Here is a 144,179-nt window from a genome sequence, read left to right on the forward strand (position 1 = left end):
TTCAAATTACAGTTTATAGTAAGATGAAGATTCTATTATTGCTTTTCTTCAACATTATGTTGGAGGCCCTAGCTATTACAATAATGAAAATAAAGTTTTATATACATTGAAAAGGAGAAACAACTCCGCCATTCATATGTGATCCTCAATTTCAAGATAATCAGGGAGCACAACTGACAACAGCTATGAAGCAAGCAGAATGGCTTGATATAAGATCAATATGCAAAAATCAATGGCTTTCCCACAAACCAGTAGTAAGCAATTAGAAAATATAGCAGCATGTAGTGAATATCATTCACAAAACCACAAAAACTATAATATCCCGAAAAAAAACCAACCTAAAGAAAAATGTGCATGACCTGAACAGAGATAATTATGAAATTTTGGTTAACAAACTGTAAAAAGACATAATATGTATGTTCAAGAATGAGAACACAATATTAAAAAGGCATCTAAAAATCAGTAATACCAGTGAAATGCCCACCAAAATGGCAGTAAGACTTTCATGGAATTTGAAAAATTGATTTTAAAATATATATAGCAGTTGAGAGTTCCATATCTAGTGATGAGTCTCAAATGCCCAGAATGACCCCTGGAATTCTTCATTGCTTAATTCTTAATGCTGAAAACAGCTAAAAACAATGAAAAATGCTTATTATATATATACATATATCCAAAGAGTTAGTAGGATTAAAGCATTTCAACCACAAATAGAAGATATGGCAAATTGCATTTTCCAAAAATAAGTATAATAATTTATTCCATCCCACAGATCTTCTGCAATGTGACCTCATGCTGTGAGAATCCCAAGCCACAACTCAAGGCTATGTATAGGTCCTCATCAGCAGCTCCAGCTAAGTGCAATGCAGCTTTCAAAACATCTTGATCCAGGTACCAGACATTTGTGTAGAAGGGCTTAGAGACAATTCCAGCTACCAGCCATTTGTATCCTTCTTTAGCAGCTTATCTTCCCAGCTGAGACCTCAAAAATCATGGAACAGACAAGCACTTCCTGTTGAGTCCTAATTTGATTGTAATAAAATTATTGTCATTCTGTACCACTGGATTCATGGTGGGGTGTTACGCAGTAATAGTTAATTGCATCAGCTGTATTTCAGCAAGTAGCAGGAATATCAAAATAGCTTTTTCTCAGAAACTATATGTCAAAGGTAGAAACTTCAGTGATTTTCACAGCCTTTAGGAGTCAGGGCCCACCTAAGGTGGGAAATCTGATAGGAAACTCTCAAACATTTAGTTGGGGACCTCAGTGTAAGAAGGAAGCAAAGTTAAATAGACTCATGCCTCTATCCTCAAAGAACTATTATTGTTGTTTTTGAGCAGAGTAAAGAAAAAAAAAAAAATAACCCCTGATAATTTGTAGCCACAAGCTAGACTTTACATGTGTGTGCAGTCAAAAGTTGAGATTTTTATGCTTCAATTAATTTTTTTTTAAGATTTTGCTTATTTGAGGGCGCCTGGGTGGCTCAGTGGGTTAAGCTGCTGCCTTCGGCTCAGGTCATGATCTCAGGGTTCTGGGATCGAGTCCTGCATTGGGCTCTCTGCTCAGCAGGGGCCTGTTTCTTTCCCTTCCCCTCTCTCTGCCTGCCTCTCTGCCTACTGTGACCTCTCTCTGTCAAATAAATAAATAAAATCTTTAAAAAAAAAAAAAGATTTTGCTTATTTGAGAGAGAGGGAGAGAGGACAAGTTGGGGGGAGGAGCAGAGGAAGAAGGAGAGGGAGAAGCAGATTCCCTGCTAAGTGAGGATCCATATGTGGGGCTTGATCCAAGGACCCTGAGATCATGACCGAAGCCCAAGGCAGATACTTAACCAAGTGAGCTACCCAGAAGCCCTTCAATTAAGTTTTAAATTATTCTACATTTTTACTGCCCTAATGTGCTTACTGTGGTAATATAAATCCTCTCTGAAAAGACTGCACCTTTTTTCTACAACCAAAAGGCACTGATTAATTTTGAAATAAAATTGAGAATCTCAAGACTTCTGTTCTTCATTATAATTAAGTAATGGAGATCAGATCTAACTTTCACCTGAAACAAAAAATTCAAGTATATCTGTCAAACAATGGTTTCAAACATTGGACATTAGGCAGCAAGGATACTGATCCCTGGGGGGAGGAAAAAATTTGAGGTCAGGGATCTCAGTGCCCCAGTTTACAGCTTGGACATTTCCTAGGCTACAGGGCAGGGAGAGGAGATGCAGGTGGAGGTGCTGGTACCCCTCAGATGAGATGATGGAGTTGGCTATCTGGTGAGGCCAGGGCAGCTACATTTCATAGGAAGAAAAGCCAGACCTCAGAAAACTGCAGAGTGAGAGTTCTATAAAGACATAAAAGTTACCTCTCCAAATTTCAGCTGAGTACTGATCAGTAAGTGTGTGTGAAGAAACAACCCGAGTTTGAGAAAAAACTACCTGGAGGAGACAGAGGCAACAATCTATAGGGCTAACACTGAGCAATTAATAGTTCATGTTCTACCAGCAAAAGTGGAAATACATCATAATTCAAAGGGCACTGGTTAGAATGAACATAAGTGTTTTGGGTCAGTAGTGGGGAAAGATTAATAGACTACAGGCTGCTCTGTTTCTGCCTTGTTAAGCTTAAAAGCAAGCCTGAAAGGGACTAAATTTTTTCTAAGTAACAACTGCATTCCAGAAAACAGCTCAAGAATATTTTAGGAACACAAAAATTTCTAGCATCCCACAAGGTAAAGTTCAAAATGTTTGGCATTCAATTAAAAAATTTGCCAGGTATTCCAAGAAATAGGAAAATATGACTCATACAATGAAAAAAAAAATCAGTCAGTAGTAACAGATCCAGAAGGGACACAGATGATAAAGTTAGTAGAAAAGAATGATGAAAGTTCTTATAATTATTTTCTAAATAATAAAGAGGAAAGGAGGAATCTGTAAGGAAAAGGAATTAATGATACAGAAAAAGTTATCAAATTGAACTTGTAGATATAGGAAGAAATTTCTGATATGAAAAATATATTGGGTGGGATTAATAACAAAAAAATAAATGACTTGAATATAATGGAATGGAGCAATACAAACTATTTAAAGTATATAAGAGAGAAAAAAAATAGGAAAAATATAAACAGGTCAAGGAACCTAATATGTATGTGTTTTGGGTCCTTGAAGGTGACAAAGAATGGGAGGATAGAAAAAATATTTGAAGATAAAATGACTGAAATTTTTCCAAATTTAACAGAAATAAATTTTAAAAAATATAGGTCCAAGAAACTCAACAAACCACAAACAAAAGAAACGTGAAGAAATGTACATCATAACATATAATCAAATTGTTTAAAGGGACTGATAAAGGGAAAATCTTAAGAGCTATCAAAGAGAAAAGAATCATAACTTACAGAAGAACAGATATAAAATGATAGCGGATAGCAGACTTATTATTGTAAATAACACAAGGGGGAAGAAAGTGGGGTAATATCCTTGAAATACTGAAATGAAAACCACCAACCTGGACTTCTATACCCAGCAACAATGCCTTAAAACATGAAGACAAAATAAAGGCTTACTCAGTCATACAAAAGAAATCATTACTAGAGGCACCATAAGAAATGTTCAAGGAAGTCCTTCAAGCAGAAAGAAAATAATATGCAGTGGAAACATGCATCCACAAAAGGAGCAAACAACACAATAAATTATAAATATGTAGGTAAAGATAAAAGAACTTTTTTCATGTTTTAAAATTATTTCTAAAGGAAAATTAGTAAAGAAAAATAGTAACATAGGACTGCACTCATAACATATAGATGTAAAGTGCATGACCATTACAAAAGACCTGAGAAACGGAAGAACATTGTTTTAAGTTTCTTTTACTTTATGTAAAATAATATAATTTCCTATTGGCAGAAATTGAGAAGGCCATAAGAGCAAACCAGTTGGAGCAATACATGTTGTATAACCAGGTATCCTTGGTCGGTTGCTGATAAGCACCCACAGAAATTATACAATTCATATGTCATAGCTCATACATGCATATGCATTTTGTTCTTGCTAAAACAGTAGTAACACAGCACAAAACTAACTCAGCTGTTCTTATTTCACTTCTTTATTTTTTTTAAAGATCTTATTTATTTGACAGAGACAGACATAGCGAGAGAGGAAACACAAGCAGAGAGAGAAGGAGAGTGAGAAACAGGCTTCCTGCCAAGCAGGGAGCCCTATGCGGGGCTCAGTCCCAGGACCCTGGGATCATGACTTGAGCCAAAGGCAGACACTTCACTACTAAACCACCCAGATGCCCCTGTTTCACTTCTTTATATGTGAACATTCTACCAATACACTATTGGTATTGCCAGTGACTTTCATAACTTACTTACCTTGTATTTTGTGTCATGATGAACTCCCACACATCATAATCCACTAGAATTCTGTGCTCACAGGGCATCCTGAACTCTGCATGCAATGGGATGCCAAGATGGTGGCAAATTCGTGTACTGTGTACATCTCCTCTGTTCACGCACATCCTCTGTTATCCAATAAGACTCCCTTTACAAAAGACAAGTTCAAAGATAAAATTATAAAGAATCTCGTGGTGGCAACAGTATAGCATTAACCAAACACAGGGCCCTTCTGAGCCTGGGGTCCTTTGGACTCACATAGTTCTCACGCCATGAAGCTGACCTTGAGTGATACATTCTAGAGCTCAATAAGAATTAAGGGGAAATATTGGGTTTTGCCTGAGTTTTCAGACTGCTTGGCCTACCACATGTTGGGACAGGCCTTATCCATTCTCTTAGTTCATTTCCCTGTCTCTTTGGCCCAGGTATAGAAGGTGGTGTTGTTACCCTCCTGTTTGGGGTCATTATCATGTGGCCTGGTGCCAAAATATGAAGAAAGTTTTTGGTTTCCAATGACCCACTGAAGCCCTGTGGAAGGCCAACTGTTTACCTGGGCCAGTAACCAGGGCTTTGGCTCACCTGGTAGGATAGTGGGAAAGTCCCTGGGGTTAACGTCAATACTGAAAATTATCTAATTCATTACACCAATAGAAAAAGATGAAAAACACGATCATTTCTGATATGCAGAAATATATTTGATAAAGCCAATATTCACCTAGGATTTTTTTTTTTTAATCTTTAAAACCTAGATGTAAAAGGGAACTTCCTTATCCTGGTAGAGAATGCCATAAAAAAAATTCACAGCTAAGAAATACTTAATGATAAAATTGATATAAAAATGTTGGGGTTCAGAGTGAATGGTCAAGAAAGAATTCTTGAGGTGTTTGCAGTGCAAAAAGGTGGTTTTATGAAAGCATGGGGACAGGATGCGTGGGCAGAAAGAAATGCACCAGGGTTGTGAGGAGTATCTTTTTTTTTTTTTTAAAGATTTTATTTATTTATTTATTTGACAGAGAGAGAGATCACAAGTAGGCAGAGAGAGAGGAGGAAGCAGGCTCCTCACTGAGCAGAGAGCCCAATGCAGGACTCGATCCCAGGACCCTGAGATCATGACCTGAGCCAAAGCAGCAGCTTAACCCACTGAGCTGCCCAGGCCCCCCTGTGAGGAGTATCTTGTGTTATATACTTTCTAGTTAGGAGGAGGTTAGGGATAAGGTAAGTCTCCAAGGAATCTGGAAACAATGTTTCTAGGACCTTGAGGGCTAGGTGTTGTTTAGAAAAAAGGTCATTTACTACTGTCTAATGAAACCTTAGTCATGAGATCCTTCAGATAAATATCAGCTTGGAGAATGATTGCTAACATATATCTTAGGAGATACAAAAAAGGAAGCTTCCAAAGGAATTTGTATATGTTAAAGGAGACTTAAGAGGCTGAACTAATGCTAAGCTAGAGTATTAGCATTGAGACAGCTGATTTCTTAGAGCAAGGTCACTCTGCTTGGTCTCAAGGATTTGTCAATGGGCTATAAGTTGTAAGGAAATTTATTTTTTTTCTTTTCCCTTTGCTCCCCACATCAAAAATGTTTAAAGATTTCCTTAGAATACAGAGAAGAATGCCAACCATCATCACTTTATTCAACATTATAGCATAATAAAGAACTAATAAATATTGAAAAGAAGAAACAGTCATTATGTACCAAATGATTATGTCAAAAATAAAATGATGTCGACAATTTTAAAAAATTTAGCAAAATTTTAAGACAAAATAAAAATTCAAATATCAATGTGAACTTCTGCTTCCTGCCATGACAGAATAATCAGTGCCAGACTAGTCCTTCTACCTTACAGCTGGACAAAATATAGGAAGCAATATTTTCAGGCATTGGGCAAGAGTTAGCACATGTCTGTGATTCCTTAAAGAAGGAATACACTGGACATGAGCCCCAAGTTCACTGCAGTTCTCTGTCTGAAGCCAATTTTCTGATCATAACATAAGGAGTTGAAGCACAAGCAAAGCATATCAGTTTCACAGATCAGTAGAGGCAGATGTTAGTATCTGAGGTTGTCAAAATAGCTGGAATCTGCAGAGGAGGGTATTGGAGAGCAGAAAGATGCACATTAGGAAGGATCCAAAACTCTGTTTGGGGGTTTCCTACAAAGTTCTTGGCCTAGGAATAGGCTGGGCATATGTAACGAAAGACATTGCAAGGCTTACCAAAGACCAGTGGCTATGAGACTGGGAGAAGAATAAAGCTATGACAGATTGATGAGAGCTGAGAGATGAAATTTCAGCCCAAGTAGAATGAAGAAACCTCAGAAATACTTCAAAAATAAAACTGAGACAGCAGAACCACCCCAACTTAGGTACAAGGGCCATATCCTAAACTAAGAACGATTCTGGATCTATGCAAACAGAGCTTAAAACCAAACCTAGACAAGAACAGGAGGGGAAATAGAGTTTGGAATTTGAGGATAGCCAATGCAAAGGGTCTTGGGAATCATTTTGGAATTTTCACTAATCCACCTTCACATAGTATAAGACTAAGCTTAGACAAATGCAAGGTGATTGGATATAACTGAACTTGCTGCTAATAAAAAAACAAACAAAAAACCACTTTTCAGAGGAATTTAACATCCTACAGTCCCCTACATTGTATCATCCACAATGTTCAGTATTCAATAAAAAGTTACCAGATATGCAAAGAAACAGGAAAATATGACCAACAGTGAAGAAAATAGTAGTCAATACAGATCCTGAGAAGGTCTAGATGTTTTAATTATTAGGTAAAGTGTTTGAAACAAATATTATAAACATGTTCAAGGACTTAAAGGCAAATGCAGCTTTAATGAGCAAAGAGTTAAGGAATCTCAGTAGGTAGAAACATAACAAATATAAATGGAAACATAACAAACATTAAAATGAGTATTTTAAAAATTCTGTAATAACTGAATTGAAAAAGTAATTGAATAAGCTTAAGGGCATATTAAAAACAACAGAAGTGGGGGCACCGGCTTGGCTCAGTGGGTTAAGCATATGCCTTTGGCTCAGGTCACGGTTCAAAGTCCTGGGATCAAGTCCCACATCAGGCTTTCTGCTTAGGAGGGAGCCTGCTTCCTCCTCTCTCTCTCTGTCTGCCTCTCTGCCTACTTGTGATCTCTCTCTGTCAAATAAATAAATAAAATCTTAAAAAACAAAACAAAACAAAACAACACACACAACAAGAACAAGGAGTAAAGTTTTAAACATCACCAGAGCCCCAGTGATCTCGATGATACATTATCATTCATGTAACTGGGATTGAAGAATGAAAGAGGAGATGGTAACTACTCTTATCGGGTGAGCACTGCATACTGTATATAATTGTCAAATCGCTATATTATATACCTGAGACCAATATAATATTGTCTATCAACTGTACTTCAATAAAAGATAAAAATAAGAATTACAATGGGCCAGAAAAGTTAATTGAAAAATTATAGCCAAAAACTTCCCAAATAATACAAAGCCTTTGCTTATAAATCCCAGGTCAGCAAAATCAAAGTAAGATAAATACAAAGGAAAACACATGTACACATCTAGACACACAATAGTCACAAGGCTGAAAAACAAGGATAGCATCTTGAAAGAAGTCAGAGGTGGGGGACAAAAGACAGATTGCAAACAGGTACAGTAAGATAAATAATAACCTCACAAAAGGAACCTGGTGGCAAGAAGACAACTGAATGGCATATTTAAAGTCCTCAAAGAAAAATTACTTTTAATCTGAATTATAAGTAATATTTAAAAAGGAGAGAGGAGACAGACATTTTCAGATAAACAAAAACTGAGAAAAAATATCACCAATATACCTGAACTACTAAAAAATACTAATTCTTAATACCATTTATTGAAAAGACTTAATTTCCCCATTGCATATTCTTGACTCCTTTGTTATAAATTAATTGACCTAATACACATGGTGTTTTTATGTCTGGATCTCTATGTTGCTCCTTTGATCTATGTATCTGTTTTTATAACAGTTGTTTTAATTATTATAGCTTTGTAATATAGTTTGAATTCAGGGAGCATGATGCTTTCAGTTTTGTTTTTCTTTCTCAAGATTGCTTTAGCTAAATGTAAATTGGTGTAGTCACTATGGAAAACACCATGCAATATTCCTCAAAAACCTAAAAATAGAACTACGAAACGATCCAGCAATTCCACTTTTGGGTAACACTAATTCAAAAAGATATATACACCCCAATGTTCACTGCAGCATTATTTATAATAATCAAGATTTGGAAACAACCTAAGTGTCCATTGATGAATGGATGAAGAAATTGTGATGCACACACAAACACACACACACAATACATAATATATATGATGTGCATATATATACATATATATGTGCATATATAATGCATTATATTATACATAAAATATATAGTGGAATATTACTCAACCATAAAAAAGAATGAAATGTTGCCATTTGTGAAAAGATGGATGGACCTTAAGGGCATTATGCTAAGTGAAATGAGTCGGAGAAAGACAAATACCATATTATCTCTCTTATATCTGAAATCTAAAAAGAGAAAAGAATAAAGAAAAACAAAACAAACAAATAACCCCTGCTCCCAAAACAAAACAATACAAAAACAAGCTCATAGATACAGAGAACAGTTTGGTGGTTGCCAGAGGCAGGGTCGGGGGTAGGAAAAAATGTGCTCTAATTGCATTTTTGATCCAGCATCTATATCTATACCTACCTATATCTCTATCTAAAAATTGGATTTTCTCTTTTATTTATTCATTACCATTATTGAAGATCTACATAGGAGCTTCCCAACAGTGAGCTAAGCACTATACAGTATTGAAGAAGGATGAATCTTACAGTATTAGATTAGGGAAGATGGATGCTAATTAAAAAACAAAAGTATACAATAAGCTTTAATGGCTTTTTGAAGTAATTGTTAAAAATTTAATCTCTCTGAGCCTCAATTTCTTTATTTCTGAAGATGATGCAGGATAGGATAGGAAATGTAATTTCAGATTAATGTTGCAAGAAATATTTAAAATGTGTAGACATGTTTGTCGAATCCAAAGAAAATATTCAAAAGTAAAAATGAATATATGCATATGTATGTGTTTATTTGTATTCATTCTTATTTGAAGTATATGGCACATATATATGTGTGCAATAACAGAATAATTTATAATCTTATATTTTGTGTGAAAGAAAACTTGAAAGTTGTAGAGGATAGAAAAACTACAAATTCTATAATACAAAGGGAATTAATATTATCGGTGACAGAAAAGTGCTAGAGATGGTAAATACATGAGTAAATATAAAAGACAATTCTCTTTGTTTTCTTTAAAAAAGTTAACTATTTAGGTCAAAAGCAAATACATTTTAAGTTGAGGTTTTATAGTGCATTTAAAAGAAACATATGTAACAATAATACTAAAGATGAAGTGGGGGCAGATGAATGGAATTATACTGTCATAAGGTTCTGGCATCTGCGAAGTGGGATGTATGAATGGGAATGTATGTGAAATGTGCAACTGTGAACTCCAGCTCTGGGGTGCTTGGAGGAGAGGAGAAAACTAGGACTAGGGACAGTATGAAGGAGGGGGATGGAGGGATCACTCTTAAATATATAATACTGTATGGATATAATACTGATGAATCTTAGCAATAATTTAAGGATACATGTTATTAATTCTAGAATTATAGAACACTACATCAAACAATTGCAGAAAGCACATTCTGCTCAAGTACACTGGGAACAATCATTGAGATAAACCATATGGCCAGCTATAAAATAAGTTTTTATAGTAATTTTATTCAGTAATTTTCAGAAGTTTGAAATCTTAAGAGTATGTTCTTTAAAAACAATGGAATTAAATTAAATGTCAATAATAAATAAGATACTTGGAAAACCCCCCCAAATACTTGGATTCAAACAACACATTCAAAATAAATAACCCAATGATAAAACTCACAGATACTTAAAAATATTTTCACATGAATGCTAATTAAAACACAACATGTCAAAATTTATGGGCTATTACTAAAGCAGTCTTTAGAAGTAATTTCCTAGCTTTAAATGCCTACAATTTTAAAGGATAACAATTAAAATCAATGATCTTACTTTCTACTAAGTATATAGAAGAATAAAATTAAGTTGGTAGAAAAAAGAAATAATGAAGAAAACCAGAAATTGTTAAAATAGACAGCAAATATGAGAAAGTTAACAAAGTCCAAATTTGGTTTTCTGGAAAAGTCAATACATTTGAATCTCACAAATACTTGTTAGGAGGACAAAATAGTACAGTACCTTGGGGAAAAAATTTAGTATTATATTTTCATTTAGAATGTGCCATGCTTTACAAATCTGTGATGCTACTCATAGTCATAAACCAAAGAGAAAGTCTTATAAAATCTACATCAGGAAACTTATGTAAGATGGTTTATGAGACTGACGCGTTACCTACTGCGCTAACGAGGCACCTTGTAAGATGGTTTATAACCACCTTATTTTTTATAGAACAAACCTGGAAAGAGCCCCAAAGCTCTATAATAGAAGAAGAGATTGTGGCATATTCATGCATTAGAATATTACACAGAACTAAATTAATCACAACTATGCAGAACAATTAATTTAACCAAAAATTTCTTGAGTGTACATTAGGTTCTTGGCACTGATTCAGCACTTGGCATACATCAGTTAAAAACTGACAGGATCTCTATCCTCAAGCAACTCACATTCTTGAGGTAGAGAAAGATAATAAGTAGTTCACATAGCAAACAGGTAAATTATGTATAAAGTACACTTAAAAGTGATGAATGACAATAAGCAAAAGAACATGTAAAGGATTGGTAAGTGGGCTCTGGAATACTTGAGTTAGAGAAGCTGGGGGTTAAGACATAGGGGAAGCATAGGAAGCATAGTGTGACACTAAATGAATATAATATTGATAAGTCTTAGCAATGGTGAGTGACAAGAGTACATTGAGTTGCTGTGCCTCAATTCTGTCCTGTAGCAGTGAAATCTATGAAACCTTCATTTGCTCCATTCTCTGGATGTGAGGAATTCAGAAACCTTGTTTTGAGAGTGAAGGGGCATGAGATCAAAGCAGTTTTGATTAATGATTCACCTCCTGAATTATAAGGTGGCTATCAACTGAAAAAAGGTCATCATTATTATGTGTACATTTAAGAAGAGAAAAAAAAATGCTGTCCGTGAATTATTTGTAAACTCTCTTGTTTTTAGAATGTTTACAGTCATTATCATATTGGATTAAATTTCAACAAACTGAAAAAAAAAAGTAAATCTTAACATTTTCAACTGGCTACCTTTTATCTACATGTCATTTGCCAGTTAAAGAAATAGCTAGCAGCTATACGTTTGAAATTATATTCTCAAAATATTTGTAATATGTGATCCATCTTTCTTCCATGCAAATAAAATAATTCTTGTATCATCTGAAGAATATTTTGAGATATAATTTTATTTCAGATTTCAGAGACAATCTTGCATTGAAGTAATCAAAAATCAAACAAACACAGAAATATGTATTTAATAATGTATGTCAGTTCTTCCCAGGGAGTTTGTTCTATATATGTGCTAATAGCTATAATTTCAAATATTATACAAATTAATGGAAAAAAATTTTTGATTATTAATTTTCTGAATTTTTCAAAGGAAGTTTTTCCTTAAGAAAAGCATATCCATTTTCAAGGTTTTATTAAGTGGTTTCAATATAGTACTATGGACTAAAACCAAGATTTTCAGGCACAGACTTTGGGGATCACAGGGATTTCTTAAAAGAATTCGCATGAAAAATAATTTCTTTACATGTTTTAAATAAAATTCACCCTAAATGCCTCCTTATATTCTAAGATGACTGAACAGAAAGAGTAATATGCATATTTGACCTATCACACAGTCATTTTCCAGCTACCAAGAGAGCTAATTTGGATATTTAAACTTAAAAATTGAAGGCAATGTACTGCTGAAAAATATTAATTTGATATTATATTTCTTATTTTAATATACCCAATGAATTTCATATTTGCTGACAGAATCGTAATTTCTGTAAATGATCCAAATTAGTAGCCCCAAATTTCAAGCTATATGCATATTCATCTAGACCAAAGTGTTAGCACATATAATTATTAGATTCTAATTTATATTTCAACTTATCACAAATTTAAATGTAGCATATCTGTCATTACATGGTAAAGAACTCTGAGAAACAAACTTAGGGTTTCAGAGGGGAGGAAGGTGGGGGGTTGGGTGAGCCTGGTGGAGCGTATTACGGAAGGCACATATTGCATGGAGCACTGAGTGTGGTGCGTAAACAATGAATCTTGGAACACTGAAAAAAAATATAAAATAAAACTAAAAAATAAAAGAAATAAGCATATTCATAACATACATCTGGATGCTTTAATTTTACATTAGTCTCTGACTTCTTGTTCAATATCCCTAAGATACATTTTATTTCATATTAGGTTAGTTTGTACTTCATAATTTCTTCTAATATATATTGGTGTCTATGGGGAAATTTCAAATTATATATGTTCCAAGTATTGGAGCGGAAGCATAAGTTAAAAAATAAACATCTGAAGCATGGATAGCATGAGACTATCCAACTCCAAAGTGGAGAAGTTAACTAGAAAATTATTTTTTGGAGTTTAACTGTTTGAATAAATACTTGCAAAACTACTTTGCAATAGTCTTACTCATACAGGGTAAGTTGGCTAGTGCTCATTTTATAAAATAGTAAAGTGCTTGCAGAACAACTCACCAGGACAAGCTATTTCAAAAGAAAATGTTCAAGATAAGAAATTCAGTGACAGAGACTCATTATTCATTGTTCTAACCTTATTTCCTCATTGCAGACAGAGTTTTGATATGTATTCTTATGTATATGTAGCACAGTAATTTCTACTGGGTGTTTAACTAGATACCAAGGTGTAGAGTTCCATAAATTTGAATGTATGCTTCAAACATCTGGAGCTATACATATGGGAAATATACAGCTGTGTTTATTTCAATGATTACACATTTACATGCATACAATACATTTATTTAAATGTATAATCTCTTATATATGTGAGAATATTTAAACAAATGCATTTGCTGTACTTACTTGAATATGCAATTGAAAAAGGATTAAAATAAATAATTCACCACTTTTATTTAAATCTTACAGTATTTATTTATATAACATACTTATTAATATACAATCATAGCTCTTTCTTTTTAGTCTAAAACAAATATTTTTAAAAGATTAAAGAAACATAATGGTGATCATGAGTCATACAAATCAAGAAATTTTGTGGAGAGTTATTTATAGTTAGTGAGCTTTCAGAAGAATTTGAAAATTCAGCAGGACAAGAGAATAAAATCATTTGCAATTGGAATGTGTTCTTTATCCCAACAATTTTATCATAGTATAGTGGACATTTTTAATTGAATCTCAAAGCACTTGTCCAGAAATTGTTTTGTTTTTTTCTGTTATTATTACTACTGTATCCCACAAGATAAACACTTCTGGGTATTGGTTTAATATAGAAGGAAAAAAGGGTTGCACTATTTTAAAACCACACGCATACAAATCTGGTTAAGAGTATTAAGATAATCTCATTTAAATCTACCTTTATTTCTAGGAGAGGAACTGGAGACCAGCTAATGATTTAGGAGAAAAGAAAATAAAATTACATTTTGGATTCAATTCCTGGTCCTGATATCCTGAGAGATTTCAAAGACCTTCTAGTTAGTCTATTTATACTTGTCTCAGTCCTTCTTTATTCTGTGTGCTATTTCCCTTCTCAAGGGCTTTTTTTTTTTTTTTTTTGAAACTACGATGGGCTGGCCTACAGGAAAATGACTTACACCAGAGCAAGGGAAAAATTGAAAAATTAAATTGGAAATCGCATAATTTTAAGAAAGAATTTTAAATTCAATTCGCCACAATAAAAAATAATGACTACAGGCACTTTTTCATTTGTTAAATGATTGAATAAATGTAACCTATCTGAGCCTCAGTTTCATTGTTGATAGGCCTTGGATAATAACAGCTCTGTTGGGTGTTGAGAGGAGTACCGGATTATAAGGTATAAATCATTCAACTGTTAAATGCTTTCCAAAAATATTATCTTAGTATTTCATTCCCATTTCGTAGACGTGAAAACTGAATACCTGGGCATACCTCCAAAGTTTTATTGTTGCTCATGATTCAGGAATCACTTTTCCTAGATTAATTAATCTGTGAACAACTTCAATCTGCAAACAACGTTGTTTTCAGAGATAGTTCATGCTTCCTCCCAGGTATGCGCCCCGGAGAGTGGGGATGGGGAATGCGTGTCTTAGGTGAGAAGCCTTCAACAATCAAAAAGAACGTGCCCTCGTGTTTTATATTTCTCAAACGAGTTATAGTCCTCATTTCTGATTTCTGGGGTCACCTCGTAAATCAAGTATTGGAGCAGGGCGGGCTCCTCGGCGTCCGGGACCCGCGCACAGGCGGGAGAGAGACTGACCAATCGGAGCGCGGGCTGCGGACTGGTCGCGTCCCTTTCCTCCGAGCCCCGCCTCTTTTCGTACCGCCGGTTGGGATTAGGGGTGTGCGGCCCGCTCGTCCCGCCCCTGCCTCTGAGTGACAGGACCGTGGACAGCAACATTTCCAGCTAGACACGAAGTTTGTCGGCCCTTGCCTTGGCTGAGCTGAGGTGTGTGTGTCCCGCGAGGGCGAGGGGGCTGGGGAGGCCCTGCCAGGGAAGCTCGGGGTCAGGGACTGAAAACGGGCGCACGGCCTTAGCGAGCCCCCAAAGCGTTTAGAAGATGGTCGTTCCGCCCCTGAGAGCGGCTCTTGGGCGGGCCGTGTGGAGGGAGGCTCTGGAGGAGGGGGAACCCGAAGCCCGGGAAACCCAGTAGATACGGTAATAACTTAAGGACCCCTTCTGGCGAACAGGACGCTCGCGGTGGGGGAGGGGATGGCGGGTTTGGTGTTGGGGTGCGGGGTGGGCGTGGCCGCCTCTGTTGCTAAGGAACGCGCGGTTCCCGCCCTGCCAGCGTGTCCGGCTAGGGCACTGGGCCTTGGAAATTTTAGTCCCGCCCACCGCCCGAGACCGACCTCTCACTTGGCTAGGGATTGGCTCCCTTGTGCTGTCAGTTAATTCGCGTTCGTTTATTTTACTGTCCAGCTCTCCCGGTCTGTAGTTGTCTGGCGTCCCTCCCCAGTATTACCCTTCTGCGTACTTTCCTTCTTAATAAGCATCTGTAGGCCAAAACAGGCAGCGTGAGGTGGCTTTATTTGCACGGAGGAGGGGGGCGCTGGAGTGGGATGGGGAGAGGATCTTTGCTTGCTTCTTGGTGAATCCCTGAGCTCACAAAGTGTTGGTGTCCATGTGGATGGCTAGGGAAAGGTGGTTAGGAGATCTGTTCTCTTCCACTTAGAATTCTTTTTCTCACTGGTGCCCGTTTGAGCACAATAAGCAGCTCAGGAAGTTGAGGTTATTCATTTTTGGACAGGCCTCAATACATGATCTCCATCTCTTCTGTGGAGAGTGGGTCATATTAAGCGTGTAAAGCCCCTTGGCTTCACTGACCCACCTTCAATGATTAACTGTAAGATGGTAACCACAGAAAACCACTTCAGATCTCTTTGCTCGTACCAGTTGGCCCCAAGTGATTCAGCAGAACAAACATTCCAGAGAGAATACACAAAAGGAGCTAAAAATCTGCTTTTACTTCCTTCTGCTAGGTTTACTGTATAAATCCCCAAGAAGGAAGCTTGTACTGCTTGATAACACCGGGGAGAAACTTGACCTATAAGTCAGAAAACAGGCAGGGTTAGGAAATAATGTCCTTGGGCAATAACTTTCATAACTTTTCTCACCTATAAAGTGGGGCTTCTGTGCACTTTGTTCCTAAAGAGTAAGAAGGGATAATTGATTATGAAAGTATTATCAATGATCTACACAGACATAAAATGTTACTGATTACATTTTATCTTTTTGTCTGTATAATCTGAATTTGTAAACACAGAAGTATGATTATTCAGCTTAAAGTATTTTCAGACTTCCTTTGTGACTTCTTTCATCATTGGAACTACTCTGGGTCTGTAGTACCCTCCTTTATGTTAATGATTCTGTGATAGTTCTGGTTACATAGCACCTTAAATGTTTTGTGTGACATCCCTGTCCCCCCTTACTTGACATCACTGGTTTTTCAAAGTATACACATAGCCTGAAAGGATTGGGAAAGATTACCTTCTAATCCAAAGATGAATGACCTCTTTGGTGCCATATACCACTTTGAGAAGCCAAGGAAAGCTGTTGACTCTCCCCTTAGAGAAAGACACAGTTGGAAGCCTAAGTGGTCTTGGATTAATATCCTATTTTGGATCAACTTCTTGAGGGATAAGGAAATTACTCTCCCCCTTGCCTCATCTCAAGGAGAGAGTGAGTATATAGTTGGGAAAAGAATTGGATCTTTTTCCTTTCTTCCACAATGCATTTACCATAGTTTAATTCCGAATCTTAAGTCAATCCTTTTTTTTTTTTTTAACTATTTAATAAACAGGAACTACCAATAGATTGTTGCTGTCTTTTCAAACCATGTAAGCTGTAATTTTTTTCAAATACCTTTTGATCATTTTCTTAAGGGATATTCTTATACTTAAGCCAGTGGAAAGAGAAGTTATTGTCAAATATTTTGAGAAAATGTGAAATGATATTTTTGAGATAACATTAAATACATTAACTTTCTCTTCTATCAAAGTCCATTTTGGACAAAGAAAAACTGATTATGTTTAGCATATGCCACTTGAATACCATAACCTGACTCTTAGACTCTTTTTTACAACTTAAGTGAGTCATCTTTTGTACTATTTTAATTTCTTGTGACTAAAAAATATTTTGGTTGGTTCCACTTTGGCTATTTTCTTGATTTCTATATTTAAATAAAAGACTATAAATGAGGTTATTTTGTTTGCTGAATTTTCTTATTGAGGTTTATCAATAAAGTAGACATCTGTAGTAGATATTATCATCAGGGAAAACACTGAAAAAAGAAAATATATATTGCTTTTGTAATAACATAAGAGTATATAGGAGCACTTGTTTTCTTTATTAGCACTTATAATTTCATTTGAATTGTTCAGTATTTGATTATCCTTTCTTAACTCCATTTCTGGTGGAGAAGCTGGTATAAAGACAAATGGATTAGAGAAAGCATTCTAATGAAATTAAAGTTTTTAGGGCCTCAATAAATAATAGCTTTTTTTTCTCTCTTGAGTTTGTAAACAGGTGGAGGTTACAATATCAGCTTCATTACTAAGTAACTGATTGGGCATAAAAGTTTAATAGGAGACTAGAAATGAATACTAGTACTTCCTGTCCCTTTCTACCTCTGCTGCTTTTTTCAGAACCTAGACTTCAGTGAGAGAAAATTTCAGTTTCCAGAAAAGATGTACTTACCCAGAATTACTGATAGGCATGGTCCAGGGAGGAGAGTGAAGTAAAAGAAGGAAAGCTCTAGTATTTACAGATTTGCAGTATTTACTATCTACCCATTGAAGTAATATGGACCAATGGATTTCAGCCATCAATCAGATAACTCTCCTGTTGGGAAGCCGCAAGTAGGGAGTGGGATCTGAGGCCAGGACTGTTAACCTAGTGTTCTGATTTTCTACCCTGGGTGATCCCTTTGGGTCATTTGAAATATGCAGAGGTGTTTTTAAATTATTACTATGTGTTTAAAAGCTCCTGGCTTTTGGGACTCTGTGTAACATAGAGGTATAATTCAATGAAGAATTTTCTTCCCCTCCTCCAATGCCAGAAATACCTCCTTCGAGAACCACTGTTCCAGTGAAGTTCCTCCACATGGAAACATAAGGCTAGGCCAGATTTCTCCCTAGTCTTTGTTCCTCTGTATTCATATTTTTGATATCAATAGATTTAGCTCTAAGTGTGAAGGTTTTAATAAAAATATTGCTTAGAAATTGTCATTTTTTGGTATTCTCCCAGAATGTCCAAAACAATATTAATGGAAAATAATGATGCATATTTTATAATATTTGATATCCTCAAGACATATCTAACTGAACAAATAAGGATCATAGATTCCTAGAGCTAATTCTTTTCACACCTCTTACTTACATCCATACCTGTTAAGTATCTTTGCAACAGCAGAGTGAAATAGGTATACAGTTTCATGAAAAAGAAAAAATGATTTCTTAGCTTCTTAATTTGGAGATGTTAAACAATAGAAAGATAAATACGCTGTACTCAGAGGTTTAACAAATTCTGTTTTGTTGAATCAGAAGGTGGAGACAGTTGCATAAGTGAGAGATCTTATCAGTTTCATGGTTTTCAAGCCACTGAACATGGAGAATGACAACAGGATTAAAAAGATGCTTAGTTCTTCTATAGAAGTATTATGTAGTGGGTTCCTGGGTGGCTCAGTTGGTTAAGTGACTGCCTTCAGCTCAGGTCATGATCCCAGAGTCATGGGATCAAGTCCTATGTCGGGCTTCCACCTCCATGGGCAGTATGCTTCTCTGTCTGACCTTCCAACTTCTCGTGCTCTCTCTCACTCTCTTTCAAATAAAGAAAAAAAATTTTTTTCAAAGTATTATGTAGTGATATAGTTGCAAAATTAATGGATTAATTAGACTGATCAACTTAAAATTTTGGCAAAGAAAAAAGGAAGATGCTTAAACCCAAAAAACATTTTATCATAGATATTAAAAATATTAGAATATTCTAGGATGTAGAATAATAAATTATATGGGTACCTGTGACAAAGTCCTACTTGTGGATTATAGTTTATATCTACCCTAGATAGAAGGTACACTGGACTGAAAGGTTTTGACTTAGCTCCAGCAGTAGATACATTATTTTGGGTGGAGTGGGGGGTGGTTTATAATGTTTCAGGCATCAAGTTCCTTATAACTGAATATATACAGTAGCAGATTTATGAGGTTCTTCCATTTTTATGAAGAATGTGCTTGAACATTAGAATACATTCTCATTATTCACAGTGGTTCAGTATAGCACTGAATCTCTCTGAGCAAGGGCTTATCAGATTTTTTTTAAGGATGGAAAGGTATAATTTAAAAAAGAACCAGTTTCTGATTCCATTTTGTCATTTCCTAGGTGTCCATTCTCTGCCTCCCCTCCTCTCCTCAACATCTCCACCCACCCCTCATACATACAAACATACATTTGGAAAAGACTCGACTAGTAGAAATGATCTGTATAGTCTCATTCAAAGCCAAAGTATTCTGGATAGGTTTAGCATTTGAAATGAATAGAGTAGAATAAAAAAACCCCACAAATCCAAGGAAAAGTTAATCATAAGATTCAGTGAAATACCTGTGAAAATCAAGAATTTTAAGCTACAGAAGAACATTTGAGGAAATTCTTTGACATCTAATACAAGAATTCATGGCCTCTATGGATAGGAGAACTCCATATAAAAAGGACAGACAATGATTAAGTGACAGTAGAAAGATAAAAAGGTAAAACGTAAAGATGAGGAAGAAACTAAAAATGAGAACTGTATTAACTTATATTCTTGCTTTAACAAACTGCCACAAACTTAGTGACTTTAAAAACCACAAATTCATTATCTTATAGATCTGTGTAGTTCAGAAGTCTGACATAGTTCTCAATGGGCTGAAATCACTAGGGCTGCATTCCTTTCTGGAGGCTCTGGGAGAGGATCTGTTTACTCGGAAAAAATATATACTTAAACCATTCATCAGTTGACTATGATCCATGGGCTACCCAAATCTGGCTCACTGCTGTTTTTTATGACCCGTGAACTAAGAATAGTTTTTGCTTTTAAATGGTTGGAAAAAACGAACAATATTTTGTGGTGTAAACATGGATTTTAAATTTTGTTTACAAATAAAGTTTTATTGGGACACATCTACACATATGTTTACATATTGTATGTGGTGCTTAAATAGCAGTGTTGAGTAGTTGCAGCAAACAAGCAAATGTGTGGGTGTCTTGCTTTGCATTGCTCAGAGCACTACAAATTGCTGTGACACAGTTATAATTTGATTTTCCCTCAACCTTCAAAGCCTAAAAATTTATGATCTGGTGTATTATAGGAAAAGTTTGCAACTCTTGTCCTAAACTATAAACTTTAGTATATAAGATTGGAATTTTCTTTTTATTTCAAGGTACACAAATTTACTCAGTAATTGCCTTGCAGTGTTCTACTCCACCCCCACCCCCGCCCCTGCTTTTCTTGGTCTTATATGGACTGGGGTTAAAAATAAGTCTATTATTCTTTATATTTAATCATACAAAATTTCTTTTTTTCATCTCTGTGCCATAAATGAAACATACTCATATAAAGATTTTAGAATTTCATTTCCAAAGACATTCAGTTAATTATTGCAGTACTGTAAGAAATAGTAATACTTGATGTATACCAAAAATCTGTGTACTTATAGAGAAAAGCATGTACTGTATTAAGTTATGTGTCAATCAGTTAATCAGCAAAGATCTGTTTGGCAGACATAGGTGAATTATATAGGGGGAGTGGGTTTGAAAGTTCTTGAAGGATGCCTGTGAATTTAAGGTAGGTAAGGCTGGGGCTTATGTAACATCAAGGCAAAGAGAACAAGATTTGTAAAGCTACTAAGCTGTCAATAGGATCACATAGACGGGAAATGAAAGAAATTCAGTGGCTGGAACACAGAAAAGCGGCTGGAGTGGAGGCAATAAAGACCTGCTGGCCCAGGCTGAGATGGCTGTTTTATATGCCATACAAAGCAATTTTCATCTTATAGGCAGTGAGGATCCATTTTAGATTTTTATACTGTAAAGCCCATGTGATTGGATTGGTATTTTAGAATAATGGTTCTTAAATTTTCAAATATAGCACTCCCTAAATTTTTTTAATGCTATGAATATACCATCATGGAACAGAAGTTGCATTGGGATATACCCTCGCATGTCCTATTTATAACAACATTTTCCTTGAGGGAGGATATATAGATAATCCTCTAATTATCGTAGGAACTTAAATGGTACATAAATTTTGTGAGCAGACTGTTAAACTGAAATAATTTTAAGATTTCAAAAGATTAAGAAGTTACCTATAATGTAAAAAAAAATAATCTGTCTGGCCTCTCCTGGGTACACAGAACTACTTTAAGACCAAACACAATATATATGTTTGCACACTGCACCAGTTTTATATATGGCTTATAAAAACTTTATAAAAACTTGAGATAGACGTTTAGTTATGGACCACTTTAACACATTTGGGTTTTCTTTTCTTAGATATTTAAAAAACAATGTTTAATGCTTAGTGTTTCTTCAAATAAAATTAGTGTATTTTGAATGCCTGTAAAGAGTTGGACTAAAACTGTATCTCACTTTGAACATTGATTTAGATATATAATAAAAATAGTATCCCAGGTAATATTTTCTCACATATATATAGACTTTTATATTTGCCACATTATTTTCATAAAAATGATCTCATTTCAGTCTTACAATAATCTCTGATAATATATGAGTTCTTTACTCCATTTTATAGATTTGAAGTCTATATCTCAGAGGGATGATCTGAACATACTCTTCATTATAGAGGAAAGTGAGTATGCTCTATGATTAGATAGATTTGCATTCAAATCTGTGCCCTTTTCTTTGTTAACTGTGTGTGCTTAGAAAAGTCACTTAATTTGTTAGGAAACTCAGCTTTCCCAGTTGGAGTTAATTGTACTTGTCCCACAGGAATGTTATGAGAATTTCTTTCTGATAATACATGTGACGTGTAATGCACAGTAAATGGAAACTGCTGATATGATTATTGTTGCTAATATTAATCATCATCATTAACACCCATTATTCACATTTTCAAAACCCAAAACTTATTTAAGAAAATAAAGGTTTTGCAAAATAAATTTTCCCCCAAGTATTACATAAACTCAGTTGAGACAAAATTGTATTTAAAATGACATGGAACTATTTATGTAGTGTTTACTTTTCTAGTTATTGTCAATAGTGATAAGATTTTGCTATGAAGTATTAATATGCTGTCCCTATATTCCTCTAGGATTATTTTGTAATTACAGTAAATGAGACATATTACCTCTCTGTAATCTAAAAACCTTTAAGTCACAACTGGCCCAAACATTTTAGATAAGGACTACAGATATATATTACTATGATTCTTTTATTTTAATAATCTTATTGAGATGTAGTTCACAACCATTAAATTTATTATTTTAAAATGTACAATTCAGAAATTTTGTAGCATATTCACAAAGCTGGACAACCATCACCACTATGTAATTTTAGAATATTTTCATAACCTCAAGAAAGAAACCCTGTATCCATTATCAGTCATGCCCCATCTCTTCTGCTCTCACTCCCAGCCTTACCTAACTGTTAACCTGTTTTCTGTCTCTATAGATTTTCTCATTCTGGACATTTCATATAAAGAGAACAATAGGAATGATGTATTAACTGGACTTTTGTGACTGGCTTCTTTAATTTAGAATAATGTTTTCAAGGTTCACCCATGGTGTCACATGTGTCAATATTTCATTCCTTTTTTGGTGGAATAATACTCTATTGAATGGTTATATCACATTTGATTTATCTGTTCTTTGGCTAGAAGAATATGCTGCTATAAACATTCATGTGCAAGTTTTTATGTGGACATATGTTTTCATTTCTCTTGGGTAAATACCTAGGAGTGGAAATGCTGGGTCATATGGTTACTGTATGGTTTTGGTGGGAACTGCCAAACTATTTTGAAGATGGCTGTGCACCATTTTATTTTTCCACCAGCAGGGTATGAAGATTCTAGTTTCTCTACATCCTCAATAACACGTCTTATTGTCTGTCTAGTGAAGTGGTATCTCATTGTGGTTTTGATTTGAATTTCCCTAGTGACGAATGAAATCTACTGTCTTTTCATGTGCTTATTGGCAATTTGTTTTTATTCTTTGAAGAAATCTCTTTGCCTTCTAAAATTTGGATTATTTGCATTTTTACTGTTGAATTGTAAGAGTTCTTCATTCTGGTATAAAACCCATATCAGATATGTGATTTGCAAATATTTTTTCCTGTTCTCTGGGTTGTCTTTTCACTTCCTTGGTCATGTACTTTGTTTTTATTCTTTGAAGAAATCTCTATTTAAGTGCTTTGCCTTCTAAAATTTGGATTATTTGCATTTTTACTGTTGAATTGTAAGAGTTTTTCATTCTGGGTATAAAACCCATATCAGATATGTGATTTGCAAATATTTTCTCCTGTTCTCTGGGTTGTCTTTTCACTTCCTTGGTCATGTACTTTGGAGCACAAAGGTTTTTCTTAATTCTGATGAGGTCCAATGTGCCTACATTTTCTTTCGTTGCTTGTATGTTTGGTGCTATATCTAAGAAACTATTGCCTAACCAAAGGTCATGAAGTTTTACTCCTCCATTTTCTTCTAAGCCTTTTATAATTTCAGTATTTACCTCTAGGTATGTGATTCATTTAAGTTAAATTTTGTGTATGGTAAAACAGGACTTTGATGTAGGAAAGATATTAAGGTTCAGAGCCAACTGCCAAGAAAGAATTCTTGAGACGTTTTGGTCCAAAAAGGTGGTTTCATTAAAGCACAAGAATAAGGAACTGTTTTCAGAAATAGCTGCACTGGGGTCATGAAGAGTGGCTGATTATATACCAACTTTCAAGTTGGGAGGGGTTCGGGATAATGTTATCCCTTTTTGGATTTCCAGGACCTTGAGGGGACTAGCTGTTGTTGGGAAGAGGTCATTTATTATTGTCTGTCAGTAGGTCATAAGCTTGGGAGATGATTGCCAACATGCATCTTGGAGAGGGGGCGGTGATAGAGAGAAAAGATATTTCCAAAGAGATTTTTATGTGTTAAAGTAGACTTACAGGATCCTGAGGGTCAGATTAAGATTGCCTTTAGCCCTTAGCAAAGTATTAACATCGAGGCAGTTGAGTCCTTAGAGGAATGTCACTCTGTTTGTTTCAAGGACTTGGCAGTGGGCTAATATTAAGGAAATTTAGTTTTAGTAAGGGAATTTAGTTTTTCTTTTTGCCTTTGTTTCCCATGTCAGACTTCAGTTTTATTCTTTTGCACCATTTTTAAAAGACTATGCTTTTGTATTATCACGCTTGAGCTGGATTATTATCACTATTTAAAAACAGCCTAAAGGTGGCAATCTATTTTTAATGATATTATTAGAATTAGTGAAACTTGTGCTCTCAAATGCTTGGGGTTAAATTTTGAGTTGGTGTTACTATTATGAGAAAATGGTTTGGAACCATTGTCTTATATAGATAAGAGTATCTATGTAAGAGCAATTGCAATATAAAACTAGAGATAAGTTCAGTGCCTGGCACATAATAGGTATTCAGTAAATATTTGTCAAACAAAAATGAATAAATCATCTATTATTTGATTGTTTTCTTTCTTGCTTTTTAATGGGCATTTAGTTTAGAAAGTAACATATTTAAGCAATTATGGTTAAATAAATAAAATTTGTTTTATAGGTTGACCCTGTACAAATTACTAACAGAGAACAAATTCAAATTGGCCTCTTTATATTCCTATTCAATTCTAAAATATAGTGAATACATCTCTAACTACTTTTTAGATAATTACTATATAAAGAACCATTCTTAAAGTGTGATCTGAAGAAATAATGTTACTATTTATTACAGTGGAAAGGGGGTCTTTAATTAAATAAATTTTAGACACATTGGGTCAAGTAAATTTAAATAGGCTTCTCTATTACAGGATTCTCAGAGCTTTGTTTTTGAAGGTATGCTTTGTGAAAAAAGAGCATGATATGCAGCATTTTCTAAGTATATTTGACCAGAGAAACTTAATTCAAGTGAATATGTAACAGACTTAGTAAACCAAGAAACACCTCTTAGAAAATGCTACCGTAGTGATTTTATTTTGTAGGTATTAGAGCACTGGAGGTCATCCATTTATAAGGTTTTCATATACTCTACTTTGAATTCCAGTAAGAAAAAGCAACCAAGAGCATTGTTATTGGTATCTGGAATTGAATTTGCCAGGAATGCAAGCACAGCTTCCTCAGTAAAGATCTTGCCTTTGGAAACATCTTACCCCTTGGCAGCTCTCCAGAGTTCAGACTTGGCAGCATCAAGGACACAACACAAGGTGTGTTTATTTGATTTAACATTTGGCAAAAGGTGTTTTGACTTGTGGTTTGTTTTCTTTCACTTGTTTTTTGTTTTGTTTTGTTTTGGTTTGGTTTGTTTGCTTCTGGCAATGAACTTGAGTTTGGAATGTAGTTTTTATAGAAGGCAGTATTACAGTGGGAGAATGATTTTATTTTTATTTGTTTTGTATTTGGGCAAATCCAAATAAAGAGAGCAAGATCCCTAGAGCTATAAATCTATATCTTATTTTTTAAATCATTTAGTTTTATTGTCTACTAGGATTTGTTTCTACTTTAAGCACTTGATCTCTCTCTCTCTCTCTCTTTTTGTACTTGATCTCTCTTATGTTTGATACACTATGATACTTTGGTACATTACTATATTTTGGTAGTTATATATGGATTATAATCAATGTCTCTGGTGTAGTAAGTAATAAGCAGATTGAGATCATCATAAGATGTCATTCAATGTCATTTTTAACGTTTCTTGATTAATTGGTATATCTGTGTTTCACCTGTTTTGTGGGAGAGGAAATATGTTATACAATCAAAGAATATGGGCCCCCATTATATCTCTGACCTTATCCTCTGCTGTCCTCTTCCACCTCTTCCTCCACGCAGAACTTTTCAATGGCCCTCTGTTTCATTCAAGATAAAAGCTAAAAGCTCTTAAACTGGCCTCTGCAAGAGATGGTTCCTTGTTACTGCTCTAATACCATCTCTAATCACTCACTTGCCCAACCATACTGGCTCCTTTGTTGTTCTTTGAACATGCCAGGCATGTTCCCCCTCAGGATTTTTATACCATTCTCTCTACTGAATGCTCTTCCCTAGATATCTGTATAGCACATTGTTTACTTTCCTTTGGGTCTTTATTACAAGATCACCTGGTCACCATCCACATATCCCTGCTCTATATTTTCTATTTAGCATTTATCGCTATATAATAAACTATATATTTTATACTTACTTGTCTTGCTTATTGTCATTATCCTTCGCAGGAAAATCTGTTATGAGGGCAGATGGTTTTTGTTTTTTGTTCTTTGTGGGTTTTTTTGCTTTGGTATTACTCTATCTCTAGTAACTAGAGTAGTTCTTGGTTCTTGATAAGTGAATGAATGAATTACCAGTTAACTTAGCTAATGTGGTCAGTGTTTCACTTACCATGAGTGAGGCACTGTGCTAATTGGTGACCCTACATGTGTTGTCCAAATGGAGCATCTCTTCATTGGATGGGGGGCGATGATCAGGTAGAAGCTGTAGTGCAGGGGGTGAAAGAGTTCACCTGAGGCGGAACAAAGGAGACAGAAGTTTATTGAATATACCACAAGGGAGAGCAGTGGGCAGAATGGCAGAGGAGAGGCTGTCTGCAATGAGGTGGTGGGTGGAGGCTGTTTATTTAAAGGGGGAAGGTGAGGCGGTATAACCACCTATGGAATTCTCCTTTTTGGTTATCTGTGCCTAATTGTAAGCAGGCTATTGGTCAGCTGGGCCTATGGATATTTTGAGGTGGGCTCCTGCTGGGCCTTTTTCTATATTCCATTGCTCAAGCCTGTTTGCCTAAAAGCTGTCTCTGCAATACAGAGATGAAATACATAGTTCCTGCCCTTCTAAGGACTGTTTGAAGGGAAACGGATGGTTATAGCAGCCATCTTACTACAGTGTTGTGTTGTAATGAGGTATGAATACAAAGCTATCATCATTTGGAGAAACAGCATTTGGGTCAGATTGTACTGGGCTCATGGAAGCCTTCCTGAGAAAGGTAACCTATTTTTTTTTTTTTTTTTTTATCAGCTGGGATAGCCTAGGTTATGCTGTAGGAACAAATAAGCCCAATTCACAGTGTCCTAACATAACTAATGTTTATTTCTCACAGAGACTACATGTCTAAAATCTGTTAGTAGGAAAGCTCATATGATCCAGATGCAGCAATGGGAAGAGAGTGGCTAATTATGCACTAGCATTTAGAATTTTATTGATCAAAACAAATTTCAAAAGGGGGACTGTGAAGTGCAATATCGTCTCTACCTAGAGGGAGAGGAAAACTGGAAGATATGTGAGTAGAATTAATGACTGCTGTTATACTTTTCTACTGTTTTAAAGGAGTATAATATATCCAGGTAAAGAGAAAGTTATTCAGAGAAAGGAAGAGCATGGGCAAAGGCAGTAAGCTGTTATGTAGTGTGGTAATTTCAGGGAACTGTATGTAATTCAAAGTAGTTAGAGCACAGTGTTGGTTTGGGATAAAGATAGGTTAAAGAGACTGGGGGAAGAATGGAGGTTTGATTACACCAAATTATGGGGGTGCCTGGGTGGCTCAGTGGGTTAAGCCGCTGCCTTCGGCTCAGGTCATGATCTCAGGGTCCTGGGATCGAGTCCCGCATCGGGCTCTCTGCTCAGCAGGGAGCCTGCTTCCTCCTCTCTCTCTCTCTGCCTGCCTCTCTACTTGTGATCTCTCTCTGTGAAATAAATAAATAAAATATATTTTACACCAAATTATGGAATTACAACTCCATCCTGAAGGACATGAGGAAACACTGAAGGATATAATACACTTCAGGGGAATTTTCTTGATTAAACTTATTTGATGAAAGATTATTCTGGAAGCAGTATGGGGGATGGTTTGAGGGGAGCAAGACCAGAGACAGTAAGACCAATTATGATACTAATGCAATAATGGTGGTCAGGCTGCAGATGAATGCAATGACAGAGAAAATGGTAAAGGAGTGGTAAAGGTAGAAGGGCAGGAAAAGTATATACATGGGGGTGGACTCCAGGGCAGAGGGGGAGCCTTGGTGGAAGACAGGACACTTCGTCCAGTGAGATTATAGTAGAGGTAATGGCATGAACAGTGTATGTGTGGATTTATGTGTGTTTAACGTGTGTGAGAGAGTAAGTTAGAATAAGCTAGCAAGTGAGCAATTCTTACCTAGTGATCTATATATTCTTTGTGACTTGGGAAACTAGCTCATGTGCCTTGAATAGAATGAAGGTGGGAAGAAGACTTCAGGAGAGCCCTACAAATTGTAATGGCTACTGAGTCAAATGGAACATACAGCCAACTTGGGGCAGAGATGTTGCTGGGAAGTGTTATGCATTTGTTAAAAATCAGATTATACACTTTACTATGGAAATTGCTTTGGGAAGCTCGGTTGCTTTTTCTTTAAATTGTTTAGAATTCAGTAATAATTTAAAAATATACACTTGAAAAGGCTTTTGTGTATGCAGCTTCCATTAGAGGGACTCAAGAGATACAATCTAGTGCCAGCCCCCAAATTTTGGTTAATGTGATAACAAGGACCCAATTATTTCATAACAGAAGGAATACAAATTTCTAAAACTAATGAAGTAGTTATCCAGTGCTTTTATAAAATCATTCTTTTATGATATGCTTTCAAATAAAGTAGTAAATGTGACAGTGAAGTTTAATTTTTTAAAGAAGACCGAGAAATGATTGGAATACTTGTGATATTTTTCTTAAAGGTTTTAGAAGACATTGCTTGGAATGTTCTATGATTTAAAGGATATTCTAAAATCATGTTTTTTGTTTCCCATGTATATTAGGACCATGGTTAACATATTTGGGGTGCTGGGACACCTGGGTGACTCCCAGTCAGTTGAGCATCTGACTTTGGCTTGGGTCATGATCTTGGGATCCTGGGATCGAGCCCCAGAGTGGGCTCCCTGCTTGGCTGGAAGCCTGCTTCCCCTTCTCCCTGTGCCTCTACTCCTGCTTGTGCGCTTTCTCTCTCTCTCTCTCTCTCTCTCAATCTGTGTGTGTGTGTGTGTGTGTGTGTGTCAAATGAATAGGTAAATAAATCTTCCAAAAAAAAAAAAAGAGAATATTTAGGATGCTATTTATTATTGCAAATTGAAGTTTTGAGACCTTGATGAAAGAATCAGTTTTATTTAATATCATACTATTTCCCTAGAGAACCATACTGACCTGCTCTATGCATGTGGTGGGAATACAGATACATATGGATATAGATATATAAAATTTTTTTTAGATATATAACTTTTATATATGTAAACTTGTACAACTTAGTACAACTCCTGAGGAGAGAATAACAAAGAATTGATGGGAATGTTGACCTGAAAAGATTTTTTTCTTAGATTGGAGGATAATTAGGAACTCTTTACAAAGATTAGAGCTAACTAACAGTTTTTAGTTTTAAAACTGGGGACTAGTGTTTAAGCCTATTAGTTTGTTTGTTTGTTTGTTTGTTTAGAAGCCTGCCATTTTCCAAAGTATTTTTGAGTACTTATACTGTAAGCATGAAAGTGATACTATCTTACTCCAGAATTTCCAATACTTGCTAACAGTAAGGGGCATCTGGGTGGCTCAGTGGGTTAAAGCCTCTGCCTTCGGCTCAGGTCATGATCCCGGGGTCCTGGGATCGAGCCCCGCATCAGGCTCTCTGCTCAAGCGGGAGCCTGCTTCCTCCTCTCTCTTTGCCTGCCTCTCTGCCTACTTGTGATCTCTCTCTGTCAAATAGATAAATAAAATCTTAAAAAAAAAAAGCGCATATGTAATTTGGCATCTTAAAAGTAAATCCTAAGATACTTTTGTTGAGGCCACTTAGCTGATAGTAGAAGATAGTTAGGAGACCAAATAGTAGCAGAAAAATATACAATTTATGTAATTAAGTTAATACAGAAAAGTATACAATTTATATGTAATTAAGTTAATAGTATATTCTGAGACCATTCTTATACTCTAAGAACCTTAACTATAAAGGAGTTCATTTACTTTTAAAATGAATATGAGGTCATCGAGTTCAGATTGTTTTTGTTTGTTTGTTTGTTTATAAAAGCCATTTGGACTTGTGTGGCCCCTCAGCAATGAGTAACCGATTAAACCAGCATGATGTAATGATACTAATAATACTTAATGAACACTTACTATGTGAGAAGCACCATGTTAAGTACTTATATTTAGCTATTTAATTTAGTGCTCACAATAGCAGTATAGGATAGGTATTCTTACTGTGCCCATTTAAAAGATGGCAAATGAGTTTAGCTTGGTAAACAATTAAAAAGTGATAGAACCAGAAAGGAAGTGGATTAAAATAGAGAAGAGTTAACCCACCTTTTATCAGTCTCATATTCCTATAGGAGAGAATTTATAGTAATATTTTAAAACTCAAAGCATTTTTAATTGTTTATGATAATGAACCATAAAATATGGGTGATTTAACTTAATGTAACTGTCTTCTGAAAAATGTTTGCTCAAAAACATGTGTGCCACCGTTTTCTAATTGTTTGGGATTCTTAATATATAAAAACAAAGATCCCTACTCTTGTGGTACTATGTTCTAGTGGATAGAATTCAGAAAATAAACAATAGACTACATTTAATGTGAAAAATCCTTTTTAATATTTTTAAATAGTTGGTAGTAAAGTAAAACAACTTTTCTTTTGCAACACTGATAATCTAATTGTTTACATCATTTGTAGTGCCTATATCAAATCATGAAAAGGGTGAAATATTGATATAAAATGGTCATTTATTTTAAATAATTAATTTGAGATTAAATATTATTGACCATTATTTTGAAGACATCTCTTCCTCTCCTCCCTTCTTATACACTGAAGATGCAGCATTCCAAGAAAGCAATTAATTGTCATTTGTAAAAGAACTTTGTTTTGTGTAATTAAAGATTTGGGTGGTCTATGGCTAAAATGGAATGAAAGTGAATTAAAAAAAGTCTTTGGACATATTTTTCCTATGAAGGACACAGTTAAGTGTAGTCTTAGTACCTTAAAATAACAGGAAATGCTTATGATTGAAGATTCATTTTGCTCTTTTTGTTCAGCTATATCAGTGTGTCTTTATATGTGTATGAGAAAAAGAGGAAGGGAGAGAATAAATATGGGAATGAATTATGTCAGGGCTTCCTAGGTGCCTTTGTCATAGTAGCTTTTCAGAATCCTACCACTGTAATTCCAGAAATTGACTAAATGTTTACATATATTGTTAAAATAGAGGACGCTATTTCTCTCTGTCTTGGGTTTCTTCTACTTTCTCTTAAGTGATCTTAGTATTGCTATACAGGATCTTCCTTTATGTATTCATCACCAGTAGACCACTCTGCACTGCTTGATTTGGTAGGCCATCTTTCATTAATTCTCTCTTATGAATGCTTTAAGGAGTTAAATAATGGATACGGTTTATGGACTTCATTATTGAAGTAGTAATGATGTGGTACAGTGAAAAATTAAAACGTTCAGTCACAAGGTCATTAACAAAGAATGAAAAATAATTAAGGGCAAAAGAAGAAAGACGGTTTTAAGATAAAATCCAAACTTGCGTATAAGACCACAGTGTTGAGAAAGACATTGGAAAGATTTTTGCAGAGGATAGAATCTGTATTAAAAGAAAAGTCCAGTTCTGTTAGTAACTAGATTTTTGTATAGAAGAGATAACGAAAGTCTTTGGCACAGGCTGTAAAAAGGTTTTGGAAAGAAGTAGAGGTAACAAAAGTGACAAGGGTAGTTAAAAAAATGAACAGTAAGGAGTATGATGCATTAAGGAGAAATATGATCCTATCAGAAATTATGATTATGGCCAATAAATGTGAAAAAGTTTGAGAACATTTATTTCTTTATTAATTGCTTTAGATACTTTATTCATTGATTAAGAGTTGCTTACTTTCATGAAATCCCGTTTTCTGATCTGAGCTAAACAGGGCAAGTTTAAAGGCGGGGCTCAGAAGAGTTCATAGCCTTTTTACTACATTCATTTTTAAATGCCTTATTTGAAAGAGGATGTCCTAGTTTATGATTTTCATATTTTTTTCCCTTTTAGAAAGAGGCAGATGGTATGAAAACTGGACTCCCTTATTTAAAGGGAATGTTGATATTTATAACCAAGCTTATCTCCAGCAAGATTTGTTTTTTGCAGCTGTTCCAGGTTGGAAAAAAATATTATATTAAAGCCCTGGCTTGTTTTTCTTTCCATATTTGGGGGGGGGGGGAATCTTCAGAATGTGAAAAAGTGATGTTTGATTTTAAACATGAATGCAATGTAAACTGTGATTTTTTCCTTCTATATGTGAATTTTCTGTTTGTATGCTGTGATGATATTACTCTTTTTGTTTCACTGATCTTTTTCCTAGATACATCACACTTGAAAAATAATTTACTCATCGTTTTCATATCATCAAAGTATTCTAGGAAGTATAGTAGATTTTTATTAAGAGTTAGCCCATTTTATTAAACAAACCATTTTCTAACTTTGTATTTTGGCATTTTAGTCATTTTCTTTCTGCCCAGAGCATCTTTTTCACTGGGAAATTAAGGGTTTTTTGTTTTGTTTTGTTTTAATAGTTATGTTATTTAATATCAGACATATATTTTTCTTTTTAATTTTCTGTTCTTTGCTTCTGTTTTTAAAAGAAGCTGCTGGACATTTCTGTGGATGTAGTTTAGTAAGGTTTTTAAAAATAATATAATTGAAAATTAATTTTATTTTATACTTAAACTTAATACATGGAGCTATTTGGGTGCATGATAATACTAGAATGAATATCTATGCTTGTACACACATAAAGTCTTTGTACATTTTTGTTCTGTATATGCACCCTCACATAAACGTTTTTTCATAAAGAAGGGTGTTTTTGTAGTAAATACATTGATTTACTGTGAATAAATGTGATTACTGATTTATGTAGAGATAATTTATACATCCTGCTTGTCAAATTAAAGCAAACCCCACTATTTATCTTCTTGAATATAAAATTTTATGCAAATTATGATTGTCAGACTTGTATATTTTTTCTTCTTAATAATTGAAACCAACACTTTTACTTAAAAGTTTTTATTGCTTGGAGCAATAACCTCCCACCCTTTGGTGGTTCTCGCTCTCTCAAATAAATAAATAAAGTAATAAAGTAAATCTTTTTTTTTTTTTAAAGATTTTTTATTTATTTATCAGAGAGGGGGGGTGGAGAGAGAGCACAGGCAAAGGGAGAAGCAGGCTCCCTGCCAAGCAAGGAGCCCGATGCGGGACTCGATCCCAGGACGCTGGGATCATGACCTGAGCCGAAGGCAGCTGCTTAACCAACTGAGCCACCCAGGCGTCCCATAAAGTAAATCTTTAAAAAATTTTTTATTTCCTGTCTTTCAGCACTTACAATTAAACTATTTTAACATCATGAAGACTAGCATATTGCTAAATCTTTGACATAAACCATTATTAGTATAGTTTATTTATCTGTTTTTCTGAGTAAACCCTTTAAACTTCAATCTTTAATTCACAAAATTATCACTCTTTCTCTCTTTAATTACATAGAACATGAATACCTTTAATTGATTTTATCCGTTCAGTTTATTACACATCTTTTATTATTCCCTTAGTCTTTGTACTGATACTCAGCGTTCAAAGTGTAAAGTGGAGGATATGGGAATTCTTTGTTGGTTATCGCTTCTCTCTATCTTTTTATAAGGAATGCTTTTCATGTTCATCGCACAAATGTCATTCTTTCCTTGCTTGAGTGTTTGCCTAAGGTAGGTCTAGTAAAAATTTAAATGCAATTCTCAAAATTAAGAACCAAATCAACATGAAGCACTTAATGAAAGGTGCTAGCATTCTGTTGCTCTGTCTTCTCACCATGTAACAAAGCAAGTGATTCTATAGAAGGTATGAAGCTATGCAAGTAAAAATCATGCACATTACTGTTTCCTGTTTTCTTGTAATTGCTGCATGTTCCCAATGGATACCTATATGAGTGAGCATTTAAGAACCATGTGACTGGGGTCATCTATATTCATTTTCTATTTCTTTAGCCAAGAGATCCAAAGTATGTTTTTCAAATTATTTAAAAATAATAAAGATGAAAAGATTTTTTTTCTATCAATACCTTACTTATCTGAAGACATATAAGTTCAGATACAAAGATCTGGGGCAGAAATAAAATGAACTTTTTTATTATATGACATGGCTGACACTTATTATATGACATGGTGTTTAGTAATTTAAAGGTAGATGTAATGGAGTATAAAAGAAAATGAAATAAAATATATTTATAAACTATATTAAAATAATTGAATTTTTAATCAGAAAACATTTATGTATTTCCTGTGCTTGTGGCCTTTTATTATGAACATCAGTGATCATTATTCTATTTGTTCACAGGGGCAAATAGCAAATTACTGACAATAATCATTCTCTTTTGGAAATATCTTCTAGAGGACCTGATTCAGAGGTAAAATGTTAACTTACCTGAAGGAGGATTTTATCAACACTTGAAAATTAGCCAGTGGGAAAGAGAGAAAACTTGCGGACTACTAATGCCATCTTATAGGAGAATAAAAATTGATTCTAAAATAGAAGCCTCTAAGACATATGTTAAAATAGTGACATTTTAACTTACTAATAAGAATATAGTTTAAGAAAGGATTTAACATTCTTTGTCTTTAAAAATAATTGCTAGTAATAGCCTGCATAGCTATGTTTAACTGATTCAATAATTAGATATCAGATGACCCATTTCCAGGTATATATTTATTAATTTTCTATTGCTACATAGCCAATTACCATGAACTTGGTGACTTAAAGCAACAACCATTTATTAGCTCCCAGTTTTGCAGGTCAGAAGTCCAGTGTGGTCTGGCTGGGTTCTCTGCTCAGGGTCTTACAAACCTGAAATAATACCAGGGTGTTCAAGGCTCTGTGGAAGAATCTTCGTTTAAAATCAGATATGTTGGGCGCCTGGGTGGCTCAGTGGGTTAAGCTGCTGCCTTCAGCTTAGGTCATGATCTCAGGGTCCTGGGATCGCGTTCCTGCATCAGGCTCTCTGCTCAGCAGGGGGCCTGCTTCCCTTCCTCTCTCTCTGCTTGCCTCTCTGCCTACTGTGATCTCTCTCTGTCAAATAAATAAATAAAATCTTTAAAAAAATATCAGATATGTTGTTGTCTGAATCTAGTTTTTTGTGGTTGTAGGATTGAAATCCTCCTTTCCTCTTAGCTCCTTTAAGCCACTCATATGTCTTGCCACATGGCCCTATCCAGCAGTGGAGAATTTCTCAGGCATCAAATCCCTTTTAGTTTGAATCTTTCTAACTTTTCTGACCTCTAAACCAAGATTTAAAGTGCTCTTATTATTAGATGAGTCCCAGTTTGAAAATATCCCTATTTTAAAGTCAGCTGATATAGACATTAATTAGATCTGTGAAACTTCTTTTGGTATTTAATTTAACATAATCATAGAAGTTATATTTCATCATATTCACAGGTTCTGCCCATACTCAAACTTTGATTTATTCTGTTCTCAAGATCACCTCATTATTTTTGTAGCTAATATGAGGTCTTTCTTGCTATACCCACTTAACATTTTTGTATTTACATTTGACATACCGCTTCCTACATCTCTGCAACTATTATCATAGTTTTTTTTTTAAGATTTTATTTATTTATTTGACAGATAGAGATCACAAGTAGGCGGAGAGGTAGACTGAGAGAGAGGAAGGGAAGCAGGCCCCCTGTTGAGCAGAGATCCTGACACCACCAGGTTCGATCCCAGGACCCCAGGATCATGACCTGAGCCAAAGGCAGAGGCTTTAACCCACTGAGCCACCCAGGTGCCCCTATCATAGTTTTTTCTTATCTGCCTTTAGAACAGGATAGACATAGGGAATCCACACACTGAGGTTCCTATTTTTGAAAAGCAGCTTGTGTATTTCTAGGCAAAGTTACTCTGGGTCTCTGTTTGACATTCACAACTGTTTTTAAGAAATCACACAGTATCCCAGTTAATCGCAAAAAGCTGTAATATATATAGGAATTGATGTGACAGGAATATAATAATGAATTATAAGGTCATCAGATTTAGATGTACAGGTTAAGCTTGGGTACAATACTAGGGGGATAAAAAACAAACAAACCAAAAATCATATAAAGAAAGACAAATACAAGGTGGTTACTGGGCTGGCCACAGCTGCATTAGAAAACATAGACTTTTTTTTAGTCAAGTGGGAAATCTCCAGACATGCTGTACAGAACCAATTACAGCTAACTCTTGAACAACATGGGTTTGAACTGTGTATTTAAAATATGTGGATTTTTTTTCAATAAATATAGTATTTTTTGTAGCTTTATGGTAAGAATACAGTATATAACACATATAACATAGAAAATTGTGGTAATTGACTGTTTATCCTGTTTATTTTATTGGCAAGTCTTCCATTCAACTGTTAACTTTTAGTAGTTAAGTTTTGGGGGAATTAAAAGTTATACATGGATTTTTGACTGTGGGTTGGCATCCCTAACCCATGTTGTTCAAAGGTCAATATATCTGAACTGAGAAAGAAAGAAATTTATCTACCTGCATCTTCCTATCTTTTGTTTCCCATTGGTCAAAGCTCATCTCGTGGTATGTTATTGTCCTTGTACTTTTCAGATCATTGTTGGGGAAGTCAAATCTCACAATGTGTACTCTGTGGCTTCATTAGACTCTTGGAAGTGTTGGGAGGAGCCAGGCTTCCTGTGGGTGTAGGATTATGTATGTCCGTGACAGTGGAGGTAGTAGTGGAAGCTGTAATTTACCCTTACACTTAGAGGAACTCAAAACAGAAAGTGGTGTTAGAAGATGAGTTGAAGGTATTGGCTGGTGTTGACCATTGAGCAAGGACTGAGGCTATAGTAGGCAGTGAATATGGAGAAGTATGTAAGTTGGGACTAAGGATGATTTATAGCAATTGCATCTGGATAACATCTTTAACAATTCTTTATCATGTAAAGGTGCCTTTGATAGAACCTAAGCCACAGTTTGAACTCATTGAATGTTTATCAAATTTAATCTTTAGGTAATGTATTCTCCTTGGTTCTTAGAGTCTCTTCAAAATTTGCATTTTTTTTTTACTGACAGGGAAATAACTCAATCAAAATTAATATAAGAAACAATAGCTATCATTCTGTTGGGTACCTTTGTTAATTGAGTCTTAGAGTTGTACTGAAGAACATTGATCATATGGATGTGTTGCTTTTCAAATGTGAGTATTCAACCAGGTCAGTATTCTTTACTAGTGTAGACAAAAGCTAGTTGTCTATATTTCACAGTTACAGCAGAATTCAGATTAGAATTATATTACAAATATTACAAAAATATTTTCTTATTGTCATTGTTAGCAAGATCAGGGTAGGGTGGAACCCAGGTTCTCTGATAAGGCTAGTTGAACTGTCCAAAGACCCCCTACTAGGATAAAACATAAACAGACACCTAAGCACATCAAAATTAAATTGTTGAAAACAGGGATAAAAGAAATCTAAAATAGTCACAGCAGGGGATTTATATGAAGTAAAGAAAAAAAATTAATTTAAAGAATGTTCTTCAATACTATGCCAACTAGAAGACAAAGGAGTGACATATTTCAAGTACTGAAAAAAAAATTCTATACCCAGCAAAAATATTCTTTAAACATGAAAGACAAAACAAATACTTATGTATCTAAAAAACCAGCTGAGAGAATTTGTTGCCAAAAACTTACACTGCAAGAAATGTTAAAGGAAGTTCTTCAGAAAAAAGGAAAATTAAACATCAATCTATGAATGAATAAAAAGAACTGGAAATAGGAAATATGTTGATAAATATGAAAAACATTTTTCTCATTTTTAAAACTTTGAAAAATATATTTGTTTAAAGCAAATATATTGGCTATGGCTTATTTATTATACATGTAGATGTAACATGTGACATAATAATGTCCCAAAGGATTGGGGAAGGAAAATGGAAGTTTACTGTAGTAGTAGCAGATTATTTGAAGATAGACTGTGACAAGAAATATATGGACATTATAAATTCTAGAGTGACCACTAAAAATATGAAACAAGAAGGAATAACTACAAATTAAAAGGGAAGATAGAATAGAATACTAAAATATGTTCAATTAATTGCAAAGCAGAAAGTAAAGAACAAGGAAAAGAATAGAACATAAATTTCATGATAGTAGATATAAACACAAACAATTCCATTAAATAAAGTGATTCTCACACTCCATTATATATATATATATATATATAAATGAACTCATTGAATGTTTATCAAATTTAATCTTTAGGTAATGTATTCTCCTTGGTTCTTAGAGTCTCTTCAAAATTTGCATATATATATATTTATTTATGAATAAATAAAATGTTTTATTTATTTATTTGAGAGGGGAAAGGGGCAGAGGGAGAGAGGAACTCAAACAGACTCTGTGCCAAGTGGGGAGCTTGATGCAGGACTCAAGTTCATGACCCTGAGATAATGAGCTGAGCCAAACCACTCAGTTGCTTAACCAACTGTGCTACCCAGGTCCCCCCTTAACACTCTGTTTAAGCCAAATATTTTCAGACTGGGTAAAAAAACAAGACCCAACTGTATGCTATGCACAGATCGATCCAATTAAATACCTCTGTGCAAGCATTCTCAGTTGTATGTCTTTCTTATTTCCACCAGATAACCAAAGAATTTGATATTTTGATGTTTATTATTAAAAAACATGAAAAAATATATATATTGTATATTTTCCTTAAGTAGTATCAGCTATTAATTTGAATTTTTTTTTTTTAATCTATTTGAGAGAGAGAGAGGGAGAGCATGAGCAGGGGGGTGGGGCAGTGGGAGAGGGAGAAGTAGACTACCCACTGAGCAGGGAGCCCTACTTGGGGTTTGATCCAAGGACGCTGAGATCATGACCTGAGCTGAAGCAGATCCTTAACTGACTGAGCCACCTGGGCGCCCCTTGAATGTTTTAAAACCTTATGTAAATTTATCTCTGTCCACAGATTTTTTAAAAAGATTTTGTTTATTTATTTATTTTAGAGAGAAAGAGAGAGTGAATGGGAAGTGGGGAGAGCAGAGAGGGAAGGAGAGGTAGGGAGAAAGAATCCCAAGCAGACCCTGTAGTGAATGCAGAGCCCCAAGTGGGATAGATCCCACAACCTGAGCCAAAACCAAGAAGGGGGGGCCTCAACACACTGAACCATCCAACCATCCAAGTGTCCTTCATTGCCTACACATTTTAACCTCATTATATTTCACTGATGAATGAATTATGATGTACATACAGAACTTTGGACTTTTTTTCCAAGTTTTTAAAATTTTTGCTATCGTTAAATAGCTTTTTGAGTGTTTTGTTTACATAGGGGATGTTTCACTAGTTCATATAACTAACAGTGAAACTGATGTTTCTGACACATACATATTTGGATTTTATTGGATATTCTGTAGCTCTCCCCAAAATGCCCATTAACTACTGCTCTTATTTTATTGTAATAATCTATTCTCTTAAAAAAGTTCTGTAAGAAGTTGCATATATTTTTATGTATTCATGGTATTTATAGATGTTTAAAAATTTTTATTGCTACAGTAATTTATGATTTTTGAATATAGTTTTTATAAATTGTAACTTTGCTGAGCTCTTATGAAAAAATCTTATACTGATTCTAATAATTTGTTGTGTTATATTATTTGTGATATATTATTTGTGAATCATACTGATAACTTTTTTTTTCTTTCAATTCCTATGTCCTGTCTCCCCTTGTCTCTCTATATTACCTGGATTTCTGATTATAGTGATTGTCTTGTTCATGATTTTTCACAATTAAGGATAATTTTCTTTTTCTGTTTGCTACCATCAACAATGTAAGAAGGTTCTTTTCTATTGCTATTTCCCTCCTTCTGCTTTGTCTCTTTTCTCTCCTCCTTCCCTTCTTTTCTTCTTTGTCTCACTCTTTAAGAATCAATGGATATTGATTATAACTTTTTTCATGTATCTGTTGAGGACTTCCAATTTTTTTCAGCTGAAATCAGTTAACATGGAGAATATTACTAATGTATTATCTAGTGTTAAACTTTCAATTTTTGCTATTAGCCCAGCTCTATTGTGGTAAACATTGTTATATGATTATATACACATATTGTATTTATTTTCCAATATTATACTTAGGATTTTATCTCTCTTTTTATAAGTCAGTGTGACCTATGATTTCTCGTTCTCATAATGTCCTTGCCTTGGTGTCATTGTAAGGATTTGTTAGCCTCATGAAATGAGTTGAGCAGTGTTGTATCTATTTGTATCTTTCAAAATAGCTTATCATTCTATAAAACAGCTTGTTTATATGTATTATCTGTCTCTTGAATGGTTACTAGAATTTACCTTTAAAACTATCTAGGGGCACCTAGGTGGCTCAGTAGGTTAATTAAGCTTCTGCCTTTAGATCAGGTCATGATCTCAGATCTCATGATCTCAGGTCCTAGGATCCAGACACGAATCCAGCTCTCCACCTGCTTCCCCCTTTCTCTCTGCCTGCCTCTCTGCCTACTTGTGATCTCTGTCTGTCAAATAAATAAATAAAATCTTTAAAGAAAAACAAAAATACAAACAAAAAAACCCCTATCTAGTCTTGTTGCTTTTGTTTTATGTGTATATCTTTTAATTTTTAAGGGTAGATTTTAAACACTGATTGATTCCTTTAAATGACTTTTATTCTATTCAATTTATGCTACCTTTACCTTCTTGAACTGGTATTAGTGATATTTTATCTTAATTTTTAATTTTATTTACAAGAATTTTTTTTACCTTATCTTCTTCTTAATTAATAGTAATAGTTGCTGAATGTTTAGCCATGTTTCCTTATATATTTCTAATACTTTTGTATCTTTTTTCTTGTTCTATCACAAGAGTTTGTTTCATGTTTTTATTTTTCAAAAACTTTTGTCTATGTGGATCATCTCATCTTTTTTGTGTCTTTGTTTCATTGTTTATTGCTTTTAGCTTATTTTATCACTTGTAATTTGGGAGACTTTTTTACTCTTTTTTTCCCCTAGTATTTTCTTTTTAGTTCTCTTTTTTCAGTTTCTTGTTTATTTAAATTTCTTTCTTCTTAAGTATTATGTTAGCTGAATCCTATATGTTTTGTAACCTTTCATTGATGTATAATACATAAATTATAAATAATAATATATAAAGCAACATAGCACAAGAGTGTTAGATGTTCAGTTTTCATAAAGACTCATGTAAACAAAACCCTATGAATGTTTTTATTTTATTTTAATTTTATTTTTTCTTTTCAGTGTTCCAGAATTCATTGTTTATGCACCACACCCAGTGCTCCATGCAATGCATGCCCTCCATAATACCTACTACCAGTCTCACCCACCCTCCCAGCCCCGGTCTCCTCCAAAACCCTCAGTTTGTTTCTCAGAGTCCACAGTCTCTCATGGTTTTCTCCCCTTCCAGTTTCCCCCAACTCACTTCTCTCTATCTCCCAATGTCTTCCATGTTATTCCTTATGCACCACAAGTGAGTGAAACCATATGATAATTGACTCTCAGAACCGTATAAATGTTTTAATCTCAATAATCTATAACATTGCTGGAATGTAAAGTCTTTTATTGCTTTTTAACCATTCCAAATCTCTATCTTCCATATTTTCACTTTGATAGCTTTTCTTTAATTATTTCTCTTTTGTGAAACTGAATGCTCTTAGGTCAACTATCAAGCAGTACTTTAACATCTTTTTTTTTTTTTTTAAAGATTTTATTTATTTATTTGTAAGAGAGAGAGAGAGAGAGCGAGCACAGGCAGACAGAGTTTCAGAGGGAGAAGTAGGCTCCCTGTGGAGCAAGGAGCCTCATGTGGGACTCAATCCCAGGATGCTGGGATCATGACCTGAGCCAAAGGCAGCCGCTCAACCAACTGAGCCACTCAGGCATCCCACTTTAAAATCTTTTTAAATGAAATGCTTTATAAAAGGCAATACAGGGACACCTGGGTAGCTCAGTCAGTTAAGCCTTGAGCTCTTGGTTTTGGTTCAGGTCATGATCTCATGGGTCATGGGCTAGAGCTCTGTGGTGTGGCTCCACATTCAGCAGGGGGTCTGCCCCGGGGGTTCTTTCCTTCTGCCCCCACTCTCATTCTCTCTCTCTCTCTCACTCTGGAATAAATAAGTTAATCTTAAAAGAAAAAAAAAGTATTATGTACTTGATAGAATAGGAATTAAGGAATAAGCAATGGAAGATAGATCCCAGTACAAAGTAGAATTTATGGTTTTCTCATTTGTGTTTTGATTCATATCTGGGGTATTTTTTCTTTATCAATCGATTGCTATAAAAACATATAAATGTACTTTTAGGGGTATCTGGGTGGTACAGTTGGTTAAGCATCAGCTCTTGGTTTTGGCTCAGGTCATGATCTCACTGTCATGAGATTGAGCCCCACATCGTGCTCTGTGCTCAGCATGGAGTCTGCTTAAGACTCTCTCTCCCGGGGCACCTGGGTGGCTCAGAGGTTAAAGCCTCTGCCTTCGGCTCAGGTCATGATCCCAGGGTCCTGGGATTGAGCCCCATGTTGGGCTCTCTTCTCAGCAGGGAGCCTGCTTCCTCCTCTCTCTCTACCTGCCTCTCTGCCTACTGCGATCTCTGTCAAATAAATAAATAAAATCTTAAAAAAAAAAAAGACTATCTCTCCCTTTGTCTCCCCTCCTCTATCTCTCTTTAAATCTCTCAAGATTAGAATAAATCTTTTAAAAAGAATAAATTGACTTTTGCATTTTTGCAAAATGCATACTTGTTTCTATGTAGCAGAATTATATTAGTTAATAACCCAGTGCTTCTCCCCATTAACCTATTTTCTCAGTTTTTAAACTCGACAGTTTTTATTGTATTTCTCTGGCAGTATAGTTTGGTGGTTTTAAAAATGAGCAATTTGCATTATTGTTTATAAACACAAGTTTTAATAATACAATCTGTTTGGAAACTACCAGTCTGAGAAATCCTTGTATTAGTAAAATGGTAATGATATAATCACATGAGACATCAAAATAATGAATGCATTTAACGCAACTTTTATGAAATTGGATGTATACTAGTTATTTTTACACTTTTGACAGTTATTTACTAATAAAGCTATTTTTTAGTAAGTCATACAGAATTATGAAACTATTAGAAATAACCATAAAGAGCTTTCTGATGGCTGCCTTGAGATGTTTATTTCCTCTTATATACTCAGATAAACTTTACCTCAGTGAACAGATCTTTCATTGGTTTTAAAAGATATGTTTAAAAATATATAGTATTATTATTGGGCTTCTCTAATTTGTTTGTTTCTAAGATTTGTTTCTAGGCATGAAAATAATTATTCTTAACCTGATACATATGATCATGTACACTAGTTTGTCTTAATTTGAAGGAAATTTAGGAATCACTTAAGAAGGGAAATAGCATGGTTTGTCAAGGCCATGCAATTTTTTTTTTTTTTTTTAAAGACTGGGCTCAACTCAAGTTTTGTATGTTCTGGTATGGTATACTAACATTGATGTTTCTTAGAAACTATCCATGTACCAAACTAGAATTTTCTTTTCCAGTTTGAAAATTCCTAAAGTAGTTAGCCAAAGAGAAGGAGAGAGAAAGAAAAATCTAGCTGATTTTTTTTGAAGTTTTTAAAACCTTTCTATTATTGCAATATAGTTAACATACAATGTTATATTGTTTTTACTTGTACAATATAGTGATTTGGCAGTTCTATGCAATATACAGTACTCACTATGATAAGTATAGGTACTGTCTGTCACCATATACTGTTATTATAATGCAATGGACTATATTCCCTATGCTGTATTTTCCTCCTCATGACTTAATTATTTTATAATTTGATGTTTGTATCTCTCAATTTCCTTTATCTATTTTGGCCATGCCCCCTTTTCTCTGCAAATAACTGTTTGTTCTCTTTATCTATGAGTTGGTTTCTGGGTTTTTTTTTTCAGTTTTTTTGGGTTTTTTTTTTTTTTTTTTTTTTTAGATTCTACATATAAGCGAAGTCATATTTTTGCTTTTAAGTGACTTTTCCCAGGATGTTTTTCTTGAATTTGAAAACCTAATTACTTGAGATAGGTAATATACATCGAAATGACTAATAATTAGCATAAGTGATAATTGCCAAAAATAATTGCCACAAACTAAAAGAAAACTTAATAAATGGGAGAAGATATTTGCCAATGACATATCCAATAAAGTGTTAGTATCCAAATATATAAAGAACTTATTCAACTCAACACCCAAAAAACAAGTAAGACATAAACAGACATTTCTCCAAAGAAGACATATGGATGGCCAACGGACATAGGAAAAGATGCTTAACATCACTCATAATCAGAGAAATGCCAATCAGTACTACAGTGAGATATCACCTCACACCTGTCAGAGTGGCTAAAATAAAAAACACAAGAAACAAGTGTTGGTAAGGATGGGGAGAGATAGGAACCCTCTTGCACTGTTGGTGGGAATGTAACGTGGTATAGCCACTGTGGAAAACAGTATGGAGATTCCTCAAAAAATTAAAAATAGAACTACCCTATGATTCAGTGATTGTACTACTGGATAGTTACCAAAAAAAGTATAAAAACGCTAATTCAAAGGATGGTATGCACCCCTATGTTTATAGTAGCTTTATTTACAATAACCAAATTATGGAAGCAGCCCAGATATCCATGAATAGCTGAATGGATAAAGAAGAAGTGGTATGTATTACAAATGGGACATTATTCAGCCATAAAAAAGGAAAGAAATCTTGCCATTTGCAACAATATGGATGGAAGTACAGATTATAATGCTAAGAAAAGTAAGCCATTCGGGGAAAGAAATACCATATGATTTCACTCATATGGGGAATTTAAGCAACTAAACAAGTGAGCAAAGGGAAAAAAGAGAGGGAGAAACAGAAAATCAGACTCTGAATTATAAACTGATGGTTATCGGAGGATAGGTGGTTAGGGGCATGGGTAAAATAGGTGATGGGGATTAAAAAGTACATTTTTGATGAGCACTGACTATTGTAGGGAATTGCTGAATCACTATATTATACACCTAAAGTAATATAGCACTGTATGTTAACTATACTGAAATTAAAATAAAAGACTTAATAAAAAGAAGTGTGAAAACTATCATTTTCCAATTTTAGAATAAGTGATGAATCCATATACATACAAGTAATTGCACAATGTAGATCTTTATAGATCTGATGTTAGCAATTCAATATATGCAATCTATTTCTTTTTTATGGTGAATCTTATTCAAACAACACCTTTAGTTGTCTGTTTAGAATTCCATTAATCCTTATCTTCAAAGAACCTTGATTTTATTACACTAGCTATTTTTCCCATATGCAGATGTATGCTTATGAGAAGTAGACCCCATGGCCATCTTTAGGGATAAGCCTAGTTGTTTTAAGAGCAGTCTCATTTTTCTTGCCATAAAGTGGAGCACTTGTCTGTAAGGCATAAAGTAATGTGATTGATTGACATCTGTGGGGGATTTGATATTTGAGATTACTGTTTCTCTCAAGTTGGTCTACGTTAGCATAGGTTAGTTACTTATTAGATTTAGTTCAAATGGGCTTTTGTATATTGTTTTTTAGGTGATCTACAAGTTGAAAATCTTAGGTATTAACTTTTTATTACAAAATATTAAACAAAAAATTAAATATGACAAATTTCCTTGATAGTAATGCTGATAGGTTTGTTACTTACTGTTAGAAAAGAAAGTTATAAATATAAATGTAGAAAGGGAAAAACTACAATGAATTGTGCGGCATTGGGTTGGAAGTTGGAAGCACTGACTTCATGCCAATACATATGTTCCCTAGCTCTGTGCACTCGTTAGCAAGGAGCATATCCTGTCCCCAGATCTTGATGTCTAAATACTGTTCTTCACTGAAAGGTAACTGGGCTCATGGGAGAAATGACAGATTCCAGGGCAGGATCACAGAGAGTATAAGATGAACCTTGAATATTTTCTTGTGCCAGAAAATAACAGGTGTTTAAAAAATGATGGCAATATATCAAAATGATATAAACCACTTGAAGGACCTTTCATTGGCTAAACCCAGGACAACCTGAGCATCAAAATAAACAAGTGATATATATGAATTTTGACCTGTTGAACAAAATAGCAATTTACAAGTGAGTATATACTGCTATAGACACAGAAATGAATAAATAAATAGGAAGAAGGAAATACTTTTTAATACCATAGAATATGAGCTAATAAATGTAGAAGGAATGATGAAATTAGAAAATCATCATTTGACAACTCTATGAGTATAATTAATTCAGCATGAAGCATCAATAAATCCTAAACTAGTAGTTGCAAATTTGAGAAGAACAGGATATTTATATAATTTCAAAGTACTCCCAACCAAATACTTATTAATTACAAAGAGGAAAAAACTAAATTCACAGTGGGGAAATCAGGTAGATTATCACCTTAATCAAGTGATCAAAGTTAACACTACCAATTGAGGAAAATAATGCAATGAGAAGAAAACAACACTGCTTCTGTGACATTCCTTGAGTTTAGTTAAAAAATAAATGAGATAGAACATAGAAAAAAACAAGTCAGTCATTGGGACAAATGAGAAATTCACATTGGTCATACTCAGAAGAATGCTGGATGTATGATCAAAGAAGCCAGGTTCTTGATACATATATTCAAAGGAATGAGGTACCCAAGGAGAGCACATGTGGAATGGATGAACTATGGGGAGCGCCAGTGTTTAACAGGCAACCGGAGGAAGAGTGCATATGAAGATGGTCAAGAGAAAATCAAGATGGAAAGGAGGAGAATTGGGACAGTGCTAGCTGAGAAACCAACAACTTAGTTTCAAGCCAAATACTTAGTAGTGCCACATGTCACAGAGAGATTCATAAATGAGGACAGCTTGTCTCACAGTATAATCCGATATTGTGGTATTGCCATATCTGCAGCAAGTATTGTCTAAAATAATAATTTGTTTCCTTAAATGGGATTTTTCCAGAAGATGTCCCTTTCCTTCCTTCTACTGCAATACCTAATGAATTACCAAAATTAGTTGAGGTACAGTGTGTTGTGAATTGTACTTGTGTTCTTTGTAGTTAGGGCAAGAGTATATTGGGGCAGGAGTTGGCCCAGAGCAGTCCTGATTTATACTTGCTGTCCTGGTGTCACAGAGTACCCTTTCACTCTCAAGGTGTTCTGGCTTGGATGGTAAATTATATGGTCATCCTATACTAGGTCTCTGTTGCCAGAATATTCCTTTCCTATCTGAAGCTGGGGAGCTGATAAGCATGTCTCTTAGCCAGTTCTTAACATCTTTTACTCATGAACCATATGCTTGTTTATTCATTTCCCTTATAATTCTTCTAAATCAGCTTTCTAATAATACCTCTCTTTCACCAAACTTTACATGAAATGGAGGCTTCATGAGATGATAATATGCAAAATGTGAAAATTTGGTCAAGTAACATTGGGAATGACATATTCAAGTTCTATTTAAGAGATCAACAAGGCACATGTAGAGACTCAGAAAAGCTTTTCAGTAGACTTCCCAAAGTTGTTATATATTGTCCTAAAATGACCATATTTGGGGAACTTGGTTCACGTTTGCTTCGATGTAAAATACATGCAAACTAAGAAAAATAAAAACTTTTAACTTCAAATAAGTCAGACTTGGTTATTGTGATTTTGTTAGAGTTAGAGTGTAACAGAACGTTTCATCTACACTGAACACAGATATGTTATTTGGATATTCCCAGTGAAATGTGTTTAAACACTTGGGCTAAATAGAAAAAAATATATACTTTTTGTCAGTAAACCTTTGTCTCTGGTAACTTATTGAAAGTTCTGAATCATAAGAATTCACTAATATCACTTGAGAACCAAGAAAAGGGAGTTTGTATTGAGAAATTATGATAAAATAGATATATATCTGTCTACTTAGGAATTACAGAGATGAGAATAGATGCCATCTGAGATGTTTGCATCTAGAAATTATTGTTTTCCTTCATCCTTTAGCCACCAGTTTTTGGTACCATCTGGACAGAATAAAACTTTTTATTATCTGTATGATAACTGAAACAATCTTGGGTTTCATATAATTCTCTTAAAATAACCAGTTTAAAGGGATTATAAGTATTGAAATATCAAGGCTTGTGACCTTTAGATCTATAATCCTATTTTCAATTAATTTTGTCTCATCAGAAGAAACAGTCTGAAGGTGTATTAGTTAACAGCCAAAATAGACACGAAACTGCCTTTTCTCTACCTCGGGATCATTGAAGCCAAACATAGACTTTCTTCTTCTCATTCCTCGTGACTCATTAAGCTCTTAGCGTGCAGTGGTACATGCTACGGGCCTTACTGGTTTTATACTAGAATTGCAGATGTCTTGGCTTTTTCAGTATGGTTGGATATGTGTCTCTTCTGTCGTCACTTTGTAATTAGTAAAACAGGGTTTGCTGTTCTATTTATATGATACCATATTATTATAACCTTAGAAATTTTTGACAGTAAAGTTGACATAATAAAATCCTTTATTTCACTTGATCTTAGTTGAAATGCCGAGAAACGATTATATAAAATCTTTTATTTGAAAGATAGTATAATTTATATTACTAATGACCCTTTATTGACCATTAAAAGTTATATTGTAGATCAATCCTTGTTTAACTAACCTATCTTCTTTTGCAAATATAATGCAAAAAATTAACTGAAGTACGTTTCCCATTTTGCTGAATTTAAACTCTGTAAAAGTAATGATCATTTTCCAATTAGGAACATGGTCACTTACTTGGTAGAAATTCTCTCCTTCTCACATTTGAAGTGTTTATTCCTTTGATATTTGTGCAAAGTTCAGAATTTAAAAAATAATAATTTCATGGGACCCTGCTACTGTAGTACCCCTTCCCCCAGTGATGAGCATTGTTGATGGTACACGCAAGGCAGCTTTTTGTCTATTCTAGGCTGTATAAATTTAATGTGTTGTTTTCAAGTATGTCATGTGTCCAGATGCCACAACAATCTGTGCATTAAAAATGCATTAAAATAAAAGTAAGTAAAATATTTGTGAGTATTTTTTGATGGAGGCCAGGGAATTAGTGATACAATTATGTTTATATAAACCAATTCTATGAGGTTTCAGGAAAAACAAGAGCCTTGTTTTCTTTCTTTTTTTTTTTTTTTTTTTTTTTGTAAAGATGTTATTTATTTATTTGACAGACAGAGATCATGAGCAGGCAGAGAGGCAAGCAGAGAGAGAAAGAAGCAGGTTCCCCGCTGAGCAGAGAGCCTGATATGGGGCTCCATCCCAGGACCCCGAGATCAAGACCTGAGCCGAAGGCAGAGGCTTAACAACCCAGCCACCCAGGTGCCCCAAGAGCCTTGTTTTCTTACAGCAGTTATAAACATTTTAGAATGTATATTTCTAATACTCCCTTACCCTCATCACTTACCCCTTATTTATTTCTCCCTATTACTCCTTATATTACCTATTTTTGCTAATGACATACCATCCTTCTAGCTGAATATTTTGCCAAGTGTGGTCCATGTACCTACTGAGATTGAAAATGTTGGCAGGGAGTTGGTGCTTGTTAAAAATTCAGTTTCCTTGGTCTTTCCTCAACCTTACTGACTGGGTTCTTTGAATAATGAGTCCTGGGACTTTGTATCTTAATTATCATTCTAGTTTAAAAGCACTATTATTTTCAACTTTTCCTCTTCCTCATACCCCCTTTCTGCTCTTCCCAAATTCTGAAACGTCAATCACCAAATGTCTCTTCTTTTCTACTAAGTATTGCTCTCTTAGTAGATTGCCTTTGGAAAGTACCTAGATTTGTTTTAAGCTTGTTAATTATCTTCTAACCTTCTAGTCTTTAATAAACATACTAAAAAGTATCTGATTTGATTACCTGATTGCCCAATACCCTCTATGGTTTCCTGTTGAATTTAGAAAAAGTCTGCAGTTTCAGCTGATTTTTTAAAAGCTTCTTCAGCTTTGTCATACTGCCTTATTCATCTTCCACCAAAGAGGCTGAAGGATCTCACAGCCCCTGCTGAGGCCTTCCATCTACTTCCAGCAGCGTTTCTCAAATGCTAGTGTACAGAATTTCCTGTAAGCTGATTAAAAAAAAAAAAAAAAAGTAGTGATTCTTAAACATTAAAGGCCAAAAAACCAACAACAACAACAACAACAAAACAACAACACCAAAACCCCCTGGAGATTTGTGGACCTGAGTCCTTGAGCTTTTGATTCACTAGGACTATGATGGGGGAGTCTGCATTTTGATCCCACACAACTCCTTATGTTGGTGTTGGATGGACAGCATTTTTGATAAGTGCTGACCTGGAGCCTCTAGTTGCTCCTGGTAAGTTGGTACCTAAGTAGACTCTACAGACCTGGGTCTTTCTTCCAAAGTGTTCAGATCCAGCCAGCTGAACCTTCCCAGAGGAAGTGGGAGTTCCTCATTTTACCCAGGCCGCAGCTGACTCCTGAAGAGGCCTGAGTACTCGATGCAGTTTTGAGATAACCTAATTCAAGATATGGCGCATTTCTGTTATCTTTATTTGCTGTCCAAGGTGACGCATTTAACTTTTTGTTCTCCCCTGAACACATATGCCCATGTTTTTCTGTGGTTTATTTTTATTCTTTTACTGGACCAGTCTATTGCTATTCTCTTTCTTCCATTTTTTTTTTTTATATCCCTCTTGAACCGTATCCATTCTCAAGCACTTCATTGATTATCACTTTTACCTCTTGACATTAATACACCATTTACATAAAGCCTTCTTAAGTCTCCACTTAAGTCTCTTCTTTCTTTAATTCTCCACATACCTGTGGATTAAAAGTCTGGTATCTTTTTATTTTCTTATTGTTGCTCCTAGGGCATTTACTTTTCCAAGCATATAAAAACAAACAAGACAAATGAAACAAGAAACCCAGCTCCTTTGTAGTTGATTCCATTTGACTATAGTCACCTCAATCTCCTTATTGCTGTTAAGTGTGGATATCCAGGTCACTCCTCCATCTTCCTAACTTAGAGTCTTTCTGCCTTGGCCCAAACCCTTCGACCATCCCGGGTGCTTTCACTATCCACAGGTGTGATGTTTGTATTATCCTGGCCCTCATTTCCTTGTCTGTCGTGCTGTTTTCCTATTACTTTAGTCACTCTGGATCATAACCTGCTGCATCGCAGTAACAGCATCAATCACACGATACTCTTTAGTTCTCCAGTCAAAGAAAGTCTAGTTCTTTTCTTCCCCAAACTGGTTATTTGATCTCATCCAAATTTTTAAGCCCCCAAATTGGCTCACTTTCTGCTTAACTCTACACCTTCTGCTGTCTTCACTTCCTTCTCTGGCTTTAGACGCCATGGCACATCACTTTATCCACTTTACAGAGTACCCTAACTTTAAACTTTTTAAACTTTATCCACTTTACAGAGTACTTTTTTTTGCCCTTCTGTCATGCCTCTCTGGGAAGTCCTAAACTTTACTTAATCGAGGTATCTATCCCTTCCCAAAGCCAGAAGTGAGCAGCTAAACTTTACTTAATCGAGGTATCTGTCCCTTCCCAAAGCCAGAAGTGAGCAGCCGAACACTCAGGAAAACCAAACCAAATGAAACCATAGCATGCTATTTTCAATCATGTAGTTTAATGCTACCATGGATTCATAGTTACCAAATTAATTCGATCTCATAGTGTTTCTCATTAATCCTGTTTTCCTTGGACAGCCCTTTCTATTTTGCTCCTGCATAAATTTTCCCCAGCTTAAATTCAAGCCTCTGCACTCAAATTTCCGAAGTCTCTACCTTTCATATCACTCTTAGAAGATAATCATGCCTCCTACTTCATAGTGAACGTGGAGCTGCCAGGTGGAACTTCTTCTTTGGACTACCAAACCTCAAAACTTAATTAATCTTACCCATCCTTTTTTCCTCTCTAGTGTTAAAGTGAAAGAAGTAGTTTGCTGTGATTACTACTTCTAGTGTGCACTGAATTCTATCCCTTCCTACTGACTTGAAAATCATTTTTTAATTTTTTTTTTTCTGTCTTTCCAACTCCTCACTTTCTATTGGCTCCCACTTATTTAGACAGACTCCAGTTTCCATCTGCCTTCAAAAACAAGCCCTCATGAGTAAAATCAAAGTATAACAAAAAGTATTCCTTAACCTCTCCCTTCCTCTGAGTAATATCCTCTTTCCCCTTCCCTTTACTTATTTTGTAATAAATTTGTCTATGCTTTCCATCTCTGCTTTCTTTCCTCTTATATATTCCTTCACCCATGGGAAGTAAGTGTTTTAATGAGTGTTTCAACAAAAAGGCAGGTATCACTGTTGTTAAATGATGTTACAAGGGCACATAAAACTGATAAATACTCACTCGATTTAGTTCTAAAGGAGCCATTGCTTCTTTCCCTCAGCACACTGTTTTTGAGATTTATCTCCATTGTTGCATATTATCAGTATTATTATTAGTAGTATTTTGCTAAGTAATATTACACTGTATGAATAAACCAGTTTATCAGTTCTTCTGTTGATCAACATGAGGGTTATTTCCAATTTTTGGCTATTATGAATAAAAATACTATGAATATACTTGTACAAAGCTTTTTTGTGGGTGTGTGTACTTAATCTCTCTTAGATAAATACCTAGGAGTGGAATTGCTAGCAGTTAACTTTGTAAGAAATTGCCAGTTTTCCAAAGTGGTTGTGATTTTACACTCCCATCAGCAATGTACTAGAAGTTCAGTTGCTCCACATCCTCCCAATATTTTGTATAGGAAAGCTTTATTTGAACCATTCTAGTGGGTGTAGTGATATTTTAATTCTTATTTTAATTTGCATTTTGCTGACTAATAATGGTATTGAGCTTTTTCATGTGCTTATTTGTCATCTGTGTATTTTCTTTGATGAAGTTGCTGTTCAAGTCTTTCATCCTGTTTTTTAAAATTGGGTTGTATGTTGTATATTACTGAGTAGTTCTTTATATATCCTGGGCGCAATTTCTTTTTTCAGATACAGCTATTATGAATATTTACAAACTGTCTATAAATTACATATTTATTTTCTTTTTTCTTCCTTGTATCTTTGGTGAACAAAAACTAATTTTGATGAAGTTCAGTACATCCTCTTTTTTTTTCCTTTATAGTCTATACTGTGTTTTCTGAGAAATATTTGCCTACATGACGAAGGTCATAAAGATAATCATTTTTCCTAGTAACTTTATTGTTTTAGCTCTTTTGTGTAGGTCTATGATCTATCCTCAATTTATTTTTATTTATTTATTTGAGTGAGCGTGAGCAGTGGGAGGGGCAGAAGTAGAGGGATAAACAGGCTCTGCACTGAGTAGGGAGCCAGACATGGGGTTTGATCCCAGGACCCTGAGATCATGACCTGAGCCAAAGGCAGATGGTTAACCACCTAAGTTACCCAGGTGCCCCTATCCTCAATTGATTTTTATATGTGGTGTGAGATAGGGGTCTAATTTTGGCTTTGTTTTCCCATAAGGATATACAGTTGTTCCAGCACTGTTTGTTAATACTGTATTCATTTTAGTTCCCTCATATGGCTGAAGGATGAGTCCCAACAACTAAGATTCCTTTCCTGGTATATGACTTTTGGGGGTTACACAGCTAACTATTTTGTAGCTTCTTTTCTTATGAATTTTTATATCAGTGTTGCATAGTTATCAGGATCTTAAAAATCACTTTTTCACATATTCAAATTTTGACATATTTTTTTCTGCAGCTGTAAAGGAAATTAATAAAGTGAAGATGAGGTAGGTAGTCACTTTGATCCCTGAAAACATTAAGAAGACCACTGGTTAGCTCTCCAGTTTTACACAACAGGAATTTGTTCCTGCTTGTAATAATTATTTCGATATTATATTTATGTCAAAGTGTACATTGTCTACTGTGTCACACTTAGATTGTCTCCTAAACTACTTATTTTTTTCATTTCCTTAAGTGTGGAGAATTATCTCTGGTGATCTGAATCATGTGCTTTTGCTTGAAATATTAAAATACAGATTCCACAAGTGGGGGAATATGGAAATGACACTTAAAGTACGTAGTAGAGCATGAGTAAATCCATAAAAATGTGAATGAACTTGTCAAAATCATGGAACTAAAATCTGAATTTGATAGTGCACCAGAACATGATTAAGGAACACATGACAAAGTAAGTTGTGTTATTAATGGTTCTGTATATTAAGAGTTTTATCTGGGAAATGGGCCATTATTTGGATGACTTAAATATGTTGCTTTCATGATCAGCTTTGAGTTTTTAAACCATCAGTTTGGGAATAATGAATGCATCAGATCAGGGACAAGTGCCTTCTTTATTTATTCACTACTTTGTTCATCCCAACATCAGCATAATATTTTATTTTTATGATTGATTCTCAATTCTCATCTAGTCATAAACAAATAGGCAGATCTTCTGCCTATTTATAACTTCATTTTAAAGTAAGAATTTTTTTAAGGAAGGGTCTTTTAGCCTTAAAAACTGAGATGATTATGTTTTCTGTGGTCATGGGTTGAATTTTTTAATAACCTGTGTTTTGATCTGTATTTAAATGTCACAGTCTGGATTGAATGCTTTTTCTGGAAGCAGAGACATATGTGGAGGCTTCAGGTTTCTTATTTCTTTACTTGTTCTTTCTGGATTTCATAAAAAAGGTATAAATGAGCAATAAAGTAACTTGGTCAGAATGTGATAGGATATTGCATTACCTTTGTTTGTTTTTAAAGGTCACATATTGTATTTAAAAATACGTGTGGCAAATTGCTGTGTAAAATTCAGGTTAAGAAAGGATATTAAAAACAAAAACACTCTCTTTAATCTGAAAAGTCCTGAAGAGTGTAAAGTTTTAATTAAATAAAAATTAATTATGAAATATTTTAATATGCAATTTAGGCATTAAATAAAATTAGCATTTTTTTCTCCTTAAGTATGTGTTATCAAGTTTCAAGAATGTTAAAAACTTCTCTGATGATTTAATCTGAAATCATTCCTACAGCGAAATTCATAAATAATAAATATTATCTTATTAATCCATATTTTACTTTAGCTGGGTCTCAGAGCAACTTAGTTCCTCAGGGAATGCAGTGTTCTTTATAAAAGAAGGTGATGAGATGTAATCTCCAAGGAATTAAATTGTGAAAACAATCTTGGTATTGTACATGCTAATATAAATCTGTTATTCCCTTTCCGCATCTATCACAACACATTTTAAATTGTGGCTGATCTTGTATGCAAATGGCTGCCTTATTAGAAATTGCGGCTCTACGTGCTAATGTCTCCCTGGATTTCTTGGGAGTTTGCTATCTCACCATCAAAGCAATGGAAATGAAAGATGATTACTGCAAGGCTTTGAAGAACAAAGAGAAGTCAGAACATTTTAGAGGTTCTAGATGTCTGAGGCACTGACAGTTTGCAACATACAAATGAATGGGAATCTCTTTAGATCATTTAAAATAGCCTCAATGTGTTTATTAGGAAAGTAAAATATTTTCTACCTTTTTGTATTTATTACAGCTAATAAAATGTAAGTCATTTGTGCATGGGTGTGTTCTTTAGACTTTTTTTTTGCTTCATCATTTGGTAAAAATTGTATTTTGCTTAAAAAGTAGACTGAATGAAGAATAGAGTAGAATAATTTCAGAGAACAAAGTTTAAATTTTTGAAATTTTGGTTAAGAATTATCAGTCACCAAAATCATTGGGAACAAAAATTCAAGGCTAGTTACTCTTTTATCTCTTAGGTTGAAATTCTTTTAAAGATTTTATAGTCACAGGTTATATACATAGAAAATGTATCAATTCCTAGAGTATAAGCTTTTATAAAATATAGGTTCTTTAGCTTTTTTGGTATCACTTTGTTTATTTAAAGTACATTTTAAAATAAGTAAAATCTAATTCCTTTTGTTGAAAAAATATTCTCAATGGAGCTCTTCCTTTTTTATTTACTACAGGTAAGGAATGAATAAGATACTGGCCTTTGAAGTATTATCTCTGTTAGGATTTTGGTTTAAATAACCAAGCAGGAATTGAGGGAAGCATAGTAAGTGGCTGTTTGGTAGGTGGCCTTAGGAATTTTCTTTTTAAAAAATTTTCCATAAAAGCACAGACAAAACTAAGTTGAAGAGGGAATAATGTCTTTGTATTTATTTATTTAAACTAACTTCTCTCTTAAAATGGAGTGATATTTTTTCTAGCCCCACATAAGCAAGATTAAAATAACTTGACTCCCTTTTACAATTAGTAGATGCAAAACACTATGCAAATGGTTGCTACATGAATAAATTATATCATATCTATTGATATTTTTTGTGATGCTTATATTAATGTTCTAAATAATAACAAGTGAGAATATAGGATTAGGTGATGACTTGGTTTCATTTCTGAGATTTTAACGTTGTATTACCTTAGATGTGATAGCTACATGGTTTATGAGGTGAAGATTTAATTTATTTGATTTTTTGTCTTACTTTGCACATTCTTAAATATTACCATAATATTAAATGTGAAGACTATTATGAATAGAAAAAAATATTTTTAGCAGTATTTATAGTTTTCTTACACATAAGTAGTAATTGTTAATTTGGGGATGCCTTTTACTGTGTTAGGTGGTATCGTTGTTAGGATTGCTCTGTGTGACCACATATATAAATAAACAATACAGTTTGAACTGAACATATTTCAAAGACATTTGGCATTTGAGAACCTTAATAATGCTTTAGGAAAATTACAGTTTAATAATTTATATGGAGACATCTATACATACTTACGTTAGGGTGATACTACCTACTGTAACAGATAAATATAAAGTATATAAAGGCTCAAATGCTACAAGTTATTTCTTGTTCTCACAGCGGTGTGAAAGAACAAAAACAAGTTGGTTGAGTGAGTTTCCTTTGCGTAGCCATTCAGAATCCAGGATGTCACAGGCTCTGCCATCCTCATTAGATTATTTCCAGCATTGCTCAGGGGGTCATCTCCATTTTATCCAGATGCATGGGTACATATAGAAAGTTTTTGTAGGTTGATTCTAGAAGAAGAAAACACTAATTTATTCATATTCTGTTGGCTGAAACTCAGTCACATCCCCACAGCTAACATCAAAGGAGGCTGGAAAAGTTGTCAGGTGAGCTCAGGAGCAAAACAAAACAAAAAACCCTAAAAAATGAAGAAGAACATGTATTCTAGTAAGTAACTAGGAATTTTTCCTGTAGTCTACCTTTCTGGTCATGAAATAGCCATGCACATCCTTTTCCCTGACTCTTTGGTAGGAAGATCCTAAAGTTACCCACTTATTGTGGCCAGGATAAGTCAAAGATCCCTCTTAGGTTGGGAAGTGTTTCCTTGAAGTTTACAGACTATTAAATTTGGCTAATGGTGCAGCAGAAGATGACTGCTTCATATCTCCCATTTAAAGAAGGAAGAATGGGGGGAATGGGAAACATACCAGGAAGCACTGATGTAGCATGATAATGAAACCTGCTGTGCACGAGACCACTGATAAGGCCCATTGTGCAGACAGAAGTGTCTTCCTTGGACCCTCAATTATGGTTTTTTAAAGAAGTTTCCTTATCCATTGTTCTTTATGGCCCTCACCTTCTGGATGGTTCTCCTTTCTGGTCACATATGAAGTGGATATTCCAAATCTACAGTTTGCTTCCTTGGGGGCTGCAATCTGCTGGTTTAAGTTTAGGGGTCCAAGGATTCATTTTAATTCACTTATTGTTTTAGGTAAAGTTGCAAATAAAATTCCCTCAGATTTTAGTATCCTTCTTAGCTATTTCTGATTAGTTCCATGTGATAGTGCATTTCTGCCAAATTCAATTTTTTAAAGTTTTAATTTCAATTCCAGTTAGTTGGCAGTGTAATATTTCAGATGAATAATACAGTAATTCAGCTCTTCCATACAATAACTTGTATGTACACCCAACACAAGTGTCCTCCTTAATCCCTACCACCTACCTCACCCATCCCCTCACCCACTTCCCCTCTGGTAGCCATAAGCGTGGTCTCTATAGTTAAGAGTCTTTTTCTTGGTTTGCCTCTCTCTCCTGTCCTTCCCCCTCTCCCCCCTTGCCCATTTGTTTTGTTTCTTAAATTCCACACGTCTGCCACATATTTAAATTCAATAGAAATAATAAGATTGAAAGATGTGTTGTGGATTAAATCAACCAGTGCATGTAATGAGTAAGCATGAGAATATTAGTAAATGGTAGTCATTTATACTGTTTACAGAAGGAGAGACAGAACTAGAACTCATATTTATGCAATTTTCTTACCTGTCATGCTTTTTATTATTATTATTATTATTATTTTTTAATAAACATATATTTTTATCCCCTGGGGTACAGGTCTGTGAATCTTCAGGTTTACACACTTCACAGTGGTGAAGTGGTCGTGGTGAATAATCCTTTTAATGTACTGTTGAATCCTATTGGCTAGTACTTTGGTGAGAATTTTTGCATCTGTGTTCATCAAGGATATTGGTCTATAGCTCTCTTTTTTGCTAGGATCCTTGTCTGGTTTTGGGATCAAGGTGATGCTGACCTCATAAAATGAGTTTGGCAGTTTTCCTTCCATTTCTATTTTTTGGAACAGTTTCGAGAGAATGGGAATTAGTTCTTCTTTAAATGTTTGGTAGAATTCCCCCAGGAAGCCATCTGGCCCTGAGCTTTTGTTTGTTTGGAGATTTTTGATGACTGTTTCAATCTCCTTACTGGTTATGGGTCTGTTCAGGTTTTCTATTTCTTCCTGGTTCAGTTGTGGTAGTTTATATGTTTCTAGGAATGCATCCATTTCTTCCAGATTGTCAAATTTGTTGGCATACAGTTGCTCATAGTATGTTCTTATAATTGTTTGTATTTCTTTGGTGTTAGTTGTGATCTCTCCTCTTTCATTCATGATTTTATTTATTTGGTTCTTTTCTCTTTTCTTTTTGATAAGTCTGGCCAGGGGTTTATCAATCTTATTAATTCTTTCAGAGAACCAGCTCCTAGTTTTGTTGATTTGTTCTATTTTTTGGGGGGGGGGGTTTCCATTTAATTGATTTCTGCTCTGATCTTTTTGATTTCTCTTCTCCTGCTGGGTTTAGGGTTTCTTTCTTGTTCTTTCTCCAGCTCCTTTAGGTGTAGGCTTAGGTTGTGTACCTGAGACCTTTCTTGTTTCTTGAGAAAGGCTTGTACCGCTATATATTTTCCTCTCAGGACTGCCTTTGTTGTGTCCCACAGATTCTGAGCCGTTGTGTTTTCATTATCATTTGTTTCCATGATTTTTTTCAATTCTTCTTTAATTTCCTGGTTGATCCATTCATTCTTTAGAAGGATGCTGTTTAGTCTCCACGTACTTGGGTTCTTTCCAAATTTCTTCTTGTGGTTGAGTTCTAACTTCAGAGCATTGTGGTCTGAAAATATGCAGCGAATGATCCCAATCGTTTGATACCGGTTGAGACCTGATTTAGGACCAAGGATGTGATCTATTCTGGAGAATGTTCCATGTGCACTAGAGAAGATGTGTATTCTGTTGCTTTGGGATGAAATGTTCTGAATATATCTGTGATGTCCATCTGGTCCAGTGTGTCATTTAAGGCCTTTATTTCCTTGTTTATCTTTTGCTTGGATGATCTGTCCATTTCAGTGAGGGGAGTGTTAAAGTCCCCTACTATTATTGTATTATTGTTGATGTGTTTCTTTGATTTTGTTATTAACTGGTTTTTATAGTTGGCTGCTCCCATGTTGGGGGCATAAATATTTAAAATTGTTAGATCTTCTTGTTGGACAGACCCTTTAAGTATGATATAGTGTCCTTACTCATCTCTTATTATAGTCTTTGGCTTAAAATCTAATTGATCTGATATAAGGATTGCCACCGCAGCTTTCTTCTGATGTCTGTCCATTAGCATGGTAAATTCTTTTCCACCCCCTCACTTTAAATCTGGAGGTGTCTTTGAGGTTAAAATGAGTTTCTTGTAGGCAACATATAGACGGGTTTTGTTTTTTTATCCATTCTGATACCCTATGTCTTTTGATTGGGGCATTTAACCCATTAACATTCAGGGTAACTATTGAGAGATATGAATTTAGTGCCGTTGTATTGCCTGTAAGGTGACTGTTACTCTATATTGTCTCTGCTCCTTTCTGATATACCACTTGTAGGCTTTCTCTTTGCTCAGAGGACCCCTTTAAATATTTCCTGTAGAGCTGGTTTGGTGCTTACAAATTCTTTTATTTTTTGTTTGTCCTGGAAACTTTTTATCTCTCCTCTTTTCAATGGTAGCCTAGCTGGATATAGTATTCTTGGCTGCATGTTTTTCCTCATTTAGTGCTCTGAATATATCATTCCAGCTCTCTCTGGCCTGCCAGGTCTCTGTGGATAAGTCCACTGCCAATCTAATATTTTTACGATTGTATGTTACAGACTTTTCTTCCTAAGCTGCTTTCAGGATTTTCTCTTTGTCACTAAGATTTGTAAATTTTACTATTAGGTGACAGGGTGTGGACCTATTCTTACTGATTCTGAAGGGTGTTCTCTGCACCTCTGAATTTTGATGCTTGTTCCCTTTGCCATATTGGGGAAATTCTCTCCTATAATTCTCTCCAGTATACCTTCTGGTCCCCTCTCTCTTTCTTCTTCTTCTTCTTCTGAAATCCCAATTATTCTAATGTTGTTTCGTCCTATGGTGTCACTTATCTCTCGAATTCTCCCCTCGTGTTCCAGTAGCTGTTTGTCCCTCTTTGGCTCAGCTTTTTTATTCTCTGTCATTTGGTCTTTTAGATCACTAATTCTTTCTTCTGCCTCATTTATCCTAGCAGTGAGAGCCTCCATTTTTGATTGCACCTCATTAATAGCTTTTTTGATTTCAACTTGGTTAGATTTTAGTTCTTTTATTTCTCCAGAAAGGGCTTTTATATCTCCTGAGAGTGTTTCTCTAATATCTCCCATGCCTTTTTCAAGCCCGGCTAGAACCTTGAGAATCGTCATTCTGAATTCTATATCTGACATATTACCAATGTCTGTGTTGATTAGGTCCCTAGCCTTTGGTACTGCCTCTTGTTCTTTTTCTTGTGGTGAGTTTTTCTGTCTTGTCATTTTGTCCAGATAAGAGTATATGAAGGAGCAAGTAAATACTAAACGGGTGGCAACAACCCCGGGAAAATATGCTTTAACCAAATCAGAAGAGATCCCAAATCGTGAGGGGGGAGAAAGGGGATAAAAAGAGGTTCAGAAAAAAGAAAAGGAAAGAAAAGAAACAATTAAAGAAAACGAATAAAGAAAAAGTATAAAAAAGAAAAAAATATATATTAGATAAACTAATTAAAAATAATTAAAAAAGAAAAGGGTAAAAGTTAAAAAAATTTTTAGCAGAAGAAGAGAAAAAAAATTGAAAAAGAAAAAACAATTAAATTAACTGCAAGACTAAAGAATCATGGGGAGAAAGCCATGAGTTCTGTGCTTTGCTTTCTCCTCCACTGGAATTCTGCTGCTCTCCTTGGTATTGAAACTGCACTCCTTGGTAGGTGAACTTGGTCTTGGCTGGATTTCTTGTTGATCTTCTGGGTGAGGGGCCTGTTGTATTGATTCTCAAGTGTCTTTGCCCCAGGTGGAATTGCACCGCCCCTACCAGGGGCCGGGCTGAGTAATCCACTGGGGTTTGCTTTCAGGAGCTTTTGTTCTCTGAGCGCATTCCGTAGAGTTCTGGAGGACGGGAATAAAAATGGCAGCCTCCTGGTCTCCGGCTGGGTTGAGCCGAGAGCCCAGGGCCCCACTCCTCAGTGGCCCTCAGAGAACAGTGCTCAGTAACTCCCATCTGCCTGACCTCCGGCCCCGCTCCGAGCTCACCCAGTCTGCGACTGGTTCAAGGTAACCCCGAGCTGTGAGCTCACTGTTGGCTCTGTCTCTGTAGCTGGCTTCCCCGTTCTAATACCGGTAAGCTCTGCGACACTCAGACACCCCTGATCCTTCTGTGACCCTGTGGGACCTGAGGCCACGCTGATCCCGCGTGAGCTTCACCCCGGTTTAGCCTCTGGAGTGATGTCCCTCAGCAGAACAGACTTTTAAAAGTCCTGATTTTGTGCTCCGTTTCTCCGCAGCTTGCCGGGAGCCGACCCCTCCCCCCAGGGTCTATCTTCCCGTTGCTTTGGATTCACTTCTCCGCCAGTCCTGCCTTTCAGAAAGTGGTTGATTTTCTGTTTCTAGAATTGCTGTTCTTCTCTTCGATCTGCCGATGGATTTGTAGGTGTTTGCAATCTTTAGATAAGCTATCTAGCTGATCTCCTGCTACCTGAAGTAGTCTCAGCCTGCTGCTACTTCACCATCTTGACTCCTTCCCTGTCATGCTTTTTAAAACAAGATTCAAAGTATTTGAGATTCAAACTTTTTGTGTAACAGAATGGTTGCAAGAGTATGCCTGCATCCCTAACCCATCTGAATCAATGGTACATGGTTTTCACATTTACAGAAAATACTTTTAACAGTTTGGTTTAATTGAGTATTTATAGTACTTGATAAAATGAATGTTACAAAGAACAAATAATTGGGAAATTTAATTACCAGCAATTATATCCTTGATAATTTATTTGAAAGAATTTGTGTTCTTTACTGATATCTAATGGGAATAGTCAAAGACATTTTTACCCATTGCTTTAAAAATGAATTTTATGGGATAAATTATTCCTGAAGTTTGTAGATAGTCCTTTTGATTTTTTAGGATTTTAACATAATTATTTTCTTTTTTTGCAGCAGGCATTTTGGAGATCAAAGATGGGTAGAAAAGATGCCTCTACTATAAAACTTCCTGTTGATCAGTACAGAAAGCAAATTGGTAAGCAATGAATTCCCTTTGATACATTCCTGGGAATTAAGATAAAGAAAAATGAATGATGTGTGATATTAAGAAAATAACTTTTCCTTAATACATATGGTACACAGAGTATGAATAATGAAGGACTATATATTTTTAAAGAGCAAAAAATAAGTGTAGCCTGCTTACCAGTAGAGAAATACGCTTTGTGTACTTGTGATTTTCAGAGCTCTTATAATTTTTATTAATTTAATACAATCAAAAATACATTTTATTATGTTTCTTAAGGCCAGATGTTCTTATATGGTATTTTTAGTGTTATTATCTATTAAATCATTTATTTTTATCCATGTAAAAACTTTTAATTTTGTTGACTCAATGACAATAATTTGATAAGCCTGAAATTCTTCTTCAAAATTTTACTTTAGTAAGATAGTGGGCTAGAGAAAAGGAGACTAGTCAACATAAAAAAATAATAGAAAGCTTACTTATTTTAGATTATGCTCTAAGTACAAGATTTTCTACCCATTCTTTTCAAGAGCACATGAAGTATTTATAAAAAATTACCCACATACAAAGTCACAAACCAAGTTCCCCCAATTTTAAAGAATCTGTATCCTATAGCTACAACTTTGAGCAAAGTGTAGTAAATCAGAAATCGTTTAGAAGCGAAAAAGTTAACCTACCCTTTCCCATCTTGCACCCTCTCTTTTTACATATTCCTACTCATTTCCATTCATTCCTACTTTGGAAATAAAAAAATAGCAGTTAGTAAAAAACCTCTTCTAAAAAACTGAAGGATAAAGAGAGAAGTTACAATAGAAGACAGAAAATATGTAGAAGTTATTGATACCAAAAGAAATTATTGATACCATTTTATAAATGTGATCTATAAGGTGCACACCATAAAGATATTTCTGTAAAACAAAAGCAGTGCAAAATGAAAGGAATATTAAATAATATTTAGAATATATATAACCAATTAAAGGTTTATACGTAGAAAAATAAAATCCTACTATAAGTAAATAAACAAAGTAGTCTGGAAATCCAAAAGTAAAACGGGTACAAAACATGAAGAAGCAATTCATGAAAGAAGAAATCTGAATAAACAAAAATAAAAACAAAACAACCAACTATTACAATAAAAAAAATGAAATTGAAAGTCTTACAAAATGACCTAACTCATCTAACTGGTTGTCAGATAAAAGCAAATTTAAAAAAGTATTTCTAACTGGATTAAATTTCTTGAGGGATAGTTTATGATGTTTGATTTTTTTCGGGGGGTTATATTCCTCTTTCCTTCACTTAGAGGATGTCTGATGAATAAATAGTGTAGGTTGCTATGTTATTTTTGTGTTTAAACAGGACTGATTTATCAGATTAAAGTCTCTGATCAAATGAGATATGCTAACCACATAAAGAATAGCCATATCGTGGATCAATTCACAATCCAACTCTTAAATATACAATTCTTAGAATTTTTTTGGCTTTTTTTTTTCATTTATTTATTTTCAGCATAACAGTATCATTATTTTTTCACCACACCCAGTGCTCCATGCAATCCGTGCCCTCTATAATATCCACCACGTGGTACCCAGACCTCCCACCCCCCCGCCACTTCAAACCCCTCAGATTGTTTTCAGAGTCCATAATCTCTCATGATTCACCTCCCCTTCCAATTTACCCCAACCCCTTTCTCTCTAACTCCCCATGTCCTCCATGCTTTTTGTTATGGTCCACAAATAAGTGAAACCATATGAGAATTGACTCTCTCTGCTTGACTTATTTCACACAATTCTTAGGATTTTGACAAGTGTACATACCCATGTAACCAGAAATGCCAATCAAAATAGAAGCATTTCCATTTTCTCAGGCAGTTCTTCATATCTGCTTCCAGTCAGTCTCTACCTACCTTCATATGCTACTACTGTTCAGATTTCTATCACCACAGATGAATTTTTTCTAAAATAAAAAAATAAGTAGCCTGCAAAGTTTTTATTGAAATTGACTTTTATCTATCAATTTTGGAGATTAGATATTAAAATCTAAATTCTTCTCTTTTATAAACATGGCATACTTTTATTTACTTCTATTCATATTTATTAGAACCAAGAAAAGATGAGACAAAGTAATATAATTATGAGAACTCCACCCTTTTCTTATTCTAAACTGTTCAGAGAGTGCTGTGATATGCATATATTCCCATACAAAGTTCTCTTTCCTGTTTTACTTCCTCTTGAAAATATTAGCTTCACAAGATCCACCTGTCTCACAAGGTTCTTTGGAGATCCATAAGAAGTGTCAGACCAGTTAGTAAACTAGAGTGTTGCATGGATATGAGTTATCCTGTGTGTATTTTACAAACAGAGTAATCATAATCAAACACAGTATATTAAAAGTAAAAGAGTGATGATGTTTTTGTTCACTACTTTTAAGGATAATGGACTGAGTTAAGATTTTTATGCATATACCATAGAATATTATGATATATATAAGTTTTTTGTAAAGATAGAGAAATGGAATAGAAAAGATACTGACTAGTAAATTAATAAAAACTAATTAAGATATTAACTAATTCAAGGATTTTCTCAAGGAAGGATTATCTGATTTTCTGTATCACAGTTAGAAAATACCACAAGACTGAGCTCATACTGATGATGATAGATTTATCTCCAGCACTGTCTCCCTTAAATGGAGTCCTATGCAGATGTTTCCCAGATCTGATAAAAAATGTGAGGAGGGAATAAATCAGCCATAATTATCTTGAAGAGATATTTCAGTATTGGTGGTAAGAAAATATATAAATATATATAATAAATATAACATTTTTATTATGTATTATATAAAATATATAAAAAATATATAAAATATATAAATAAAATAGTATCATAGTTTTTTTAAGCTAATTCAATTGCTACTTAATAAACATTCACAAAGAATAGTGGTATTACATGTGTGCAATGTCCTCTTGTTATGAAATCTCACTTATTTATATAATTTTTTATGGTCAGTCAATAACTATATTTAGTAATACCAATACCAGTGCCAGTTTTTGAATGATGATTTTAATATCACTGTTTAATTTATCTTCTGCTAAAAGTTTGCATTTTCAATTATGTACTAAATGACAATGATTAATGGCTTTCATAAAAGCTTTCTTCACAATATTCTTCGCTCAGGTAAGAATCAAATGGGCTAATGACTGGAAACACCTTGTAGATACAGAATCCTCATATTAAATGGACACTGTTTTAATTACTCTAGTGTGAACTTGAAATGTGTAGTGAAGATGAAGTACCTTCTCAATTTCAAGGCAATGCACCTAAGAAAAACAATATTCTGAAATATTTCTGGCTTAAAGGAGAAATAAATTTTCTTCAGATATAATATCATATGAATAGAGAGTAATATTGCCCAATACAGCATGTATTATTCTAGGGATAAATTATTTCAAGATTGGAGGAGAATTTTAAAAACTGCTTTAACATAATTAAGATATATTCTAAATATATGTCATTAATTATATCAGGCTAAACATTATTTATATGTATAAGGTTAGTCATTATAAAACACAACTAATTTACCTGTAAATCTCTATTTTCGTACATAATATAAGTTGCTAACAGTATTAAGCATCTTGTGCCAGGCACATCTTACTTTATTTTCATAATAGGTAAAAAAGCAACTACTATTATATAACTCCATTATACATATCAGGAAGACTTGGCACAGATGGGTTAAAAAAGTTTTCCAAGGTTCTACAATTGGTAGAAAGTACAGCCAGGATTCAATTCCAAGCAATGACCACATAATCCCTTTACTATACCACTTTTCTAGGGTTAAAGACTATATTAGGTACTGGCAGATGTAAAGATAATTGAGTCACAAGATTTGAGTTCATGGAATTGACAGAATAATAGCATTTTGGCTATCAGGAGAGTTTGAGGGACCTCTCTCTGCCCCTAATTTAGAAATACCAAAATATGAAGCTTCCATTTCTTAGTTCTATTTTTAAAATTCCTAAGACATTTCTATTATAGTTCATTCAGTCAAAGCTCATACAATTATGTACATATTTACCACTACCCTGCTCTTAATTCTCATTTACATCCCAGACCTAAAATCTGAAATCATGTTCTTTGTGCCTGGTGAACATTTTTTTGGAATTTCTTAGAGTGTATGTCTACTTGTGGCAAGTTCTGTTTCTTTCTTTTATGATATTATCATTCCATTTTTAAAAGTTTTTATTGAAATTCCAGTTAGTTAACATACACTGTAGTATTAATTTTGGGTGTACAACTTAGTGATTTAACACTTTCATGCAACACCTAGTGCTTCTCACAGCAAGTATACTTATTAACTCCCATCACCTATTTAACCTATCCTCCAGCCACCTCTCACTGCTAATCATGCTTCTTCTCTATAGTTAAGAGCCTGTTTCTTGGTTCCCCCCACCCATTTTGTTTCTTAAATTAATTCCACACATCAGTAAAATCATACAATATTTGTCTTTCTCTGACTTATTTCGCTTAGCATAATCCCCTTAGCTCTATCCACATCATTGCAAATGGCAAGATTTCATTCTTTTTGATGCCCGAGTAATTAAATAATATACCATTGTGTGTGTGTGTGTGTGTGTGTATACTAATAGAAATGGAATTTTCTTTGGAAAAATGTCTATTCATGTCTTATGCCCATTTCTTTTTTTTTTTTTTTTGCCCATTTCTTAACTGGATTATTTATTTTTTGCATGTTGAGTTTGATAAGCTCTTTATAGATTTTGGATACTAACCCTTTAGCTGATACGCCATTTGCATATCAAATTCTCCTGTTCCATAGGTTGCCTTTTAGTTTTGTTGATCGTTTCCTTCTCTGTGCAGAAGCTTTTTATCTAGATGGATTACCAGTAGTTCATTTTTGCTTTTCTTTTCCTTGTCTTGTAAATAATTGCTACAGCCAGTGTCAACATTTCAACAATATTTGTTCTTCCAATCTGTGAGGATGGAATGTTTTTTCATTCCTTTGTATCCTCCTCAATTTCTTTCATAAGCGTTCTATAGTTTCCAGAGTATGGATCTTTTACGTTTTTGGTTAGGTTTATTTCTAGATATCTTCTGGGTTTTGGTGTGGTTATAAAGGGGCTCAATTCCTTGTTTTTTATTTCTTTCTTCATTATTGGTGTATAGAAATGCAACAGATGATTTTGTGTTCTGTGATGTTCTTGAATTCGTGTATCAGTTCTAGCAATTTTTTTGGTGGAGCCTTTCAGGTTTTCTGCACAGAATATCATGCCTGCAAATAGTGAGTTTGACTTCTCCCTTGGCAATTGGATGCCTTTTATTTCTTTTTCTTGTCTGACTGATAAGGCTAGTACTTCCAGTACTATGGTAAATAACAATGGTGAGAGTGGACATCCCGTTCTTGTTCCTGATCATAGAGGAAAAGCTCTCAGTTTTTCCCCTTTAAGGATGATATTAGCTGTGAGTCTTTTGTATATGGCCTTTATGTTTTTGAGGTATGTTCCCTCTATCTTTATTTTATTTTGTTTTGTTTTTAATTAACAAATAATGTATTACTTGCCCCAGGGGTACAGGTCTGTGAATCATCAGGCTTACACATTTTACAGCACTCACCATAGCACATACCCTCCCTAATGTCCATAACACAACCACCCTCTCCATATCCCCCTTCCCCTGGCAACCCTCAGTTTGTTTTGTAAGATTAAGAATCTCTTACTGTTTGTCTCCCTCCCGATCCTATCTTGTTTCATTTTTTCCTTCCCTACCCCCCACAACCTCCTGCCCTGCCTCTCAAATTCTTCATGTTAGAGAGATCATATTATAATTGTCTTTCTCTGATTGACTTATTTTGCACAGCATAATACCCTCTAGTTCCATCCATGTCATTGCAAATGGCAAGATTTTGTTTCTTTTGATGACTGCATAGTATTCCATTGTGTATGTGTGTATATATATACATCACATCTTCTTTATTCATTCATCTGTTGATGGACATCTAGGTTCTTTCCATAGTTTGGCTATTGTGGACATTGCTGCTATAAACATATGGGTGCACGTGCCCCTTCTGATCACTACATTTGTATCTTTGGGGTAAATACCCAGTAGTGTGATTAATGGGTCATAGGTTAGCTCTATTTTCCACTTTTTGAGGAAGCTCCATGCGGTTTTCCAGAGTGGCTGCACCAGCTTGCATTCCCACCAGTGGTGTAGGAGGGGAACCTCCAGGAGGAGGAGGGTTTCTCCGCATCCTCACCAACATCTGTCATTTCCTGACTTGTTAATTTTAGCCATTCTGACTGGTGTGAAGTGGTATCTCATTCTGGTTTTGATTTGTATTTCCCTGATGCGGAGTGATGTTGAGCACTTTTCCATGTGTCTGTTGGCCATCTGGATGTCTACTTTGCAGAAATGTCTGTTCATGTCTTCTGCCCATTTCTTGATTGGATTATTTGTTATTTGGGTGTGGAGTTTGATAAGTTCTTATAGATTTTGGATACTAGCCCTTTATCTGATATATCACTTGTGAATATCTTCTCCCATTCTGTCAGTCATCTTTTGGTTTGGTTGACTGTTTCCTTTGCTGTGCAAAAGCTTTTGATCTTGATGAAGTCCCAGTAGTTTATTTTTTTCCCTTGCTTCCCTTGCCTTTGGCAATGTTTCTAGGAAAAAGTTGCTGCAGCTGAGGTCGAAGAGGTTGCTGCCTGTGTTCTCCTCAAGGATTTTGTTGGATTACTGTCTCACAGTGAAGTCTTTCATCCATTTTGAGTCTACTTTTGTGTGTGGTGTAAGGAAATGGCCCAGTTTCATTTTTCTGCATGTGGCTGTCCCAAGTTTCCCAACACCATTTGTTGAAGATTACTGTCTTTTTTCCATTGGACATTCTTTCCTGCTTTGTTGAAGGTTAGTTGACATTAGAATTGAAGGTCTATTTCTGGACTCTCTAATCTGTTCCATTGATCTATGTATCTGTTTCTATGCCAGTACTGTACTGTCTTGATGATCACAGTTTTGTAATAGAGCTTGAAGTCTGGAATTGTGATGTCACCAACTTTGGCTTTTTTTTTCAACATTCCTCCAGCTATTCGGAGTCTTTTTAGGTTCCATATAAATTTTAGGATTATTTGTTCCATTTCTTGAAAAACATTGATGGTATTTTGATAAGGATTGCATTACAGGTGTAGATTGCTTTAGGTAGCATAAACACTTCACATTATTTGTTCTTCCAATCCATGGGCGTGGAATGTTTTTCCAGTTCTTTGTGTCTTCCTCAGTTTCTTTCATGAGTACTTTATAGTTTTCTGTGTACAGATTCTTTGCCTCTTTGGTTAGGTTTATTCCTAGGTATCTTATGGTTTTGGGTGCAATTGTAAATGAGATCGACCCCTTAATTTCTCTTTCTTCTGTGTTGTTGTTGGTGTATAGAAATGCAACTGATTTCTGTGCACTGATTTTATATCCTGACACTTCACTGAATTCCTCTATGAGTTCTAACAGTTTTGGAGTAGAGTCTTTTAGATTTTCCACATAAAGTATCATGTCATCTTCAAAGACTGAGAATTTTACTTCTTCTGTGCTGAGTTGGAGGCCTTTTATTTCTTTTTGTTGTCTGATTGCTGAGGCTAAGACCTCTAGTATTATGTTGAATAGCAGTGGTGATAGTGGACAGCCCTGCTGTGTTCCTGATCTTAGGGGAAAAGCTTTCAGTTTGGCCCCATTGAGAATGATATTTGCTGTTGGCTTTCATAGATGGCTTTGATGGTATTGAGGTAATGTACCCTCTATCCTTGCACTTTGAAGAGTTTTGATCAAGAAATGATGCTGTACTGTGTCAAATTCTTTTTCAGCATCTATTGAGAGTATCATATGGTTCTTGTGCTTTCTTCTATTAATGTATTGTATTCTAATAATGATTGATTTGTAGATGTTGAACCATCCTTGCAGCCCAGGAATCAATTCCATTTGGTCATGGTGAATAATCCTTTTAATGTACAGTTGGATCCTATTGGCTAGTATTTTGGTGAGAATTTTTGTATCCATGTTCATCAAGGATATTGGTCTGTAATTCTCCTTTTTGATAGGGTCTTTGGTTTTGCAATCAAGATAATGCTGGCCTCATGAAATGAGTTTGGAAGCTTTCCTTCCATTTCTGTTTTTTGGAACAGTTTCAGGGGAACAGGTATTAATTCTTTAAGTGTTTGGTAAACTTCCTCCAGGAAGCCATCTGGCCCTGGGCTCTTGTTTTTGGGAGATTTTTGATGACTGCTTCAATCTCCTTACTGTTTATTGGTCTGTTCAGGTTTTCTATTTCTTCCTGGTTCAGTTGTGGTAGTTTATATGTCTCTAGGAATGCATCTTTTTCTTCCAGGTTGTCAAATTTGCTGGTGTATAGTTGCTCATAATATGTTCTTATAATTGCTTGTATTTCTTTGGTGTTGGTTGTGATCTCTCCTTTTTAATTCATGATTGTATTAATTTGGGTCCTTTCTCTTTTCTTTTTGATAATTCTGGCCAGGGGCTTATCAATCTTATTAATTCTTCCAAAGAACCAGCTCCTAGTTTTGTTGATTTGTTCTACTATTTCTTTTGGTTTCTATTTCATTGATTTCTGCTCTGATCTTTATGATTTCTCTTCTCCTGCTGGGTTTAGGTTTTCTTTGCCGTTCTTTCTTCAGCTGCTTTAGGTGCAGGGTTGAGTTGTATACTTGAGACCTTTCTTGTTTCTTGAGAAAGACTTGTATCACTATATACTTTCCTCTCAGGGTCACCTTTGCTGTGTCCTAAAGATTTTGAAAAGTTGTGTTTTCATCTTCGTTTGTTTCCATGAATTTTTCAATTCTTCTTTAATTTTCTGGTTGACCATTCATTCTTTAGTAGGATGCTCTTTAGCCTCCATGTATTTGAGTTCTTTCCAACTTTCCTCTGGTGATTGAGTTCTAGCTTCAAAACATTGTGGTCTGAAAATATGCAGAGAATGATCCCAGTCTTTTGGTACCAGTTGAGACCTGATTTGTGACTCAGGATGTAATCTATTCTGGAGAATGTTCCATGTGCACTAGAGAGGAACGTGTATTCTGTTGCTTTGGGATGGAATGTTTTGAATATATCTGTGATATTCATCTGGTCCACTTTGTCATTTAAACCCTTTATTTCCTTGTTGATCTTTTGCTTAACTGATTTGTCTGTTTCATTGAGGGGGTATTAAAATCCCCTACTATTATTTTATTACTACTAATGTGTTTCTTTGATTTTGTTATTGCTTTATGTAGTTGGCTACTCCTGTATTAGGGACATAGATATTTAAAATCATTAGATATTCTTGTTGGACAGACCCTTTAAATAGTGTCCTTAGTGAGATAGTGTCCTTCCTTATATCTTATTATAGTCTTGGCTTAAAATCTAATTTATCTTATATAAGGATTGCCACCCCAGCTTTCTTTTGATGTCCATTAGGATGGTAAATTGTTTTCCACCCCCTCTCTTTAAATTTGGGGGTGTCTTTGGGTCTAAAATGAGTTTCTTGTAGTCAGCATATTGGTGGGTCTTATTTTTTTTTTTATCCATTCTGATACCCTGTATCTTTTTTTTTTTTTTTAAGATTATTTATTTACTTGACAGATAGAGACCCCAAGTAGGCAGAGAGGCAGGCAGAGAGAGAGAGAGGAGGAAGCAGGCTTCCCTGCAGAGCAGAGAGCCCGATGCGGGGCTCGATCCCAGGACCCTGGGATCATGACCTGAGCCGAAGGCAGAGGCTTTAACCCACTGAGCCACCCAGGCGCCCTTACCCTGTATCTTTTGATTGGGGCATTTAGCCCATTAACATTCAGGGTAACTATTGAAAGATATGAATTTAGTTCCATTGTATTGCCTGTAAGGTGACTGTTACTGTATATTGTCTCTGTTCCTTTCTGATCTATTACTTTTAGGCTCTCTCTTTGCTTAGAGGACTCCTTTCAATATTATTCGTAGGATTGTTTTAGTGTTTGCAAATTCTTTCAGGTTTTTTTGTTTGTTTGTTTGTTTTTTGTCCTGGAAGCTTTTTATCTCTCCTTCCATTTTCAATGGCAGCTAGCTCGATATAGTATTCTTGACTGCATATTTTTAATGTTTAGTGCTCTGAATATATCATGCCAGTCCTTTCTGGCCTGCCCAGTCTCTGTGGATAAGTCTGCTGTCAATCTAATGTTTCTACCCTTGTATGTTACAGACCTCTTGTCCCATGCTACTTTCAGGATTTTCTCTTTGTCACTAAGACTTGTAAGTTTTACTATTAGATGACGTGGTGTGGACAAATTTTTATTGATTTTGAAGGGGATTCTCTGTGCCTCCTGGATTTTGATGCTTGTTCCCTTTGCCGTATTAGGGAAATTCTCTATTTTAATTTGTTCCAATATACCTTCTGCCCCTCTCTTTGTTTCTTCTTCTTCTGGGATCCCAATAATTCTAATATTGTTTCATCCTATGGTATCACTTCTCTCTCATATTCTTCCCTCATGGTCCAGTAGTTGTTTGCCTCTCTTTTGCTTAGCTTCTTTATTCTCTATTATTTTGTCTTCTATATCACTAATTCTCTCTTCTGCCCCATTTATCCGTGCATTAAGAGCCTTCATTTTTTTAATTATACCTCATTAATAGCTTTTTAAATTTTAACTTGGTTAGATTTTAGTTCTTTTATTTCTCCAGAAAGGGATTCTCTAATATCTTCCATGTCTTTTTCAAGCCCAGCTAGCACCTTGATAATTGTCCTTCTGAACTCTAGTTCTGACATATTACCAATGTCCTTATTGATGAGGTCCCTAGCCATTGGTACTGCCTTTTGGTCTTTTTTTTTTTTTTAGTGGTGAGTTTTTCTGCTTTGTCATTTTATCCAGATAAGAGTATATGAACAATTGGATTCCTTTTCTTGTTAGTTGTAATAATTTGTAATTTCTCTTTAATTTTCTGTAAAGATAGTCTTCTAATAGGTATACTTTAAAAGATTTTAATTCTTGCATTTAATCTTTTATATTTTGTTATGTTGTGTTTTTCAGTTAGAAATAGAGATATTCATATTCTATTCCTAACTTTAAAGGATATGTTTCAGTCATTTTGCCATTATATGTGATGTTATTTCTAGGTTTTTGGAACATATTTGTTGTTGAGCTAAGGAAATTCCCCTTTGTTCTTAGTTTATTAAGAGTTTTTTTTTTTCATTTTTTAAAGTAATGAATTAAGTTGAATTTAATTGAAGATTTTTTCTATCAGAAGAATATTATTTATTTTGTCAAATTTTATTAATAGATTTTCTAAACTCTCTTTTCATTGCTGATATAAATCTTATTTTGTTTTGATTTCTTTTTTTAAATTTTTTAATTTTTCCAGCATAACAGTATTCATTATTTTTGCACCATACCCAGTGTTCCATGCAATACATGCCCTTTCCAATACCCACCCCTGGATCCCCCAACCTCCCACCCCCCACCCCTTCGAAACCCTCAGATTGTTTTTCAGAGTCCATAATCTCTCATGGTTCACCTCCCCTTCCAATTTCCTTCAATTCCCTTCTCCTCTCCATCTCCCCTTGTCCTCCTTGCTATTTGTTATGCTCCACAAATAAGTGAAACCGTATGATAATTGACTTTCTCTGCTTGACTTATTTCACTCAGCATAATCTCTTCCAATCCTGTCCATGTTGCTACAAAAGTTGGGTATTCATCCTTTCTGATGGAGGCATAATATTCCATAGTGTATATGGACCATATCTTCCTTATCCATTCGTCCATTGAAGGGCATCATGGTTCTTTCCACAGTTTGCTGACCATGGCCATTGCTGCTATAAACATTGGGGTACAGAAGGCCCTTCTTTTCACTACATCTGTATCTTTGGGGTAAATACCCAGGAGTGCAATGGCAGGGTCAGAGGGAAGCTCTATTTTTAATTTCTTGAGGAATCTCCACACTGTTCTCCAAAGTGGCTACACCAACTTGCATTCCAACCAACAGTGTAAGAGGGTTCCCCTTTCTCCACATCCTCTCCGACACATGTTGTTTCCTGTCTTGCTAATTTTGGCCATTCTAAGTGGTGTAAGGTGGTATCTCAATGTGGTTTTAATTTGAATCTCCCTGATGGCTAATGATGATGAACATTTTTTCATGTGTCTGATAGCCATTTGTATGTCTTCATTGGAGAAGTGTCTGTTCATATCTTCTGCCCATTTTTTTATATGATTGTCTGTTTTGTGTGTGTTGAGTTTGAGGAGTTCTTTATAGATCCTGGATATCAACCTTTTGTCTGTACTGTCATTTGCAAATATCTGTTTTGATTTCTTAAAAATACGCAGTTGATTTCAGTTTACTGGTATTTTATGACTTTTTACACATTGTTTTTTATTTATGAAATTGACATATGTCTCTCCATTCTCTTACCATCTTTGTTCAGTTTTAGTTTGAATGTCATACAAGACTTATATAATGAATTGGACATATACCCTTCTTTAAGATGCTCTGAGATAAGTTATACAAATATGTAAAAATAACCTTCTAGAATGTTTCTAAAAGTCCCTAAAAAAACTTCTGTGTTGCTTTATATTTAAGTGGATCTTTAATGATTTTCTCTCTTTTTTAAAATTGATTAATAGATCTATATTTTTGAGCAACTCTAGGTAACATATTCAGTGATAAAGCTGAATGAAAAAATTTTAAATGTATTCATAAAGTTGTGGGTAAATTTTTTTAGTATTTTAAAAATATTTATTATGTTTCTATTTTTAGTTGATGTTATTTAGCTATGTCTTTATCAATATTAACTGAGATGTCTAATTTTGTACACATTTTAAAGAATTAGCTTTTGGTACTTATATATTCCACTGTTTCTTTTTGATAATTTTACTCTTTATGATTTCCTTCATTGACATTTCTTAACTTTTTCTTTGGTAATTATTTAAGATGAGTGTTTTTCTGTTTTTTTTAAACTTTTTAAAAATAATGTGTTCATTTACTGAATCTTTTTTTTTTATGTAATTATTGGCACCATTACCTTATTTAGAGCTTTTTTGAACTTTTAAATATACTTTTTTCATGTATAGGTACTTCATATATATTTATACATTTATGTAATTTGAATTGATTCTTAAACATATTGTTTTTGTTTTTAAGATTTTATTTATTTGAAGAGTGAGAGATGGAGAGAGAGAGTATGAGTGGAAGGAGGGGTCATGGAATGGGAGAAGCAGGCTGAGCAGTGAGCCCCATGTGGGCCTCAGCTCCTGGACTTAGAGTCATGACCTGAGTTGAAGGCAGAGGCTTAACCAACTGAGCCCCAACTTACTGTTTTTTTGTTCAGAGCCTTTAAAAAGTCAGTTTGTGATATTAAACTTTTCTCTATTCCTTAGTATGTGGTCAATTTCATTTATGTTCTTATATCCATGCTTGAAAGGAATAAGTATTCTCTAACATCAGGATACTGTACTGCTTATGTTACTTGTGGTGTTCAAATCTACTTTGTACTTTATACGAATGTTTAAGCTGTCATTCTATGAGAAAGGAGAATTAAAATACTCTCACTAAGACGATGGAGATGTTAATTTTTGTAATTCTATTGGTTTTTGCTTTGTATATTTTAAGGCTATGTTTTTGTTGTGTAGCATTTCTATATTTCTATATATTTCTGATTTTTTCTTTTTTCTATTAAATAATGGTCTTTTTATTTCTAAAAATGCATTTAAGATTTTCCTTAGAGCTTTTTTTTGGTCTTACATTAATATTGGTGAATACCTTTCTCTTGTTTAGTATTCTAATTTTCTTTCCTGTTGCTTTACTTTTGTCTCAACTTTAGCATTATGTTTTATGTTTTTGATATAGCCTAAGAATCCTTATTTTTGAGCAAGCAAATTTAATTCTATATCATTTCATTTGAATGAAAAATCTAGATATATTTCCATGATTTTATTTTGTAATTTTTAATTGTGGTGGTTTTTGCTAATCTCTACCCTAAATCTTCTTACCTGAGAAATTTGGAGCTTTTTTAATTGTTCAAATTTTGAAATGTTTTTTGAAATGTTTTCATTTCATTTCATTTCTTCTCTTCTTCCCTCTCTGTCTCTCTCCTTTCTTTTTCTATTTTTACCTTCCTGCCTTCCCTTCTTTTCCTCCCCCGATTACCTCCTTCTCCTCCTCCTCCTTTTTGTTTCTCCTCTTCTTCCTCTTCATTTTCTTCCTCCTCCTGGTTTCCTCAAATTTTATTCGTGATGTATTTGACTTAATGAAATTTAAAGCCTATTAATATCTTTGTTTATCCAAAACAATATAAAGATTTTTAACTCTATATATGATTACTCCTTCCTATTGCTCATGTTATTGTGTGTATTACTTTATTTCTTTCTTGTTTTTAACAGTACAAACTCAATTATTACAGCTCTTTTTTAGTTTTAGTCATCAGTAATTACTTAGATCTAACTTCATATTTGCTCTTTTTTATTACTTTTTGTGTTTCACATATGCCTTCTGGTCAAGTTTCCTTGTTATTTTGCCTTCATGCAAGTATCTATTAGTGGCAAAATTTCTTGGTCTTTGTTTATAAGACAGTATTATATTGCACTTATTTTTGAATTATAGTTTAGCTGGATACATAATTTTTGGTTGATATTATGTGTATCTGCTCAGAACTTTGACAGCATTGTTTTATTCATTTCTTGTTTCTGGTATTTCTGATGAGACATTTTTCGATAATGTAATTATCACTTCTTTTAATTTTCATTCCTGTTTTTAAGGTTTTTCTTTTTATCTTAAATGTTTTTCAGCTTTAATTTAATGCAAATGCTTATTTTTATTTAGTAAATAGAAAAAAAAACTTGAAATCCGGTTTTCTCCTTCATATTAAATATTCTTGTCTTTCTAAGTCCTGGGTACTTAATATCTGATTTTTTTTTTTTTTTTGTCTTTTGAATAATGGCTTTCCCCCTTCTCTCTGATTTCTTTCTAGCATTACTATTATATATAAATTGAGACTTCATATTACAACATTTGTTTTTCTTAAAATCATAGTTATATATTTTCTCTCTTAAAACTTCTATTGCAAGGATGCCTCAGTGGCTTAGTTGTTTAAGTGCCTGACTTTGGCTCAGGTCATTATCCCAGGATCCTGGAATTGAGTCCCACATTGGGCTCCTTGCTCAGTGGGGAGCTTGCTTCTCCCTCTGCAGGCAGTTCCCCCTGCTTGTATGTGTTTTCTCTCTCTCTCTCATAAATAAATAAAATCTTTTAAAAATTTTTCTATCATATTTGGGTTTGTTATTTCTCTGACTTATCTTCCCTTAGATTAAATTTACAAATTCTTTTTCTTTCTCAGTCATTTATTTACTATGTCTAAGTTGGATCCATGGATATATAATCTCAGTGACCTTTTTTGTCATGTGTAAAAGGTTAATTTGGTCACTTTAAAAATCATTCATTTTTATTTTGTTTCTTTCCTCTTTATTTTATATACCAATTTTATATATTCTTTGAGATGCTTCCACTATTCCTTCTTATGGTGCCAATTTTTCCATTTGTTATATTGGTTTATTGTATTTCATGCTATTTTCTTTTTCTTTCTTTCTTTCTTTTTTTCAGTCCTTTTATGGTTTATTCACTCCCACCCCTGCCCCGTGTGTGTGTGTGTGTGTGTGTGTGTGTGTGTAGTCATCTTCAACAGAGGGTCATTTGTTTTTGTTTCTGTTTTCTCCCTCTGTAGGGGGTTCAAGCAGTCTGAATTGTGAAATATACTTGCAGAGCAGTGTTTATTTATTGACAATAGGGATTTTTGGACCATTAATCTAGACTTATTTCTTGGCCAAAGATTTCTGCAATTTGGACCTCACACCTTCTTTTTGGATCTTACAGGCTTAAGATTTGTATTTCCCATAGGTCACACAATTTTCTACAAACCCAGAATTTAGAGGCAGTAGAAACAATCCTTGCTATTTCTCCAAATAAGTACAGTGTCTTTTGTATGGTTGGGTCAGTCCTTTGAGGATCTCAATTTTATCCATTTATTTCAGTTTCAGCTCCTTTCTCATAGCATCGCTGCCCATGCCTGGGCCTTAAAAGCCAATGTACAATCCTCTTGATATCTACAACTGGGCACTGGTTTTAATGTACCACCTCCCAACTCCCCACCCAAGGCCACCCAAGGATATCTAGGATATCAGCTAGAACTAGCTGTTTTGCTTTGAGTGTTATCTTTGCTTCTGCCATTTGGACATTTCTATTTTTCCTTTTATTATCATGTATGTATGTTTATTTAAAAATATATACATTCAATATTTATAGGTTTATAGGATGAGCGTTTCACTACCGTTTCTATGTGTTTATATAAAAAAAGAGTCCACCTCAGCTCTGTCTACCATATTTTCAGAACTGGAAGTCTTTTGAGCATTTTATTGGCTGATAGCACATATCACTTTCTTTCTTCCTTGTTTTAAGTATTTATATATGTATTTTATTTGTACCTACTGGGATTTAAACATTCTTGAAGACAGAAGCTCTACCTAATTTTATTTTTCATCCCTGATGATCACCTCTAATGTTAGAAAGTACTTATATTCCATAAAAAATCTCTTTAATTCTAAGGTAATTAAATTCTATACAGTCTTTGTTTAATCTACTCTGTTCATATTAGTCTTGAGTGTTCTATCTCTTGAAATAATGAGTATCTTTAATATGCTGTTATTTAATTTTTCTGCAAGTTTTTGTTTTATCTCCCCTGTGATACTTTTTTAATGTTTTCTATTGATTTTTATCTCTGTATCCCCAAGGATACATTACACATAGCAGTTACTTAAAAAATTGTTCATTTACTTGTTTTGTCTAGGTGCAAACTAAAGTTTGATATGCTTTATGATAACTTCTATTCAGGCACATTTCTCTCCATATCTAAGTTGTTGCTTGGTCAGCATTTTTAATGTGATTTTTCTGACAAATTAATTTATATTTCATGAATAAGTTGTTGGTTTATCTTTCTAACACCCCAAAGCATAGTACTTGGTTCTTAGTACTTAATGTTATTTAAGGATGGTGGAGCCTCTGCAATATATGATTAATATCAAGCTGTTTTGTCCAAGTATTTAAAAAACCTGGCTTGAGTTGCCTTTATTACATAATTTTTAAAGTTTGAATGAGTTTTTATTTTTAACGATTAATTTACTTATTTCCTCTCCTTAGTTCAAATATAACTAAATAATTTTTTTAAAGATTTTATTTATTTATTTGATGGTGACAAAGAGAGAGAGCACAAGCAGGGGGAGCAGCAGGAAGAAGCGGGTTTGCTGCTGAGCAGGGAACCTGATGCTGGGCTTGATTCCAGGACCCTGGGATCATGACCTGAGCTGAAGGCAGACTTAACTGACTGAGCCACCCAGGTGCCCCAAATATCCCTAAATAATTTTGAGAAAATTACTTTTTGCAAATTTTACATCATTTTATATGGCTGGCTAAATATAAGATATACTATACCAGTGATAATTCACTCGATCTGTATTGTTTATTCTTTATCTGTATTTTATTGTGTTTCTGGTTTTGTAATAAGATTTTAATCAATTTGATTAACATTTAAATTATTTTTTTTTGCCTGTGATCATGCCATTTCTGATTTTGTTCATCTTGTAGCTATCAAAATGCTCGTCATTTGTTTATTAACATAGTTACTGGAGTTTGCTATAGGATTCCATAGGAAAGACTATAGACCCTTGTTTTTATAATGGCTTTTCCACAGTTATTTGTAGTTTACAAGATAGTAACTAAAATCTGTGTTCATATGGCAGGGAGATTACTTTATATGCCAAATTACATTGCTCTTTTATATGTAATACAAGTAATATGATATGGTAATACCATATGGTAATCATATGGTAAGATGAGAAAAGTAAGATTTCAAATAGTGTTTTGCTTTTTGAGGAAGTGGGGAGGGATTTAAAGCAGCTGATAAGAAATTATTCTAAAAATGTTGAAGGAAATCTAAGTCTTTGATTAACAAATATTATTATTTGTCAGTATTTTTGGCATGCTGTAAATAACTCATCTTCCAATAATTCGTTTGAGTAATTAAATTTAGATTGCAAATTTTTCTTTTCAAATATTTTGACTCTTATCTCTTTGCTTTTCTATTGTATCTTAATTGGTGTGGTCTCTATAAATGGACAATAAATTATATATCTTTGTTATAGAGATCAGACAGTGAATAGAACTTGGTATTCATCCCAGACAGAATTATGATTGAATGTATTTGCAAGATTAAAGCACTGAATTTACTTTTTTCTAATTAAAGGCAATTAAAGATTTCCAGACACAAATAAAAGACAATGAATTGAGGAATAAGTGTAGGAGCAAGTCCATTTGCAGGTGAAAAGATGTGCCTTTGAAGCAGAACCAGCTGTATTTTCATTGAAAGAATAACAGTTTAGGAAGCTTTTCTGCATGTGCTTGCTTGATAGCATAATGTACTCATAAGCAGCTTATGCAGTATTCAGAAAATAACAGTGCATTAATTTTTAAAGCAGCAAAGGCAGAGGAAGAGCAGTACTGCCACATGATGATAATGAGTGTGGCTAGTGTAATGTCGACTGTTGAGAAAGAAAAAAACAGCAAGCTTCTGAAAAATGAACATTTATAAAACAATAACCAGATATTCACATGATAATGAGCTTAGACAGCCATATCAACAAAGGGCAAAGATTCAGTCTTGTTTCTGGACAAAGTAAAGGAAGGGAAAAGCAAAAAGCCAAAAGCAGTTAAGTAACCTGTTTTTTTCATTAAACTAAGAAAACTCAGTGAAACTATGGCAGAGTTAATGCCATGTCTTTAAATATGAAATAATTTATGACATAGATGTATTTTTATGTTGAATTAAATAAAACATAAAAATCTTTCTATTCTTTTCTAAATTAGTGTAGTATGAGGAATAGTATTGACAATATTAAGGTACCAAAATATTTATGATTTTTGTTAAATATGTTTTTGTATCTACTTGTGATTTTTATAGAAATGGTGCCCATGCTAGAGTTAAATGTATTTTAACAAACTGAATAAGAAAGAAAACTTTACATAGACAATATCTGCTGATTAGAAATTATAACTGAAAATGACTTTTTAAATTATTCTGTTTTAAAAACAGATACTACACAGATTGTCTGCAAAGTATATATAAATAAAAATTATGAATATGTGTGGAATAAACTTTGCTATTAAAAAATCCAGGTGTAATTCAAAAATTATTTTGCTTCAATGTTTACTTTTTAGTTATTATTTTGCTTTTACTTCATACTCAGAAGCATTGTTTAAGACTTGGAGCAGGAAATTCTGTTGATTATGTGCTATTAGTTTTCATGTATGTATTTTCAATCCATATTTAATAGGAGAAATCAGGGACAGGCTAGTTTGATTTGTTAAAGTTGATGGAATTGGGAACTAGATCCATATTATTAGGTGAATCTTAACTCTTGTAATTGGAAGAAATGAGATAGTTTTTTTTTTTTTTTTTTTAGTTTAAGAATGATTAAAATGATCCCAAGTTAAAGTATTCATCCCACTTTGCTTTTCGTTTTGTAAGACTATGAACCAGAGTGGGAAATAGCCATGATTCTAGAGTGAAACAAGAAATACAAACTGATGGTGTAAAGTCCTTCAGAGTCAGGACTGTGGTTCAAGTCAATCCCAGCTAAACTCATTCTTCTCTTTGGAAGAACTCCTCCTCATTCCTCTGGAATAACTAAAAAATCCATTAATCTTTTGCTCTCCCCTTCTCCCTCCATCTATCCTATTTTCCCATTATTTCAGGTTGGATTTCTGCCCTTTATCACTAAAATAATCTTGAAAGGATCTAGAAAGATCTTCAACAACTACCCACATATTTTCCAACCAAGACTTGGACTACTGTTCTCTAAGTACAGGATCTTCAATGATATAGATAGATAGATAGGCAGGCATATATCTATCTAACTATATATTGTGACTCAGCCAAAAGGGAGAGGAAGAAATATTTTTAAAATTTTGATAATGCCAATCTTACAGAAAACTGGCTATGTAGAGAGGATAAGCAAAGAAATAAATGTTCAGGTTACCATTCTCATTTCTCTTGCTGGTTGTAGTTGTTATAATTTATGACCTACCTTCTCCAAAATTCATTCTGGATCTTGTCCCTAGCAAGCATCTTAGTTTGATGAACCTTTTTCTTTAGTACATAACCCACATATTTATTCCTGAAGGTTCTAGATAATTCTTCTATTTATAAAGTTATATAAAAAATTCATGAAATTTTACTATTGGTCATAATAGCACATGAGATAACCCCAGAAGTTCCCTAACATCTTTCCATAATTCTTTTGATCTTCACTATGTGTTAACAAATCATTTTATCCTTGATAATCAGCATCAATTATCCTAGCCAATACTGTGATTCTCCATGTTACCTGTTTACCTACAGGCATGAATAACCCAAACTGACCAGATGACAGACTTGGTATCCACTTCAGGAAAACTAATATTGTGCCTTTCTTAGGTTACCTCTTTTCCTAACTAAAATGCGTATCCAAATGTACTACTCAAACTTTGGCCACTGGGAGGATCTCCTTTGTATGTTGTGTTTTAGGGCTATCTCCAAGGATAGAAGTCTACTTCCAGCTGGTGTCAGCATGTTATAAAGAGCAATCTATAAACATTTTTTTTTAACTGCTAAAATGGTATACCCAATTTTATGCTTTGTTGAACTAGATAACCTCCAATTCATAACTGGTAGCTCTGGCCAGATGGTCCCTGAGTCTTATGACCAGGTAGTCAGTCTCCATCAGAGCTTGGTAGCAATCCAGGAGTTGTTTCTTAGCAGCTGTTACCTGCTGAAGGATGTATGGCACTATTCCAAAACCCTAGAGACTGCCACTTCTTTTTGGGGGGGACCTGATAAAGGCTTATTTCTATGTCACAGCTAAAAGCATTTCAAGCTTCATTTATTCTGCCATGCCATAGGCTCTAAGAGGTAGAGTAGCTTGTACAGCAATCTACTGGAGAACTTTTTATTGTCCCATGTCCCACACAACAATAGCAGCTTGTCAGGTTCTCTACCTTTATAAAACATGTATGCAGAATTTAAAAGCACAATTATAGCATGGGCAACCATGCATCCCTCATCCAGATTAAAAACTAGACATATACCAGTATCTTAGAACCCTCTTTATGCCCCTTCCCAGTTGCAACCCTCAGCCTCTGAGAGACAAATCACTATCTTGATTTTGCAATAATTCTGTTTATGAATTTCCATCTAGATTCATGTTTTATGCTTTATAGCATTTCATTGTATGTATATACCAGTATTGTTTTTTGTCTGTTCCACTCGTTTTGACATTCATTTGACTCATTCATTTTTCCTTGAAAATTTTTTCTATGAATGTTATTATAAGCATTCATTGCACATTTCTGGATATGTCTGTTCTTTGGTCATATGTATGTGAGTTTCTCTATAATATATACCTAGCAGAAAAATGTTGGATCATAGGTCATAGAAGAATGTTATCAAGTAATGCTGGTAAGTTAGACCTATGTTCCTTTCTTAATGGTAGATATAGTATGAAGTAGAAAAAGTTGGACCTTTCTTCTTGGAAACAATCCTGACATCTCTAAATCAGTGGATTCCCATGAATCAGATTTAGATGCCAAGTTTCTGTATTTAAAAGAATGTTTTCTCTTCTCTCTCTTATACATGTATTTGAATGAGGCATATCAGGCAGTTGCCATGCCTTCTCCAAGGTTTACAACAAATCATTGTTATTGTGATGTGTCATGTAGTAGTGAGGCAGTTAAATTCTCTTAGGATGAGACCATAGCACTGAGACAGTTGTTCTTGTTCTTGAGCAGGATTATAAGTATACTGATGTTTCTTTCCAGTAAAGGCAGATAGTACTTGTAATTGGAACCTAGAAAAAAACATCAGCTAGAATAATTAGCTACTTGTGACCATTTGTGAAGGACTTTTATATTCTGCTACTGTAAGAACAACAAGAAAATTCTACCATAAGTTTGAATTTAATAGTGCTCAGTTGGCCTCTCAAGACCAACCATACACAGTGAGAAAATAAATAAGTCTCTGGAAATAAACAGTGTGACTGTATGTTTAGTTTTGATGATAAAATGAATCTATGAATCTTCTCCAGGAATGTACATTCCCTTTGATTTACCATTTTAGTAAGGTAGGGGAGTAATATTTCTACCTCACTTTTACTTTCAAAATAGCTCTCATAGCACATATCAGGGAACCAAGCTGAAGGTTCTGCCTATCATTTTAACCCATATGCTCAGAAACTGTGAATATTCATTGGGTCTGTTCTGGACCTCTGAGCTTACCATCAGGAACTGAACTTTTTAATTTTAAATTTACTTAATTTTTAAAATTGAATAACTGTCATGTAACATTGTATAAGTTTAATGTATCATTTTGATACAGTTATGTATTGTAATTGCTGATGTAGCAAAGTTTATCACATTACATAATTAAAGTATAACATTTTGTCTATATTGATTATACTGTGCATTGGATCTCTATGGCTTATTTATTATTTGTTACAAGTTTATACCCTTAAACACCATCACTCTTCTCCCTCTCCTCCTTTTTACTGTTAACTACCATTTTACTGTTTTTTTTTTAAACAGGTTTAACTTTTTAGTGATAGCATATAGTATTTGTCTCCTCTATATGACTTATTTGGTTCAGCATAATGTTCTCAAGACCCATCCAAGACCCATCCATGTTATAGCAGATGAGAAGACATCCTTCTTTCTCCTAGCTGAACAGTATTCCATTGTGTTTATTTACCACATCTTTTAAAATTCATTTATGCATTGATGGGCATTAGGTTGTTTTTACATCTTGGCTATTGTGACTAATGCTCTGATAAAAGTGGGAATGCAAAAATCTCATTGCAATCATGATTTCATTTCCTTTGGGTATATAAACAAAAAATGAATTGCTGGATCATGTGATATATATATATATATATATATATATATATTTTTTTTTTTTTTTAAATTTTTGAGAGCCCTCCATATTGTTTTTCATCATGGTTGGACCACTTAACATTCCCACCAAAAATGTATATAGGTTCTCTTTTTGCCACATTCTTTTTTAAAAATTTTACTGCAGTGTAGTTAACATACAGTGTTATATTATTTTCTGGTGTATAGTGTAGTGATTCAACAATTCTATGTATTACTTCCATATATAGTGCTCATCAAAATGAGAGCACTCTTAATTCCCTTCACCACATTCTTGCCAGCTCCTGTTATCTCTCTTCTTTCTGGTGATAGCCATTCCAATAAGCATCAGATATCACATAGTTGTTTTGATTTGCATTTCACTGATTAGTGATGTTGAACATCTTTTCATGTGTCTGTTGGCCATTTTGATATTCTCTTTGGAAAAATTTTATTTAGTTCTGCCCATTTTTTATTGGATTGTTTGAATTTTTTGTTATTAAGTTAGCTGAGTTCTTTATATGCTTTGGCATTAATCCATTATCCAATATATGGTCTGCAAAAATCTACCATTCTACAGCTTGTCATTTCATTTTGTTTCTTTTGCTGTGCAGAAGCTTTTCTTTCCCCCCTAGAATTTTATTTTTTGACACAGAGAGAGAGGGAGAACAAGTAGGGGGGGGAGATGGAGGAAGAGGGAGAAGCAGGCTCCTTGCTGAGTGGGGAGCCCAATGTGGGGCTCAGTTCCAGGACCCTGGGATCATGACCTGATGCTTAACCAACAGAGCAACCCAGGCACTTTTGTGCAGAAGCTCTAGAGTTTAATGTAGATTTGTTGATTTTTGCCTTTGTTTGTGTTTTGGTATATGTTAAAAATATCATTGTCAAGATCAATATTGACCAATATCTTCCTTATGTTTTCTTCTACAGTTTTATAGTGTCAAGTCTTATGTTTAAATCTTTGGTCTATTTTGAGTTTATTTTGTGAGTAATGTAAGATAGGGGCCCCATTTTATTGTTCTGCATATCTTTCTCCAGTTTTCTCAGCACCATTTGTTAAAGAAAATATCCTTTCTCTATTGGGTATTCTTGGCTCCCTTGTCAAATACTAGCTGACCAAATATATCAAGATTTAATTCTGGGCTCTCTATTCTGTTCCGCTGATTGATGGGCCTGTTTTTGTGCCAGCATCATACTGTTTTTATTATTATGGCTTTATACTACAATTTGAAATTGGGAAGAATGATACCTTTGGCTTTGTTCTTTTTTCTCAGGACTGATTTAGCTGTTTAGGGTCTTTTGTGATTCCATAAAAATTTTAGGACTTTTTCCTTCTATTTCTGTGAAGAATGCCTTTGGTATTTTGACGAGGATCGTCTTAAATCTGTAGATGCCTTTAGGTAGTATGGCCATTTTAACTATTAATTCTTCTGATCCATGCATGGGATGTCTTTCAATTTGTTTGTGTCTTCTTCAGTTGCTTTCAGCCAAGTCTTATAATTTTCATTGTATAGGTATTTTACTTCTTTGTGTGAATGTGTTCTTAAATATTTTAGTATTTTGATGCTATTGTGAGTGGGATAGTTTTTTTTTCAGATGCATCATAATTAGTGTAAAGAAATGCAGCTGGTTTCTGTACATTGATTTTTTTATCCTGCCACTTTACTAAAGTTGTTGATTCTACATATATGATCAGCAAATAAAGAGTTTACTTTTACCCTTTCTGATTTGGATGTCTTCAGTTTCTCTGTCATGCCTAATTACACTAGCTAGGATGTCCAATACTGTATTGAATAGGAGTGGTGAGAATAGGCATCCTTGTCTTATTCCTAATATTAGAAGAAATGCTTTCAGTTTTTCTCCATTAAGTAAAATGTTAACTGTAGGTTTGTCACATCTGTCCCTTATTATGTTGAAGTATGTTCCTTCTATACCCAATCTGTTAAGGATTTTTTATCATCAAATGGTGTTATATTTTGTCAAATGTTTTTTCTGTATCTATTGAGATGATCGTATGATTTTTATCTTTAATTTTATGGGTGCAATGTATTACATTGATTGATTTGCATATGTTGAACCATCCTTGCATCCCAGGGATAAATTCCACTTGGCCATAATGTATAATTCTTTTAATGAATTTTTTAAAATCAGTTTGCCAGTATGTTATTAAGAATTTTTGCATCTATATTCATCAGGGATATTAATGTATAATTTTCTTTTACTGTGGTATCCTTATCTGGCTTTGCTATCTAAGTAATGCTGGCTTCATAGAATGAGTTGGGAGGAGTGTGAAAGAGTTTGAGGAAGATTGGTGTTGATTCTTTAAATGTTCTGTAGAATATTCCAGTGAACCTGTCTGGTCTTTGAGTTTTCTGTGTTGGGATTTTTTGATTATGGATTCAGACTCTTTACTCATTAATTTGTCCATATTTTCTACTTCTTCCTGAGTTAGTCTTGGTAGGTTCTGTGTTTGTAGAAATGTATCCATTCCTTCTAGGTTATGTAACTTGTTTTCAAATCATTGTGCATAGAGGTCTTCATATTTCTGTAGTATCAGTTTAATGTCTCCTCTTTCATTTCTTATGGATTTATGGATCTTCTCACTTTCTTTTTGTTGTTGATTTCTAGTTTCATTCCACTGTGATCAGTGAAGATAGTTGGTATTATTTCAGTCTTTTTAAATCTGCTAAGATTTGTTTTGTGACTTATCATATGATCTATGCTGGAGAATGTTCTATGTGCACTTGAGAAGAATGTTTATTTTGATGCTATTGGATGGAATGTTCTGTATATTCCTATTAAGTCCACTTGTAAAGTGTGCTTCATTGCAAAGTTTCTTTGTTGATTTTCTGTCTGCGTGATTTACCCATTGCTATATAATGGGGTATTGAAGTCCCCTGCAATTGTTATATTATCATCTATTTCTCATTTAAGATCTGTTATATTTACTTAATATTATATCTTGGTGCTCAGATGTTGGGAGCATATACATTTAGCTATTACATCTTCTTGAGGTACTGATCTCTTTATCATCATATAATGATCTTCTTTGTGTCTTACTATATTTGTTTTTCTTTTTTTTTAAAAAAAGATTTTATTTATTTATTTGACAGACAAGGATCACAAGTAGGCAGAGAGGCAGGCAGAGAGAGAGGAGGAAGCAGGTTCCCTGCTGAGCAGAGAGCCTGATGCGGGGCTCGATCCCAGGACCCTGGGATCATGACCTGAGCTAAAGGCAGAGGCTTAACCCACTGAGCCACCCAGGAGCCCCTACATTTGTTTTTCTTGAAGTGTACTTTGTCTGATATAAGTATGGTCACACCTACTTTCTTTAGGTTTCTATTTGCTTGGCATATCATCTTCCACCCTTTCACTTTGAACCTATGTGTGTTTTTAGAGCTGGGATGAGTATTCTGTAGGTAGCATATAGTTGGGACTTGTGTGTGTGTGTGTGTGTGTGTGTGTGTTTTAAACCTCTAAGGCCACCCTGCTTTTAATTTGTGAGTTCAATCCCTTTACATTTAGAGTCATTATTTCTAGATAAGGATTTGCTACTGTCATTTTATTTTTTGTCTTCTGGTTATTTTGTCTTTCCATTGTTTATTTTATCTTCTTTTTCTATTTTTTTAAGTTAGTTTTCTGTGCTGATTTGCTTTGTCTTCCCTGTCTTTGTTTCCTGTCTCTCTAAATTTTTGCTTTGTGGTTACCACAAGGTTTAAAATAATAAAATGATTTAAAAAATGATGATATAAATAAATGATGAATAAAATAGCATTTTTTCTGCTGATAACAACTTATCTTCATTTGCTTATTCTGTCATTTTATTCTTCCTCTTTTATATTTCTGATGACACAAAGGATCTTTTTTTACACTGTGACATTCTTACCAAGTTGTAGTAGCTATATCTTTAATGTTCACTTCCTTTTACCTTTATATTATAATTAGGAGTTTAACATGCTATTCTAAAAGAGATTCTTTTTTTAAAAAAGACATATATTTGACAGAGACAGAGACTGAGAGAGAGAAAACTTGAGCAGGGGGAGGAGCAGAGGAAGAGAGAGAATCCTCAGGTAGACTCCCCACTGATTATGGATTCCCCAGTGCAAAACTGATCCCAGCACCCTGAGATCACGACCTGAGCTGAAATCAAGAGTTGGCACACTCAATGAACTGAGTCACCCAGGTGTACCTATTCTAAAAAAAGATTCTAATTTTAATTTTGACTGACTTCTTATCACCTTAATCAGAGTTTTGTGTACTTTTGTCCTTTTTTCTTAGCTTGAAGTGATTATTTCAACAGTTCTTGTATGGCATGTCTAGTGGCAATGAACTTCTTCAGCTTTAATTGTCTGAGAAAGCCTTTATTTCTCCTTTATATATGAAGGATAACTCTGTCAGAGAGGGTATTCTTGGGTGGCAGTTTTTTTCAGTATTTCACTCTCTCCTGACCTGTAGAGTTTTTGCTGAGAAATCCACTCATAATCTAACAGGCATTCCTTTATGGGTTACTGTCTTTTTTCCCTGTCATTAAAATTCTTTATCAATGATTTTTAACAGTTTTAATAAAATGTGTCTTGGAGTTTTTTTGTTTTTGCTTTGTTTTGTTTCATTTTGTTTTGTTTTGATTTTGCATTGAGTAATAAGGTATTCAGTAAGATTCATGGAATTATATCCAGTTCCTTCCCTGGATTTGGGAAGTTGTCAGCTATTACTTATTTAATTAAACTCTCTGTCCTCTTTCCCCCCTCCTTTCCTTCTGGAATATCCATTATTCCATTATTTTAACTTTGGCTTTTTTTTTTTTAAGATTTTATTTATTTATTTATTTATTTGTCAGAGAGAGAGAGAGAGAAAGAGAGAGTGCACAAGCAGGCAGAGGCAGAGAGAGAAGCAGGCTCCCTGCTGAGCAAGGCGCCCGATGTGGGACTTGATCCCAGAATCCTGGGATCATGACCCAAAGGCAGTGGCTTAACAAACTGAGCCACCCAGGCATCACTTACATTGGCTTTTCTTTTCTTTTTTCTTTTTATTTGACAGACAGAGATCACAAGTAGGCAGAGTGGTAGGCAGAGAGATGGGGAAGCAGGCTCCCTGCTGAGCAGAGAGCCCCATGTGGGGCTCTATCCCAGGACCCTGAGATCATGACCTGAGCTGAAGGCAGAGGCTTAAACCACTGAGCCACCCAGGTGCCCCTACATTGGCTTTTCTAATGGAGTCTGATAACTCCTGTAGAATTTCATCATTTTTAAAAAGTCTTTGTTGTTTTTCATCTTCTACCTGAATTATTTCTAGATGCCTATCTTCTAGCTTGTGAATTCTCTCTTTCATCTGATCTGCTCTACTTCCAATGCATTTTATTGCATTATCTCATTTATTGAGTTCTTTACCTGCAGAATTTCTGTTTGGTTCTTATTTAGAATGTCAATACTTTTGGTAAAGTACTCATTTTGTTTGTTAATTTTATTCCTGAGATCTTTTTATGCTCTTTCTGAGTTTTCTTAAAGCTCATTGAATGCCTTCATAACAACTATTTTGAATTCTTTTATCCATTAGATTGCAATATTTCATGTCTTTGGGTTCAGTTGCTGGGAAATTGTCATTTTCTTTTAGTATTTAAGTATGTTATCATGATTTCTCTCTCTCTCTCTTTTTTTTTTTAATTTCTCATTTTTGGTGAAAAGTGTTTCTGCCACCACATTAAAAGTAATGTACATCTTTCTTATTTAGTTAAGATTTTGTTTAATGTGATTTTAATAGATCAACATGTTGGTAATTAGGAGTCTTCCTTTTGCCTTCCAGAAGGTGGTGATATAACATAATCTTTTGGTTTTTCTTATCAGAGCTGATTGGCGCTAAGTTTGGGAGTCCAGGCATTTAAAAAAAAAAAAAATGGTGGCAGACTGGGTGTAGGTCTGTATTTAGCTCTTGGGTTTGTGGATGCGTGCACAGCTCTATTGAGGGTTCCATGATTGTGGGGGAAGTAGTCCCAGAGGAATATGGGTGATTCTATTGCCAGATCCCTGAGGCAGACAGCAGGAAACACTTCCCTTCAATTCTCTTTGTCTGCTACTTCTCTCCTAAGTGAAAGCAACTGATTCCCCAGCTGCAGAACACGAAACTGGGCACACCTCACTTACTACCTTCACCCACTACCTCCTTTGCCAGAAGGATTGTGCTGTTCCATAACCAGACCTGCAGCAGTCTTCTCTGTAGCTACCACCTCTGGTGCAACTCCCCTTGCTCCACTGCCCCCTCTGGTATCCAATCCACCCACTTTTGGGTGCATGAATAGATGGGTCGCTTGAGTGCCTTAGTATGTGCTGCAGAGGGGCTTTTCTTTGGTTATGGCTGTCTGATTAGTTGCAAATGAAAGGGCAGGGGAAAAAGGAGCAGCTCATGCTGCTGTGATGCTAACCTCACTCTCAGACTTTTATTTTATTACCTAGAAAGCTCTTTTTCTGACTTGAGAGACTTCAGTGACATTTTGACCCTCTACAGGTTCTTGTTTCCCAAGTCTTTGAACTTTGATATTCCCAGTATTTGGAATTGCTTCTGCAAGATATACACATGACTTCCTCCCTAAACTCATTTAAGTATCTGGTCAAGTGCAATCAAGTAATAATGTCGAGTGGCATTATCAAGGAGGCCTCCCTGGACCACTCTATCTGAAATAGTACTTCTCGCCCTTTTATTTTCTGCCCCTCATCAGCTCTTTTTTTCTTTTTAGTGCTTTTTATCACCTAGAAAACTGAAATTTTTTTCCTTATTATTTATCTTTTAACAAGGATAATAGGCAATTGGTCTGTTTTGCTCACACTGCTGTATATATTTAGTACCTTGAACATTGTTTGTTACATGGTAAGTACTCAATAGATAATTTTAAAAAAGATTTAAAGTAATCTCCACACCCACTGTAGGACTTGAACTTACAACCCTGATATCAAGAGTCATTTGCTCTACTGACTGAGCCAGCCAGGCATCCCACAGTAAATAATTTTTAATGAGTGAATGAATGAATAAATGAATGAGTTGTTTAGAAACCAGACTATAAAAATACTTATGACCATAAGGGAACATTTTCAGTTATGCTTAATTAGGTATAAAGTTAACTAGGAAAACTAATAGTCAGTGTTATGTTCTAATGTCACACTATTCTCAGAGGTTCTGGCAATTCTATCTACTAACCTTAAAAAATAATGACTCATGTAATTAAAATTTTGGATGCAGGTGAAAATAGTAAACTGTTATATATATTTTTTCATATATTTTTCTTTTTTTTCCTGATGGACAGTAGTTAATATTTTTTTACTTGCTAGCCAAAATAACCTTACTTCAGAGATCTCACCATCTACTCATTAACCATATGCATATACTAATAATTTGAGAATCAGTGTTAATATTAGTTCAAAGAGCAATCTTACGACAAATTTTCCTATGTGAAAATGCAAGCTTTAATATTTCTTAATTATGAAATATCCATTTTTCAGCATTAAATCTTGATTCATTTTGGGAAATAAAAAAGAAAGCTAGAATCTGTTATGGAATAAATACTAAGGGTCACACATCCTACGTGTACTTTTGCCTTATATGTAAGTTCATGTAAATCCAGGCATTCATATAAAAACAAATTTATTTTATTGTTCTAAGTGTATTATTTAGCTGTATCATTATTATATTTGGGGAGAACTTTTTCACTTTCTCTCTAAGAATGATCTAGAATTTTACATGCAAACGGAGTTTCGTAATGAAAAATTCATAATGACATACTCTCTTTTTTTAAGAATTCAGGTTGATTTGAAGGAATTTCAACTCATTGTCATGATTTTTAGAAAAATATTTTGTTTGGATTGGTAATCTTAAAGATGCAATTATTTAAATGTGTTTTACTTATTAAGAACCATAAATAATGGATAATAGAATCTGTATTCATACTAGGCCATAAAAGCAGTTTCCCATATTATAGAATTTTCTACTAGAATATTAACTTTACAACTTTAAACATATAAAAATAGCATTTTGCTAGTATAAATATATCTCACAAGTTTAAATTATAATATGTAGTTATTTTAGAGAGAATTAAAGAGAATGTTATGACTGTTTTGATGATGGTCATTGAGATTGGGGATTAAGAATGGCATTTGTCATCATGTATCATCCTGAACATTACATGTATTTCTGTATTTTGTTTTGGTTTCACAATATCAAAAAATTCTATTAAAATGAATAGTTAAAAATAATAATGTAACTTTTTAATAGCACAGATCTAGCAACTTCAGGATACTATTCAATTTAAACTAGTCACAAAACTGGAGAGAAGAGTAGTAGGAAATTTTATTTCATGACTAAATCACAGATATTATTTAAGGATAAATTGTCGTTTTATCATAAATCTAACGTTTCAGTAACAAGAGCATAATAATCCTTCTAACTATGCATGTGTCTTTCACATTTTATTGCAAAACTGTTAAGCTATAATAAGAACATACATCCAATACAGACAACAATGTCTTGCCTGGCATTTTTAAGGAAACCAAGCATGTGCTACAGCCCTTTATTCACTTTTTTTTTAAAAGATTTTATTTATTTATTTGACAGACAGAGATCATAAGTAGGCAAAGAGGCAGGCAGAGAGAGAGGGAGAAGCAGGCTTCCTGCTGAGCAGAGAGCTGATGCGGGACTTGATCCCAGGATCCTGGAATCATGACCTGAGCTGAAGACAGAGGCTTAACCCACTGAGCCACCCAGGTTCCCCTCTATTCACTTTTATAAATCTTTCCTGAAGACATTTAAAGGTTTGAATTAGTAGAAGTCCACTGTATATATCAACTTTCCAAACCTATGAGACATGTCCAAGAAGTTCAAATATAAGCACAGAAAAGTCAAAAGATAGAAACTAGTGGAACTAGCTCAACAAAGCACTATACTACTTATTTCCATCAACTGGAATATTAAATTTATTGAAATGTATATTTTGAAAATAATGTAGATTATGTTTAAAAATAGGGAATTGAACAAAATATTGATTTGAATTAGAACCTGAAGAGTTAAATGTACATTTTATAATTCTAGGACAATTTTTAAAACATACTAAAAATATATCAAAATCATAATAACTTAAATCAAATACTAAGAAATGTTTAAACAATTCAAAAAATGACAGGAAAAGTGAAACAGGAACAAATAAAAGGGAGCAAAAAGAAAACAATAATAAAATAATAGACCTAAATAAAAATGTATTAATAGTTTCATTAAGTGTTAATAGTCTAAACATACCAATTAAAAGACAATAGATTTTCAGGTTGAAATTTTATAAAATAACCCAAATATATGCTGTATAAAAGAAATAAACTTCAAATATAATGACATTAAAAGTAAAGGGATAGAGACATACTTCTTGAATAAAAAGGAAGGATCTCAAAATCTGCTCTTCTATAAAAGCAATAAGAAAAATGGCAAAAAAAAGTCAAAATCAACTTTTTAGAAATCTGTAAATTAACAGACCTCTTAACATCAGTCCAAGGAGTGTTTACTTGAGAAAAACTGAATTTCAATTGGAACATTAGGCTTTTTTGGGTTTTAACTGGTCTTACTTCCATCTTTCTCTGCTCATCCTTGCAACTATAGTAGTTGTGAAAAGCATCATCCTGCAAATAATGGAGAAGGCAGAATGAGTTTGGAAATATGCCACACTCTATCCTCAGAGAATTGTCCCTATCTGACCTGTCTGGTAACTCCCTGACAAGCCTCATTTTCAAAACTTGTCCTTATTTGACTAGACTTAGACTTAGAGCTCACTCTGTGTGAAGGGCCCTCTCCCAGAATTTGACCCCATCAGTGGCAAGTTTTTAACATCACAACCACTTGAAGTAGCATTACTAGTTGGGACTAGTAGGAGGTTCTCCTAAAAATATTAAAAAACTGGGCAATGAGATTTCCATAGGGTCTATAAAAATCTCGAACATAGATTTCTGGGAATCTAGAAAGTCACAAGCCTATGGAGAGCTATGCCATGTCCAATGAAGACCTGAAAAGGCTTTAAAATTTCTCACCTCTTGCTGACCTTGAAGAAGCTAGCAGGAAGTGAAGTCTAAGGCAGGACTATAAACTACTGTCAGAGTATGGAAAATATATACCAAATACACACACACACACACACATACACGCATACATACACACACCTGCCCCACCACACACAGCTCCTCAGCAAAGCTGGAAGATACTGGTTCAGAGCATTTAGAAAAATATTTGTCCAGTCTTTCGGTGAACATTAAGCTAAGTGGCTGCACATGACAAACATACAGACTTAACAGAATTAGACTATAAAAGTCATTAAAAAACAAACAATAAAACCAACAAAAGAAAAACAAATAGTAGCAACAACATCATAGAGGAGATATGATTTGCAGGGTTGCCACATTACATTACTTGATATGTCCAGTTTTTTCAAGAATTATAAAATGCATAAAGAATCAGCAAAGTGTGCTGTATACACAGAAAAAGAATAGTGAAACTTGTCTTTAAAAAAGGTAATATCTTGGACTTCTTGAACAGAGACTTTAAGTCAGCCTTTTAAAATATGTTTAAAAACTAAAACCATGTTTAAAGAATTGAAATTAAGAATGATGCCTCATCAAATAAATACCTTATTATATAAATGTAAATTATGTATATTTAAAAAAGCAAATATAAATTCTGGAGTTGAAAAGTACAATAATTATAAAAATTTCACTAGAGGGACCTCACAGCAGATGTGAACTGACAGAAGAATCAGAGAAATGAAGAGAGGTTAATTGAGATTATACTTTTTGAGGAACATGAAGAAAAAAGAATAAATGAAGAATGACAAAAAATGAGCAGAGACACAAAGACCTATAGGATACCATCCATCATACCAACTATGTACAATGATAGTTCCAGAATAAGAGGAGGAAGAGAGTGGGTCAGAAAGGGTATTTGAAAAAAATCATATCTGAAAACTTCCCTAATTTGATGAAACACTTTGATTTTTTTAATCCAAGAACCTCAATAAATTTCAAGGAGGATAAACTCAAAGAGATACACACTGGTCTACATTATAGTCAAACTGTTGAAAGTCAAACATAAAAAATGATTGTTGAAAGCAGCAAGAGAAAAATAATAGATTACATATGATATGCTAAAAGCAATAGACAGTCAGCCAAGAGATCTATATCCAGCACAATTGTCCTTTAAAAAAGGAGAAATTGGGAGAAGTAGCAGGCTGAGATTACACCAGGTAGCAGGAGATCAGCTAGATAGCTTATCAAACCATTGCAAACACCTACAAATCCAATGGGAGATCAAAGAGAAGAACAGCAATTCTAAAAACAGAAAATCAACCACTTTCTGAAAGGTAGGACTGGCAGAGAAGTGAATCCAAAGCGAGGGAAGATAGACCACGGGGGGAGGGGCTGGCTCCCGGCAAGCGGCAGTGCAATGGAGCACAAAATCAGGACTTTTAAAAGTCTGCTCCAATGAGGGACATCACTCCAGAGGCTAAACCAGTTTGAAGCCCACGCGTGGCCAGCGTGGCCCTAGGTCCCGCAGGGTCACAGAAAGATTGGGGGTGTCTGAGTGTCGCAGAGCTCACAGGTATTAGACCAGCTACAGAGACAGAGACAGAGCTGAGGAGTGAGTTCTCAGCTTGGATACCTTGAACCAGTCGCAGGCTGGGTGAGCTCGGAGCGTGGCCAGAGGCTGGGGAGACGGGAGTGATTGGGCTCTTTTCTCTGAGGGCGCACTGATGAGTGGGGCCCCAAGCTCTTGGCTCCTCCAGGTCAGAGACTGGGAGGCTGCCATTTGCATTCCCATCCTCCGGAACTCTACGGAAAGTGTTCAGGGGACAAAAGGTCCTGAAAGTGAACCCGAGCAGATTACTTAGCCTGGTCCCTGGTAAGGGTGATGCAATTCTGCCTGGGGCAAAGACACTTGAGAATCACTACAACTGGCCCCTCCCCCAGAAGATCAACAGAAATCCAGCCAAGACAAAGTTCACCTACCAAGAAGAGCAGCAGAATTCCAGTGGAGGAGAAAGCAAAGCATGGAACTCATGGCTATCTCCCCATGATTCTTTAGTCTTGCAGTTAATTTAATTTTATTTTTAATTTTATTTTTTTTCTTCTGCTAAATTTTTTATAACTTTTCCCCTTTTCTTTTTTAACGTTCTTTAACTAGTTTATCTGATATATATTTTTTTTTCTTTATTTTCTTTTTTCAATTTTTTTTTTTTCCCTGAACTTCTTTTTATCCCCTTTCTCCCTCCCATGATTTGAGGTCTCTTCTGATTTGGTTAAAGCACATTTTCCTGGGGTCTTTGCCACCCTTTCAGTATTTTTTTGCTCCTTCATATACTCTTATCTGGACAAAATGACAAGGTGGAAAAACTCACCACAAAAAAAAGAACAAGAGGAAGTACCGAAGGCTAGGGACCTAATCAATACAGACACTGGTATTATGTCAGATATAGAATTCAGAATGACAATTCTCAAGGTTCTAGCCAGGCTCATAAAAAGCATGAAAGATATTAGAAAAACCCTCTCGAGAGATAAAAGCCCTTTCTGGAAAAATAAAAGAACTAAAATATAACCAAGTTGAAATCAAAAAAGCTATTAATGAGGTGCAATCAAAAATGGAGGCTCTTACTGCTAGGTTAATGAGGCGGAAGAAAGAATTAGTGATATAGAAGACCAAATGACAGAGAATAAAGAAGCTGAGCAAAGGAGGGACAAACAGCTACTGGACCACGAGGGGAGAATTCGAGAGATAAGTGACACCATAAAATGAAACATTAGAATAATTGGGATTCCAGAGGAAGAAGAAAGAGAGAGGGGAGCAAAAGGTATATTGGTGAGAATTATTGGAGAGAATTTCCCTAATATGGCAAAGGGAACAAACATCAAAATCCAGGAGGTGCAGAGACCCCCCCCTCAAAATCAACTAGAATAGGTCCACACCCCATCACCTAATAGTAAAATTTACAAGTCTTAGCGACAAAGAGAAAATCCTGAAAGTAGCCCGGGAAGAAAAGTCTGTAACATACAATGGTAAAAATATTAGATTGGCAGTGGACTTATCTACAGAGACCTGGCAGGCCAGAAAGAGCTGGCATGATATTTTCAGAGCACTAAATGAGGAAAAACATGCAGCCAAGAATACTATATGCAGCTAGGCTATCATTGAAAATAGAAGGAGAGATAAAATGCTTCCAGGACAAACAAAAACTGAAAGAATTTGCAAACACCAAACCAGCTCTACAGGCAATAGTTAAAGGGATCCTCTAAGCAAAGAGAGAGCCTAAAAGTAGTAGATCAGAAAAGACGAAGACAATAGACAGTAACAGTCACCTTACAGGCAATACAGTGGCACTAAATTCATATCTCTCAATAGTTAACCTGAATGTTAATGGGTTAAATGCCCCAATCAAAAGACACAGGGTATTAGAATGGATAAAAAAACAAAACCCATCTATATGTTGCCTACAAGAAACTCATTTTAAGCCTGAAGACACCTCCAGATTTAAAGTGAGGGGGTGGAAAAGAATTTACCATGCTAATGGACATTAGAAGAAAGCTGGGGAAGCAATCCTTATATCAATTAGATTTTAAGTCAAAGACTATAATAAGAGATGAAGAAGGACACTATACCATACTCAAAGGGTCTGTCCAACAAGAAGATCTAACAATTTTAAATATCTATGCCCCTAACATGGGAGCAGCCAACTATATAAACCAATTAATAACATAATCAAAGAAACACATTGACAATAATACAGTAATAGTAGGGGACTTTAACACTCCCTTCACTGAAATGGACAGATCATCCAAGGAAATAAAGGCCTTAAATGACACACTGGAACAGATGGACATCACAGATATATTCAGAACATTTCATCCCAAAGCAACAGAATACTCATTCTTCTTTAGTGCACATGGAGCATTCTCCAGAATAGATCACATCCTGTGTCATAAATCAGGTCTCAACCATATCAGGGGCGCCTGGGTGGCTCAGTGGGTTAAGCCGCTGCCTTCGGCTCAGGTCGTGATCTCAGGGTCCTGGGATCGAGTCCCGCATCGGGCTCTCTGCTCAGCAGGGAGCCTGCTTCCTCCTCTCTCTCTCTCTGCCTGCCTCTCTGCCTACTTGTGATCTCTCTCTGTCAAATAAATAAATAAAATATTTAAAAAAAAATCGGGATCATTCCCTGCATATTTTCAGACCACAATGCTCTGAAGCTAGAACTCAATCACAAGAGGAAATTTGGAAAAAACCCAAGTATGTGGAGACTAAACAGCATTCTTCTAAAGAATGAATGGGTCCACCAGAAAATTAAAGAAGAATTGAAAAAATTCATGGAAACAAATGATAATGAAAACACAACGGTTCAAAAATCTGTGGGAAAATCCTGAGAGGAAAACATATAGTGGTAAAAGCCTTTCTCAAGAAACAAGAAAGTTCTCAAATACACAACCTAACCCTACACCTAAAGGAGCTGGAGAAAGAACAAGAAGGAAAGCCTAAACTCAGCAGGAGAAGAGAAATCAAAAAGATCAGAGCAGAAATCAATGAAATGGAAACAAAAAAAAAAAAACCAGTAGAACAAATCAACAAAACCAAGAGCTGGTTCTCTGAAAGAATTAATAAGATTGATAATAAACCTCTGGCCAGACTTATCAAAAAGAAAAGAGAAAAGAACCAAATAAATAAAATCATGAATGAAAGAGGAGAGATCACAACTAACACCAAAGAAATAACAATTATAAGAACATACTATGAGCAACTGTATGCCAACAAATTTGACAATCTGGACGAAATGGATGCATTCCTAGAGACATATAAACTACCACAACTGAACCAGGAAGAAATAGAAAGCCTGAACAGACCCATAACCAGTAAGGAGATTGAAACAGTCATCAAAAATCTCCAAACAAACAAAAGCCCAGGGCCAGATGGCTTCCTGGGGGAATTCTACCAAACATTTAAAGAAGAACTAATTCCTATTCTTCTGAAACTTTCCAAAAAATAGAAATAATAGGAAAACTTTCAAACTCATTTTATGAGGTTAGCATGACCTTGATCCCAAAACCAGACAAGGATCCCAGCAAAAAAGATAACTACAGACCAATATCCTTGATGAATACAGATGCAAAAATTCTAAAATACTGGCCAATAAGATCCAACAGTACATTAAAAGGATTATTCACCACGACCAAGTGGGATCTATTCCAGGGCTGCAAGGTTGTTTCAACATCCACAAATCAATCAATGTGATACAATACATTAATAAAGAAAGAACAAGAACTATATGATACTCTCAATAGATGCTGAAAAAGCATTTGACAAAGTACAGCATCCCTTCCTGATCAAAACTCGTCAAAGTGTAGGGATAGAGGGCACATACCTCAATATTATCAAAGCCATCTATGAAAAAACCACCACAAATATCATTCTCCTTGGGGAAAAACTGAAAGCTTTTCTGCTAAGGTCAGGAACACGGCAAGGATGTCCGTTATCACCACTGCTATTCAACATAGTACTGGAAGTCCTAGCCTCAGCAATCAGACAACAAAAAGAAATTAAAGGCATCCAAATCAGCAAAGAAGAATCAAACTATCACTCTTTGCAGATGATATGATCCTATATGTGGAAAACCCAAAAGGCTCCACTCCAAAACTGTTAGAACTTGTACAGGAATTCAGTAAAGTGTCAGGATATAAAATCAATGCACAGAAATCAGTTGTGTTTCTCTACACCAACAAGAAGACAGAAGAAAGAGAAATTAAGGAGTCAATCCCATTTACAATTACACCCCAAACCATAAGATACCTAGGAATAAACCTAACCAAAGAGGCCAAGAATCTATACTCAGAAAACTATAAAGTACTCATGAGAGAAATTGAAGAAGACACAAAGAAATGGAAAAATGTTCCATGTTCCTGGATCGGGAGAACAAATATTGTGAAAATGTCTATGCTACCTAAAGCAATCTATACATTTAATGCAATCCCTATCAAAATCCCACCCATTTTTTTCAAAGAAATGGAACAAATAATCCTAAAATTTATATGGAACCAGAAAAGACATTGAATAGCCAAAGGAATATTGAAAAAGAAAGCCAAAGTTGGTAGCATCACAATTCCGGACTTCAAGCTCTTTTACAAAGCTGTCATCATCAAGACAGCATGGTACTGGCACAAAAACAGACACATAGATCAATGGAACAGAACAGAAAGCCCAGAAATAGACCCTCAACTCTATGGTCAACTAATCTTCGACAAAGCAGGAAAGAACGTCCAGTGGAAAAAAGACAGCCTCTTCAATAAATGGTGTTGGGAAAATTGGACGGCCACATGCAGAAAAATGAAATTGGACCATTTCCTTACACCACATATGAAAATAGACTCAAAATGGATGAAGGACGTCAATGTGAGAAAGGAATTCATCAAAATCCTTGAGGAGAACACAGGCAGCAACCTCTTCGACCTCAGCCGCAGCAATGTCTTCCTAGGAACATTGCCAAAGGCAAGAGAAGCAAGGGCAAAAATGAACTATTGGGATTTCATCAAGATCAAAAGCTTTTGCACAGCAAAGGAAACAGTTAACAAAACCAAAAGACAACTTATAGAATGGGAGAAGATATTTGCAAACAACATATCAAATAAAGTGCTAGTGTCCAAAGTCTATAAAGAACTTAGCAAACTCAACACCCAAAGAACAAATAATCCAATCAAGAAATGGGCAGAGGACATCAACAGACATTTTTGCAAAGAAGACATCCAGATAGCCAACAGACACATGAAAAAGTGCATCACTCGGCATCAGGGAAATACAAATCAAAACCACAATGAGATATCACCCAGTCAGAATGGCTAAAGTTAACAAGTCAGGAAATGACAGATGCTGGCGAGGATGCGGAGAAAGGGGAACCCTCCTACACTGTTGGTGGGAATGCAAGCTAGTGCAACCACTCTGGAAAACAGCATGGAGGTTCCTCAAAATGTTGAAAATAGAACTACCTTATGACCCAGCAATTGCACTACTGGGTATTTATCCTAAAGATACAAATGTAGTGATCCAAAGGGGCACGTGCACCCGAATGTTTACAGCAGCAATGTCCACAATAGCCAAACTATGGAAAGAACCTAGATGTCCATCAACAGATGAATGGATAAGGAAGAAGCGGTATATATATACAATGGAGTACTATGCAGCCATCAAAAGAAATGAAATCTTGCCTATTGCGACGATGTGGATGGAACTAGAGGGTATCATGCTTAGTGAAATAAGTCAATTGGAGAAAGACAACTATCACATGATCTCCCTGATATGAAGAAGTGGAGATGCAATGTCGGGGGTTGGGGGGTAGGAGAAGAATAAATGAAACAAGATGGGATCGGGAGGGAGACAAACTGTAAGTGACTCTTAATCTCACAAAACAAACTGAGGTTGCTGGGGGTAGAGGGGGTGGGAGATGGGCTGGGGTTATGGACATTGGGGAGGGTATGTGCTATGGTGAGTGCTGTGAAATGTGTAAACCTGGTGATTCACAGACCTGTACCCTGGGGATAAAAATACGTTATATGTTTATAAAAAACAAAAAACTTAAAAAAGATGAAAGAAAACCCCAAAATTTAAAAAAAAAGGAGAAATTAACATGTTTTCAGATAAACAAAACCAGGTAATTTGTAATAGCACACCTGCCCCACAAGAAAACAAGGAAGTCCTTGAAGTTGGAATGAAAACACACAAGACAGTAACTCAAATCCATATAAAGAAAAAAATAACAACAAAGACTCAAAAAATTAACACTTGTAAATGTAATTGCATAGATAAATATAAGTCTACATATATGTTTTATGTCTAACTTTTTTCCTCTTCATGCTAATGTATGAGGTGCTGCTAAAGAGTACTTAGATGGCATTTTGGACCTATTTAATAGTACATTTATGAAGAATGTAGAAATGAAGAAATATCTCAAATCAATAACCTAACTTTCTGTCTAGACAATTTAGAATATGAAAAGAGCAAACTAAACCCAAAGCTGAAGGAAAGGAAATAATAACGTTTAAAGTAGGAAATACATAGAAAAGAGAAAAATAATTAAAAAATAACAAAACCAATAGTTTATTTAGAAAGATCAACACAATTGAAAAACTTAGTTACACTGTTAAAAACAAAATAAAACAAAGATATCATTAATGAAACAGGGCACCTTACTGTTGACCCTATGTATATAAAATGGATTATAAAGTAATAGTATAAACAATTGTATGTTAAAAATTAGATAATGTAGAATAAACTAATACATGTCTGATGCAAAACTACCAGAACTCTGATCCATTGCTGGTGGGAATATGAAACGATATAGCCACTCCGGAAAATGGTTTGGCAGTTTCTTGCAAAGTTAAATATATACTTACCATATGACTCAGCAGTCCTACTCTAATAAATTGAAAACTTGTGTTCATATAAAAATCCATACACCTGTGTTTATAGGTAGCTCTTGTAGTACTTGCAAAGTACTAGACATAACCCAAATGCACTTCAGTGAGTGAATGGATAAACAGACTCTGATACCTTCATACAATGGAATACTGATCAGCAATAGAGAAGAATGAATTGGTGAGTCATACAACTTGGGTGAAACTTAAAGGCCTTATTCTGATTCAGAGAAGCCATTGTCACATTACTGCCATATTACTGAAAAGACACAGCTATAGCAATGGACGGTAGCTCAGTGGTTGCCAGGAATTATGGATGGGGAGGAGGCATGGATATAAAAGGATAGCATGGGGAGTTTTTGAGATAGAACTATTCTGTACCCTGATTATGGCAGTAGTTACATGAATCTATACAAGAACATTAAAACTCATAGAACTGTATACCAAAAGAAAAAAAAAGTCAATTTCATTGTGATAATTTAAGAATAAAATATAAAAAAAGTAGTATTAGAGGATTATATTGGAAAGAGAAAGCATAAATCAATCAGGAAGCTTAGGGAAGGGGAAAAAAAGTTTTTGTTACTTAAACTATGCCATAGGAAATGAAAATACAAAAATATGATGAATGGTGTCATTAAACAGAGAAGCTAAATAATTGGGGCCCCAGATTAGTTTCATAGGCTTAAGTTCTCCAGGTTTCTTCTCATATAAAAGGTAATGAGTAATTGTCAAACAGCTACTTTGGTTATTGCATTATCGATATAACCAAAATCGGACCCAACTACATCTAGAAAGCCGTCTACATATAAAATCTAGATTATTATATATGTATTTATATACATATATGTGTATTTGTATGTGTATATATACATATATAATATATATAAATGTACATATATATATATATGTATGTGGTTTTCTAAGTTAAGTACTCAGAATGTCGCAGCTTCTGTATTTAACATTTTTACAATTGTGTAGGCATAGGTATCCTTCTTGAAGCCATACAAAATTTAAATGTTGAAAACCCCTTTGATATAGTAGAAATATCTAGTTTTAGTTGTAAAGAACTTAACAGATGCCCCTGTAAACGTTTTCACTCAGTAGACTGAAACCTCGTTTTTCAGTATATACTTTTGGATATCATAGTTAGCAAGCAGAATGCTAAACTACTGACAGATGCACTATTTGGAGAAGTACCAGGTGTAAATAATTTTTTAAAACCATCTATTTGTTATAAATACAGTTTCAAATGTTCATATCAACTTTAATATGAATCTAGAGGTATTATTCTCTGAGATACTGAAGTTGAATTGAAATGGAACACATTATTTAACTAATAAGTTACATGGCAAGTGAAGTAGAGTGATAAATTCTCACTTTAACCTTGACTCTTTGAAGTATATTTGAATCTGTTTTATGACAGACACATCATCCAGAATAGTGCATATGTGTATGTAAAACATTTGGGTTAAGACGATCCTTTTTTCATTTATTTTCCCCCTTGCACCCAGAGATTATTATAGGGCATATATAAGATAAAACAAGAAATGACTTTTTGGCCTCAGATCTATAATCTTCAAATTTCTCTTTAGATTCTCCTTAGAAATTTGCTTTGTAACCCTGAGTGAGGCATTTGATGTGTCACCATTTTCATTGTTCTGACCTGTTTATATCTCAGCAGGAATAATGACATGAATAGTTTGACTGTTGAGATGTGAAATCAGAATGAACACTTGTCAAGGCTTTTGCAGCAAAATTAAATGTTGCTAATTTAAACTGGGTCAGAGTAATATTTTTCTGTAGTTTATTCATTCCATAATTTAAATTTAGATCATTTGATGTACATTTTTACAATTGGTTCATTTCTGGATCATTAAACCTTATCATCAAATAATATTTATTAAGCTTCCACATGTTCATAGATCCAGAATGACTGCTATGTGATAGCAGTTAAGGAAATAGCATACACTGACTCTTTAAAAAAAAAGCAACAACAACAACAAAAAATCACATAGCTCTTCAGCCAAACAAGCACTTTTATGTGTCTAATGAACACAAATAGAGCATCTCTTCATTACCCCCATCCATTTGACTCATTTCTCACTGCCATTTCTAATTCTAAAAATCTATATGGAATTTTAAAGGCACTTTTGAATCATTAGCAAAGAATTATTTTATTGCACATTAACTTTTTATGATACACTACAGTGTAGATCAACTGCGTTCAGATTTATTTCAGTGCAAAGAAGATGTGGAAATTAAAGTTAGAAGTTGTATTATTTACATAAAGGAGATATAGGGATAAGTCTGGAAAGGAGCCAATCATAAAGGAAAGGGAATAAGATAGAAACAAGGCAAACTATAAGAATATAAGAGAGATTACGTGGATTTATGCTAACTCCTCCACAGAGAGATGTACTGTATTTGAGACCCATTGACCCAGTTCTTAGTTAAAAGTTCTTTTGGTTAACAAAAGAATATATTCTAGTCAATGTTTTTATTATTCTTGTTTTGTTTTGTTTTTGTATTGTTAAATCTATTTTCTTCACAAGTTATGTAATTCATTAGTTATATACAGAGTCAGGTTTGTTATTCATTAGTTGTCAAATGGTACACAAAAAAGGAAATTTGGTAATGTTAACCAACTTAGTTTTGTTCATCTTTGGCTGTGAAAGGTGGTAGAGAAGACTGGAACTAATATTTAAATATAGCTTTCCTACATCTTTTATTTGGCTGTATTATTTATTCTGTCCTCTATTAAGAGCAAACAAAGTTAAATATGTATTTTTCTAATGAATTCAGTGACTGACAGCTTTTACAGATCTTTTTTAGTTTCTTATACAAAACTTGAGGATATTCCTCAAATTGATTATTTTGTTATTTTATATATCCCTAATAAAATAAATTTATAATGAGCTCTTATTCTTCATGTAGGAAGATGAAGTTAACTTACCTATTAATGGGATATTAGGTATACTCACTTACACATTTGTTTCTAAATGTTTCCAAAAGGTTTACTTCCTTTACTCTGAATATTCTCTAAAATAACTTTTTAGCTTTTTACTGCACACCAAATTGAAGATGTCTGTTACATCTTCCTGCAAAAAATTAAGAGAGGAGAAGTTGACCTTAGGGTAATAACGTTTATGGTTTCCAAAACTGGGAGCTCCTTTGCAACTCTGTGTCCCAGGCTTACTGTATTTAAACATTCCTTGACATTTCAGTTGGCTGTTAAACTTGAATTATATATTAAGCATAGCTCATTGCCTGAAATTATCTCTTTCTAGGTAAACAAGATTATAAAAAAACCAAACCTATTTTACGAGCAACCAAATTAAAAGCAGAAGCAAAGAAAACAGCAATAGGGATAAAGGTACCTGTGTTTGGTAACTTTAAAATTTGATATATGCATGCCATTTCATTTTCTAAAATTGGATTGCATAAATGTTGAATGCTAAATGTTTTATGACATTTCAAAGTCAAAGTCAATGCCAGAATTGAAGGTTCTTATAAAGAATTTACTTAATGGGAAGCATCATTCTGATCCTGAGATTTTACCAGGTCTTAAAATAAAACACAATGTCACATAAGAAAACCAGTTATACTTAAAGTTGCAACTTACTTTTTCCTCTAGCTACTGTATATATTGCTCAAACATTTCAGTGATTTATGTGGCCCAAATAAAAAAACTTCTTTTATTTTCAATAAATTTAATTTTATGGTTATTGAAATTTTAGTTATAATTACATATACTTAGATCATTAATATATATACTTTTATTGTTTTATTATTGTTGTCAGTACTCTCTATGATGAAATTCTAGTGATGTCCCCAAACTTGTTCTTTTAGAAAACCAGTGTTTTAACTGCTTAAGAAGGATAAGCGCATCTGAGAATGATGTTAGCAGATAATAATCCAATATGCTAGCACAATGAAGTTCAAAAAAATTACATTTATATTACTACTCATGTGAATTTTTTTGCCAAGTATTTAGAGGTGACTCAAACTATAAATAAAAAAATTAACTTGATGGTTCTACTGTCAAAGGTATAAAATTAAAGTGAATAGTATATATACTTTATTTAAATATTAAAATGTTAAAAGGAGATTTTGGTTTTTATCTGGCAGATGAAAAATCAATTTTTCTAAGTTATAGCTTATAGCAAATGCCAAGGTATTACTACCAGGCTGTAACAGCTGTTGAACTGCCAGATGATATATTTGGTTGTCTTCCAGAATTTGCTATTATGATCACCAAATACTGCCTTCGTTTTACTCTTAATTGCTGATTTTGATCAAGTATTGCCGTGTGATGTGGTATGTTTTCAGAACACAATCCCCTCAGTTAGTGCTGTGTGTCAGTTTTTAATGAAAAAAAAAGTTTGTCTTTTTGTTTAAAAGAGAAATGATTAATCTTTTGAAATTTTCTTCTAATTTCACATGAAATTTTATTCATCTTTTAAATTATCTCCATGACATGATATTTCTAAAAGCATTAGTTAGGGGTTATTTTCTTTCTTTATTTTACAGTTAGTTACCTGATGATTGTCTTTTATAGTGAGAGCATTATCTGTAATTTTCCACCAAGGCATTATGTCAGTCACTTTTATCTCTTCCAAAGTGGTGTTTTGGTTTTGGGGTTTTTTAAAGAAAGATATTGGGTAGCAAAATCCTCTTGTGGCACAATATAACGAGCAACTATAAATTAGAATTTGAGAAATGTGCAGCCATTCATTTATTAATATATATACATTCTCTTTATTTGCCTTTATAATTTTTGTTAATTTGAGGAAATGACTGTCTTAGTATCAGATAAATCTACCTTATAACACAATTACTTAGTATCTTTTTATAAACAATGCAGAACTTGCTTATCTTTTTTTTGAGAAAAAAGTTTTTCTTAGACTTCATTTATGATTTAATGTATGTACAGAAGTGTTTCTGACATCCAAACATAGGTCCTTTTGAATAAGCTCACTTATCATTTTGATTTGTATACTTGTGAAAAACAAAAACCTTAACTTTAAACATTGGTTATTTTGCTTGAAAAATTATATGAAAAGCCCATTAAAATGATATGAAACTTTTTAGAATCAGAACCATGGATGTGTTTTACATTTCAAATCTGGCATGCTAATTAGTTTGCCCTGTCAAACTTTGATTGCCTTGTCATTTTAGCATAGGATTTTAAATAACGAAGTTTCTTTCAGCAATTGCCATTTAATGCTATTTAATTTCCCCAGTGAGTGATTTTATCCATATTGATAATGTCAGAGAAGCAACTAAGGACTAATGAACATCAAACATGTTTGACTCTTATCTAGTTGATTCAGGGTGACCATAATATTATAGTATTTTATCACTTTATTGCTTATTTTTAGAATGAATCATAATTATGCTCTTAAAATAATTTAAATCTATAGAAAATATGAACAGCTGGATGGAATAGAAAAATACCAGCCATGACAACACTGAACAGAGAAGAAAGAGGTCTGGGATCACATTCCTCTTTCCTCTTCCTGTTGCCATGATCTAGCAAAGTCTCAGCTGACATATTTGCAAAAGCGATTATAACATTACCTTGGTTTTCAGAAGAGTTAAATAATACCACAAAAACAGTTAACATTGAACCTAGAACATTGAATTCATTTATTAATTGTTAGCTGATTGAGAAAACACTTCTTTGAATTAGCCATTACTGGTTTGTACAAATAAGACTCCCCTTGGTTGGTTGCCATTGGCCTTAAGATCCCCCACTTCAACTTAGTCAGCATTGTATTATTATATTGCATATTATAAAATGTTCTCAGTTTACTGTGGAGATACTACTATTGCTGTTGTAAAGTTTTCAAAGTATTATCTAATTTTTTAAAAAGATTTTATCTATTTATTTGATGGACAGAGATCATAAGTAGGCAGTAAGGCAGGCATTGAGAGAGGAGGAAGTAGGCTCTCCGCGGAGCAGAGAGCCCGGTGCAGGGCTCGATCACAGGACCCTGGGATCATGACCTGAGCCGAAGGCAGAGGCTTTAACTCACTGAGCCACCCAGGCACCCCCAAAGTGTTATCTAATTTTATTATACTTCTTATATAGGTTATCTAAATCTTAATCCTTCATTATCTGTTTAGAAATGCTTTAAATATTATAATGTTGTAGAACCTATAGAAAGAATATTACAGTGTTGTAGAACCTATAGAAAGAAAGATGACCAAGACATGATCACCTGGGAGCAATTTATACAAGAAATAACTTCCAGATTTCAATACCATAAAAATCAAAAATATTGACTGAGATATCTAGGACTGGAGAGGTAAGGAATACACAATATAGTCTTTATGCTCAAAGACTTTTAGTGCCTTTTTGTAAACCTATGTTTAATAATTAAAAAGGTTTTGAGAGAACAGCGCTGATTCAGAATAAGATGTGAATATCAGGGGTGCCTAGGTGGCTCAGTGGGTTAAAGCCTCTGCCTTTGGCTCAGGTCATGATCCCAGGGTCCTGGGATTGAGCCCTGCATTGGGCTCTCTGCACGGTGGGGATCCTGCTTCCCCCTCCCTCTCTCTGCCTCCCTCTCTGCCTACTTGTGATCTCTGTCTGTCAAATAAATAAATCTTAAAAAAAAAAAAAAAAAAAGATGTGACTATCATTGTTCCAAAATCTAGAACTAATTTCTGGTTATTGAAGGTATTTTATTTCCTATGTCTTACTAATGTAAACAAAATCTTGTGTTTTAAGACCCAGTAATGAGTGCTACCTAAAAAATATTTGCACAACCAATATTTCCTATTTGGTTGTTGTTCAGTTAGATTATTTTTGAAGAATTATGATTTCATTAAACACTTTTTAGAATGTAAATACCCATGTTTCCTAGTATTTAGAAGAAAAAAGATAATTCATATTTGTTAATTAATTAGTTATTTGAAAGGTATAATCTAAAAAAAAGAATAATATAAAAAATTCAATTTATTTGTTACATAAGTAAAATATTTAAGTGTCAAACAGATCCTGCTAACAACCTCTTGGGATGAGCCATCTGGAAAAGTTATTTTTCTTCTTTTTTTGTGATTTTGGATGTAAAACTAAAAATGGCCAGGGAGTGGGGGGTCATAAATGCCTAGAGTTAAGTTATGGTTAGTGTCACCAGCATCCTGAAAGCAGTATTTTCAAATTTTATCATTGTTTTAACCCTCTGTACATGCAGTCCCACAATGTTCATCTCCTCAACAGAACAGGGATTTTTTTTTTTTTAATGATGCTGTTCCTCCCCATTCAATATTCTTTAGCCCTACCCCTTCCACCATATATTCAGAAAACCTAATTGAATTAATGGATCCTCTGAAGTTGTATTCTATGAGTATTCTCTGCTTTCTACCCTTAAAACCCATTTTCATGCCTCTGGATATCCTGAAAATGTATAGTGAAGATGATAGAGAGTTTTTTGAAGGGACAAGGAGCAGTTGAAAAGCAGCAGTTAGAGGTGATTATCAAATGAGATGTGGATGATGGCCTCCAATCAAGAGTAAAAACTTTATTCCTGCCTTAAGCTTGTATGAATGGTGACTGCTGTTGAACAGTTTTGTTGTCCACTATACAGAACAGATGGAGTTTGCAGTTGTGTGTCACTTGTTTATTACATCCTCTTAAAATTAGTAGCTGTGTAACCAGATGGGTCTGGGAGCACAGCTGTGGATATAAGAATATAAATGAAACCTGTCTGATGCTGCCATGCCCTTTTGAGGTGCCAAAGTGTTCCGACTGCAACAAAGAAAAACTCACTTTCATTGACATTATAATGATGTATTAAATTTTTTAAAAAATCTTATAAAAAATTGTTGACACTAAGTCTATCAGCCCCTTGATTTTTATCAATATTTACTTCTGTAGTTTGGAAATCTAAATAAAGGTACATTTGATGCTAAATAGCTATATAAATTGCCCACTTGTATCAACATCCAGGTAAAAATTTATTGTTGCTTATAAACCAAATTCATTTTAATGTCTTTTAAAGTTTATTAGATGGCATATGTTGAATTATTAACTTTACATTCTGATGAAATGTAGAATATATTCATGTAAATACAAATAAATTGCTTCTCCATAAAACAATGCCAGGAATGAGTGTGATACACAATTGAAAATTAGAAAGACATATTAGCCTCTTTAGGATATGGAACTGGCACTAGTTGCTTTTTTTTTTTTTTAATTTCTTTAGCCAAATGATATGTTCACATTGAGAATACTTCTATTGGTATGTGTGTATACTACATACTATATACTCTATACTTCATTTATATATGAAGTTTATGGACTTCTTAAGAGATAATAGGATTTTTGCCATAATATATGAAGTAAATTTTTTGGCTACTAGTTTAACATAATTAATATAACCTATATCAAATAACCAAATGAAATATTCAGAATAACCCTTCACAATTCTGATAAATTATACTATGTCTTTCTTCATGAACTGAGATTCTTCAGTTTTGTTCCCCCACATTGTAAACTATAGAATTTAGAGTTTAAATTTAGTTTTAACAAAATAATATTTAATAAAGACTTAGCGAGACATAATTTAGAAACTGGCTATAATAGCAGTTTCTTCCTATAAAAAAAGAAAGATAAATGTTTTAAAATCTGTGTCCTAAAGCTATAACTGATAACAAACGAATTGAAGCAACAAATAAAGTTAAACATACTCAAATAGAGAACAGAAGAACTGTGTAGGCACAAACTACACTGCTTGCACCCAACATCTTGATATCCAAACTATGCAAATATATCAAAATTGTAAAGTTAAATTTTATTATTAGAAATTTTACTATTACAAATTATATAGAAATAATAATATAAATGAGTCATCCACTGATGTCCTTATCATTGCAGTCAGTATTGTCAAGTACACAATAAATTGCTTTACTAAATGACAAGAAGAGTTAAACAAAAAAATGTGATTAATTAGGTTCAAATTATTATTCTAGATGATAGAATTATATAGCTATTTTCTCTGATGAAACTTATGACATGAACCAGTCTCTTTTCATCAATTTCAAACATACCTTTTTTTTTTTTCCCCTCCTTAGGAAGTTGGCCTCGTACTAGCAGCTATATTGGCCCTCCTACTGGCTTTCTATGCTTTCTTTTATCTCAGACTGTCCACAGACGTTGACCCTGATCTGGAACGAGATGAAGATTAGCTGAACAGCAATCAATGCATTAAAGGGAAATAATTTTATAAAAGCATCCCTTGGGACCAACACTTTCTAAAGTACTGAAACTGGAACATTTTGAATTCTTTCTGCTGGTATTTTCAGTTTTGAGAAATATCTTTTTAAATAGCTGCATAGGATATCAAAAAAAGAACCTTACCTAGCAATGTAGTATAATGTATGCTACTGGATACTTTTATAAATCTTTCTACTTTGACAGGCAACCTATTCATGGTGCATTTAGATTAAATGGAAAACAGATCCTAAATTCTTCGGATGTCTTAGCCAATTTATGTGTATAACTCCGTCACTTCAGATTACTAAATCTATTTTTGTTCCGTATACATCGTAAGTAAAAGTATATATCCTCATTTACAGAAACATTCTCAAATCACATTCAGAGCCTAAGAAGGAATGAAAAGTCATGGGAAATTTTTCATTTTACAAAGAAGCCCTGCTTTCTTTCCAGACATATTTTATATCATTAGAGAGACTATCTGCCATACATCTACAGTAATCTTTTTCCTTCTTTGCCAACTGTTCAGCGCACATGTGCTCCATCAGAAATGGCACCTGGATGACAGAAGCTCAAAGAGTCACATATGTCTGTAAAATAGAGTTCCTTTCCTCTTGGGCTGTCTGAACTGGTGTAAATAGAAAGTTCAGTTGATCTTGATTTTAATTAACTTATTATTGTATTAATATAAACTTGGAATTCTATTTTAATTATGTTGTTCAGGCTGCTTGCAGTATCAGTTTGCCCTTCTTGTTAGGGAGGTATGTAACAATTTGTCATTTACTTGTGCAGTTTTTTTTTTGTTTTTTTTTTGTTGTTGTTTTTTTTTGTTTTTCCACACAACAGTAACGGAAGTCCTACCTACTCAGAATAATTTTCTTGGATTGCCTCCTAAACCTAAACAATACAAAGTTGGTTTACAAAATTACATTTTGTCTCTTGAGAGTTACTCAATTATAACTGTTTTGTGAAAAATAAATAATAGATGAAAATACAGGTCTCACATTACTTGCATTTCTAATTTTTTTGTTTATTTAAGTTTTTAAGATATTTTGCATTTGTTGGAGTATAACAATCAATATATTCAATATTTTTACCAGTAATGGATTTTTTAAAAATATTTTTAGAACATATGAATACATAAGCTTAGAAAATGGGAAAATATGTGTCCACATCAGAGTTGTTAGCTACTATCTTATATAAAGAAGTATAAAAAATTAATAGTTAGAAACAAATGCACAAAGTGCTTTATATCATATACATTGCATTTATGAAGAGCAAATAAAATGTAAAGATTGCTTCCATATTTTTCCAGAGAAGAAAGCTTTGATGAATACACTCAATGTTCTGTGAGACTTTTGCAAATAGTTGAATATGACTGTGTAGCTTTATGTTCTGTAGAATTTTTCCAAGTAGCATAATTTATTTCATCAATGTGAAAACAGCCCAAAGTTCCCGTATCCTCACAGATCATTTATGCCAAACATCTGAGGGCAAAATTTAGCCAGTGTTATTTACTGGATTCTACCCCTTGAAATCACAAACTCATGAGACAGACCAAGAGTTCTTATACACTCACCACAGCAGACCAATCCAAGTGGCATTTTTAGGAAAGGTTGCAGCATTTAATGCCATGTGGTATGTCTGTTCGTGAAGTGGGTGGCAAGGGAATATCCAAGCTGGCATTTTGGATATGATGGGCCTTTTCCTTTCCTGAGTGACATGCCACATGTCAAGAAATACTGCTTTTCCCCCACTCCTATCACATTTACGTGAACAATTTTCATTTAGTTACTTTACCTCCCATATGGTGTTAAAAACAGTCATATTAAATAAAGATTATTTCTAATTTCAGTAGTAATTTAAATGAGAAGATATGTAATAATTGTTTATTAGATACCTATCTAAGTGAAATATAACAGAATTTATAGTATTTAAAATAGATGAATATTCTCTTGGAAATGTCTGAAAATTCATTACCCTGAGAAAAAATATTACTGTTCCCTTCTGTTCTTGAGGTATTTCTCTTGAGGAGAAAGGTTGTTTCTGATAGTAGTAAGTATTAATCTATACATAGTATAATTATAAGCTAGTTTGATTACCTCATTTTATCAATACCTTCAGTATCTGGCTAGTCCATTTGTGTAAATAACTTATGGTGGCTCCAGAGAACCATAAGTCCCAAAGGTCCAACTCTGATTTTAATAAATTCTGGGTAAACTGAGACAATATATGTTTTTACAACACTGTTTCCATGAAATGCAAATTTTTCAAATTCACATTAACTGGGAAGCGGCCTGTAGAGAAATTCCAGACTGAAATCTGGTTTGAATCTTTGAAGCTAGAGAGATGATATCTGGCCTACATTTTCAGGGGACCACACTTCTAAATAGTGTTTGGCATATATCTAAGACTAGCACCAGACACAAATTTTAGGCATGGGTTTTTCTCCTCCAATAATTCACTGCTCAGAGTAATTCAGAAGACAAAAACAGAAAAAGTATAATGACTTTTCAGAATGTTAGAATTTATTTGCTAACTATACTCTGCAGGCTAAATTTCAGCTAATGCAGCAGACTTTACATACAACCTGTGGAATACTGTGAATGAAGCTTGAAGAGTTGCTGGTTCTTATTTTGAATGCAAAATAAATATTGATTTATTGAGAGGAGATATTGTAAAACTATAACCTCATGCAGGATTTCTTTTAAAACAAATGAACAAAAAGCCTATCATTGTGCCACTATAGAGTTTGTTGTTTTAAGGTGACAAGTACTTGAAGATTTTCTGTCTTTTCAATTTTTCCAAAATACTTCTATCCAAACAATGATAGCAAGATCATGAAAGTATGTTCTTATTCATTTATGTAATTCCAGTAGTGTAGTGATCTGCACATATTTAATAAATGCATGTCAAAATTTAAGTTAATTTCTTTTAGTATTCTCAGAGTCTGGTACAGTTGCTGCATGTAACAGATGATCAAAAATTATTTGCGTTTAATAAATAAAACTTAGAAATCACTATATTGATCAACTCAACATTTAGCATTTATGATCATTGAATGTCCTGGGACAAATATATGTTAAATCCTGTTCCTTTTTAAGATCAAGACAACTAGTGTTAAATTTGCTGTAGAACAGAAACATTGCTGTTTTCTGGGTAATCAAATATGTTATTTTTATCTTAGTATTGTTGAAAACCACACTCAGTGTTTTTAATTTAACTTATTATACATCCTCACTCCCAACCAAAAAAAAAAAAACACTAAATTTTCATTATTATGCTTACATTTATGTGAATACTAAAGCACTATATTTTCCAAATTCTAAAATGATATAGTTGGTGATAATTCAGTAGAGTAAGTTTTGATTTATTTAGATGGGCTTCAGAAATAAAATTTCCAGAAATTAAACTTAGAGAATTTTCATGTATTTCATCCCTAATGTAAGGTTGTTGAGCCAGAGACTAGACTATCTAAAGTATGTACACTTACCTTGGGATTCTCTGGGGAGATTCCTACCATTTCAGCCTTAGCGGCACTGCCTTCCTTTATTAGAATTGCTCCGATGCAGCCAGGATAGAATGTATGTTTGCTAGATTTTGTTTCATTGACATCATATCAAGAATCAGTGCAACCCACAGTAAAAAAAAAAAAAAAAAAAAAAACCAAACACCCCCCCCCCCAAAAAAAACCTAGCAGAAGAATTCAGTGCCAACAGAAATATTCTTAGTATTTTATTTTGTATTTTAGCGATGCAGGTAGGTATAAAGGGAACTGGGAGAGTCACTCAAAGAACTATAACAGTGTGGAAATATCCATAGTGGGCCAGTAAATTCATTTAAAACAATTGAACTGCTGCCCTATTCAGCAGAGTGCCTCATTCTTAAATAATTTTTTTTTTATCCTTAGCAACAGACATGAAATCCTTATTTCAAGAAAAATAAGATACTTTACATGCCAAAAGATTTTTTGATGACAGTACTCCCTCCTATTCTTCATTTTTTAAAACAACAACCAAATTGGTGGGGAGGCAGCCAAAATTTGAGGTACCAATGCCTCTCGAACAGATGTCGCACCATTATTTTTTAGCTCGTTTAGATGAATAAACATGTTAAACTGTGAAGTATTACATTTTAGATTTTTTCATTAAAAAAAGAGACAATCTGTTTACTGTCCTAATTGAGACAACAATCCTTGTGGTTGCCAGTTTTGGCAGTCATAACAATGAACTATAAATATTTGAACCAACCAAGTAAATGGTGACTATAAAGGCTATAGCATGTGTAAAGTTCTGTTTTCATGGGCACCCATCTTAGTATGCCTTTTTTTTTTTTTCTGACTTCTTCAAATACAATTGTGTAAATCTGAAGTTTCATGGTAAGCCTAAAAGAAATTGATTTCAATATCTAATTTCGTTCTAGTTTATTATCCTTTTTAGCGTTCAACTACCCATCTGCTTGTAACAAATTGCTTCTGCAGTTGCTCTACTGAATGTGACAAGGCAGGTCTTCATTGCATTGCCTTCTCTGTGCATCCTAGGATAACACAAAAAATCAGGGCTTTTTTTCTTGTTTTTTTTTGTTGTTGTTGTTGTTGTTTGTTTGTTTTTTATAAACTGAGGTTAAAGACATTGTAAATCTCTTAAATTGCAGCAACTAGTTTTTTTAAGAGGAGGTTTTTATAAATAAACCATGTCGAGATAGAATTCTGGCTGTAATGTCCATGAGAAGGAGGTCACAGTCTTAGCTGCAATAGGATGTTTTGCATGAAGCACTGGCATGTGAGAAGTTGATAGACCAAAGAGAAGTAATTTACACAATCATTTATTACACTAGTTCCCAAACATTGGTGATCCAGATAGCGAACGCCCTTGTAGACATTTTTGAGTACCATTGCTTCCTTTTCTGCCCTTCACATTCTCCTTTATCTGCCCCAATTCTAAACTCTAGGCAATCTCTAACATTTCCTTTTTCAGTTTGTATGAACCTCAATTGTATGTTAAGTCACACTTAACTATGTACTTACCATATTAACTGCCTCCACTCTTTTTACTTAGAATCAAGACTATTTTCCCACTCTCACTCCTCACCCCTTTTTCTTAATCACTGGCCACATGCATTACACAAAACTAGAGACAAGAGTGTAATGAACCTCAGTATACCCATCACCTAGAGTCAACAATTACCAATATTTTCCCACTCTTTTGTTTCTCCATTTGTATGTGTGTGGTTATTTTTTTGTAACCTGAGATATTTTAAAAACAAACCTCAAATAAGGTGACATTTTACCTATAAATATCTCAGTATACATCTCTGACAGGAACTTTCATTTTTTTGTTTGTTATTTGTTGTTTTTTTCTTGCATTACCAAGAAGCTATTATTAAAGCTAATAGGACTAGTTATTTCTTCAAATCATTTAATACCAAGTCCATATTAGAATGTCCCAAATTTCTTCAAGATACCTATTTATAATAGGCTTTGAATCAAGATGTGTACTACATTTTATTGTAAGCCTCTTAAATTTCTTTTATTCTATAGCAAACCTCTTTTTCTTTAATGCCACTGATTTGCTGAAGAAACCACAATATTTTTCCTCTTGGATTTCTAATATTTTAGACTTGGCTATTTTCATTTTGTTATTTATTTTATACCTCTATTTTTCATATTTTTTTATACAGTAGGAGTTAGATCTTAAACTAGACTAGATCCAGGTAATTCCGTTATTGTTATTTGTTTATTTTTAAGGCAACAGTATGTCATAGTACTTAATGAGATACATCACTTCTGGTTGTCTCATTTATAATGATGGTGAAATTTACCAATGGGTTCATGTGCTAGTAACCCCTTTCCCTCTAAAAATCAACATTTTGCCTGGGGCTTTTAGCATCTGTTTATAATTATTCCCTAGATCTATTATCTCATTTGACAATTTTTGACATTACAAAATGACAATTTTTAAAAAATTTACTTATTTTTTTTTCAAGAGAGAGTTAGAGAGCATGTGCACAAGTGAGATGGAGGGATGGGACAGGAGAGAGAGAGAGAGAGAGAGAATCATAAGCAGACTCCATGCCCAGCACAGAGCTTGCCCTAGGACTTTGTCTCAGGACCCCGAGATCATGACCTGACTTGAAATCAAGAGGCAGATGCTTAACTGACTGAACCACCCAGGAGCCCCAGAATGACAATTTTCTATCAGTCCTTCAGCATTTAGGTGAAATTGTTAAAACAAAACAAAACAAAAAACTGAGAAATTTAATCAACTATTCGGTTACCTTAGAATATGGCTCATAATAGGAAAGGAAGGATAAATACTTGAATCGTTGCCTTTACCAAATTTCAGAGTAATAGGTTAGCACTCTCTAATAATTACCAATAGAGATTTGCCATTGTTGTTCCTGTTGTAGCTTTTATTACCACTATAAAGCCATAGATTTTATATATGTAATGTGTGTTTCAACCCATTGCAATCATCATCCTTTTTAGTACTGAAATACAAATTCCAGTACCATGCTCTATATTAAAGGTATTATCATTAAAATCATGAAAGTTTTATGCTTTTATATTATTTTATGTTTTTCTAAAAATAATAGACAATGCAATCAGACTTTTTAAAACAGTTGGAATAAGTAGGAAATGTGGAAAAAGACTATAGATTGCAGATTATATGATTAACTGGAAAACTGAGATATTGAGTAAGATTTATATAACATAGCCCATTAGAAAACTATGTGAAAATTAATAGCTCTATCTAATAATTATAATAGTTAGCTAAATATCATAATATAAAAATATATCTTATAATCACAATCAAAACTGAGTTGTCTAGAAAGAAATCAGCAAGAACTATCAAGAGTCTTCATTGGAAAAAAGACCTTACAGAGTAAGATAATCAAACTTTAATAAAAAAGAGACCAACTGTCTCCCTGGATGAGATGATTCGATATTATACAAATTTAAACTTTTTTTCTAAATTGGAAACAGAAAAGAGAACCTTAATCCACCAGATATTAAAGTGTATTATAAAGTTATAATAATTAAAATAATCTTAGGGAAAGTAGACAAAGCAATAAAATGTGCAGTCTGGAAATAGATCCAAATATAAATATTCACTTAATGTAGCCTGTAAGTCATGAAGATGGAAAGATAGATTACTTATTAAATATATTAAAACAATTGAGTATCCATTTGGAAATTAAAAGATGCCTATACCATGACTTAAAACGATTAATTTCTGATGGAATTTATTATTTCTAAATGAAAAAAACCCATAAAAATTATTAGAAGAAACTACAGCATTTTTAAAATCTCAGTATAGAAATTATTTCTAGGCATTGATTCATGAGTCAGAAATCATAAAGGAAATACTGTTGGATTATAACACATTAAATTAAAATCTAACACACAACCCAGCACTCAGTGTTAATTAAAGATGTGAGGAAACAGTCTCTTTCATACACTGCTTGGGGGAATGGTAATCTCACACACTTTCTGGAAGGCACTTTTGCAGTGTACTTTAAAAGTCTAAAATTTCATATATACTTTAGTTGCTTCCATATCTCTTTAGAAATTCTTTCAAGATAATAATGCCTGTCATGTACAGAAGTGCACAAAGTATTTTAACCATAGCTTTGTTCATAACCTCAAAAAATCTGAAAGTGATGAGAGTGTCCAACATAAGGGTCTTTTTGAACAAGTTGTGTTACATCTATTAAATAAAGTGTGATGGAATCATTAAAATAATATATAGTTATAACTATTGATATGGAGAAAGGTTAAGAAGCACTTAAAAATAGGATACATATGATAGGATTCTGTTTTGCTTGAATGTATGTCTGTGTGTGTTTATGTCATGTGGACACTTGAGTGCACATGTGTATAGTTGAAGAATATTTAGGAAGAAGTAAAAACTATTTCTGGATATTGGATTATAAGTGATTTTTACTTCTTTCTATTGAGTGAATCAATCTCCACTCTACAGAGAGGACTGGAAAGACAAGTGTTTTAGTGAGCTATATCATGAGCCCAGACAACTGGTAAACTTGTCCATTTTATTTCCATTATGTTCTTCTATTTTTCATTCACTTAATAACCACTAAGCACCTTTATCAGGTATTGATAAGTCATCTTTCAAATTCCTCATCTACACACAATGTAAGTAGTATAGAAAAAGGCAGTTCAGCCTTTTTCATAGTGAGAAATTCAGAACGTTTCAGAAAGGAACTTATATTTAAGTTTATTCATTTTCATTCAAAAAATATTTATTGAGCATTTGCCCTTGCAAAAAAATCCATGAACATTTCAAACAAGAAGGAAAAAATAGTACTCTTCCCCTCATGACCTATGACTTGAGAGATGGTGATAGTTTCATCAAAGAAAAAAAGAGAGTGAAAAAGGTATTCCAAGTGAGAGAAAAGCCAATGAAAATGTACAAAGACGACATATTAGCTCTTGACCCATATGTGGTATAGTCCCTTTGTGCTCATTGTTAACATGCTTTCCTTCCTCTGCCTAAAACCATTGTCTCTTATTTAATCTGGAAAATGCCTACATATCTATCCTTCAAGATTTATTTATTCCCAGATAAATCCCCAGACTTTCCCCACAGAAGCCCCCCAACCCCGCCCACGCAAGGCTGAGTTAGGTGATTATTTTCTTACATAGAATCTATTCCATGATTATCCATTATGTGTCTCTTAACTGGAATCTGAGGTGTTTAAGGAAGGAACTCTGGGTTTTTTTGCTTTATCTCAAATGCCAAGTGCTGCACTAGACTCATGGTTTATTCCACAGTAAATATGTTTGAATAAGTACTACACCTCATTCCCATAGATCAGGCTTCCTCAACTTCAGCATTATCGACATTTTGGGCCAGCTAATTCTTTGCGTGGCAATCTTGAAAGTTGCAGGATATTTAGATGCTGATATGCAACTAGATGCCAGTAGCACCTCCTCCTGCCCTAGTTATAGTTGGAGGAGGTCATCAAGGGGATGTGATCCCTGATTGATCCTTGAGCTGCTGGGTGGGGTGGTGGTGGTGGTGGTGGATAATAAGTGGAGGCCCCTCAGGCCAGCCCCTGTCATTGGAATGTACTTCTGCCCCCAGCAAGTTTTCACCACTGGAAGCCTTCGTTTTCAAGGTGGCAACTTTGACAGAGCCATGTGGGCAGTATACTGACTGAATCCAGGTAAGGCCTCTTTATAAATTTTGTCGATTTTGCACCACTGCCCAGATAAGCCTTGTGTTTATTCCCTTGCTTATTAAACCCGCCTTTTCCTCCAGCTGTGTCTGGGGGCCTGTTTCAGATTTCACTGGAGAAGCTGCCGAGTTATGACAACCAAAAATGTCTCCAGACATAGCAAAGTGTTCCCTGGGGTCAGGAAGATTCCCAGCTGTACCCCTGAGAACCACCACTGCCCTAGAACTATGAAAAACACAGTTGCATTGAGAACAGGGTGGAAACGAGGAAGTATGGGAAGGGACTTCCGAGTTACTTCAAGTCTTTTTCCAGAGGCATTTATTTTTTAACTCCAAACACTCCTAGCTGTATACAAATTGTTGACTCAAATCTTGTAGTCATTCTGGTGGGTGGCTGGCAGGGGGAGGGCACAAGAGATGTTTGAACTTGAGCCACCCATCTGCTGCTCAAATCCCTGGTGCATTAGTTTTCTCAAAGGAAAGGGAGAAGGACTTTAAGATAGTTCTGTTATCAAACAATCTAGAATTCTTTAAAAGATTTTATTTATTTATTTGACAGAGAGAGACACAGCTAGAGAGGGAACATAAGCAGGGGAAGTGGGAGAGAGAGAAACAGGCTTCCCACAGAGCTGGGAGCCCAATATGGGGCTCGATCCCAGGACCTGGGATCATGACCTGAACCGAAGGGACACGCTCAATGACTGAGCCACCCAGCCGCCCCACAATCTAGAATTTCTTTTTTTCAAGAAATTTTAAACACATTGTAAGACAAAACTCCTAAAGCAGAAAAGGATGGCTCTTCCACCTCCTATTATTTATTTATTTACTACTAACAAAACACATTTGGTTCAGCTAGACATTTTATATGTAGGTGATAGCTAAATAATGAGCCTTGAAACAGATACATAATTCTTGAGTAATCAGATACTTTCAATGTATAAATTCTTTTTCATGGAAGCAGGGTTTGATCCCCATTTTCTCTAGTTTTGAATGTGAAATGACTCCTAATTTTAAAAAAGCTCTTATATGTACATGTATATTTTGAGAGATATGAATGGAATAAATGCCCATTTAACTAGTGCCCAGGTTACTGACATTTCATATTGTCTGGCTATTTTACATTTTGCCTTTTTGAAGAATGTATGAAGATGTTTCACTTTAAAATTTAATTTTCCTGATCATTTTTATTGTTTCACCATTAGTTTTACTGTTGATTCTCTTAAGCTCTCTAAGGATTCTCTGCTGTCGTCTATAAGTTGATACTTTATGCTGTTCTTATCCAATCCTTATTGTTTGGGTTTTCCCTCTAAACCAAGAATTATTTAATAGAAATTTAAAAAATATATGTGTCTACAGGTAGAATAGCCTGTTATTTAAATTTTAATTTTTAAGTTCAAATTTTACTGCACAGTAATCAGTGCTGCTTGTGTTATTTCTATTTTATGGAACTTGCTCCTGTTTTCTATTTGACCTAATATATACTTACTTTTTGTGAGGGATTCATGTACACTTTAAAAAGTGGTATATTCTATTATAGTATTACTTTCAATATTAGTACACAAAGTCTACTTTATGCTGTACATATCTTCAACTTACTTGTTTTCCATCCATTTGACTTGCCTTATGCTGAGACTGGTACATAAAAGGTTCTTTTTTTTTTTTTTTTTTTTTTTTAAGGTATTTATTTGTTCTTGCATCTGCTGTAGTATTTGCTTTTGAACACGGTTGCTCTGTTATTTGGCATATTGATATTCATAGACATTATGTCTTTATTGTGAGTTTTGGCTTTTAGCATTATAGAGTATTTTTTAGAGTATTTTTTAGAGTATTTATAGAGTATTTTTGGTACATTTTGGCCTGAATTCTACTTTTTTTTTTTTTTTTAAATATCCATACTGATGTGGGAAACAAAGGCAGAAGGAAATGTAGATAAAATTAAATGTCCTTATAACCTGCTGCCTGTTGACAAATACTTGAGGCAGGCCGAATATAATCTTCCTCCAGGAAGCTCTCAATTTGTCTTAATGTTAATGCCTTGCTAGAGGGAAAAACAACTTGGTTTGACAACAGCAAGGCCTCTAGTATCTGGTGAGTCTTCTTTACACATGAAAATCCCTTTGGAACTTCCCTTATCTTTGCGTTCCCCCCACCCCAAAATATATAATCAGTTGCCCCTCCTAACCCTAGTGCAATAGGGAGCAGCAGCCTTTGCCTAGCTCTTTCTGCCCTCTGATCCTGTCCCTTGCTTTAATTAAACCACCATTTTGCACTGAAGATGTCTCAAGAATTCTTTCTTGGCCTTTGGCTCCAGACCTCACCATCAGACGACCTATATATTCAAAAACTACATCAAATATCACACTTCCTGCCTTGTCATAGTTTTGTTTTCCTGATTTGTCTTTTCCCACACCTCTGATTTCAACCCTTTGAATCCCTGTATGTGAGGTGGGACTCTTGCATAGAACCATAGAGGTGATATATGCTTCATGAGCCAATTAGGAATTTTTTTCTTGTAATGAATGAGTCAAGCCCATTCACAGTTTTTGATGTGGCTAATATATTGGTATCAATTCTGTATATAATTTTATATAATAGTAACCCTATTAATTCTGTTATATAGGCTGTGTTTCTCTGATATAGCTCTGCTTTAAAAAAAAAGATTATTTTGGTATTTTTGAACATTGGTATTGGTATTTAGAGGTTTCTCTTATACTTTTTTTTTGCACTTGAAAACATTTTTATAAAAAACTCTTTTAATCTGTGGATTAAAATGTCCATCTTACATGATATCCTTGATTTTCATTTACTGCCTATAAAACAATCCATAATCTTACTTTATTTTCTTCTTTGTCTTTTCCTTCAACTTCAAGGTGTTTTCTTTTTAATTTGTCAGAGTATATCATAGGTAACACATAATACGTACACACTACTCTTCCTTACAGTCTTGCCACTACCTTCCTTTTAGGCATTTAATTCTTAATTTAATTTTAAAATTAAATCTATGAAATGCTTATCATCTGTTCTTTTGCCAGAATTCTTCAGCTTAGGTCCTAGTTTAATGAAGCTCATCCAAACAAGGAAAGGCTCATGGGTTTAAGTATTCTGTGGATTCATAAAACTTTAAAAGTGTTCTTCTGTTGCCTTGACACTTGAAGGGACGTTGGCTGTTTCTAAAGTACTTGGCTTGCAAGTTCTTTCCTTGAATCCCTTTAAAATGTTGTTTTCCACTGTTGCTTTGTTTTGTATGTTGCACCCGAGAACTTTGATGTCTATTTTTTTTTAAAATAGTGATTGCAAGTAATTTGTTCTTACTGTCTGTATACCCTGAATGTTTTTCTTTATCTTTAAATTCATACTGTTTCTCTAGGATATGTCTTAGATTTTGTTTTTGAGTTTTTAAAGACACACAGTGGGCCCTTTGAATGTGTAAAAATGATTACTTTGTCCTGAGAAGTTTTCTTTGATTTTGGTTTTACATATCAGTTATAGTATGTTTTGTTTACCTCCTTCAAAGACTTCAATTCTATGTATGTTGAACACTCTTTGCATATCTTCTCTTTCAGCCATTTTCTTTTTGACCATTATACTTGTTACCTTATCTCATTTTTATCCTCTTGGTTTTCTTGCTTTTTTTCAAAGTACCTTATTCAGTTTCACTAGAATCTATTATACCTTGGATTCCTTTTAATTTATTCTTTATTTCTGAGGTGGACTTTTTTTTTTTTTTAGTTTCTTTACTGATCTCAATTTAACTCTTAATGATTTACTTTCTTTTTTTTCCCACTTATGCACTTAGTTTAAAAATTTCTGATCTTATTTATATCTATATCCACACCTATTCCTATCTTCATATCTACATCTAATCTCCAAATGCTTATTTGAGGATTTCCAAATCAGTGAAAAATTTTGTTAGAGTACTCTTCTGTTTTGTAGATTTTTCTTTATTCTTTTCTTTCTTTTCTTCTTTGGTAGGGAAAATTTTAATAGCTGAAGCATTTCAGTTGAATTTTCTGTTTCTTTCCCTTCTTCCATTAATTTTGTGTGGAGTTAGCATTTTGTTTCCCACCTATTACTAGTCATTTTGGGGGTAGAGTCTATAGTCTAGAAGTGCTTTCTTCTGTTACTATGGTAAGGCCAGTTTTTTATATGAATGCCCTAGTGATGGGGGAGATGGAGAATTGGCATCTTTGTGTCTCTTTTATTTCTGAATTCCCCTCTTACTTTCTTCTTTCTCCTTTCTGCTACATCCTCAAGAGCATTATCTTTTCTCTACTTTTAGGATTGTCTCCAGGAAGCAATGTTTTTTGAAGCTTCTGACTTTTTTGATATAACTCATTTTCCAAACTCTTTCCTATAACTGATAATGTGTACTGACTACCAAATAACAGATGCCAAATTTTGCCACTTAGCATTGTACTCTTTTTCTGGGGCCTTTACTTTGTCTATGTATTATACTTTTTAATAGTATCTCTTAAGCTCCCTTTTCCCTGTTTTTGTCATCTACAGGCTCAAGAGGTCATTTGGATGTGGTATTTATATCTCTTTTTATAAGTAACTTGATATTCATGATATTTTCGACTTCCTAGTAAAGCTAGAGGTTTGAGTCATTGGGGATTTTATTTGTACTGGTTTTTGATATTATCATTTTGGGGGAAGACTTGAGGAGAGATTTGGTTTCAGGAGGACACCATTTTTTTCAGTCCCAGAATTTCCTTGGAAATAGTTTGAAATTGATTATTTTCTAGGTTAAATGTATAAGATCACCTTGGATTTGTTTTCGACATGTTTTATTATATTTTGAATTTAATTTTTTCTATGTATTTTACATATCCCTAACTGGAATCCATAATTTGAGGGGAGGGGTCTTGTAGTTTTGATTTTTACCACAGTACCTAGTATGTTAATGTATTCATAATGGTTTCTCAATAAATATTAATTACTTATTAAGACTATCATTTATTAATATAAGAAAATGTTATTATATATGATATTTAAAGCAAAACATTTGGATTATTTATACATCTTTTAAAAAATGTTTTCTTACCTTGGAGTAAATGTTGAGAAATATCTTCTGAAACAACTAAAATATAGTTCAGTTTCTTAAAAAGAAGCCATGTTTTACGGGAAACACCCATCTGAAGACACATTCCCATGAAATAATAGAGACTGAGTAATTTCTCCAATTCACATTTTTCTCAACACTTTCTCTGCAAAAACACAAAAGAAAATTTATACATTTTGTTTCTTTATTTTAGCATGTGTAAAAATTAAAGCAGCAAACAATAAGGAAATACAACACATTATTGTAATCTCTGCTATTTATTAATTCATTTAATTTATATGCAAATTATATGTTTTAATAATCATAAATTGCTTGGCATCAGGTTGTTCCTAGTAATGAGCAGTTCGAGAGATGGCAGTTTTTTGAAATTCTAATAAAGCATTCCACGGAGCCCTCTTCCTTTGTGAACATTGCTGCCCCTTGAAACATCCTGAAATACAGAGCTGAAATGATTTAAAACCTCAGAAGAAGGTTTTTAAGGTTGGAATAGGAAACCACTCTTGGCTTCATGGCTAGATCTAAACATTGAAGTTAAGAAGCAATTTCAAATCAATCTGTAAAAAGATTTTACCTCTGATCATGAGCAAACAGAGGCCCTCTCTCCAGTAGGTGTCAGGAGTCATGTGATGGACACTAATGATGTCTGCTGCCTTTTATCATCTGTCAGGGACAAGTCACATTTATTTCCACACAGACAGTGAGAACATTTAATGAAACAAAACAGCATTATCGAGCTCCAGGTTTCCCAATCCTCTTTGGTCCTAGAAATGAGGCCTCAGGTTCATTAAATTGTGGCTTGTGGAGGGATACCACAATTATAGTCTACTGAACAAAAATTATAATAAGATCCCAAAGCAAATCTTTAAGATACACTAACCTCCTCTCTCTATTTCAAAAGTTCAAATCAATATGGGAAATATCACAGGTTTAAGATATATATATATATATAATCATTCTCTAATACATATGTTTATTAGAAAAAAATATGAAAACTAATTTAAAAACTCAATCCAAATCATATTATCCAGAAATATTCCTTAATAATATTTCTTTTTTTTAAATTTTTTATTTTTTATAAACATATATTTTTACCCCCAGGGGTACAGGTCTGTGAATCACCAGGTTTACACACTTCACAGCACTCACCAAAGCACATACCCTCCCCAATGTCCATATTTGTGCTTTTTCTTTTAGCCTTCTAGGTCTTATGACACATTGATATTCGTACAAAAATATGTAATTTTTATCTTTCCCAGACCTCAAAAGCCTGTGACCAAAACAATAATCAGATTTTTGCTGCCTTCAATCAAAAGATACATAAATGTAAGCAGATACAGGTCTACCATATTGCCGTATTCTTTCTAATTTATTCATTCACTCAAACACTGCATTTGTACTAACATGCAAGGTACTTTTAGCAGCTGGGAATATAGTAGTGAACTAAAAGGAGTTAAGTCCCTGTATACACAGAGTTCACATTCTGGAAGAGTAGGTAAGCAGAAATATGAAATAGACAAATGAAAAAAATAGATAAAAATGTATAAACACAGTATGCCAGGAGATGAGAAGTGTTTTGGAGAAGAGAAAGTAGAGAGGTGCAGATTGAGTGTCCCCATTCTCCCACTTGCTCTGGTATAGCCACAGCTCACACCTGTCTTGATTTCCCCAGACAGGCTTTCACCTGAGGGCCTTTGCATTCACTGTTCTTTCTTTGTGATTCATTCTTCCTCCTCTTTCTCATCTTCATTCAAATGTCACTTTCTCATTTAGGCCTACCCTAACTACCCTATATTAAATTGAAACCTGATGACACCTCTCCTGCCTCCAACATCCCCCAGCCACTTAGCATAGTCCTTTTTCTTCACATTGAACACTTTTTACTTTTGAACATTATGCATCTTTTTACGTGATTATTCTGCGTAGTATCTATTTCTCCATCTTTCTCCACTAGAATGTAAGGTCTTTAAGGGTGGAGGCTTTTTTTTTTTTGTCTTGTCAATCATGTATTTCAAGTGCTGAAACTAGTGCCTTGCATACAGTAGGTGTTCAAAAATATACATGAGATAGTTAAAGTGGAGATGTTGAATAAGTGGTCGAATATCCAAAACTTGAGTTTTGAAGGCAAAGTCCAGGGCAGAAATACAAACATGAAAGTCATGTATGCAGACATGTTAAGTCATAAAATTGGAAGAGATCTCCTAGGGAATGAATTAAAATGGAGAAGAAGAGAGGCTGTTGGAATGCCAATATTAAGAAATCAGCAAGAAGAGTAAGCTCCAGGGAGAAAAGTGGGAACTAAAGTAGGAGCACTAATTGAGCACAACCTTCTATAATCTGAGCGAAGAACATGTTTTAATAAAGAAAAGACCAGCAAATTTGGAGTATCCATCTTTTTGCAAAAGGTATACATCATCTCTTAAGTTTTACTGATCTTATAAGTACTATACTACAAGAGAAGCTCTGTAATTCTGTGTAGTGAAACAATTTTTATTGTCACTCCAATCTCCAAATATTATAGAGATTCTAATTTTTGTAAAATAAAGCACATGTAATACATGTGTAAACTGCACTGTGGCCCCCAAAATGAATAGCGAATGTCTTAAGATGAACCTACTCTACTTTAGAGATTGTTGATCTACAAAACAAGACTCAAAGGGACCTCAGATTGAGATTATCCCAAGGAGGATTCATCACCTTCTTTCTCAGTTATATTGATCTTCTATTTCCACATGGCACATCTTTTCCATAGAAACTTAGCTGTCCCACTTGATTCTTCTTCCCTTTTCCAGCCAAGGGTCTAGCTCTGTTGACTTCACATCTGCCAAATTCACCCCATGCTCATTCCCAACTCCTGTCCTCTCTTTCTCTACTGTGGCATCTTCTTCTACACCATTAATACTGTGCTTTCAGTTTTCTCTACATAACCAAGTGTCATAAAAGCAATCTCTCTCAAGACTCATTGGCGTTCACTACCTCTCCCTTTTGCACTTTGACTTAGGTCCTCATATCTCCATATCTGTTCTAGTTGAGATTACTGATAATGGCCTAACTTTCCAGTTCAATGGACACTCTTCGGTTCTTATTTTGCCTGTTTGGACATTTGACCTTGTTGGAAGCTCCCTTCTGCTTGACACCTTTTCTTCTCCTATTTCTGTCACACTGTCTTATCCTTCTTTTCCAGTTTTCCTTGTGATTCTTTGTAGCCTCCTCTGTGACTTCTCTTTTCTCTCTCTGGCCTTAAATTTCAGTATCCCTTGGGGTTCTGTCTATGGTCCTTAAGCATTCCTCAGGCTTTAATCTACATGGACCCCTTGTTCCAATCTAATTAAATCTAAACAAACTGATTCACTCCCCATTGCCCACCTATGTTTCCCTTCTCTGCTTTTTGTTGGTGCTCTATCTACTTTTCAGGTTCTTTCTCTGTCACTGCTTGCTCCCTTAGAGGTCTATATAGTACTGGTGCTTCAGGATTCAACTAAAATGGCACTTTCTCTTCATCCCTAGAGCACTTCAGCTGTCCCTTTCATAAGGCACTTACCACAGCTCATCAAGCATTAGAATTATTTATGTAGCCCATTATCCCCCTGCAGGCTGGTCCCATGTCGAATGCTTCCTTTCCTACCCTGGCCTTGTATTGCTGAAACTCAATAAATGGACTGAAAACAGAATAAATAAATGGGAATGTCCTCATGTTAGAATGACACAGTAGAGTCATAAGAAAAGGTCATTTGGTTAGCAACTAGTAGAATTGCCTACCACACTCCCAAATTAAGGACTGAGCAAACTCAGTCCTGTTGCATTCCTGTCGTGTTGAAAATACTGTGGTTGCAAAGCATCTGAGTGAGTGATGGTTATGGTAACGATTTAGTAGGAATCTTTCTCACAGTTCTAAATAACTGGACACTAAAATGTAGAAACGCATTTACAAATATTGCAAATTATAGTGGTTATCTTCAGTTATTTTCAATGAACTACTTATATGTACATCAATACTGTTATTTCACAAGTTTTTATAATGTTTTAGACATTTATTATGTATGACTTCACAGTTCTCTGAGTACCTTGGCAGAGTTCACTCTGAAATACAATTAACATTAATGATTATTAATAACATTTTAATGGAGCATTATATTAACATGTGAGGAGATTAGGGCTTATTATACTTATTACTAATATCCCTCATACAATAATTTCTTTAAGAGTTCTGAAATTTATTATGCCATTATATGGGCCCCTTTTCCTTGAGCATTGCTTGGGTTTATAGCTACCAAAACTAGTACATTTAATTAGCTAGGAATAAAAATAGCAACAGAAGTTACCACTTATTGAGCATTATGCTGGCCTAGGCCCACTGGTAAGCACTTCATGTGTATCATATTCCTTGATCCTACCTACCCTGGCAGGTAGATAACATTGTTACTCCCATTTTATATTGAAACTGAAGCTTCGTAAAGTGAAGTGACTTTTTCAAGGTCATAATCTAGAAATAATGGTTCTAGGTCTCCAAAATAAAAATGTCCGATTCCAGAGCCAGTCTTTTAATCATGCTTATTCAGCTTCTATGTCTCTTTGCTTTCAGTAAGATGGATGTTTGAATAGGTGACACCACTTCCACCTAGTCAGCCACTTCCCATATTTAACATTGGTAAGGTCATGTTTCACTTGGCTCTAGGGAAAAAAAATGTTTCAAATAGGGAATTTATTAAATATCCTATGGGGAATGCAGTATGTTTACTGCATTTTCATCTCCATAATCTTTTATTGAGAAACACTAGCTTAAAAGAAAATGAGCCTGGTTTCATTTCACGTGCTCACAAAAATACATTTTAAACAATCCATTTTTTACCCTTGACTGCAGTCAAGTTGTCTGACCTGTTTTAGAACATCAGAGTGAAGTTTGCCCACCTTCAGTCTTTCAAAATTTTGAATTTTAATGATTCCATAAGGATATCTAAACTTAGATGGATAAACTGATATTGTTTTCTTGAAGTTCTAAACAAGGAATATTTGAAAGCTAAGAGACCAGTGCAATTGAGACATAGAAATTCTTACAGTTTTCATATGGATTGCAGACTTCGATTTCCTCTTACCAGCATCTGCCCTACTTTTCCTATCTGAAGATCACTATCCTTGACAACCAGGGCAGAAAAATCATCAGACCTTATCAGATCTGTTCTCTACTTGTCACCTGTCAGCATTGTACAATCGGACTTGAGCCACAGGCAAATCTAGACCTTTCCTGCTCTTATTTGGAATATAGGTAAGTGAGACTTTTTGTATGCTTGTCCTTAATAATTTTCACTCACTTCAGTTCATTTAGGGGCTAAGACTTCCTGATGCTATTCCTTAGACATGTCTGATACGTCTACAGCCATACCATCCTGAGCGTGCCCGATCTCATCTGATCTCGGAGGCTAAGCAGGGTCAGGCCAGGTTAGTACTTGGATGGGAGAAATGTCTGATACTACATGTTCTTTAATACACCCTTGTACAGTGAAATCTATTGAAAAGCCCCCTTTGGGGATATACATAACTTCTGAAGTGGTGATTCTAGACCATTTTGAATGAACAGACTTTTAGGAATCTGATGAAAGCTCTGGACACCCCTCCCTCAAATAGTGGGCCTAGACATTCAAATTTCCTATAATTTCAGGGAATTTATAAACCCAAGTCTTTCATCCATGAACCCTTGTAGACAAAATCCTGATTACAACAACCATTACTGAAGATTTTCTCGTTTTCATTTTGATTAAGATTATCACAATTATATCAAAACAATTATAATTTTAACAATACTTATTGTAGGGTCTCACATCACAAGTTTATAACTATCTTTACTCTGAATGTTTTGAAGACAGCTTTCATAAGATTTGGTTACCACCTACATTTTCTAACACAGCTGTTTTGTATTACTGGTTCATTTAAGGCAGTGTGTATAATAGCAAAAGTCAAGGCTTTGAGAAATAATGTTAATCAAGGTATTTAATATCTCTAAGTGACAGTATTCCCATCTGCTAAGTGTGATTAGGATATACTTCATTGCTTGTTTGCTTGTTTGTTTTTTAATGGGTGAGAATTAAAGGGAACATCAGCTCCCCAACCCTGGAAATGTCACTGGTTTTGTTAATTGCTTCCTGAGTTCTTGTCCAGAACAGTGCCTGGCCCATAGTAGGTGCATCATGAATATTTATGGAATGAATCAATAAAGCATACTTTATTCTTAGAAGATGGTAGGTCCTTAGTAATGACTTTTTAACCACAATGATGAAAATAATGTTTTGGAATTGAAATAATCCCCAGACAGGTCAAGAGTCTTTGGAATATGCCATTTAACTGTATGCCACGTGCAGCAGGTGTTCGGCTGGTTGTAAGTTCCCATGGCTACTTTATATTTAAATAAATGAGTCCAAGAATAAGAGAAATAATAGACATAAAGACCAGATAACTGAAAAGCCCTAACTCTATACTATTTTCCAAGAGGATGAGGAAATAAAAAATGACTCTTCTATTGAGTGGGCAGCAAGAAGCTTCCTGTAGAAGCAGAAAATTCAAAATGGATTTTTCTACCTGCCGCTTGCCATTGAATGACTAGGTAATAAGTTTTTATTCTATTTCTAGATTATGTTGGAGATCTTACTCATGTCTTTTAATTACTTATGGGTAGAGTTGAACAAACAAGTTACATCTTAACTATCCAGAATTCTGGATGTTATTATTATTATTATTTTTTCACAATTCTCAGTCTCTATTTGCTTGACATCATTACATGCTCCCTGTGAAGAATGCCAAGGAGCAGCCACAGGTGTCTGGAACACACTGACTGTGGCCAGGAGACCCATATGATTAGGATAATGGCCACGAGTCATCCTGCTTGGCTATGTGTTTGAAATCAAAATACGAGGCAAAACCAACCTAAGCACAGTTAATTTAAGGCACTTTCTGTCTATTTATTAAAGCTAACTGCAAGTCTGGCTTACAATTAACAATTGCCCAAAGGATGAAAAACACCATGTCACTTGACATAACCGGGTGTCCATGGTACTGCCCCCCTGGATTTAATATTTCCAGGAAGGGATTCTCATTGACTGTGCTGTTGTGGCTGGAAAGAGTCCTATTGTAAAATGAGGATCAACAATATCTTGGCAATGCTGAAACAATTTATGATCTTTATGACCATCTATACTGGTGCATTAAAGCAATACAGCTGGAGGCTAATTAATGGATGCAGGTAGGATGTTCCCTCCTGTAAGAAGGAGGTTGCCGGTTTCCTCCCCGGCTGCTGGCTGCAGCTCTCATACCGATATCATGTTGTTGCCAGTGTTGCCACCTCATTAGAAAATTAGCTTTTAATTAACTTTGGAAGCTGTTGCATGGGTTTCGATAGGAGGCACACATTTGTACACATCTTGTTGCAGAATTAAACCGCCCCTTCGTGTTTCTAATGGGCCTCTCCTGCCTTGCAGAAAAGCAGCAGTCTCGCCAGCTTGCAGGCAGCCGCTCCATGGGTAGCAATGGCCACACAGCTCCAGCCTGCTCCCAGTTACAAAGAGATGGCCTTTCATGCCCTCGTGGGCAGCCCCGTACTCCAAGGCCGCTTGAGATATTAAGCGGCAACAGAGAAGACCACAATCCCAGATGCTCCCCTTTCATGCTTCTGACCCCCAACCTAGCTTTAATGGCACATAGTCTGGCAAGAATGTGCCTTACCTCATTTTTATATTTAAACATCTCTGCCTGAGCACAGTGGTGATAAACCTACAGACAAGATAAATAGCTAGATTATCACTCTTCTCTCCAGGGGAAAGTCATGCTGTCAATTAGGCTAATGGGGGTTCCGGGTGCAGCTTTGGCATGCCCTAACACTAGGGAAGGCTTTTTGCCCTGCATAGCTGCAAAGCCCAAAGATGGATCTGAAAAGTGGCTACGACCCTAGGGTGGCCAATCAGCAAAGAGGGAAGTCAAGAACCTGATGATTAATCATCTGCCACAACAATGGGAGGGCAAGGAAGATGAGGCCCATGAGACCAGATCTTTGGAGCTTTATTCTAATTACACATTGCCTCTTCAATTCTATCTGGTGGCTTGAAAGGAGATATGGGTGCTTTCTGTTGAAGAAGTGAGGCTCCATCCTTTACTAAAAATAAGCGTTCTTTTGTCATCCCTTTTCAAAGCACTTACACTGACATCTCATTTGATCTTATTACCAGTCTCTGAGGGACTTAGGGCAGGTGGCATTTTTCTCATTTTGCAGCTGACGGAACTGGACACAGCGGAGTTTAGTAATTTCCCTGTGATCACACAGCCAGCCGGTGATGGCACCAGAATGAGCGTGCAGATAATATGACTATCCTAAATATTTACTCATGCTTCACCACTGCATCATCCCTAACCTTCCAGTCACAGAAATTAAATTGTGACCTGCTAATGAAAGTAATCCTATCCCTTATGCTATCTGTTATGTATAGGACATAAATTTAAAAAGTAACTCCTGGTAAATACAGCTTGCTAAACAATGAAATTATTTAATGCATAATTTGGAGGCATAATGTTACCCCTGATTTGTCCTACAATTTGGACAACAGAGGGATCATGTGTTTTAGATACCAGCAGCACATGACCAACTGTGCAATACTGAGATTTTTCTATCCCAAAGACAGGCTCTTGGCAGTATGAAGGTTGGACTGTAAGCAGGGGGTGGCACATTTCCCTGATTCATGTGGGTGGATATCAGTTTCCAGGTATTGTCTAGATAGTCCATCATTTTTTAGCATTTGTCCTGAGCAAAAATGAGTTAGCTGTATAGTAAATTTTCTGGCACCCCAATTTTAAGTCAACGACTTATCTTCTAGTTGCATTGTTTCACTGAGGAACCAACCCTGCCACAGCCTCACTGTTGGTGTTTTCAAGAAAATCGTTACTGGATGTACACTTTCAGTCCCCAGAGAGCAGAGGACAGTGGTAAGGAAGATGCCAACTTTCCCAGGCCGTCGTCACTTTGTGCTCAGGGCATTAGCATCTGCCTGCATCATTAACCTCTGGTCTTCCCAAGCCCTTGGAGGTAGTTACCGAGGTCACATGTATTTCACAGAGGAGGAAACTGAGGCTCGTGGTGACTGAGTGACCTGCTCAAGACCCAACAGCAAATACATGGCAAGGCTAAAGGTTTGAGTTTAAGTCTCTATGGCTTCAAAGCCCAGTCTCTTCACAGCTGAGACATTTCAAAATAGGCAAAGTATCAGTGTGGGTCTCTTCACGGGATGCCTGACTCCTACAAATGGAGAAAATGGCCTTGTTGTCAGGCCTCCCAGGCCACACTTCCTAACTTCACCTAAATGACTGGTTTCTTGAGCTTTAGCAAGAACAAGAGTCACATGAGGTGTTTTATTGAAATGTGTATTCTAGAACCCCTTCTCAAAGACTGGTTGAGTAGAATGTGGAATTTCCCTTTTTAATAACACCCCTTTAAGATTCTGATGTTCATGATTTCTCAAGCACAATTTGAGAAACACACTGATCTCTTTATTTCTAAGTATTAGAAAATGTGGGTCTGAGTAAAGATGGCCAAGTACGCTGGTTGAGGCATGGATAGATCTTCCATTTCGTTGAAAATCCCTGAAACGAAGAATAAAAATGGTGGATATTGGGCACCTGTGTTGCACCACACACTTTCACATATTTTATTACATTTAATTTTTTGCAACAAGTCTGTGTATGTGTTTGTCTGTCTGCCTCTGTGTCTGTCTGTGTGTCTATGTGTCTGTGTGTGTCTCTGAATACATATTTTACTAATTAAAAATGAAGACAAACAGAAATAAAATAGCTATTGATAAATTATACTTCTTGGTAGTGGTATAGGAATTCAAACTTGAATAGTGAACACTATTTAGATGCTTTATTTTTATTTATATGGATTAAAATACATAAAAATTTTAATTTTATAACTATATCTATTATGTTATGTTTTAATAGTTTTTGTTTTCTTCTTTATACCTCTTTACTTTTCAAATTGCCCTCAGTGGGCAACTATTATTTTTATTATCAGAAAACAGTAGCAACATAAAAATATTCTTATTTTTCCTAAGTTGGCCTTCCCAGCAGTGAACTCTGAAATAAGGATTGAGTTTATGATGATTTTACTTGGGAGGTAACCACTGGGAGCCCTGATGGAGAATAGAGACAAGAAGGAGGATGATGGGGCACCTGGGTGGCTCAGTTGGTTAAATGTCTCCCTTCCACTTAGGTCACAGTCCCAGGGTCCTAGGACTGAGTCCCGCATAGGGCTCCCTGCTCAGCAGGAAGTCCGCTTTTCCTTCTGCCCCTCCCCACACTTGTGTGCTCTCTCTCCCGTTCTTTTTCTCTCACAGTCTCTCACAAAAATAAATAAGTAAAAAATATTGGGGGCCAAAAAAAAAAAAAAAAAAAGAGGAGGACGCCGCCCACACAGGCTGTTCACGGACAGATTATCATTGTGGGCAGCTGAGACATGGCCCTGCCAGGGACCTTTGGAAAACTGCGTGGAGCACTCAGCCTTCAGGTGTGTTGCAAAAATGTGGTGTTAATCCTCCAACTGCTCTTTATCATCATTCCCCACCATTTGATTTAAAGTGGCCAAAAAAAAAAAAAAAAATTATATTAACACGGGCAAAAAAGAACATTCCTTCCCTCACAAAACCAAAGGATGATTAGGGATACATATAGTTAAATCTTCAGGGAAAATTGGAACCTTGAACTTCATTTGCCCCATCTTTCTCTTCTCTTGTCTTTTTCTTTATTCTCCTTCTCCTCCTCTCTCCTCTTTCTCTCAGCTGCTTTTCCCACCATCTTAGTTTTTTGAGACCACTTCATTCACAAATATAAAACAATTTGATCATCAATAAATTCTTTCTCCAGATTTCACAGATTTACCCAGAAAGGGCTTATGGTTTTTTTTGCACATTATTTCAAAAAGTTCTACAGACAGATTCTCATTATTTTAGCCTCTCAGTCCATTTGGAAATCAACTGTCTGGGGGAGGGGATGAAAGAGTAAGATGACTGGCAACTTCCACTAAACCCTGGGATTACGGTTGGTGAGAAGAAGCTCCTCAGGGAAAGAGAGTGCTGATTCTGTGAGAGGGAGAGCTAAGTTTCCGAATTACAGGGTTTTTATTCTATTAAGAAGAAGATACACAGCCCACTTAAATTCTTTTAAGTGGGACAGACAGAATAGTTGAGATTCCCAGGACATGGGAAGTTGGACATGGTCATCTGGACATAGGGACCTAATGGGTGGTGATGAAGAATACTTAGATGATCAGACAGACGTGTGATTTCTACACTGTGACATGCCTAGGAGCCAACTTGATACCAATCCCTTTAGGTAGCAACTGGTACAAGTTATAAAGTCTATTTCATATCCACCAGGATTGGTCTGAAATTGGGAGAAAGAGTGAATAAGGAAAATTTAGTTTTTGGTGCTTAATCTTCATTCATTCATTTCCTCAATAAATACCCATTGTGTGATTTATATGTGTTAAGCTGTATTTAGGGCAGTGAGCACAGTGCCGTGAATGGATGGGACAGAGGCTTTTACTGTCCACAGATGCCTAGACAGCAGCTCTACCATGTATTTCTCCAGTTTCTGCTCTTGCGATATAATGTTGAGTAAGTAGGAAATTGCCAGACCACCCCTCCTTTCCTTACACAGGTAACTCATTTCAACAGTAGACTAACAGTGTCAAATGTGTGATATCTTCATAGAAGCATGTCCAACAACTGGATTTCAGTCTGTCTTATATGGGTGAAGGAGAAGTTTTCAAACTAATCCCTGATAAGACACTTCTATAATTAGATAAATGTGAATGGCTTTTATTTGCTTATAAATTACATGATTTGACTAATCAAAGTAGCTTCTATGGCTGTGCCTATCTTCAACAGGGTTCCTTCTTTTTATCCATATCCTTTTAAAGGTCATCTGTGTCATTTTCCTGTTTAAGAAAAGTTTCTGTCTTTATTGGTCCTGTATAAATGGAATCACAGAAGTTTGTTCTTTCCTTCTACCTCATGTCCGCAATTTGATGGCTTTTAAAGGTTTTAGCTGCATAGCTTAAGAGGTTAGGATTCTGTTATGAAATTTCACCAGGAAAAATCTTGTATGAAACACATGATTAAGTCATTTTTTCCTATAAGATTGGTTTTAATTAAAATAGCAACACAAATCATTGAACTATTTACTATGAGGTGTTTCTGAGAAACTGTTAGCTATTTTACTGTAATTTTAAAAACATAAACATATACTTTGATGTTTCTGAGAAAATGTTAGCTATTTTACTATAATTTTAAAAACATAAACATATACTTTGATGTTTGATTTAAACATGGTATATGTGGTCATGTTGAGTTTCTTTCTGAAAGTAGATTATTTTTGATGTGGCTTTCTTCATGATTCTAATCTTTCAGAGAAGGCTTTGTGAAGAAAAAAAGGATAGAACTCGGGGTTAAAATATGTTTATTTCATTAAACTATGTTTAAAATGTGAATAAAGTAAAATAAAAAGGCCATACTCTGTAGTAACAAATCAAATATTTCCTGAAATTGAAGTTGAGGTTTGCAGAATCCTAGAAATTCATTTTCCAGGATTCAGAAAAACACTTTTTGAACTAATCTTTTTAAAACATTTTAGCGTCTCAATAGCTACTTTACAAATAGAGGTTTAGAATGTCTCTCCTACTCCCATAAGAATGTTGAAAAATGTAAGTGAGAGAAGGAACATGAAAGTATTTTGAAAACACTACTAATCATGTTATGTGAGAAGTGTTTATAAGCACTTTAAACTACTTTATTATGAAAACTATGCATCAGTGGACTCCATGTGGCTCCCCTACTGGTACCTGGCATATGGTCAGTTTTCACACCAATGCACTGTCATAGCAATGATCAGTAGAATAAGTATTTATGTGTGTTTATAAGCAGTAGGTACAAATAGATATTAGGTAGCCAGCTATATTCACATGCATACTCATATATATGCACTTACATAAAAAGATGTATATTACATTTATTATTTTATGAGACAATAACATCTATAAATATACTGAGTACAGGGATTCTGCCTTACTCATCTTGTAACAGCCACAACTCTTACTTAAGCAGAGTAGACTTTTAACACATATTTGTAACACTGATAAATATACCATTGCAAAAAAGAAATGTTAAGAGATATTAAAAAGATATTAGTTCTGAAAAGTCAGAGGTAATTAAATGGTCTGAAACAGAGTATACATGGAAACATGAAATAAAAATGCATGAAAGATAAGTATTAGATTTCCTCAAAACTTGAGATAATGGGCAACCTAATAGAGATGATAAGGAAAGATTACTTTTAAAGCATTAAATACGCATAAAAAGAAGGAATTTAAGTATTGAAAAAATTTCATTCAAATACAGCAAAAGTACTTGCATGTTTCTAAAACAGATAGAGCTTCAACAAGAAAAGGTTGCTTAAGATATTAAGGTCAATAACTAAAATTAGCAGAGTCATATCATCCAAGTCAGTAGAGTACAAAGCCAAGAATAAAGAAAACCCAATCAATTTAGGAAAGGGCAAAGAAAGAGAAAAAATAAGCTTAATAAAAACCATGGCAAATATTCAGGGAAAATAGTCACAATAAATGTAAATGGACTTTGCCTTTTGAAAGGCAGATCCTTATGTTGGGTAAAGAACTAAATCTCTTTTAAATGCTGGTTGTGAAAGACATGCCAAATGCATAAGGATCTTGAAAATTTGGAAGAAAAATGAGAGAAAAATACATAGTAGTTATTTTCAAAATAACAGTTGTTGCCAGATGAAATACAGGATGACCAGTTAAATTTTAATTTCAGATAGACAAGGAATATCTTTTATTATAATAAGTATGTCCCAAATATTTCTTGAGCAAACATACTGAAAAGAATTCTCTGTTTATCACAAAGTCAAATTTAGCCATGTACCATAAAATTATTTACTAAATCTGGCAAAACTCAATGAAAACAATGTTGGTTTAGCTATATTAATATCAGATAAAGTAAATGTAGATTCAGAAGGAATTTCTTTAATAAGACACAAGCTACATAAGCCATAAAGTAAATCATAGACATATCATACTACTTTAAAATTTTAAAACTTCTCATCAAAAAGACACTATGAACAAAGTGAAATACAATACACAGATAGGGAGAAGATATTTATGATTCATATAACCAGCAAAATATTAAAATTGAGAATTTATAAATTATGTCTACAAATTAGTAAAGAAGGAAGGAAAGAGAAAAGAAAGATATAAAGCAAAGAAAGAAAAGAACTCACTAGAAAAATGGTCAAAGTACATGAACAGACAATTCAAAGTGTAAACCAAAATTTTTGATATTATAAGATGATAAACTTCACTAATAATCAGGAAAATTGAGAGTAAACTAATCAAGAGCTGACATTATTGCTCATGTGACTACCCAAAATTTAAAATTTTGACAATACAAGTGGTGAAGAAGATAAACTACAGAAACCAAATAATTTTTATATATAATAAATATTTTTATTATATATATTATATATATAATATATAGTTATTTATTTTTATATAATTTTATATATATAAATTAATTAAATTTGGAAATGATTTGACAATATCTAATAAAGTTTGGACAAAGGAGTGTTATCTTTAAACCAGATGTTCTCTTCTGACATGTATATCTAGAGCTGAACTGTCAAATACAATAGTCACTAAACCCATATGGTTAAATTTGACTAATTTAAATTTGGTTAATTTAAATTAAATAACATTGAAAATTTTGTTCTGCACTTGTACTAGTCACATTTCAAATGCTTAATAGTCAACCATACATGTGGCTGGCAGCTATATTGGACAGAGCAGATACAGAACATTTCATCATTATAGAAACTTCTGTTGGATGGTGACCCTAAGACTGTCTTGAACAACAATTTTTACAAGGAAATATTTCTTTTCATTCTGGTTTCCTGCCCCACCCCGACCCTGTTACAACCTAGCAGAAGTATCTCCACCTCACCTACCAGCCATTGCTTTAAGATAATCCATCTCAAAGGCATTTCCTATCTAATTTAGCCCAAGTACATTAAAAACATCAGAGAAATAACTTATTTTGCCTAAGTGTATAAATAAGTGAATATAAATATTGAACTTTAGGAAAGAAGCTGAAAGTGGCCCATCTGCCCAAAAGAAGTTTACCAAACTAGAGAAAAGTGGGCCTACAGATATATTTTGTTTGGTACAGATATATTTTTGTTTTGTATAATATATAATATTTGTTATAGTTTGTTTTTGTTGTTTGTTTGTTTATTTATTTATTTATTTATTTATAATTGAGGTAGTGTCCAACATTTAAAGATAAAAAGATTTCCTTAAATACAAAAAAAGGTTGTCTGGCTTCTCTTAAAAAATAGAATAATCTAGAAAACTGAGCTACATCTTCTGCCAGAAAACCTTGGCTAGTGGGAAAACCTTGAGGAGCGGGAACTTCCTTTTAGTAGGGCACAGGCCTCCCAGTAGACCCCAGTTCTTCACCACTTCCTCATTTCTGTCATCTGCCTGGTCCTTGTGGGCTTTTGGGTTTATGACTCCTGCTCCCAATATAGAAAAATGATTTCATTTCTTTCTAGCATACACAACATTCAGGGGTTCCCAGCTGTGTTGTAGTTGCGTACGGTTGACCACATCAACTTGCATTAGAATAAATCCTTGACTATCACTTGAAAAGTCTAAAACAATAATTGATTGAGTTGTGTTAAGATATTTTAGTATGAACACATGATTCTCTGCATATGTTAATTTCTGAGGTTTTATTTATATAGCCATGTTTGTATTTATGCATCTGACAACTGTTATTTTGAGGAAATAAGGTAAAGGTGAAGGTCCGGCCATCCTCAGCTGTTAGAAGCTAATATTGTATTCACAGATGCACCAGAAAAGGCTAACACTTTATTATTTTGTTTACACCTGAATTGGGGAGGAAAAGGGGGAAGCACAGTCTAAATAAACAATGTTTTCAAGGAACATAAATGATAAAACTGAGTGGCTAATTACTTTCAGGGAAG

General features: G+C 34.5%; 1 protein-coding gene across 12 annotated transcripts; it reads left to right on the forward strand.

The window, feature by feature from the left end:
* Positions 1 to 14,964: 14,964 nt before the first annotated feature.
* On the forward strand, positions 14,965 to 116,759 carry TRIQK (triple QxxK/R motif containing). Of its 12 annotated transcripts, XM_045075821.1 has the most exons (9): positions 14,965 to 15,102; positions 21,941 to 21,997; positions 25,399 to 25,558; positions 32,371 to 32,475; positions 34,699 to 34,768; positions 37,429 to 37,552; positions 63,108 to 63,189; positions 107,896 to 107,981; positions 113,690 to 116,759. In XM_045075821.1, exons 6-9 carry the CDS (start codon positions 37,535 to 37,537, stop codon positions 113,801 to 113,803), a joined length of 300 nt encoding a protein of 99 aa, XP_044931756.1. In that variant the 5' UTR covers positions 14,965 to 15,102; positions 21,941 to 21,997; positions 25,399 to 25,558; positions 32,371 to 32,475; positions 34,699 to 34,768; positions 37,429 to 37,534; the 3' UTR covers positions 113,804 to 116,759. The 12 variants fall into 12 exon arrangements, with proteins under 12 accessions (XP_044931756.1, XP_044931757.1, XP_044931761.1 ...); XM_045075822.1 differs by lacking the exon at positions 32,371 to 32,475 and having other exon boundaries at positions 14,965 to 15,104; XM_045075826.1 differs by lacking the exon at positions 32,371 to 32,475 and having other exon boundaries at positions 63,111 to 63,189.
* Positions 116,760 to 144,179: the final 27,420 nt, after the last annotated feature.

Source organism: Mustela putorius, unplaced genomic scaffold (assembly GCF_011764305.1).
Source record: "Mustela putorius furo isolate JIRA1106 unplaced genomic scaffold, ASM1176430v1.1 tig00000163_pilon_pilon_pilon, whole genome shotgun sequence".
Lineage (NCBI taxonomy): Eukaryota > Metazoa > Chordata > Mammalia > Carnivora > Mustelidae > Mustela > Mustela putorius.

Bases quoted from the DNA above. Each gene is read 5' to 3' on its own strand.
- TRIQK (XM_045075822.1), top strand. The intron at 63,190-107,895 runs GTAAGCAATGAA...ATCTCTTTCTAG, and splicing joins TCAGTACAGAAAGCAAATTG to GTAAACAAGATTATAAAAAA. The intron at 107,982-113,689 runs GTACCTGTGTTT...TCCCCTCCTTAG, and splicing joins AAACAGCAATAGGGATAAAG to GAAGTTGGCCTCGTACTAGC.